Genomic DNA, 123,620 nt, shown 5'->3' with positions numbered 1-123,620 from the left:
GGAGGGACCCACAGGGGCACACTGCGTGACTCGAAGCTAACATCCGAGAGTTACACATGCCTGCTTGGATGAGCAAGTTTTTCTGGCATGTTTTGTATTAATTATTATTGAAAATACATTGAGGTGTGTTTAATAGTGTGTCCCATTTACCGAATGGGTCCGCCTGGGGCTAATGCAAATCCAATTTGACGGTAGTGTGTGACGGCATATCGAGTATCATCGTCACCTCGTTGCAACATAAATTCGCCGGCTTCGATCTGCGCCTACTTGCGTTGAGAAAACTGATGCTCTCCGTGGGTACACATACACACTCTATCGCATCCGTACAACCGTTACCAATTTGCTGATTCGTGTAGAACCATCATCATCACCGTCATCGTCATGACGAGTGTTGTATACCCGGATCGGCATTCTCATGCTTGGAACGAAAGGAGGGGATAGAGCAGTGTGTGACGCGGTTGGGAGAAAGCATACTTTTCACGAGCCCAAAACACGCACACCAATAGCACCACACGCACCATCCCTATATATTTACGTGTGCATGGAGCAAAGCAAAAAGGGAACACGAGCGCGCGCATGTATGCTGGGTTGGTTTTTACAGTTCAACACATGCGCACAACGTACAGAACGTTTGTACATAGACGCGCGCTGGATGTGTGTAAATAGGCGTAATTCCACGATGAGAGAGAGCCAATCTCACCATTAAAAAAAACACACACACACACAAATTCTCATCCAAGCGATAGGGAAAAACGGGTGCAAAAACATGATGATGCCCAAGTGCAATATTATGTGACCGGGGACACGGGATGGGTTTAAGGCTTACGTTTTCCCTTTGCTGTACGCTGGATTGTATCCCGCACACATGGGTTTGCGTTTGGGTTTTGGCTGACACGACTCCTATGTGTGCTTCGGCCCGGTTCAACGTGTGCTCTCTTTTGGCACGTTTGGTTTGCGTCTCATTCTGGCTTTGCTTTCTTTTTTCCCAGCTCTCCTTTGAACGGGGAAGCCTAAATCGATCCATTAGCCCAGCAACAGCAGCGGTAGGCAACGCAGCCATACCGAAACCCAAGCCAAGCCAAGCCCCTCTTTGCGCTGCTACCCTTTGTACGCTTGATGAAGAAAACGCAAGCCAAGCCATGTGGTCTGGGCCGTCCTGGGAAGCGGAAAGCATTGTGCTCTCCAGGTTTTGCAAAAAAAAAGGTGTTAATAAAATTGAACGCCAATTGCTGAAATTGTGGGGCCTCCGAAAGAATACTGATTTGGCGAGATGATTCATTTTAGATGGGTGGCTTTTTTCACATCTCTCAGGAGTTTTTGAGCTCTATAGACAGGTGACACGGAATTTCATGATAGTCTTTCCGCCCAAATGACAGCGCATGCTTGAGTAGCAGCAAGAGATATCTATTGCATAAAAGCTATATAAAAATAATTAATTTACTACGAAACCTTAATAGGTAGTTAGCTCATGATTCGATTAATTGTACAAAAGTATATGAGCATTACTTAAATGTGAAAAAAAAACATGAAAAACACACCCCCCAAGAATGGGAAAGCATTTGCCGGAAGTTGATGGAATGCGAAAACGTAACCGGCGTGCTTCGCATCACCAACACACGCAAACACCCTATATCGGGGTGAGGAGGTGCATACACAAAAACAACACCGTACGCGCTTTTGCCCATTCGTCGGAGATCGAAGGAGCCCTTTCGTTTATATGCCTTTTCCTTTCACACTCTGCTGAAGCATGACAAGAAATGTAGCCGACCTGCTCCCTTCATCGAGAGCTTCTGGTTTAGCTGTGTTTTCCACTAAACATCACCCAGTCCCACAAGCCTGCATTCGGAATTGAAAATGTTATGTAATCGGAATTCAATAAAGCAGATGTATACCGCGCACGGTTCGGATTCAATTCCACGTTGCTGTACTAAAAACTTCCAGCTCATCATCATCCATTAAAACAACAGCAGCGCTGTCGGTGGTAAAGTTTTGAAATACCAGCACACAAAACTCACGCGAGCTTCACGCGATTCGATCAAAGTACTAAAAGATAAGCTTTTAAAGCTATTATTCAGGCTGTTGAACAACACTGGAGACATCGCTTTCGTGTGTACAGCTGTTGAGCTGTCAAAAAGCTGTTGTACATTAAGCGCCTTCTACACGAGCATAATTGCTTCATTGTTGAAATTAACTATTTTTGTTAGCAAATTATCATAAAAATTGATTACACTAAAAACAAATAAATGGTATAAAATAATACTACTATACAAAAACTTATTAACATTTCCACTTACCTGGCGTCGTGTACCGCAGCCTAAGGTTTGGGTTTCACAAATGAAAACAATGTCAACAACAAGGTCATTCATCCGTTCTTCTCTTGGGCCGCAGACAAGCAGTGGATTCCGGCCAGCAAAGATTTTATTTTAGTCGGCCTTCAGCCGTATACAGCATTTATTTTGCTGATTCGCGCGCCCTGTTTTGTTTTCCGTAGGATACGAGTTTGCGAACCAGTCGAGATAATCAAATATGTTGTTATCTAGGAAATTAGTACCACGAACGATAGCAGGCCTAGTCTGCAGAACCTACTCAGCCGATGTGAATAGGTATGTGAAACAAAGTGCATAGCGTGAGATTGGTTTTTAAAGTTAACAACCTTACATTGCTACTTCCGTAGAAACTATGACATCGTAGTAGTCGGCGGGGGCATCGTTGGTACTGCATCGGCCCGAGAAATTTTGCTCCGACATCCGACACTGCGGATCGCGATCGTGGAGAAGGAACCGAAGCTAGCCTTTCACCAGAGCGGACACAATAGTGGTGTGATCCATGCGGGCATTTACTACAAACCGGGCTCGCTGAAAGCGAAACTGTGCGTTGAGGGATTGCATTTAAGCTACAAGTATTTGGACGAAAAGAACGTACCGTACAAGAAAGTGGGCAAGCTGATTGTGGCCACAAATCCGGTCGAAGTGGAACGATTGAATGTAAGTAAAGGAATGCGATACAATTGTTATTGTAGCGATGCGGTAGTGTGAGTGATCTGTTATTGTAGGTGCAAATTTGTGTTGGTTAAAAGTAGGTCAACGAGAATGAAAAGGGAGATCAATTGGCCCAAAGGGGTGCTGCTTCGTAAGGTTCCCCTTTTTGATAAGCTCAACCCTCATGGCACGCTAGCAGGGTATGTTGAGAACACGGATGTGCTCAGGGAGGATTTTGTATACTCGATCTCCGCCTCAAGTTTCTTTGCAGCCCTGGTTTTCTGGCATGATGATCGTTGCTGATTGTGCATTCGATATACATCTTCTAAGGCTGAAAAACCCTCCTACTTGGTTTCAGTTTGAATTATAGGAAGATCTCCTGAGATCCCTGAGATTATCTATTTGTTGGGGTACAGCCTAACTCATGTCGATTTTTTAATTTTGTTGATCGACAAGAACAAGGAACGAACTCATAGAAACATGGGCGATTGAAGCAAGATCAGGAATCAGTGTGCCCTTTTACGGTTTGGAGAAATACCAACCAATGCGAATTGTATATATTGTGATCTTTAGTTAAGCAATAAGGCCAGGTCGTCTTAAGTGAAAAAGTAGGTTAACGCAACAATCCTTATTTAGCACGATCGTAAAACGAGAATTAATTCGAATTTTATGTTTTTCCCACTTCCCTCTAGGACCTGTATCAACGTTCGCTCGCCAATAATGTGCCCGACGTGCAGTTGGTGGACGAGGCCAAGATCAAGGAGATCGAACCTTACTGTGAGGGACTGAAAGCGATCTGGTCGCCCCACACGGGTATCGTCGATTGGGGCCTTGTAACGCAGTATTATGCGCGCGATTTCAAATCCGCTGGCGGAGATGTGTACGTGAACTTCAAGGTGGCCAAATTTGCGGAAGCATCCGACAACGTTGACTATCCGATCGTGGTGCGCAGTGCGAAGGGTGATGAAATACGTGCCCGCAATATACTGACCTGTGGTGGATTGCAGTCGGACAAGCTGGCGGAGATGACCGGTTGTCCGTCGGTGCCTAAAATTGTCCCATTCCGGGGCGAATATCTGCTGCTCAATAAGGACAAGTGCCATATGGTGCGGGGAAACATTTACCCGGTGCCGGATCCACGGTTTCCATTTTTAGGGGTACATTTTACGCCCCGCATGGATGGAAGCGTGTGGTTGGGACCGAATGCTGTGCTTGCGTTCCGACGGGAAGGCTACAAATGGTCGGATATCAATGTGCCGGAGTTGATTGACGCGCTACGGTTTCCTGGCTTCATCAAAATGGCTTCCAAGTTTGTCGGTGCGGGCCTGATGGAGATTGCCCGATCGGCGCTAATACCGCTGCAGGTGCGTGAGCTGCAAAAGTTTATTCCGGATATACACGAATACGATGTGGCACGCGGTCCGGCCGGTGTGCGTGCTCAAGCACTCGATAACGATGGCAATCTGGTGGACGATTTTGTGTTCGATCATGGGAAGGGCGATTCGGCCCTGTCGAAAAACATTCTACACTGCCGCAATGCTCCATCGCCCGGTGCAACGAGTTCACTTTCGATCGCCAAGATGATTGCCGATAAGATCGAGCAAGAGTTCCACATTGGAAAGTGAACCGGAACCCGCACAGGAGATTGTTAATGTTTGTTGTTGTTATTATTATTGTGCGGAATCATATTCCAACTAATGTTTGGTGAAATTTTATTTTAAAGAACGTTTGATTCCTTTTAACTCGTGTACATTAATTTACGGTGTCCGACACGCTGGTCCATTACATTTTTTTCCCAGTTCCTTACAAAAGTAAGCACGTAGCGGAACGTTAAACATAAATAAAACGAACAATTCTACAAAGCATAACTTAGTGGAGCGGATGTATATACAAGCGTATTGCTGCTATCTTATCTTATAAGATCATTTATGGTTAGGCGCGAGCGCAACCGGCCGACGACACAAGCACAGAGATCACACTTTCGATGACGTGTCCATCCCTTTTAAACGGAGCTAAAGTGTATGCCGGTGCGCCAGTGGAAGTACACGTTTGCTTTTATAAAGTCCCAGTAGGCCGTCATGTGGAAGCCGATGTTGGAGTACACGAATACGTACTCGCTCAGCGCAAACAGCGAATAGATGCCCGGCTCGCAGTTACTGTTGTGGCGCACGAAAAAGTACACCGCGAACAGTATGGAAGCCACATTCACCACCAGCAGTCGGCGCTTGAAGCGCAGCGATTTACGCTCCGCCAGCGTAAGCATCTCGTCGGCGCGCGTTAGTCGGTTGATGAGCACCACCAGATGCATGTACAGTATGGAACAGATCACAAAGGCACTGAAACAAAATTTGTGAATTTCTGGAAGCAAACATAGGTATTGTGCCCGGTTAGATTGACTGTGATCTAAGTTAACGGAGGTTAATTGAAAGAGGTCAGCGCTATGAAAGCGGCTGGAGACCTGGGTAACTATGACAATACTCACCATAGTTGCTGCTGGAAGTCCATAAGCTTAAACCGACCAGCGTGCTTAACTCGACGATGTTTAAAATACACGCTAGGTAGGCCCACTCTTTGCGATGCTTCCGTGCCAGCAGCGTTAGGTGATGGTTTTTGTACAGGAATGCAATCGCGTACCGGAACGGAGCGTGAAACAGTACCGAAAACTGCCACACGAACCGTTGCGGCTGGTAGTTACCGATCGCCGCCGATAGCGAGGGCAGGAAATTGTACACCAGACAGTGGGTCGCATTCGCCTGTTCGAAGTTGTAAAGCAGCGACCAGATGACGCAGAATAGAAAGCCCGCCACCGGCAGCATAACCGTCCCAACGGCCAGTTTACCGAACCGGACGCGGAATGTGCTTCTCCGGAGGGTGCCACCACCACCAGTATCGCTCACATCGGGATCCACGAGTCGCTCGTACTGCGGTAACATTTCCACTGGCGCAAATGGTGGTCCAACACAGTTTTTGTCGAGTGGTTTTGGTGCCAACTGTTTACACAAACCATTGCATTTTCCGTTTACCGCATATGTAGATCAATTCTAGCACAAATTTGCCGATATCACAGTGTGTTGCGGCATGTCGCTGGTACGGGGCGAAACGAAAGTAAACAAACAGACGTCTACGCAAGGAGTGTCAAAATCAAGGGTGACAATGGGATCCGTGATGGTCATGATTGAAGATTTTATTTTATTATGTTTCTAATTTACTTCAAGACGTTACCGAGTTCGACCATGGGAGCAACACCGTGCTGTCAAAAAAGGGCGGCCTTTTTAAAAAACGGAATCAGTTTGCCTGATGATTGGCTGTGCTTTCGTTACGTGAATAACAATGAAAAAGTACGATATGTAACGTACCGTGAAGTTCGAAACACTCCAGGTCAAACGTTCAGTCAAAGTGTATCGCGTGTTGAAACGTGTGCCATCCAAGGAAGCTACTGCTATAGGAGATAAAATGATAAGAAACGTTCGATATGGATCAGCTAAACGGGCGGTATGCAGCTGATGTTTATTCAAAATTTCTACTCGTCGTGGATACCTATATAAATAAAGGATATAAAGTTCTGGTACTCACATACGGACATGGTCCAAAATAAAGCATTTTAAGCAGGTCCGAGAGGAATGATTGTTCAGAAAAAAATCCGAGTACGAGTCCGAGAAAACCTTAAGGATTAGATTGAGTATCAATACGACGAAGACAAAGTTCATGCTTGCCGGAGGCTTTGATCGTGATATGACTTACTTATGGTAGAGATTATCACGGAGACGATTTCTCGAGTTCTGTTCCTTGATACGATCGTTACTTTGGACACCGACACATTCTGGAGTCTAAAAGTTATGCGAAATCGCACTATCGTAGAGCGAATTACCCTCGCCAGACTCCGGTGGAAGGCTAGTCACGTGATAAGAATGACACCGTCGTCTTTTTAGGTCGTCTAGATGGACAGAGGAGACGTAAAGCTGGGATGGAATGATGGCGTTGATGCGTCCCTCAGAAAGACCGGCATAATGGGATTGGTTGTTGACAACACTCGACCGTGAGCGCTTTAGAAGACTCGTGCAGCAATATAGTCCCAGTGAAGCGGTTTTAACGTCGGATAAGTAAGTAAGATTTAATACTTCTTTGCGCAAAGCCGCAGGAAGGGGTGCCAGTATGTACTAAAAAGTATTTTTTTTCCATTTCGACTTTTCATAACTATTGGAACTGATTTTACATTACTCACTATTTTTCACCTTTCCGTCTAACAAGTTGTATCCAAAGTCATCTTTAACGAAAAAGAAACGAAACGTCACACGTTTTTAAGTTATAGTCCTAATATATTTCCTTTAATCACGCACGCAATAGAACAATGTTTAGCGAATGAGAATCATTGCATCAATAAAGTATAGATAGGTTTCCCTTGAAAGGATACGCGTTCGCATTTTCAGGCGGTAGATCTTGTTTTAGATTTTTATTTCTGCCACCACACACAAACACACACACTCACTCACATCAACTTATCAATACGATCGAGTTTGCTTTTTTGTTGCGGATTTATTAGACACAGTAGGCGGCTGCATTTGAGATGAGTGGAAGGGGTAGGGGGGAAGAAGTAAGTTGCACAAGGGGTTGTGTTGTCACGATCATCATCATACGACAGTAGATAGAAGCGATTTAACTAGAATGCTTCTGAGCTCGATACTCTCTGATCCACTTTTGGATGCGCTCCTTCAGTTCCGTTGCTGTAAAGCAAAAATATGGGAAGAACCCCAATTCATTAAACCATTCTGGCAGGTATGGAAGCACCCAAGAAGAAGAAACTCTTACCGGGCTTCAGCATATCTTCCGTAAGCGGTTGGCGGTTGAACGGATCGGTGCTGCTGTTTAGCAGGTGCCGCGTAATGATCGCCCGGTCCATAATTGTACCGGACGGCAGGATGACCGGATCCGTCATCAGCGTATCCATCAGCGGGTCCTTAAAATCGTCTGGCGCTTCTGCGAACTCATCGGCATTCTCCTGATTTTTCACATAGATCTCCGCTGCCTTATGGATCAGCTTCCGGAACTCGTCCACGTCTCTGTGCGAACGGATACCGATCCGTTCTACGCGGTTTGCCGCATCCTCGAAGAATTGCTTCTCGAACGAACGCTCATCGGCAGCCAGCGCGGCCGCAAACTCATCACAACTCAGATGCAGATAGATGTCGACCAGCTGTCCCAGCAGGCGCCTCGGTTCCCACCCATACTTGTGCGGATGGCGTACGCGCAGATCGTTACATTTCGGACCGCACAGCTGGTGCAGGTTGTAGTTCAGCATCGAGCTCAGCCGGTCGATCAGCTCCGGGCGCAGGAACGGTTCCTTAATGTCGATCGTCATGTAATGGAACATGTCGACCGTTTCCCGTGCCAGGGTGAGATACGACCGGCACTGGCGTTCGTCCTGCACTAGCTGCCGCTGGCGGCTCTGTTGCGCTTCCTGCGTCAGCGCATTCCAACCGGCATCGTCCATCATCAGTACCTGTGTTTCGTGGATGCGTTTCAGATACTCCAAACACTCGTCCAACAGATACGTCGTGTCGTTGAGGAAGAAGTTTACAAACTTCACGAACTGTTTGCCACTTTTTGATTCGTTTACAAACGCCTGACGATGCATTGCGCTTTCCCAGAGACCCTTAAATAGATGACTTATGTGATATCTGTGGGAGGAAAATCACATTAGTATTACAGTAAACCCCCTTGAGGCTCTTGCTTGTTCTAACCTACCTTATCGTAAATTTGTCATAAAATTCAGTACTTTGTCCCGTCGTTTCGATATCCGTATAAAACTTCATAAGTGCACTTACTAACGCTGTCTGAGCAAGTTCATGATTGATAATCTAGCGTAAAAAAGAAATACCCGATTAATTTCTCCATCCAGCAGACACGTTTTCTACCAGACTTACCTGCAGATACAGCCTTTGCGAGGTGGTCTGTATGGTTGGAGAAGTTACGAACAGGACCTCTATCAGTTTGGCAGTGATGTAGGGATTCTTGATCAGCTGCGGTGCACATACCAGCGTCAGAATCCAGGTGATGATTGAATTGTCGACATAATCGATCACGCTGATGCTGTGTCTGTATTGTGGAGAGAGATAAATACTAGAATGAATCTATTTCCTATCCGCTTTGCTGTTAACTTAATTTGAATTATACGTACTGCATGCAGAAGAGTATAAAGTCAGCAATATCCTCGATGTACCATTCGGGCAGGGCGGAAAAGTTATCGCTCGCCACCAGCGTCGATGGATGCTTCTGGTTGGTGAACGGTCCATCGATCGGGCGGTTCTCGATCTGATACAGCATATATTCGCACACGGTCGAGTAGAATTGCATGCAGGCGCTCAGCACGTTGGGATCGATGATGGCAATGTCGCAGCTTAGCTTCGCCTTCGACAGTTTGTTCATCTGGCTAACGCAACGATCGCGCACCTGCTTGTTGCGCCGTGCCAGCGGTGTGTTTTCCCACTGCGATTTGGTCGCGTTCAGTTCGTCCACCATGCGCTGCAACTCTTTCGTCGCACGCAGCAGCTTGTTGTAGCGCTGGATCGCCGGGATGATGCCGAGATGGTGCGCATGCAGCGTCAGAAACCAGCAGTGCGTAACGAACTTGTGCTGCTCCCAATCCTTCACATCCTTCAGCGTCACCAGCCAGTCGGTATACTCCTGTGACGAGAATTTCAGCTTCGTTTCATCCTCAATCTCGACCAAACTTTCCGGATGGTGCGGGTAGAGTGGATCGATGCGCGACAGATTAATCTTCACCGACAGTAGTTGCAGCACGGACATGAAATTTAGCATGAACCCATCTTTGGCGAGAAACCGATCGTCCGCATTGTACTGGATGCGTTTCGCATTTGACTTCAGTATGGCGGCGATATAGTTTAGCATTTCGAACCGGCTGTACTGGTTCGAGAGCAGCACCAGGAAGATCGAGTGCAACACCTTGCGCGTGTTGCTCAGTATCGAGTGGAACGAGTTCGCGAGCGTACGATCGCACACGTTATCCGAAAAGTGATGGCTGGCGAACTTGGGGTTCTCGTCCAGCATCACGGACAGTGACAGGAACGGTGCGAGATACGATACCTTCGATATTTCCCGCGCGAAATATTTGTCCGGCGTGAACGCGGTCAGGAAGATCTTGTGCTCCACGATCAGCAGACAGATCGGATGCGCATTGTCAACGCGCGTTTCAATCAGCTCCTTCAATCGATTTAACGGATCGGCCACGATGTTTTCATTACAGATCGCATTCTGCATATCGATAAACAGATCGTCCAGCACCGCGTTAAAGATGACGCGAAAATCTTCCTCACCGTCCGATTTGCGACTTTCCGCCATGAGGTTGGACATGAAGTCGGACGACACTTTGTTCTCGTACATTAGCGTCAGCAGAGGTGATTTCTCCAATGCGGTGCTACCCGTAGCTGGTGATTTATTACCGCTAATAACCGCACTGCTGGTGGCACTTTCGCCACCACTACTACTACTACTGCTTCCCGGCGGTTGGCAGAAGCTTTGGAAGGTATTTTTCAGTACCAATATTGCGTACTTAAGCGTATGTTGCCGTATCACCGCCACCACATTCGGCAGTGTTTCGGCGAGATACATTTTTTTGCTTTTCTTCACCTTCGTATAGCTGTAGAGTTCCTCGTTCGAGCGCAAGTAACAACCGATAAGATATTCCAATGCCGCTACACGATTGTTAGCGAATGCTTTCATCGACGGCTTCGACGAACAGTACGCGGGTGCATCCTCTTCCGGCTGCATCTCGATGTCGATGTCCATCGGAGTGGCGGTGGTACTGCCAGCGGCGATGCCACTGCCACCACCGCGTCCCCGACTAATCACAACCTCGTCCAGCATAATCGGTTTCACCTTTTTGCTCGGGATCGTACTCCAGCTGTCCGACAGGCGGCCACCATCGCTATCCTCTCCGTGCGACTCGATCAACTTGCCGTAGTAGATGCCTTTAATCACTTCGGTGATCACATCCGCACAAAACTCACCATATCGCTGCCGTTCTAACATTTCGAGCGCATTCTCCAGTATGACCGATTCGATCGTAAATCGTGAATTGGAGTAACGTGCTTTACTGTTTATCTTCATGATGCGCAACATGATCTGTAACAGCTCATCCTGCGCCGACACACGGCTGTCCTGTTCGCTTTGTGCTTTCGGCTCGAGAGTACCGTCGAGACCAATATGATGATCTCCTCCTGGTTTTGTAGAGCTATGGTCTGACGAGGATCGCTTTTTGAACGACCATGCGTTGGCTGTTGCGCTGGTCGCCGTTGGAACCACGGCCGGTATTGGCTTCTTGCGTGTTGTTGCGTTCGTCGTTGATGCTGGAACTGCCACCTGCAGGGAACGCAGTTTCTGTTGCTGTTGAGATTGTTCCGCTACCTCCAGGCCCAGCATTAGCGAGGCTTCGATTGTATTCGGTAGAATCATATCAGTTTTGGGGTCGGTGCTGCTATTGAGACTACTGCTGCTTCCGACATTATCGCTGCTACTGCTTTCCATCGTTTCCGATTTATCCGAAACAATCGGTGCGATGCTGGTTGGCATTTGTTGGGAGTCGGCTACTTTTTCTACTATCGCTACTTCTGCGGTTGATGCTGCTGCTGGTGCTGTGACAGAGCCAGTGCTACTAGTAGTGGCGTCGGATATCGAGCTGGTATCCGTTTCCGTGGAGGATGGACCATTATTGTTGGCGGCATTCTTCGTATTTTTCGCACCTAACTTTCTTAACCTTCGTGCCCTTATCTGCGAAAGATTGAAGAAAAAGACAAAATGAAAATTTAGAAACGATACTTCCATTGTAAAATCCCTACAATATTTTCAATGCTAGAACTTCCGTCACGTGCTTGCACTGCGCTATGAATGAACGATAACAAACGTTTAAGCTTTTCTTCGCTACGCACTGTGGGTGCTTCTAGAATAAAACAAGCACTGATGTAAACAAGATCGGTTCTATCTGTCCGCTTGCTTCCCTACGGTTTTGGTGTGGTAAAAAAATATGACACAGTTGTGTGGATTTTCCCGTCGCAATAAGAAACACCCCATAAAACAAGAAGCACATTCTTGAGCACGCAGCACTCGGTGCAGACAACCAATACAGACGATAGAAGCGACAGCAAGACCTCATTTTTTCTCCGCTTAATTTTCCCGGACGCATTTTCCAACTTGATCTTTGTTCCGGGTTGTGTGGATGCGTAGCCTTGACTGGGTACGGCACATTCATTAACCGCCTACTGATGGTCGACAATAAACATTTTGCTTTGTTGGACGTGTACGTATGGCGAAACGGTTTTGTGAACAGAAATACATCGGTAAATCATAGTCACCATCGGCTGGCTTATAAGCTAGCTGCAAAAGTTGGCTCTAATTGATCACGCCGCTCAAGAGATCGGTGTGTGTAACTAGCGACAGACCGTGCATAGCTGGTGCTGGTGTTTTCTTTTGTATTTTTGGATTATCTTAACATCGCCACATCGCCAAAGCACGGGATCCACGGGAGGCAGCAATGTGTCTCGTATCGCTTGGTGGTGGCATCACTGTAGCCGCGCTAGTAGTAGTGGTAGCATAAAAGCAAAGCATCCTCTCTCATCGATGGATGGGTAATGTGATCCGGTTCTTTGTTTCGTGTTCGACCACAAAGTAAAAATCAATGATATGTTGATGTCGAACATATGAGCCACGATCTTGTATCACCGGAATCGTAATTATGCGCTAATGCCTTCGCCATTTCTTTTAAAGCAATTAAGAAGCACTCAACGACAGTGCACGACTGTATACAGAGGACCAGTTCTCCTTCAGGGCGGAGAGATCAGCAAGCCTTGAGGAAACTATTGAGGGCCAAAAACCTTCGCACAAAAAATTACCTCTTCCGGTGTTAGCTCCATTGCGTTGCTGGCAGTTTCTGCTCACAAAACTATCACTTTTGGCGGCTTTCGTTTCACTGGCACTTGTTTTGCACTAATAGGAATATCCGATAGTTTTCACTTTTCACGCTATCCGTTCTTTAGGAGCCTCAGAGCCACCAGACTGCTGGCAATGATGAAAAGTTTGATATTTTCTTTCCTCCTTTCACCACACCAACACCTCTCCGTCAGACGAAGGACGTTTTTCTTTCGCTACCTTACTTCATTTGGAAATTAATCGATTTGACGACACAAGAAACGATGGAGTCAGGGCACAGGGGGCTATGACGCGTCAACAATGCATTGAGCAAGGTGCAATTTACCTACAATGATGGAACTTCAATCGCACCCATCAAAAAAGGCTTCGTTTCGTTAGCGCACTAAAATAAATACTCCAACGCACTTGTGCGGACGAGCTGGTGGCGACAGAATAGCTTATAACTCGTTTTCAACCACAACTGGGTTACCTTCACGTTTTTCTTTTCGTGCAGCGCGTGTGATTGAGGAAAATGAATGATATTCGCGACGATTCAAGACGGATATCACCATGAAATGAAGAAATTGGTGTTGCGTTGGTATCTTCTTTCCACAGAGTGGATTTACGATTGGACAAGTGAGAATGATACGTCAAAAAGTACCGTTGTCAGAGTCCGCTTTACATTGGGTAAACTCGTAAGTTCACCCGGATTCTGGTGATGCTGTATGGAAATCGCCTTGAACGGTTTTGAAACGGTGTTGAGGTGGTTATATAATCGTTCTTTTTTGCAAAGTATTTACCGTTTTTTTTGGGAAGGTGTCAAGAGTGAAAATGTGCGTGAAGGATGTTTATTGTTTATGATAAACGTTGAAATGTTTCACCAATCTACAACTTGCTGTACCCTGGCATCATCTGCCGGTGTGGTGTAAAGTCCAATGTGATGTATCTGTACGGTGTAGGACGGTCAATGTCATTTTGACGGTTCAACTCACGTCAAAACTCAGCGCACGAAAGGAACACACGAGTTTTCACAAACGTACAGCGTTGGGAAAACTGCACAAATTTCGTGAAACCGTGCAAAGGTCCGCCCTGTGACGCCGTGTGTTCAACTTAGCCTCCTAAAAGACCCCGAAAGAACTGCTGTCACAGCATGGGTAACGTGTTGGCATCCTCGAAACCGATTGCTGGGCCCGGCGGTCTGCCACCGCCGATGCCCACAGAAGCGCTCACGTCGGTCGGTGATGGTGCCGGTGCACCCGATAAAGCATCGGGTGATGCAAAACCATTAGAAAATCCCGGGACGATGGAAGAACTACACAGGAAATGTAAAGGTAAGTGTGGTTGTGTTTCGGCAGGTCGATCAGGTTTGGGTAATTTCCCAAGTATGCTCATGTCGTGTATTGCATAACCACCGAATATTGACAGTTGCGTTTACATGGTTTATGTTTTTTCTTCATTTTTTTCTTTAATGCGCCTGCTCGCGTGCGTGCTGCTCGTGCCGCATTTCATCATTCGGGATGTACTGGAACTGGGAGTTCAGATGTGATGCCCACAAACTTTGAAGGAGCCAAACTGATGATAAACAAGGGCTTAAGCAACCATTTCCAGGTCTCACATACGATTAATCTGAACTCTTCGAATACTAGCGGTTATCGCTTTGGTGCGATGTACGTTGGCACCAAACAACTTTCCCCAACGGAAGCATTTCCCGTCGTGCTTGGTGATATTGATCCGTCGGGAAATCTAAACGCAAACATCATTCATCAAGTAACACCGAATGTTCGGTGCAAATTCGCATCACAGGTATGACGAAATTCGAACTAATTGTGTCGTGGAAGTAATGGAAAACGGTTAATATATTCTTCATCTACACTTTCAGATCCAAAGCAGCAAAGTAACGGCGGCACAACTTACGACAGATTATAAGGGACCAAACTATACAACTTCGCTCACCGTCGGCAATCCAAATGTCATTAATAATTCGGGCGTTATGGTCGCGCATTACCTACAGGCCATTACGAACCGACTGGCAATGGGTGGAGAGTTTGCCTATCAGTACGGACCGGCAGTTCCCGGTGGACAGATTGCTTTAATGTCTGCTGCAGCCAGGTAAATTGTTTTGCGGGTTTTACGCCCATCGGTAGAGTGATTATATCAATTGTGTTCTAATTTCCATGTACGCAATTCAAAGGTACGCAACGGATCTGTACACATGGTCCGGCACGGTTGGTGCAGCAGGAGTGCATCTTTGCTACTACCAGCGTGCCAGCGAGCAACTTCAAATTGGAGCGGAAGTAGAAACCAATTTCCGGATGCAGGAATCTGTCGCCACCATTGGCTACCAGGTGGACCTGCCAAAGTCGGACCTAGTGTTCCGGGGTATGGTGGACAGTAACTGGACGGTAGGAGCGGTCCTAGAGAAAAAGTTACAACCATTACCCTTCACCTTCGCGCTCAGTGGTATGCTGAATCACACTAAAAATCAATTCCGACTCGGGTGTGGGTTGATTGTGGGCTAGGTGCGTTAAACTCTAGTGAACCGAATAGAAGACATATTGAAGGCGATCAAAGTAAGCATTTCCTGTCAAATTCCGACACATTCTTATAACTGGACTGGGAAAAACAAACGAAACCTGCAAGAGAATAGCAGTAATTTCGTACGCAAACAGCAAAGAAGAAAGTTAGAGAAGAGCTACACCATAAGGCTGGATAGGGAGACTAAGGGATTTATAGTTGGCAAGGTTATCAACAATATACATAGTTGCTGAGCAAAGATGGGCGAACCACTGTGCACTGTGTGTTGTACAGAAAAGAAGGTTTACATAGAGTTTATAATCGGCCCAACATCCCTGTCCAGCACTGCCGAATCCAATATCTGTGCGACACAAACCCGTTTCCTCTGTTTCACATGCAATGAAAATGTTGGTAGTATTGCGTTTGTGACTGCCTGCGCCATAGTGTATCATCAAGAAATAAATGTTTCATTAATGCGAGCCACAAATTGAAGGAGAATCATCCTTGTACCGGAAAGCACCCGGGGAACAAAACATTCAATTGGATAAATATGCTGCGGCAATTTCTTGTATCAACGCCTACTTCGAGCTGAGTTAAAGGAAAAGGGCGTATATAGTGGCGGAGGGGATGTTGTTTGTTTGTTTACAAGATATTTTACAATGGATGATTTTTTTTATTAAAATCGGTTAAAATCTTTACCAATTATTGTTTTCAGCTTTTTGTTTGCACTTTATTTCTTTGAGTTTATGAGGCGTCACTCCAACTTCTGCTCACGACCATCACCTGGCCCCACGTGTATGGGGGATAGTATGGCGGCTCTTTTGTTTGCATTGCATAGCATTGATTTGTTTGTATATTTGTCGTCTTACCACTTCAGCATGGGACGTCTTCATCGTAGCCGTGTTTGCTTAGCTGTTCGAATACAGTTTTTATGTTCCATACCTATATCATTACGATCGCACCTGGTTAGTCTGTGCACATTTGCGCCGTCATCACGGCGAGAGGCTCGAGTTCTTTTGCTGACATCAGGTCAAACTCGGTTACGAAGTAGTAGAAATGTTTATAGCAGGTGTTTACGTGCGCTTCCTGCGGCGTTTGGAGAAGGGAGTAAAGTATGCTTTAGGTGTATTTATAAGTCTTACATCATTTACACGCTACAATTACTTACTGCGCCAATACTGAAAATCCTATCGAAATGATGAATGTACACGTGCACAAACACCCGAAACAGACGGGTCAGGATTTTTTTGCACAAACTCGGAAACGTTTTAGGAAATGGCACATCGGTCGATACGGGGAACAGTGTTTCGTTGTTGATCTGATTCTCTACCCAATCCATCAACAGCTCGATGTACCGTGGGGCCGGTAACTGTATCGGTTTCTTGTAGGTTTCTCCATCTGCCCACAGGTATTCATACTTTGCACCTCCGCTCATCGTCGGACAGGTGGTTTCGTTGCAGTACTCCGATATGGTGCCGTAGATGAGATTGATCCGATTGAAGAAGTCCACCACGTGGACCGCAAGCCAATCGTTCATGTTCTCGCCCGCCGGAAGCCTTACCACCTCCTTCAGATTGATACCCGACTGGAGGCTGGCGTTGGCTTGCTTGTGCAGCGAATACCGGATCGTGCCCTGGGTAAACCGTTTCTTCGGCCGGAACGTTTTCTCCCGTTGAAAGAATTCCAAAAACCCGTTCAGTGCCATTCTCGATTGTCGTAGTTTCGCCACAATTAAGCTGTTTGTTCGCGTCTTCGTCTATAACTCGGCAGCTGCTGAACGATCAATAAACGGGTAAGCCCGAGCTAAAACACTATCGGCCAGTCGGAATCCGATTAAACGGTCATGAAAATTCCTTTTTTGGGTCCCATTCTGTCTGGCACTTTCCCGCTGCACACAGCTCCACCTGTCCTGCCAAAGTAGGCCTCGACACAACAAACAACTACCATCAGTGTTGAAAACCGATTATCGCGCTTGTTTTGCACACACAGAACCTTCGGAAGCCTTACCAGCTCTTTTAAAGTCCGCGTTTAATCGGATCTCCTGCGTACGCGCTGCGTATTATACAATATCCAAATGGGGTTTAGAATTTCTCGCGACCAAACATGCCAAGAGTTGTGTGTGTTTTTTGCTCGTTGCTGATGTTTGTGCCTGCCCGACTGAGATCCCATCTGTCAACGGTGCAAGCTGTCAGTGCAGTAGCCATTTTGACAGCTCATTTAGGAAAAGAATTTTGCAACGCACCGCTGCGGAGAAAGTAAATTTTGGTTAATTCTTTACTGCCGACCGGTAAATACAGGTCGTAAGTATAGTTTGCCGCATGGATTAGCCACGAGGCAACCGGTTCCCGGTGGGGAATTAGGGCTTGGTACGCAACGAAATAGGTTATTTCGGTCTGATTGCGTGACCAGAGCCGACGTGCTGAGCGCTACGCTGACGTGCTGTTGACGAAAGTGTGCGTGATCGGGTGTCCATTCGTCAGTGTGTGTTTGCGTGCGCGAAGGTGAGATAGTGTAGGTGAGATGTGCAGTGTTTGTTGTGAATTGTGCGGATATAAACATCAACATAAGCTATCCAAGTAGGATCACATCCGTTGGTCAGTGCTTGGCAGCATTTATGGTTCGCGCGCACAACAGTAACGAACAGAAGAAAGAACCACCGCTGGTGGGGTTGGTTTAGTTATATGTACCTGTAACCACAAAAAAGCATCATGTCGATGGTAAAAGTGCTTCTGTTTGTAAACGGGCTTAAATCCCGAAACAAGGATGTACAGAACAAAGCAATCAAGGATCTGTCGCTGTACGTTAAGACGGAGCTTCGCGAAACTCCGGACGATATGTTCTTCGAGGATTTCAACCACCATATCTTCGAGATGCTCACAAGCCCGGATAACAATGAAAAAAAGGGAGGAATATTGGCTATCGGTAACTATTCGGACTTCCAAGTGCGCCTTGTTTTGGGACCTCGGTATTCTCAATCCATGTGTACCTTTTTTTTGATTATTTGTAGATTGTCTCATCAACGGTGACGTCGTGAATACAACAAACAAAATTTCCCGGTACTCGAACAATCTGCGCAACCTATTACCCGTCAGCGACGTTTGCGTGATGGAGTTGGCAGCGACGGTTCTGGTAAAGTTGGCCCTGCTGCCCGGCTCGAATGGTGCCAGTTCGTTTGAATTCGATATTAAGCGTGCCTTCGAATGGCTATCGGAAGACCGGGTGGAAAACAAGCGTCAGGCAGCGGTATTGGTGTTGCGCGAGCTCGCTGTTGCCATGCCGACCTTTTTTTATCAACAAGTTGGAAGTTTCTTTGATCATATATTCGTCGCAATAAAGGATCCAAAGGCGGCCATCCGGGAAGGGGCGGGCCAGGCGCTCAGGGCCGTGCTCATCCTGACGTCGCAGCGCGAAGGAACGAAGCAAAACAACAATACCCAGTGGCATATGAATTGTTACGATCAGGCATTCGAATGTTTGCGGGATACGGTAGGACGAGAAAAGAATTTGAATCGAGATGATCGTGTGCACGGTGCGCTGATCGTGTTCAAGGAAATACTGCGCTGTTCGCACGCGGCCTGGGAGAAACAGTACATGAAGCTGGATAATTTAAATGTCGACCAGAAACGATCGATACGTGGACAGAAGGATGAGGAGGGCCGTCGGTTTATGCCACGTATTCGGGTGCCTTTTATGGAGAAACTCGGCAACCATACGGGGCACGGTTCCGCCAGCTACAGCTCACGCTACTATGATGTCGTGACGGATCTGAAGTTTTTCCGCCAGAACAACAGTGTGCAGGAGTCTGCACTTTACAGAGCGTTAGTGAGGGAAAAGTACGACACTATCTGCCAAGCTGTGCTGGATCAGCGCAGTTCAAAATCTCCCTACGTTATTCAGACACTGCTGGCAATTTTCCCGCGCTTGGCAGCGTTCAATCGGGAAGAGTTTGTGCGGCTACATCTGCGCACGGTGGCAAACTATTTGCTCACCTTGCTAAGGAGCAAGGAAAAGGAACGCAATGCCGCGTTCATATCGCTCGGGTACATTGCTGTGGCGGTTGAGAAGGAAATCGAACCATACACGAAACGCATCATGGAGTTAATTGGCAGTGCGTTGCCACCGAAAGACACGCCAAGCAAACGGAAAACCCCGGTCGATCCATCAGTGTTTATGTGCGTTATGCTGCTAGGGCACGCCCTTAAAGGTGGTATAACCCATGAAGTTAAGGAGATTGTAGCGCCCATGCTGTCGACAGGTTTAAGTCCGGCGTTGATCATCTGCCTGCGGGAACTGTGCGAAACGGTACCGCTAGCACAGCCCGAAATTACTGCCGGTCTGCTGAAGATACTGTCCTACGTGCTAATGAACCGCCCGTTGCCACAATTTATCGTCCCCAAGTCCCACTCGGTTGTGTCGCCCGCCTTTTTAAGCACGCTGGAACAGCAACCGCAGCCACAACCAATACAGCAGCAAGTGCACGATACGGCTACGATCGTCTTGGCATTGCAAACGCTAGGCACATTTAGCTTCGAAGGATGCAGCTTGCTACAATTTGTACAGCGCTGTGCCGATCACTTTCTCAACAGCGAGCAGCAAGAGATCCGCATCGAGGCGGTGCAGACGTGTACGCTGTTGTTAAAATTAGCGCTCCAGGCAGCGGACAGCAATGGGAATGATGTGTCCGAAACGCTCACACAAACACTCAGCTCGGTGCTGGAGAAAATCCTAGTCGTCGGCATCACGGACGTGGATCCGGCTGTGCGATTGAGGGTGCTTAAATCACTTGACGAAAGCTTCGATACACAGCTGGCCCAACCGTGGTTTCTTAGCTCGCTGTTAGTGACCATTCATGATGAGGTGTTTGAAATACGGGAGCTTGCGATCATCATTATTGGCCGGCTATCGACGATAAATCCGGCGTACGTGATGCCAAGTCTGCGTAAAACGATGGTACAACTGCTGACGGAATTGGAACACTCGGGTGTTAGCCGAAATAAGGAGCAGAGTGCGAGAATGTTGGACCATCTGATCGTGAGTACACCACGGTTGGTAGCGTCTTACATGCGCCCGATACTAACGATCCTCGTGCCGAAGCTAAAGGAACCGGATCAGAACCCGAGCGTGGTGTTGAACGTTCTGCGCGCAATTGGGGATTTGGCCGAAGTAATAGGCGGTCATCATGTGCTGCAGAAATGGTCAGACGAGCTGCTGCAGCTCCTGCTCGACATGCTCAGTGATGCGGGTTCTACGGAAAAGCGTGCTGTTGCACTATGGACATTTGGGCAGCTTGTCAGTGCCACTGGGCAAGTAGTGGTACCGTACAACAAGTATCCGAATCTGATTGACATACTGATAAACTTTTTGAAAACCGAGCAGCAGCTGTATGTCCGGCGGGAAACGATTCGAGTGCTTGGACTGCTTGGCGCACTCGATCCTTACAAGCATAAGATGAACCGTGGCTTGATCGACAGTCAGACGAGTGCAAACATCCTAATTTCGGTCGACACGAAAAGCGATGAACCGACCGACCTTTCCACATCGGAAATGCTAATTAACATGAGCACACAGCTGGACGAGTACTATCCGGCGGTGGTAATATCGACATTGATGAAAATTTTACGCGACCCAACCCTATCAAACCATCATCTCAGCGTTGTGCAGGCAATCACATTTACGTTTACCAGTCTGGGCATAAAGGGAGTGCCGTACCTTTCGCAGGTGCTGCCCTGTCTGCTTCGGAACATCGTAACAGCCGAGATGAGCCTTAAGGAGTACCTGTTTCAACAACTCTCCACGCTGATATCGATCGTGAAGCAACACATTATCGGCTTCATGGACGATATCTTCGAACTGATCAAGACGTTCTGGACCACCGGTGGTGGCGGTGGTCAGGGCGTTGGTACGTCATCGTCAACGGCATCGGCCGCATCCCTGCAACCGACCATCATTAATCTGGTGGAAAAGATTGCCATTGCGTTGGGCTGTGAGTTTAAAGTGTATCTACCTCAGCTGATGCCGCAAATATTGCGCGTCCTGTTACACGACACCTCGAAGGATCGTGCCGTCACCGTGAAGCTGCTCGGTGCCATGCGCAACTTTGGCAACAATCTGGACGACTATCTGCACCTGATCATACCAGCGATTGTGAAGCTGTTCGAACCGCTTGACATTCCGCTGAACGTTTCCATTACGGCGCTGCAAACGATCAACTATCTTGCCGAAGTCCTCGATTTTACCGATTTTTCTTCCCGCGTCGTACATCCGCTGGTGCGCGTGATCGACAATTATCCCGAGCTAAGGCCCGTTGCGCTGACGACACTCTGCTCGATCATGATACAGCTGGGGCGCAAATATTTGGTGTTTGTGCCGCTGGTAAATCGAGTCATGATTAAGAACAAGGTACCGTCGGTGGAATACACGAAGCTGCTGACCAAGCTGCAGAACAACAGCACGCTTGCGATGGACGATGAGTTCCGCATACGGCAGGCAAGGAACCGGAATCGGGAAATTTCGCTACCGAGCGATAGCACGATCAAGAAGTTCCCCGTATCGATGTCCGATCTCGAAGCAATGTTTAAGGCGAATCGGCGCGTCTCCAAGGACGATTGGTTGGAGTGGTTACGGCGGCTAAGCATAATACTGCTGAAAGAGTCGAAAAACCCGGCGCTGCGATCGTGTGCAACGCTGGCCCAAAATTATCCTCAGCTGTTGAAAGACCTGTTCAATGCGGCATTCGTGTCTTGCTGGTCGGATCTATCGGACAAGTTAAAGCAAGACCTTGCGCACAGCCTTACGCAAGCGCTGACGGTACAGGACCTGCCGGAAATTACCCAAACGGTACTGAATTTAGCCGAATTTATGGAACACTGTGAAAGCTATCCGCTCAAGATCGATTCGAAGATTTTGGGCGAACGCGCGATGGAATGTCGGGCGTACGCGAAAGCCCTCCACTACAAGGAGGAGGAATTCCATCAGACGCAGGATCACCACCAGTCACTGTTTGAGTCGCTCATTCTCATAAACAACAAGCTGCAGCAGAAGGAAGCGGCCGAAGGGTTGCTGGAGTACGCCGGACGGCACCGGTCCAGCGCAGAGGAAATGAAGGTTCAAGTGCGCTGGTACGAAAAGTTGCACAGCTGGGAACAGGCACGAACGCTTTATTCGGAAAAGCTAAAAACTAACCCGAACGACCTCGAATCGCGACTGGGTGAGATGCGTTGCCTGGAAGCGTTGGGTGAATGGTCCGCACTGAACGCCGTAACGACGGATAACTGGGATACACTGGGATCGGAGGGACAGAGCAAAGCGGGTCGATTAGCGGCTGCTGCCGCGTGGGGTTTGCAAGACTGGGAAGGTATGCATCGGTTCGTACGCTGCATTCCCGAGGACACGCAGGATGGCGCCTTCTACAGGGCCGTGCTGGCCGTACACAATGAGCAGTACGAGGTCGCGCAAAGTTTGATCGATTCGACGCGCGATCTGCTCGACACGGAGCTGACCGCTATGGCGGGTGAGTCGTACGAGCGGGCATACGGTCCGATGGTGTGCGTGCAGATGCTAGCCGAGCTGGAGGAAGTGATCCAGTACAAGCTGATCCCGGAGCGACGTGAAACGATCAAGTCTATGTGGTGGGACCGGTTGCTGGGAGGACAGCGTCTCGTCGAGGACTGGCAGCGTGTGATTCAGGTGCACTCGTTGGTGTTGTCGCCGAAGGAAGACATCCGTACGTGGCTGAAGTTTGCCTCGTTGTGCCGCAAGAATGGTTCGTTAAAGCTATCCGAAAAAACGCTTGTAATGCTGCTTGAGCACGATCCGATGCAGAACCTGGGTGAGCCGCTTCCGATCGATAAACCGCACGTAACGTTCGCATACACGAAGCATCTACATATGGCCGGGTACGTGAAGGAAGCTTACGACCATCTGAACCGCTTTGTGGCGTCTTTCAGCCCGCAGGCCTTCACCGCCAGTAGCGGAGCGGGTGGGCAGGACGATTTGAAGGATGAGAACCGGCGGCTGTTGGCCAGATGTTTCTTGAAGCTGGGCATGTGGCAGAGCAGTTCCACCAGTGGCAATCTGCTGAAGGAGCATCTGGTGAACGGGATTCTCGTATGCTACAGCCGAGCTACGAAGCACGATCCGAACTGGTACAAGGCGTGGCACAATTGGGCGTACATGAACTTTGAGGTGGTGCAGGCTAAGAAGCAGCAGGAAGAGTACACCAAAAATCCGGGCAGTGCTGCCGAGCGGACGCTGATTAAGCATTACGCCGTACCAGCGGTGCGTGGCTTCTTCCAGTCGATCAATCTCTCCCAGGGCAATTCGCTGCAGGACACCTTGCGGTTGCTTACCCTCTGGTTCGATCACGCCCAGTACGAGGAAGTTTACGAAGCGCTGGTCGAAGGAATGCGTGTAATCGATAAAAACACGTGGCTCCAGGTGATACCGCAACTGATCGCACGAATCGACACACCGCGCAATTTGGTCGGACAGCTGATTAACTATCTGCTGACGGAGATTGGCAAAACGCACCCGCAGGCCCTGGTGTATCCGCTTACGGTGGCATCAAAGTCAGCACCGGGCACCCGCAAACAGGCCGCTCACAAAATATTGAACAACATGTGCGAACATTCGAATACGCTCGTCAACCAGGTACTGCTGATCAGCGAGGAGCTGATTCGGGTGGCCATCCTGTGGCATGAACAGTGGCACGAGGGACTGGAGGAAGCGTCCCGACTGTACTTCGGGGAGCAGAATATAGAAGGCATGTTTGCGACGTTGGAGCCCTTGCACGCTATGCTACAGCGCGGACCGCAAACATTGAAGGAGTCGTCGTTCAACCAGGCATACGGACGTGATTTGTCCGAAGCACAGGAATGGTGTAGAAATTATAAGGTAAGTCTTGCTCTTCCCATGGTACATTCTGCAAATTAGAAAACACAGATATTTTCTTTTTGGCTTATGAAATGCTTTGGAGTGTCTACTTACTTGCATACTTTACCGGACAAGTTCGTGAGACACATTTCGTTCCAAAGTTACTGGCCGAAAAGCGGGGGATCCCGACGTTCGATGATTAGACATTTTGTTGCACATTATGAGAAACGTATCGATTTTGTTCTAGCTTCAACAGTCCCGCCTCTATGATGCCCACCGGTCCTTCAGGTTGCCCTCAGAGGTGCCCAATGTAGGTCAAACAATTTGTTTCTCAAGCCAGCAAACGGCAGACTAAAACTGTGCATTTCATCGTAATCATACATTGCTCCAATTATTATTTTTTTTTTAATTCGGAAAAATCCATCTCATCCAAAATAGCGTGTGTGCCATCGAAAATACCACGATAGACGACGATCTCAACTCTCTACTTATCTATTTCCAGAGTACGAAAAACGTGCGCGATCTAAACCAGGCATGGGATTTGTACTACCACGTATTTAGGCGCATTTCGCGCCAGCTGGTGCAACTCACCTCGCTGGAGCTGCAGTACGTTAGCCCGAAACTGCTCGCCTGTCGCAACCTGGAACTGGCCGTTCCGGGTAGCTATACGCCCGGTCAACCATTGATTTGTATCGCCAGCATCGAAACGAACCTCACGATTATCAGCTCGAAGCAGCGGCCACGGAAGCTGTGCATTCGGGGTTCGAATGGTAAAAACTACATGTTCCTGCTGAAAGGCCACGAAGATTTGCGCCAAGACGAGCGTGTGATGCAACTGTTCGGGCTGGTAAACACGCTACTGCTGAACGATCGCGATACCTTCCGGCGCAATCTAACGATTCAGCGGTATGCGGTGATACCGCTCAGCACTAACTCGGGTCTGATCGGTTGGGTACCGCACTGTGACACGCTGCACAAGCTGATCCGCGACTATCGCGATTCGAAGAAAATGATGCTAAACATCGAGCATCGGATCATGCTGCGGATGGCGCCGGATTACGATCACCTGACGGTGATGCAGAAGGTCGAGGTGTTTGAACATGCGCTGGAACAGACGAAGGGTGACGATTTGGCCAAGCTGCTCTGGCTGAAAAGCCCATCCTCGGAGCAGTGGTTTGATCGGCGCACCAACTACATCCGGTCGTTGGCGGTCATGTCGATGGTCGGGTACATTCTGGGACTCGGCGATCGCCACCCTTCGAACTTGATGTTGGATCGGTTGAGTGGAAAAATTCTTCATATCGATTTCGGTGATTGTTTCGAGGTAAGTGTTCCAAACCTAGCATTTTAAAGTATACCGTGATCACTGATGACGTTCGCTCTCTTCCCATTCCGTTAGGTCGCTATGACACGAGAGAAGTTCCCGGAGAAGATTCCCTTCCGTCTGACGCGTATGCTAATCAACGCGATGGAAGTGACCGGAATCGAAGGAACGTACCGGCGCACCTGCGAGAGCGTTATGCACGTGTTGCGACGCAACAAAGATAGCTTGATGGCGGTGCTGGAAGCGTTCGTGTACGATCCGCTGCTAAATTGGCGTCTGCTGGATTCGGACCGGTTGCGTCGATCGAAGAATGCGGGTGAAATGGACAGTGGGTCGGATAGCATACAAGAGGATTCACTGTTGAGCTACAGCGCCAGAAGAGACGCACGTTTAAATGAGCTAAATGCGGGTGGTGGCGGTGCATCAGCCACTGTGAACGTTCCTTCCGGCAGTGGAACTGGCGCTATTCCCGTTCCAAGCGCATCCGGTGCAGCGGCTCCTGCTGGAGGTGATGCACCGGATGGGAATTTCCCTGTCGTGCAGAATCCGGTCGATGTGACGAATAAAAAAGCCCGTGCTATTGTGGACCGTGTGAAGGACAAACTGACCGGTAAGGATTTCGGTAAAGCAGAGCCAGTAGCCGTCAATCGGCAGATAGATTTGCTGATTCAACAAGCGACGAGTAACGAAAATCTTTGCCAGTGCTACATAGGATGGTGTCCATTTTGGTAAAGGGATCCTTACGATCAGGGTAAAGCAAGCGTTTCGCAATCGTTTCATTGATGAATAAGAATTATATTATTTGTTTATATAATTATAGCCATTGCCGCAAATTTTTTGCAAATCATGAATATTCATTCTGAGTCTGAATTTGTTGGCATCATTTTTTGCCACCACGGCGACGCAAGGACCAAATTGATGCTGTAAAGATAAAATTTCATTTCTTCGAGGCAAAATGTTGCGGTCACGGCTGTATATTACTACGCAATGTGTTTATGTTATGTTGTCGTTGGCGCGAGATACATTTGTATAGTTTTTGCATTAGAACTAGACACCGCAGACGCGGCGGATAAATTTTGTCCGTTGTTTCTCTTTTCTGTAAATAAGTTTGTGATGATGTGATTTCTGCCGTTTTTGAAGTGTTCTGATCTTCCTTTGCTTTTGTTTTATATAACATTTACATTAGTTTCGTGTCTTACACTTGCTTGGAATGCGTAGTTTGAACGCCGGGTAATTAAATATAACGTATTACAAACTTATTAGAATGAAAAAAAAAAAAACAAAATAAAAAGACGTTAATACGCAAATCACACGTGGCAAAAAGGATTTATTACTAAACCAATTACATTACAGCTTGCGTTATATGCTCGAATATATGGATTCAACGGCGCTCATGGCCACCACGATGATCGCGGTGATCCCGTTCTCGGCGATCGTTATCTCGCTGGGTGTCACGATCACGTGTCCGAGCCGGTTGGCGATCACGATCACGATCCCGTTCGCGTCTTTTGTCTGGAACCGTTTCATCGCGATGATGTCTTGAAAATTGTTGTTCCCGACTGCGATTGTAATCGTCATCTTGTTCCCGTTGCCGGTGCTGACGGCTGTCACTCTCGTTCGGGTGTTTTCCGGTGTATCTCTCACCCTTTCTTGACCGGTCATATTTATCGCGTGTTCCATCAACTTTTTCCGCTTCCTTGCTGTGCTGTTTTCTTTTTTCCGTACGATCGTCACGCTTACTCTTCGACTTTTGATCGGATTGTTTTTGTTTCTCAGATTTCTTCTGTTTTCTCGCAGCATTTTCCTTCTCTCTGTTTTTTCTTCGCTTCCGTTTGTTTGATTCTTTCTCCGATTCAGAGCTGCTGCTGGTGCTGGAATCGCTGGACGAAGAGGACGTATCGGATGATGAGCTGTCCGAATCCGAGCTGCTGGAATCGGAATCACTCGAGCCGCTCGATGCAACCGGTGCCGGCAATGGCTGAACGATTGGTTTCGGTGCATGCTTTAAAAATTCGCGCAACTCATCCGTCAACCCGCCGAGCCCAATCGAGGTGAAATAATTGATGGCAAAACGTGTGTTTTTCGGGTTGTCTCTCGGAAACAGGCCGGCGAATGGTTCCTGCAGTGTTGGATCTTTAAGCCGAGCGTTCAGCTTGAACAGTCCCATATACTCGGCAAGTTCTTGGAAAAGAATCTTGATGAATATGCGACTCGAGCTGGTGGTGTCCTCCTCGTTCAGTCGAATGCATTGCAATACATCCCACCCGATCGAGTCGGTAAACAATAGGTGGGCAAAGAATTTGCTCACATTGCGCAACCGATTTGTGTCCAGTCGGTGCGTTGTTGTGTACGTGTCTTGAAAGATCTGCTCGAACGGTGCGATGTAGATTTTGTTGATCATGCAGAACCGTTGCGCAAGAAGACCGTAAAATTTTTCGTACGTCCTTTGCTCGGCACAGCAGTCGAGGAACATGTGACAGAGTTCCTGTTCCTGGCCCGGTTTGAGCTCCATCTTCATTAGCTTGTGGGCGCATTCCTCGTAATCGAGACTGGAGTGGATCGTTAGATAGATGGTCCGTCGCAAGGCGATTAGATTTGTCTCGGTGTTATCGATTATAGTGTCCTGTTTTTTCTTGTCATCATCCCCCTCATCCGAATCGCTACCGGCTTCATCGTCATCCGAATCGCTATCACCGCTGGACGAGTCACTTTTATCGCCATCGTCGTCCTCTGCGTCGCTGCCAAGGATTTCTCGACTAATGTCTTTATATTTCGCTTCGTTTGCTTCATACTCTGGATCCACCTTAAAAACATCTGAAATGAGCAAAACACCATAATTCACTAAGACTGCAAGTTCTATCCGAAATAGTAAAATAAATTTCTTACTTAATATGTCCTGCGTATCAGTTGCTTCATCCAGCATGATGAGGTGCGTGAATTGATCATCTTCTTCCACCAGCTCAAGCGCATCAACTACAGCGGCATGATCTTTAAATCCGTCCTTCCGAATTTGAAACACCACCTCGATCATGTACTGCACGCGCTTGTCCAGCTTTCCTTCGTGCAGAATGTTTTTGAGCATTTCAAAAATTGCATTAATGCCCTTGCCAGAAACTTCCGTCAGCTTTTGGCCGACCTCCTTTAGGAACGCGATCGCCACCTCCACCGAATCATCGGTAGGATTTTCAACGAGCAGCGTTAAAATTTCCAGTGCAAGAATCTCGTGAGCCACGCGCTGGTTCACCAAGTGGGCTACGAACCGAGATGCCGAAAGACAGATCGATTTGTCGTTACGTCGGAATCCACGCTTGAACTGTATGACCAAGCGCTGCAACAGCAGTTCTCCTATGTTCGGGAACTTGGAGTTTATGATGGCGACCAATGCCGCATACACGTGCGTGAAGGTTGGAGATGCGGCCTGCGCTTGGATGATGGACCGGCAGAGCAAACCGCGTCCACGGATGATGTTTTCACGCAACAACTCTCGCGTAATTACGCCAATGTTGTCTACGTTTACCTTGTTGATAAACCCATGAATTGATTTCTTCAGTGCTTCCCACGAAATGCGCTGGTAGGCTGCCGAAGATTTATCTGTGATTTCCGCCTGCATCATACGCAACTTGGCCGGAGGTATGTACGCTCCACCCGTTTTCGACGTCAACAAGTCAACCGTTTTGCGGATGGCGGGCTTTTCGTTGCGAAGCAAAGACTCGTCACCCTCCTCCTTTCGTTCGGGTCTTGCCCGTTGTTCTTGACCTTCCTTTCTAGCATCTCTGGATCTTCCAGCTTCATTATCTCGGCGATTATTGCGACGTCGATCGCGCGAACGAGATCTTGACCGGGATCGCGAATAGGAGCGAGAACGTGAATAAGATCGACGCCGTCTTCGGTTTCCTCCGTATCGACGAGACCGACTCCTACTACGTGAACGGGATCGGGATCTAGACCGGGAGCGTGACGGTGTTCGCCTCCTTGAACGACTACGACGATGCCGTTCGTGTCTTTTACTGCGGGAGTCATATCTCCTGTCGATGTCGGAGTGCGAACGGGAACGAGAACGTGATCTTGAACGGGAACGATCCGAGGTCAGTTCGCCTTCCTCTATCGTGTCCTTACGCCGGGTGACGACCGATTTCAAACGGTTAGCAGGTGGACTGGCGCTTCTTGAGGAACGCTCGTTATCCGGTTGTTTTGTTGCTGCTGCAGCCTCCGCACCAATCACCGGTTTGGTCTCAACCTGTTCTTCAATATCGGGCATTGCGATACATAAAGGACTTTCAACACTTGCAAGGAATAGTTTCCGGCAGTAGCACAAATAATAGCTGAATATTTCACACACAATTCAAGCGTAAACAACCCGTGCTCTGTTGTCTGGCTACTGCTTTTTCTACCTGCAGTTGACGCTTGCTGTCAGGATATTCTGACAACCTGTCACAAATTGATAGCAAATGCGTGCAAAACTAATAAATTATTTTTTTTTTGCGCGGAGATGAGAGAATATTAAAATAAAAAAAAATTACACACATTTCCAATAAAGCTTAATAACCAATTATCGAAATTTAGGAGAGAGGAGAACGAACCAAAACATCCTCTAGAAGCAGTACGACCAGACCGTTCTTCATGCATAAAGAAAAATGGGCCTTTCTGGCAACACTGCTCAGAATGGTGCTGTAGTTTGTAAACAACCCAGCATCAGATCACCGCAAACGTGTTTCACATCACACTATGGCGGAGGAAAAGTTTCTTTTGCCGCCGCCCAAATTTCAGGACGAGGTTAAGAAAAGTCTCGGCAGTTTTAGCCGCCATCTGAATCCTCATTTCTCCACGCCAAACGGGATGCTGTTAACGCGTGATAAGCAACCGCCACCGATGTACGGGCCACGTGGTTCTACCGTTCCACCTCGGTTCCTGTACAATCCACGGAAACGGCCAGCGGAACCTCATGCACCGGACCATGTCCACAATCGGCAAGGGCAACCTGGGGCTTTTCAGAACAATTATCGTGCCAAATTCAAACACAACAATGGAGGTGGTGGACACAATCGATCAGTACGACCACCAAACAATGGGTTGGATAAAGAGGTTAAACCAGAATTGTTAGTTCTGGACTGGAAGCTGTGGTGCGAAGGATGTGATGTAAATTGTCGTTCGGAAGCAGAGTATCAGCAACACATTACAAACCACGCACCGTGTTCCGTGCCTGGCTGTAAGTTCGTTGGACATCCGATGATCATGAAGCGACACGAACGTCAAACACACAGGGACGAAAGAAATGCAAGTGATCCTACTGTAGGACCATCATCGGAAGAAATTGAACAATGGAAAGAAGAACGCCGGAAGCGGTATCCTACGAAACAGAACGTAATCCTACGCCAGCATGCACAGGAAGCACGGTTCAATCGTGGTGAACGTATTGAGGAGAATAAGGAACGTTTTCCCAATCGACATTCATCGACGAAAGGCGAATCTAATGAAAACGGCCAAAGGAAAGAGATTGCTCCGAATGGGAGAAACCATAAACGGTCAAGGGGCAGAAAAAGGTCAGCTTTTCCGGTAGCAGTAACGGCAGTTGAGAAAACCACGGGTAGAATCTTTTTTAAAGGAACGTCATCGTTGAAGGATTATAAAGATTCGTCAAAGAATGCCTTGGCTATGCTCGGGGACTACGGATCGGGCAGTGAAAATGATTCAGATGTAGAAGAACAGATGGAAGATAACATTGATCCGGTAAAAACGGTTAACGAATCCTTAGTGCAGCCGGAAAGTGTACTCAGCGATGGTGAAATAGTAGACGATGAAGTGATGAAAGGCGACAAGAACCATTGTCCGGATCAGTTTGAACGGGCTCCTGCTGAAATTGAAGAAAAATCGATATGTGAAATAGTAGACGATGAAGTGATGAAAGGCGACAATAACCATTGTACGGATCAGTTGGAACGGGCTCCTGCAGAAATTGAAGTAAAATCGATATGTACGGAAGATGTACCCAAAAAAGCAACGAATGTCATCAACGTTTCTACTCCACAAACTGCGAAAAATAATGTTCCGGGTGGATCAGCTCAAAACGTATTGTGCCGTCCAGTACCGAAAGGAGCTAAACAGGCTTCCAAAAGTGAGCACAATTTAAAAGGCAAAAATGTTGGTAAACCCAATCGACCATTATTGAACTATTCCAAACTTCGACGATCGAACCAGAACACAATGTTGGAGAAGTTGCTCGACACCGATATACGGCATGAGCGGAACGTGTTGCTGCAGTGTGTGCGACACGTACTGTTGAACAAATTTTTTGGAATAGGGCAAACGAATGAAGAAGATGTAGCTGCCGTTAGCGACGAAGTAAAGGAATAAAATATACGTTTTTATTGAATATAATATAGATCCGGTGTTTTGTTACTTTTTTCCATTAAAGCATAACACCAGCTGTGGTGGATGAGGCGTTCTGTCCAACGCGGTTACTCTGCATACGATTGGCCTGTATGTAGCGCATTTTGCACTCTTCCAGATCCTTGATGCGCGACTTGACGTGCTGTATGCGATGCCACGCCATTTGCAGCACCTTGGCCGATGCGTAACCGGAACCTTCGTGCGGTTGCCCGGTCGACACTTGCGTGAGATAGTTTATCTGTTCCGAAAGCTTCGTCTCTACATTGTTGAGCGACTTTAGGAACTGGTTAACGTTTGTTTCCGTTGCTTTTTGGCTGGTCTTTTCCTTGCTTAGTTCCATCAGTGCCGCACCTGCAAAGGGGCATGGTTCGTACATCATTCGGACTGCTTACATGTGTCTCGGTTGTATTTAGTCTATTACTTACCGGCACTTTGCAAGCACAAGATCAGTTCTCGTTCAATGTGATCCAAGGCTTGTATTTTATCGATTGCGGTCATCGCGAAAGCGTTCCACTATTGGCGATGAAGAATATAAACAAACTGCCCACAACCCCAGCAACAGCGAACTGTCAAACAGCAGCTGGAAATGTACAGCCGGCGTTTGGCAACACTGCCCACCATCTGACAGACGGCAGCTGGGCAGAAATTAATCACAAAGCAAAAGCAAAAGAACTGTAACTTCTGTCGCTCGTCGGTTTTGCGTACCGAAAGACGGCGCGCGGTGTTGTACGATTTTATCCGTGTTTCGCTGTGGAATGTGTCCGTGTAAAATGGTGCCCTTTTGTGGATGAAGATGAAACCCAGTGCCTAGCCGACGCGGTACGTTCTTTTCCGTTTTTTCCCGTTTTATTGTTCCGCAAGTCCCCCATCCGTTTGTACCAAAAACAAAAAGAAAGAGGCAACGAAGAAGGTTATCGGTGACCCGGGTGGGCGTTTTTTCTTGTCCCGTTTTGGTTGTGCTCGGCGGTGAAGATAGAATTGTTTAGCCTGTGATACGCGTGAAACAAAAGAATTGCTTAAAATTCTATAAAGTGTCGCCACCAAAAAAGCCGTGCCCTTCTGTTGCGTTTCGTACATCATCGAGAGAAGCAATATAGTGTGCTCCAGGTGCGTGTGTTGAATTTCGTCGGAATTGTCGGATCTCGGTTTCCCGAGAACAGAAACGAAACATAACAAAAAAGGGGTTAAGAAAGAAAGGGAAGTAAAGCCGACGACCACTGGCAAAGGGGTAGGGGCATGCCGTTCGGACCGATCGTGTGAGGTGTGGGGCAAGGAAAAAAAAGCGAGGGGAAAGAAAATATTTTTGGGTGCCAGTGATCTTGTCCTTTTGGGTGGTGAAGGCTGCGGTGTCGGCGGTGTTGTGGTGGTGGTGCTGTGGCCGGTGGCAAACTGTATTGACTGAAGGAGATTTTTCACTTTTCCCTCTTCCCATGTAAGTGATGCTAATTATAAATCTGGGTATAGGAATATTTTATGCTTGCTTTACCATACGGCAGGGGACCCTAAATGTCTAAGGCCAAGCAAATGTGTCCCAACGCCTGTTTGGAAAACATTTGCCTTAACTTTATATATCTTTCTGTTTCGATGTTCTAGCAGCGTAGCGATCAAAAGCGTTCTGATAAGATGCAGCGTCCCGTGTTACGCTCCGAATGGTTAATCAAGCAGAAATGAAGTATCAGATGATAAGTGGAAATACAAACAAGATCATTGCATTGATCATACGACCAACAAACCAAACTAACAGGCGACCATCCGTTGCGATGATGCCGTCTGTTCGTTCTAGGTGAAGATCAGACGAAGATGCGATCGTATCACATCGTTGCTTGTTTCTCGGTGTCGTCGCCGGACGGCATTGGACATTTTGCTGTGTCGCCATGAAATTTATTTTTCTATTTATAGTAACTGATCGAGAGTCGAATGAATCTTTTGAACACCGCCAGAGATGTATCGTTTTTTTTGCTGCAATGAGCGCACGGTACGCAATCGTGCAGGAGATCAACGTAGGGCGGACGAAAAGTGGACCCCTAACCGTGCTCAAGAGTCAAGATGTCTACGCGGCTCATGAAGAGAAGCGTCCCATACCGGATGGGAAATGCACGTGAATCGAAGGATTTTAAATTCATGGCTCGAACGGCTTGAGTGCTAGTTTATTGCCCTTTCGTGCGATCGTGCAAGTGTAATAATATTCCTGTGCCGTTATGCTGTATCAATCCCGTCGATCCCGCATTTAAATGCGCCCGAGAGCGATAAACACCTTCAGTTTAAACGCTATACAGGGTTGGCGGTGATCGTGAGAAAGTAAGGACATAATCTCTCCTCGAAACCTTTCGGGCTTTCCGGGGGGTAATTTCGTGCGGAAAGAATGTTGGTCGTAATTCATCTGTAAAAGTATACTGCTTGCTAGACAAAATGTAAATGTTTGTTCTCTATATTTAACCGAGCGTGTGAGTATTTAATATGTTCTAAAACCCTCTGTGTGTTTCGTATCCTCCCTCACCTCGTAGTAAAATGAAAACACCTGTTGTAAGCGACATGTCATACAATCCGCTTGAAGGATGTGTGTGGCCACACAGAGTGAGAAGAAAAAAAACCCAAACTTTGTCTAAATATTTGCAAATTTGTAGACGAGAAGATTTTTGTGAACAGAGGCCGTATTCGTACTCAACCCCTTTCATCGTTACTGGAAGCAGCGGCCCATCAATCACTAAAGGACGCGTTTCGTACTTAGGGAATACCGTCTGTTTGCTGTTTTAGCAATGGGCGTACACACATTTGCTCCACGTGTGTGTCAGCAAAATGCGCGCGTACAATAAATCCACACCCAACGTATTGCCGCACCAGCAACGGATCCCGTTTGGGGTTTCTGCGGGTGAATTGTTTATGAGACTAATTTTCAAAACCACTCCTCCCCCCGGTTTTTGGACCGTTGCCAGTATGTTCGCGCGATGGGAGGAATGAGTTATTTAGCTCTTTAGATGTGATTTTCACACAATTCACATGGTAATACGATTCGATTAGAAATCGTTTTGAATTGCATCGCATGGTCGTTGGTGTGTAACATGGTGAAGGTAACAATTATCTGAAACGGGGAAGAATTTGTGTCAAAATTCGTTCCTATGACGTGCATTTTGTAGGAAAAGAGCGCACATTGTGGCATTTTTTTAGGCGGATAAGCATTATGTATCTTCGTTTCTTTTTGAGTGGCGACAAGCGACTCGAGCTGATGCTGTGGCGTGGCGTGTCTTGCTGATGCCCCGATGATGCCATTATGGAAGCGACGGGTTGCTGTCACTTGTGTGTCAGTGCTTGGGCATCCATAAGACTGAAGGGACCATTTTCTCGAATATGTTTTGCCAAATAAATTTCACCTCGAAAATAACGCATCCCCGGTGAGTGCCGTTGTGCTGCTGAGGGGGCTTTTCTGGGGTTGGATGGTTTGCCTCGTTCGCGCGAAAACAGTTTTTGGCAGTTCTCGTTATGTCCTATCACAGGCGAGCAGTGGGACGGATTCGGTTGTGCTGTGCTTAGCACACGCGTGTAGAATCGGCAGTATTCTGTAGCGATTCCCACCGGATAGAATCATCTTTTTGCGTGACCGAGACACATTTATTAGCTTCCAAACGATTTTTTCCGCGAAGTGTGTACGTATTGTGGTTTGCTCCTTTTTCCCATTTGGACTTACGGTCACTTCATTGCGGTGCTGATCATTGTCATTGTTTTTGGCCATTCGTTAAACAACTTGATCGTCGCAGTGCACGTGCAAAGCGTAAGTAGACGGACGGTGTGTATACATCTGGATGGAAATATTAAATATCGATTTTGTTACATTTATTTTAGATACTTCATAACGCAGAACGCAATACCGTAATCTGGCCGCCGAGCTCGTTTATAATATCATCTATCCTGGGAGAAGTCGTGCGATCGCGAGCCAAGTGCCGAGGAATAATTATAGAAATTTTGCAAGCTGCAGAAACTTTGATAGCGCGCGCAGGATGCCCGGCAGATGAATCAGCAATGCAACAACAGCCCACCCCTGTAGCCTATGAAGATTGATGATCCAGTGACACGAGTGATCGCGAGTTTAGTTTACTAACAAACAAAAAATCGTTCTTTGTTGACCCAGCTCTGCTGACACACAGACACACCGAATCATGACGATGCATCAGAACTATGTTGTCCTGCTTTGGTACATCATTATGGTGATGATACTGATATATCTGTTTGTGTTTTCACAATAATAACAAACCGGATGTATCACGCAATATCGGCAACTCGGGACAACTCGCCTTATTTTATTGCATAAACAACTTTATATTGTCGTTACCATACCACTGCGAAAGCATGATCACCGATACATACACCCTGCAGATGGACTCTCGATCGAAATTCGACAGGAAACGGAAACGGTTTGCATCAAAAGTTAGATGGTGTGACAAGATGCCAGGCGTCTCCATCGAGATCCCGCTTGCGAAAGGGCATTCGTATTTAACGAGGTACAAAATTACATCTTCGAAAGGAAATTGTGGTGCACTGTTTAATGGCATGAACTTGTTCGAAATAAACTACACAAAATAAACCAAACGGCGAACTACGATAAAAAAGTGAGTTTATATGTGATTTGTGTTCATAAAAATAATCTTTGAGAAAGATCGTTCGATCGAAACATTTAAAAGCCATTCGTTTTGTTTTTCTATTTTTTAATGCCATTTTTAAACGGATTTTAGACAGCAGGGTGTCAAACGTTTATCCTCGGTTTAACCACGTGCGTGCGTCATACTGTTCTGTTTTGGTGAGAAATGGAAAATTGTATATGAAAACCCCATGTATAGGATGTGCTGTTCGGTCGTCATCCTTAACCCGAAACATATATGCAACAAGCATTGAGCCGTAAGACATACAAGGCGACTATTTTTAAGTTTGTTGGAATTCGATCTGTCGATCTGCACATGAGATGATTTATCTGTAAAAAGAAAGGTTTAAAAGGGGTGACACACACATACACATTTGGGTAGAATTGGCAACTAGAATTTTTGTTTGCAATAGGAGGCAGCAAAACGGGAATTGTTTCTGTTGAAGGAAAACTAGCTGCGGCCAGAGAGGAGTGATTTGTTTTCATCGTAAAATTATGTTTGATTTTTGCAGAACGACGCAACACATTGCAGAATGGACGCTTCGATAATTACCGTACAGGCACAGTACTCTTTCAAGGGGTCGAACAACGATGAGCTGTGTTTCAAAAAGGGTGATATCATAACATTAACACAGCGGGAAGAAGGGGGCTGGTGGGAAGGAACCTTGGGCGACAAGACGGGCTGGTTTCCAAGCAATTACGTGAAGGAATATGTTGGTAAGTGTGTGGATTTGTGGGTGTGCATAATTGGATCAATGCAATAAAGTATATGTCTAATCCCATCCCATAGGGCCATTACCGTTGTCCGAAACCATACGGCCTCCGGAGGAAATACAGGCGTTTCGATCGGTTGTCTTCCGTGATTTGCTGGAAAGTGAGAAGGCGCATGTTGCTGAATTGCGAGGATTAGCTGAAAACTTTCTGGAACCACTGGAGCCCAGTCAGATGTACGTGGTGTTTGAATAGCCACATTTAAAATATTAATTAAACGTACGCTTCTATAACTTTTCCGGTGTTGTTCTTTCAGACTCTCTTCCAACGAATACGCACAGTTAATGTGCAACTTTCTCGAAGTGGTTGAAATGCATGAGGAATTTTTGCAAACTCTGGAGGACAGCAACGATCGTGTCGGGAAAGTGTTCCTGTCGAAAGCACCAACGATGAAGAAAATACACCAATTCTACTGTGCCGCCCATCCCCGTGCCATAGTAATAGTTGATAAGTTTCGGTAAGTGACACATTTGCTAGCTGCACCGTAGAGAAGATGATGGAATTCTAATTTTGCATGGTTTCTACTTGATCATTACACAAAAACAGTGAGGAGCTGAATGTGTTCATGGAAAAACAAGGTGCAGCCAAACCGGGTCTGCTGGTTCTTACCACAGGCCTTTCGAAGCCCTTTCGTCGTCTAGACAAGTACGCCGCCATACTTCAGGAACTCGAAAGACACATGGAAAGCGGACATCCGGACAGGGGAGATACCCAGCGAAGTATTGCCGTGTACAAGGACATTGCTTCGTCCTGTTCGGCTACCCGTCGACAGAAAGAGCTAGAGCTGCAGATATTGACCGGACCGGTACGCGGTTGGCAGGGTGCAGAATTGAGCTCGCTCGGAGAAATTATACACATGGGCAGTGTAGCTGTTGGTCCGGAACATAAGGATCGATACTTGGTGCTATTTCCACAGACGTTACTGATATTAAGCGTAAGCCAACGAATGAGTGCTTTCAAATATGAAGGAAAGCTTCCGCTGACGGGAATAACGGTGAATCGTTTGGATGATACAGATCAGATTAAGAATGCGTTTGAAATCAGCGGTACACTGATCGATCGCATCGTAGCCGTGTGCCAAGGTCCCAGTGAGGCCAACCGATGGGTGGAACTGCTTAGTCCCAAGTCAGGCGTAGTCGAACAGAGCGGTACAGGAGCGGTGGACATGAAGCGCAACGTTAGCAGCTCAGCAGTTAATATTCCTCAGCCTCCACCACATGTAAGTATGATCGTGGTATTAAGTGGTGTATTTCTATGGACATGTTTGAATGTGGGATCATGGTGTTCTTGTTTGTTGAAGTGTTTTGTTAAAAAGACATTTTTGTATGAACGTATGAGATGAACATGAATCTTCCGACTTAAGGTTGGGTTATATCATTTAAATTTTATTTTCTCTTTCTTTCTCTTATTTAATTATCTTCTAAAACCACTGTCCTATTCTAAAATCCGTCACTGGTGGCGTGTGGCAACTTCTTTCGTTTCCGTAAATGATTGTTTTTTTTTTAAATAATAATTTAAAATTTTCCGTTTGTGCCAAGTAGGGCAGTAAACAGTTAGCACTCGATTCTCGTGGCTACAGTACTCGTGTATCGGTATGTGCATATGATGACGGTGGTCAGTGGCATCGAATGTATGGTGCCGATTTTGAAGCAACATTTCCCCCTTCGAACTACCCGCCTACCGCTCCGTACGCTGAGCTGACCAGCTATTTTCGGCGCCTCTTCCGTGCAGGCGAACTGTCACGATATGTCGTTCAAGCGTTACTGTACCCTCAAGTAACACGAACCTATGACAGGAAAGAGGTCGTAATGAGACGACGACGACACAAAACTACAGTACGGATGCAACGACGTGAAAAGGAAGCAGCAGCACGTGTTGCTGCACCGGAACACGGTGAAGTTGAGCCTAAATCTGCAGAACAGCTACAGACCAGAAAGGATGAAGCGACGGCACAGGTTGACGAAGAGCATTGCAGTCAACTAACACATCGTAGATACAATTCCAGTGATTCAGAGTCCTCATCGTGTGCATCGTCTACCTGTTCCCGAAGTCGTTCAAATTTTGAACGCCAAAATGCTGTGGACTACGTAGAAGATGATGACGATGCGTACGAAACGATAACATTTTTTGCTGGAAAAAGTAAAACGAATCCGGACAGCTGTTGTGACGGCAGCACAGTGTATGAAAGTTACGATGATCCACACTCTACCGATGGTGGTTCTTTTACGTACAGAAAAGATGGACGGAAGACTTTATCGCTAGACTCCGAAAAAGGAGAACAGTCACAGTCAGACAGTCTGCCGGAAGAGGAAGAGGAGCAGGCGGGTTGTGGAAATGACAGAACCCGTAGTTCAGAAATGATTGGTTCCGCTGCTGTACCATTTCTGCGGTTAAATGACTGTGAATCACTCAACAGTTCCGGTGCGCCCGATAGCGCTCGATCAAACGCTGGACGATCATCGGGAATCCATACATCCACGGCAAGATTGCTTCTGGGTGAATTGAAACAGCAATGCTCTGAACAGTCGCAACTGTCCAGCTTTGAACACCGGCCTGCCCACGGACGAATGGCTTGCGAAAATTTGCTTAATCTCGACGAGTCGATGCAAATCAAACACTCACTGCAGCAGAAAACGATCACCGAGGAACGCCACAGTATGCCAACGTACTTCGTTGGCAATCGCTTCAACAACTCGTCCGTGACCGAAATATACATTCCTTCGTGGAAGGACGAATGCCAGGCTGGAGATGGACAGGGACCCACGACGACATCCAACATCACAGCTGGTGGCGCGGGGAGTACCGATCGTAACAGTGTACATTCCAGTTCGCTAGACATACCCGCCATCGTTCCCGCACCCGATCCGGTAACGGCCGAGTTGCTGTACAACTTTCCTATAACCGCCACAACTTCGGTATCTGTCGGTGTAGATGATCGACCGGTGCTTGACAATAATGTGCTCGGATGTTTGTCTCGGGAGCAGTCACCATTCCGTAAGCATTCAATAAATTCTGATAAAAAACTTGTGCTAAATCCAAATCATCGTAGAAAAGACAAGGACAATTCGCAGGATGCGAGCAAAGGACCGGAACCAAGGTTAGGACAATGTGGTCCAGAAGCTCCAACATCAACTGCCAGACGTTGTCTAAGTTATCAATATGTAGAACTGTCCGGAAAAGGCATTCCTCCGTTACCAGTCAAGCTGCTTGATTCCAACAACAATTGCTCCGGTGGAGATAAAGGAAAGCTCGACAAAGGTGTCAAAACCCGTCGTGAGGACGATTTAGATCACATATCGGATGGATATCACCCAACCTGTCCGGATTGTTCGGAGCATAAGTGTCGCTATTGTAGTTTCTATTCCCGCGGCCACAGTCCTCATTCGAGCGATTCAGGTATGGCCGGTAGTTGTACTATCTCCACGCCAGATGGGCCCGCTAAATTTTCCGGTGATTTTCTTCTTTGTGATTATGCAGAGCAGCGTACAGTGGACGAGGACGCTGGCCTTGCACGGAACGATGTTGTTGCCGGGATGCTGCACGAACGAGAAATCCGCGAAGATGTTGTCGATGGCGTCCCTGCGGGTGGTGTGTTTACGGGCGCGAGTCGACGTTGTTCGCACTCGTTTGCATTGAGACAGTCCCGCTCAAGCCACAATTTGGGTCGATTTGCGCTCGTTCATGAGAGTGAGTTCGATTTCACTGATAGTGGGCAATACGATCACCATAATGATCAGCATCCTCATGATAATTCTCAGTCTCATAGTGGGCGGCAAGGTTCGGTGAAGAATAAATCGCCTGTCGCTAGCGGTGATAGTACATCGGTAGATGTGGAACCGTCTCAGGACGCGAACATATATTCTCCGCTACGTGAACATTCAGGACACGATCGGACGGTACGAAGTCGTAGCGAAGATCGTATGTTATCATCATTCTCATCGTTGGATAGAGATGACGGCACAAGCGAAGAACCGCGCCACTATTCCGGCCGTAGTTGCATAGTGGTAAATCTGCACGATCGCTCTTCGGCAGCCGCCATGCGACGCGTACTAACGCAATCGACTGTACCGCCGTACGGCGAAACTACAGCAGATAGAATCACCTACAAAACCGGCCTTTATGCACACTGGTGGAAGAAGGAGAAGTTACCGATATTTGTCGTCACGAGCAACGAGTCACTGAAATTGCCACCGGCTTCTGGGCCACTATCACGGCCGCTGCCACCACCACGGGTTCTACGGATCGGTGATGATAGTAAATGTAGATGTACTAGAAGTAGCAATCCTACCACGTACAGCCAAGCGGGCGACATTCCTTCCGATGGTGATGGTCTGTTACATCGTCCCAATATTTCGTCTAATGATGGAGCCGCTCGGGGTTCAGGCAAGAGTGTTTCTTCTGTTTGGTTGAGTTAGCATTTTTGTATTTGTGTTTCCGTTGTTGTTTTTTTCTGTGTTTTTATTTTTCTTTTTCTACCTTCTCATCTTATGTTGCTTGCGTTCTTCTCATTTAGTACGGTTGTTAATTTCACGCAAATGTTCTATATTGCAGACAGGTAGTGTAAAAGTGTTTAGATGTTTTGGCAAAATGTGTCCAGTAAAGTGATATAAATGTATCCTACTAGGGGTTTCTTTGCTGTTACACGTGGCAGAATCACCAGGAATGCGGATTTGCTTGCTTGTGTTTGTGTGTGTTTGTTTACGATCATTGCTGTTGTACATAAAGTTTAGCCAAAGCCACCCTGCCTGAGCCCTGTGAGCGAGCATTCCCATCAGTATAATGACATTTCCATAGGGACAACGAAATAAGCCGAATGCACTAATAATTCGCACTTCACATTAGCTTTTTCCGAGCATCCAACCTGCACTTCCATAGCTTATTGTTTAAAGTTGTTGTGTACATCACCAGCTCAGTTTCAATCTCCTATTCCCCATCTTCCTATCCTTGTCCTTCATTACCTATGCTGTGGTCGGTTCAATGTGAATGATGAATGGATTTGTGATTGAGCGCGCTTATGCGATCCGCTACGACACATCAGAGCTTGACCGTTGATGAATGTGCTTGATTTATCACACAGATGTCACCACCGTCAACAACCGGAAACAGCCACCCGTCGCGGAGCGGAACGTCCAGCATCGTGCAGCACATGTCGCAACACAAACGCAGCCAATCGTTCAACCACCATCTGAGTTACAATCAAGTTCAGCAGCAACAGCAGCTCCAACAACAGCAACTAAAGCAACATCAACCGAATCCAAGTCTGTTAGCTTCCCCGAACTCCCTGAACTTAAACCGTCACGAAGCAAACCAAGCGGGACTAAACCAAAAAGGTTTTTCGGAAAAAGGTACGTAAAGAGAAGAGTAGCCTATGCTGACTATGTTTACCCATGAATAACGTGAGCGTTTGTTTGTTTAATTTTAGCTAATTGGAACATAACAAACTTAAGACCGGCACCTTCATTGCGTCCAGCATTTTTGAGCTCGGTTGCCGTCAGCAGTGCTGGTGGCGCTGCCGGCGGCACGGGGGGAGGACGCAGTGCGACGGCGAGCATTACTGGAAGCATTGGAGGTGCGGCAGCTAGTTGTGTTGGTGGTGGCAACAGCGGAGGAGGAAGTGTAATTTTAAACACTTCCGATAGTGTGCATCACAGTTTGTCCTTCAGTTCAAGCTCCAAGGTGTCACCCACTTATGAGGAGGATGCACTAGTCCTACGCGTCATTGAAGCATATTGTGCCGCTTACCAGAGCACCTCACGCAACACGATGCACTCAGGTAGGAGACTGATTATATTGTTTCTCTGTGTAGCTTTTGATGCTTGTTTTGTTGCTTTTAATATTTATGTTTTTATTTGAGTTAGTTATATTGGTGTTCCCTCAATACTTGTCTTCTAATAATTGGCTATTCATTAATCGCACCCGGTGTGTTGTAAGGAAACATCAGGTTAAGGATCATCAAAAGTATACCGTAAGATGTACGCTGCCGAACTCTTGTTGCTATAAAATGCTTCTTCGTGCATTGCAACTTAAGGTGTAGCTGAAGGTGGTTAACTGAAATGAATGAAGCAGACATAATATTGTTAATAAGTACGGATGGCGGGATAATAATTCTATCATCATTGAATGACCAACTACGGATGCTTAATCCTCTCGAATGCATTTTCGATTAAATTTTATGTTGTGGTGGGAACATCACTAGAATGATTCACGCGGTATGAAGGAAAGTGATTTCTTCTAATTTAATACGCATTTTAATTTCCGTGTATTTATTTCATCAATTCTTATCTATTTTAATCTCATCACTTCGTTATACAATGCTAATTGAGCATGCAATTTTATTTTTAAATCATGCATCGTTTTTTTTTATTCATTTATTGTGTTTAATTGTCTACGAAAGCTTGGCAAGAATGATTTTTAATGATTTGCATTGCTTCTTTTGGAAGTCAAATGATGTGAGATTGTGAAATGAATGAACAATTTATAGAAGGCTAAACTGTTTTATCGTATTATGTCTTCTTTCTTTTCCCTTTTGCCTATCTGCTCTATCTCTCTCATTCCTATCCTCTGTCATAACGTTACGACGTGCACTTTATTGTTGTGTGACGATCGTCGATTTTTCATGCTGCTGAATTAATTTTAAACATTCGAATGTTGGGAACGACACATTCATATGTATTTGTTAATCTACAACCGGTCGTTCAAACCTGAAATCCCTTCACATACATATTCCCTCATTTTAACATCGCTGGCCCTTGACAAACATCACACAGCACTGCTACCATGGACACCGTGTTTGCCAATCCGTGGCGGAAAGCTGAAAACGAGCAAACACTTTTCCTCGTCCAATCCTCAGCTACCCTTCACTTGCTCCTCATTGTCATCCTACCTTCCGAGTGGTGGCGGTATCAAGAACAGCAGGACACACACATCAACCAACAGCATTAACTCGTCACACATCTGGCGTGAAGCAAGTCCCAACAGTTTCAATCTTTACGCCGCATCCATCGCGACGCTCAACATGCCAAACGGCGTGCAGCCGTCACAGCAGCAACAGCAACTGCACCAGCAACAGCAGCAGAACCAACGCGCTCGGTATTCGATCGGTGGTTACGGAAGTACCGAGTGGCGCTCCCACTCGGAAGAATCTGGCCGCAGTGCGAACGGTGGGCCGCGCTCCATAAACACGCTTAAGACTGCATCACAGTCAATAGCCTATCACAATCCGATCGCACGGTCCGGCTCGAACTATGATAACATTTTCATGAACTCCAACACTAACACACCGCTGCTGTCGCGCGTTTCAAAGCAGCAGACCGTGTGGATGAATGCGAATCAGCTGCCAGGTGCATCGAGTTTAAACCATGCGTACTATCAGCACCATCATCATGCGCCGCATCATCAACGGCATCGCCATCGGACGACGAGTCGTGAAATAGATGCGGTCGTCGCTGATAGAGACACGAGTCCACCACCACCCGCACCGGAAGGTGGCGAATACATCGGTGACTATCTACCGCTAGGACATTCGTCCACCGGTACGAGTGCTTCGCTGTACGATCGTCGCTTGAATCGTTCGTTCGAGACTGCGCAAGGGTTGAAGAGAAACTCAAAGCTATCGCAACTCCGCCGTTCAACACCACAGCTAAACGGTGACGATGATGGAGAAAACGGTGTCCGCGCGACACGCGGCTCAGCATTGCAGGAAGATCACTTACGCGACGATATGTCACGCAACTCGGTGTCATGCTGCAATAAGCTGTGGATGTTTTACTGGCAGCATCATCGATAGGGACGTTAGAATTTGTAGTGATCTAGAAGAGCCCGTTATACCGCATAGCAGTAATAGCTTTGTTTGTTCGTGCCATACGTCAACGTGTTGCCGTGCGCAACTGACTTATACTTAGGCTGTTATCCTTGTCGCGTAGCGAAGGATACATACCGTGAAATGAGCACACTCATGTAAACTGAGTAAAATAGCATAAATGACCAACACTATCCGTCTGTAGAGTATCATCGCTGCAAGGACCCACGTACACATCAATCATGCACAGTTTTATACGCTGTATATTTATAACCAAACCATGTTGTACAGGGTAAACGATTTAACATTTGTAGTGTGATGTTTATGTGCGTGTGTGTGTGTCTGAACTGATAGGAATTGTTGTTGTTGATTAGTTGCGTTGCCATTATCCTTGAAAGGATCGTGTTTTTGTGTATGGGCTTGCTTTATTAATCCGTCGGCTTTACAAGGTTTAGCAAACTTGGAATTGATACTACTCATATACCCCGACTATTACGTACATCGAAATCGGCCTACCTTATACTTGGCAGTTTTTGTTGGTTTTTCAATCCGCCATTGCATTGGCCTTTTTGGTTCATTGGCGCGAATAGTAAAACTAGAGCTACTGAGCAGTCAAACTGCATATACTCCGTGTTGCTTGTTGTGGATATACAATGTAGAATTAGCAGTAAGATAGGGTACCGGTTTGTTTCCGGTACCCAATCCTGGCGGTTACCACTTAACTAACCTTCGAGACGAGAAATTGATGATAATAAATAAAACAAATAGCTACACTTACTATACAATTCAGCTAACAAACAACATCTTAGAGCATTGATCGTTAGACCTCCGCTATAGTGTGATCCAGTGTTGGGTGAACCTAATTCAGATTGAAAAATCTAAATGAATCTTTGAACTGAATGAATGAATCTGAATCTCTATTCCAAAGATTCGTGAATCTTCATAGATTAAAGAATCACGCCGGAAATATGATTTCAAGATTATTTTCATTGTTTTTGTTTCTGAAATAGAGATTGTTATACAGATGTACTAGCTGTAAGCACTGCTGTAAACTATTTTAATTTATAATTCGTACATGCCACTTCGCGTCGCCTTCATCGGCGTTGGTTAACGTTAGATGTTAACGTAAAGTTAAACACGTGAATGCTTAGTTTTGGAAATATCAACAAAGGGTAAAATATATTAATATAATACAAGTATCAAGATATGGTATAATTGGAATATTTTGAACTCAATTACCCGGAACCAATGTTTACCAAACAAATTTGAATATTAATGTCAATAATTCAAAGTATTGTGTTTACCGAAAAATTTCCAACTTATTTCGTTGTCTGTACGAAAATTCTTATTTCACAAAAAAAAACTAAAGTCATGTTTCTGGAGATTTGCTTTAATTTGTGAAGAATCTTGTATCTTTGAGGATGAATTAATCTGGAGCAATCTTAAATCTTTGAGGATGTATGCATATTTGGAGAGTTGACTCTTCGCGAAAGATTCATTCAGCGCAACACTTGTGTGGTCTTTCATTTATCACTAGATAACTCAATCTGATCATCTCTTGTGAGAAGTGTAAGCAAATGTTGTGATATTAGATGAAGTAAAAGTGGTGTTTTGTTTTTCTACAATATCTGTTCAATTAGAATTCTCCGTTGGTGTATGTACACAATTTTGTGTGGTGAGAAATGTAGATCAACAAACAGTTCTTTCATTCGGATTGCTTTTTGAGCTTAATTGAAATGTATGTTATGTAAAAACTTATATCAAAATTATAACACTCTAGCAACTCGTTTATGTGCAGTTGTTTAATTATTAAAAAGGCGGCATTAACACAAACGCATTTCCCTGAAAGAAAGCTCAGTGTAATACGCTTATCTGGCGCTACAGCGGTGCAAACTGGTAGAGATCGGATGAGCAGGTTTTCACCAACAGTGTAATAAAAGATGTGTGGTTGTTTTATAAGTTAAGCGCAAAAAGGTGGCATATTTGGCTGTGATGTCGAAAGAGAATGTCGACCTGAAAAAAAAAAATGCAAAGAGCCGTCTCTATAGCAAATGCAAAAATGCATGAAGGAAAAAGTGTTGTTCACAGGGGATTAAGCGGTGCCCCTATGTTTCGGTGTTTTATGGCATGGGGGACGAAAATAAATCTTTTCTTCTTTTACTGTTGCTGGTCTAAGCATCAGTAACACAAATGAGAGCGCCTCCGGTTGGGGTGATGGTGTAGGTAGCAGCCGGCCGTATTGTTTTCGGCTCGCAATCTTAGTGAATTGCCGCCCGCCACGCCTGGGCGATCCGCGTCGGTTGTCCGAACGCAGCAACGTAATGTGTTTTTAGCTTTATTTCGTATACAACACCGCCCGACCGCGGAAGTCTTTGTGGTTCAATGCGTGGTGGTTTCGGTGTCAATTAAGATTTTTATGTCCTGCGCGCTGACGTGATTTCGGGAGTTCGGTTTGACGGCAAAAGGGAAAAGTAACGTTCAATTACGTCAGATAACTTGTAACACCCGATCAATTTGACACCAATGTTTGGTGTGATTGGGTGAAGGAAAATAAGGAAACGTCGAGGAAACAGAAATCAATGTTGTTTCGACTGTCTCTGATGCATAACCCTATCGGGCAGGTGTCACAGAACTGATGATGCAAAGTGTCGTGTCGTGCACACTAATTTTTTAACTGTTTTTTTATTTATGTTTTAAGTACGGTATAATTAATGTTTCCCAATTTTAATACAATTCTATTTTTAGTGTTGAATGCGGTAGCGCTTTAGTTTATCAGCAGAAAGATAGCTCTCATGCAAGGGTAATTTCGTTTCGTGGTCGACAGGAACCACGCGCGCAGCTCCCTTGATGTGAGAACAGTTCAACTGTCGCTCGGTGTTTTAGAGTGTGGCTGCTACCTCAACTAATCAACAAAACAATGGGCTGCGCAAACTGCCCGACAAAAGATGCTTCTGTCGTCGCAACCCTACCAAGGGCCGATCTAAATCAAAAAGTGTGAATAATTACGCCTACGGCATAGACCGTCCCGGGGTTGGCGCACCGCTTCAAAGAAATGCATCGTGTGCTGGTGAACAAATTAAACACAAAACCCTCGTTCGCTGCCGCCCCGCCCGTCCCAAGTAGGGAGGACCTCTCCGGCAAAGAACTGACCCGGTTTTGTCCTCGTTTTGGCGGCACCGGGAGTTTTGTTTTGTTTTTTTTTTTTTTTTGGTTTTGGGATCATTCCGTACAATAATGGGGTCAGTTGTGTGTTGGAAGTTTTGGACGTTGTGCTTTTGATTATCGTGCCCGCTTGCGTACACCGTTGCGCTGGTTTTGCTGGTCAGATTTTTCTCCTTTTCCCGGGTGTGCTGGAATTAATGCTTTTGTAATGTGATATTTTAGTTATTTTTCCCCCAACAAAAAAAACTATGCGCTACCCTGCGCCTTACGCTGTAGCGCGAGACAGTGCGTTTAGTTGTATCGTTTTATATTTGTTCCCTTTTTTTTTTCTTCTTTTTTTTAATTTATGTTCATTCCGGTTCGGCTTTCTCCGGGGTTTTGGTTTATCCTTCTCGTTTGGTCCCGGGGTCCGCATCGTCCCCCAGGCGTCGAGTACGATGAAATGACCCCAACCTTACGGCAACTGTTCATCAGTGTCCGCCAGCTGCAGCAAGATATGGCACAGGTTAAGCTGCAGATCACCGAGGAACGCACCCAGCGGGGTCATTTGCAGCAGGTGCTCATGGGCCATCTGGAAACGTACGGCGCAACGAACACAAAGTGCTGAAGGAACCAAAAACAAAAACCCCAAGTGGTCGCACAATCCGTTTCCAGTCCCGCGATTAGACACGAGTGCGTACGGCCGTAGGTGAACTAACATTTGTCAGCGTATTCCAGAGATGCTACGAAACTTCTCGTTGCACATTGCGATCCCAAGCAGTTGCGGATTGTGCGTGTAGTTTTCGAAGAAGCAACGAAAAAACAACAGGCAACTATGTGTGTAGAAGAGAAACTCGGGTTTTATTAACACATCTATTTACAATTAGACTAATTATTTCCGATGCCTATTATTAGCGATTCCGTTTGCTGTCAACTAATTTCCAACCAGAAAGTGAAAACCTTTCCACGATAAACAAAATAACAAACCGCAGCGAGCGGTGCAGTGCGATAAACAAACCCGAAGAACCACTTGCTTTGTACCGTGCCGGAATGTTCCGCATCCGAAACAAACAAAAAACACGGCTTTTCGGTTTCTCGGTAGCAACCTCCCGGGTAAAATGGGTCGAAAGTAAGCCCCAAACAAACGCGCGTGTCCGTGAAAGTGATAACATATCGAACGATCATTGTCAGAAGAGGAGTAGTGTGATTTTTTTGTGTGCCTTAATCCGTTCGGTTCCCACCGGCAAACTTCTTAAGGTTGAGCTCTTTTTCGCTTACCGATCGATCGAATTTGGCCATCGAATGCCATCGAAGTGCCACCCGCGGCCGGTTGGCTTTTTAATAGAGTTTTTCCCGCAGTGGAAATGGGGGTGGCAAGGTTTGGAAGTCAACGGAACGGAGGGGAAATGATCAATTTCAACAATTCGGAACAGTCCCCCCGGTGTACCGGTTGATGGATACCGCCCCCGGGAGGGTGAGGGGTAAAAGTGATGCATGCGGGGGGTTTTGTCGAAAGTGAAAATTTGGTCTACGCATGCCGAACGATGAGATCGCATTGCCATGCAGAATGCTTAATTACATCGAAAATTGACCGTGTGTGGAAAAAGACTGATCGTAGTTGTGTGTTGTAGCCGCGTGGGGAGTTGACCATGTGGGAACATTTTTCTTTCGCCGTAAGCAAATGGCACTCGACGCTTGGGAGATTCTGTTTGCAATATCGTCCTTCAGGTGGCTGGTGAAAGAAAATATGTTTGACGGATATGTTTTGAAATATGAAACGAAGTAATGGTGGAAATTTTCACTTTTGAACGCTGGTAATTATGACATCATACAGATGTGGGTCAGCAATGCTTTCCATCTGGGTTTTGCTTGCAACGATCGCCACAAGGTCGACGCATATCATTGGGCGCAGCTGTTAAATGATCGATGTATTGATCGCACGAACGAATATCCGTATCGCACAGTTGACGTTTGTTAAGTAAAGTTGTAAGTTGTACCATTCGACAAGAAAGGAAAAACAACATTAAAGACAAATGTGTGCATCGGTGCAATCTAGCGTGAAAAATCCCCAGTATGATGGGTGGTGGTATTGGGCTTTTGCGCGCTTTCCTCGACAGGGAAAACGTTTACTGGCGGTGGTTTTCCACCCCCCCCCCTTCCTCCCCCTCCGCTCCTCCCTTTCCCCAAATGGTTCCTTTTATCGGTTTTGTTTTGAACATTATCGTTGTTGCTTGATGCTTTTTTTTTCAAATCGAGCCCAAGGGAAAGCTTTCGCTCTCGTGGCCGGCCACACCGATAGGGCCGGAGGAAAATTGCAATATGATGGATTAATTAAATTTTACGTTCTATTTAATTTAACGCCTTTGCGCGCAGACACCCACGGTTGCGGTTTGGTATAGCGCGTTGGTTGTCATCACAGTCATAGTTGATGGTGTGTGGCGTACATTATTGCTATCAAAGTGGTAAGAAATGAAAGTTAACCATCTTCACTTTGTAGTCTGTTTTAAAATACTTTTTTTTAAATAAACGGCCAGACCTTATTGTTTTAGTCTATTGGAACCTTAATCTAAAGTACATTTGATATTAGTTTGGAGAAATTTCTTTCTCCGAACTGGTAAAGAGCACCTTATCTCAGGTATACTCGGCCTGTAAAAACCTGTTTAAAGACTATCAATCGAACGTGTAAAGCAATAAAGAGTTTTTTTTTTAATCAAACGGTAAGTTTATTTCTAATTTCTAATAGTTTATTTCTAATTCTAATTTCTAATTTATTTCTAATCTCTTCAAGTTGAAGTGGAATATCTAGTGGTAAATGTGGGATACTTACACATTTCTTGTGGTAATCCTTAGTATGTTTCTATGCGTAATATTCTCGTCTACAATACTTTTGTCTAACTGTCTGTCGTGAGAGATGTATCAGTCACGGATGCTCCGTGTACAGTTCCTTATGGACAAGATAAAAAAGAATTTGTCTTAATTTTGTTGCGTAAAAAGTGATGAGAGAGATTCTAAACCTATAGTCACAATATTCTGCTTTGCATGAAAAAACTCCAGAAGTGCCTCCAACTTTACCGCTGGAACTTGGGAACTCTGTGAAATTTAACGTTTTGCTGGTAACTTAACACGAATCCCAACTCTCGACTGCTTTTTAAAACATTTTACCCAAATGAGACAACCTCTAGACAAGTCTACTGCAAAGTCTTCCACAGTTTATCTACTCATTATCTTTGTTTAAAAATTGTACAAAACTGTTATTGGTCATCGGTCTCGGTACTGCTCATATTAGTGTATTAATCCGTTGGCTCGATTATTCGTGCTGGAATAATCAAACATTGCATGGGGCGCTTAAAGCGCAAAGGATAGCTTGCAGCAATCACGCTGTAATCGATCCTCTTGTTCATCATGCAGCGGCGGAGATGATGTGAGCATGGAACGCGAGCCCCCGCAGAGTTAAAATCATATCAATCATGGGCTCAACAGGGTTTGGCCCTACCCCCGGGGCGCCCAGTTGGTTATGATGATGCTCAACCACTCGACCGGTCAGAAGCTTAGAAGCAATTCTGTAATTGCTGCCAGTAATGCCGCGCTTCTGCAGCGCTGTCCACGGATGAGTGAATAGATTGCGAAAAAAAGGGAAGCAAAAGGAAACCCTCACTAGCCTTTGTTTGGATTGGAAAATCGTTGAAAATAAATGGCTTTTATATTGAGTGTACTTGCGGAGAGTCGCCGTGAAGATCATTTTCATCCGCGAAAGAGCGGTGGCTGGCGATGAGTAATTGAAAATACGACCATGAAGAAGACATCCGTCAATTCCTCAAGCATAGCTTTTGGTGAAGACTCGAGACTTTTCCTACCCTAATGAGACCATCATCAGGTTTAGCAATGAAAGAAACAATTTAAGAAAACAGCATATATGAAACGCATCGCACGAACGATTTAAAATTATTCAAAATATGAGAGAAAATAAACGAAAACAGAGAGAGAGAGAGAGCGAGCAACCGATCAAAACCATTTAAAAACGGTCCACAGTCCGAGCGGGAGAAAACCCACCCGACCACCAGATACTTAGCGTGGTTGGAAAAGTGAGAAAATAGAGAAAAACGCACGCAAGTCGACGGAAGTGAACATGCGCGCGCGCCCGCCGATCTATACGCGATGGTCCGCGCAGCAGCGCGAGTTAGTTGCAATATGAACGTTCGATCGGACGGTTCCCGTACCAGGTTTCCCGTCGCTAACAACCGCTACCGAAGGCCGGTATTCTAACGGCTCTCGTCGCTCGTGGAGGTGCTCGTTTTGTGCAACGCCCGGGGAGGGAATTTCAAGGGTGAGCAGAAACCACCAACCATCGGTGCAGCATCCCAGTGCGGACGAACGGCGGGTGCAATTTGTTTGCTGACAGCGTGCCTGCTGGAGAAGTGGTCGTCGTTGTTACGTTGTGGTTCCCACCAGAGACGCCACCCCGTAAGATCTTGTTGGATCAAAATCTTCTCCCTTTCGGTCGGCTGTTAGGAGCGTGTGTGGCTGTGTGCGCGTTTTTCCTTTAACGCTAATTCCGGACCCCGAGCGGTCCCCGTTCTTGAACGTTAGTGACAAAAGGAAGACCACGGGGCAGGCAAGGCCACAAGACGGTGGAAGACAGTTCGATTACTGATTACCGGTCGCTTGTTGTGCTCCCATCTTTGGGGTTCGTTGCGTATACCACCGTTGAAGTCGTTCGTTTTGTTCGCGTACAGAACGGAAGCCCGGTGTGCGGCTGGTGAGCCTTTCAGCTATAGTGTGATTATGTGAAGCGATAGAATTGTGAGGAAAGCAACGAAAAAAAAAAAGAGAGCTCGTGTTGATTCGTTCTTTTGTTTGTGGTATCGCCGGGGATGCAAGTGTGTAGGCTATAAAATAATCAACTCCGTCACACGTCGGTTCAATGGTGGATGGATCGCGGTAATCGAGTCCATTGAACTAGAGCAGAGAGTGCTGCGTGTGTTGTGGTTGGCGTTGTGTCTGTGTGTGGTATTTGCCGGCATATCTGCACCTGACCCGTTAGACAAGAATCTCGTCACAACTGGACCCGCATCGCGATATGGGCAGCAGTGCAACGGTCTAGACGACGTCGCCTGACCGAAGCGAAGTGTGTGGCCCGTTGTACAGCGGTACAGTGCAAACACTTGTCAAAAACCACACGCAACCCTTTGCCAATTGACACAGATCGCACCGGGTGCAGAGGCAGCAAGTGTTTTACTGGTGAAGTTGCCGTTTGCCCGCTACCAAAAATGTTGTTCTACTCGTCCAACGCCGAGTGGATGACCGCGGACCGGTCCACTCGTCGACGCAACGCGACCACTTCGACGGTCGCCCATCTACTGCTGGTCGCGCTGGTAGCGCTGGCAGCACGGACCGTTTCCGGTCAAGAGGATGCTCAAGGTTTCGGTAAGTACCTAACCTCGATTTAACTGTTCCGATCATTACGATTTCTCTTTATTCTGAGCTTCATTGCATCATGCAGGCTCGGTCAATGGGGAAGCCCTTGAAAATGTGGAAGTTCAGCTCAAGTCTTTTATTGCTTGGGGAGATTAATACCAGTCGGAAGGGTTAATGAATATCGACCCTTGTTGAGAGTTAATCTTGAAAGCCGTGTAAGGCATTTGGGGAACGAACCGTCAAAAATGAGCTTTAATTTCAATCCATTCACTGCAGCACTCCAACAATCGGGAGCGAACGAAATGGTTGGGAGCATGGAAGTGTAAAGGTATCAATTAAACTTTAAGGTAAAAGGCTAACCGTTCGTTCGGCGGAAAGTACTGCAGCTAGTTGCTGGATTAGGTATAATCATATAAAAATAGCCAGTAATCATTGTGATTTTCCATTAAGCTCATCTCCAGCGATTGTTATAAGGCTTACTGATGAAGATCATCCTTCAACAAAAAAAAGGGAAATTGCTATTAGATATCAAACCGATTCATTGTCTAAACCATTTCATATCTCTCTAATGAGTTGTTGCTATTCTTAAGCTAACGGGATGTAACACAACCCAAAAAAAAACCCCGCAGATGATAGGTTGAAGGTAATCGTAGAATACGATCAACGACGCGGTGTCTTCCTTTAGTGTGGGAAGCAATATGACATCGGAGAGCTGAGTGCAACATTTCAAGAATTAACTTTTTTTTTTTGACAGTTCTGTCTCGTTGATCTAAATCACCCGGATCACTCGGAAGTTTTGGAAGTTCCCGCTCTGTATGCCGCCGTTGTTTAGTGTCATTGAACGACTACCTTCGCCCCCCACACCGGTGCGCTTCCGAGTGAAAACATTAACATTAAAATCTGCCCATTGTCAGCGTCGGTCAGTGTCACAATTAGCGGGCAACAATGCGCTAATACCCGCCGGGAGAATCGTTCTTTCCTTCCGGTTTTGGTTGGCTGTTTGGGTGGTACCGGGAGGGGAATTAATCGGATCGGTGAAGGTTTGTTTTTCATGCCCCATTCTTCTCCGGGCGACCTTTTGCCTCTTCTTTTGTGTGTGTTTTTTTTTGTTCCGTTCTCCCCTGGGCTGGGCCGCCAACCCGGAAAGAGGGGCGCCCGGTGATGGTGGTGAAATGTTCTCAGCCTTTTGTGGTGCCCTTCCGGACCGATGGATGGTGGAATGCATCGTCATTAGTCTTGGCACAATGGCGTGCGCGGTCGCTGGTTTTACTCGGGAAATTCTATTCGCCGTTAGATTAGATCCGGAGGAGACATTGGAGCACCCCCGAAAGAGCCCCGGTCGCCATGATTTAATTACGCACCCTCCGGTCGGCTGTAGAAGGAACTCCAGCTATCATGGAAGGGAAAAATTAATTCAAATTATTCTTCGGTAAAAGAAAGAGAAGGAGGAGTTCCTTTCTTTACTAAAACTACTTTCAAGACACTTTATTAAGGAAGCATAATCGAAGTAAAAGCTCGCAAAAAAAAGAAAAACGATCGAGGTGGAAATCGGCTGGTAAAAGTCATCCGCAACTCCGGATCTTCTTCAGCTGATCGAGAGTGGCTTAGTAAATGCAAATCAGCTAATTTGAATATGGAAGCATACGCCGATCGACTACAACACGTGTTCATTCAGCTGTGCATCTGCCACAAATCACGAGCCCACGAGACGATGGAAAAGGTGCAAAAACGTATCAATCAAAACTTCACACCTGACTGCATCAATCTCCTTCCTGCTACAGCTGGCAGTTGTATGGAAGTGAGGAAATGGTCGTTCTACAAAGAAAGTGTGATGGAAAGCTTCAGAGATTTGATGAAATTCCACATTAATCTTAAGCTATTTTTGGTGTTTCTTTGCGTGGTTTTACTTGGCAATGTCGAGCAAGTTCGCGCCATCTTTCACCACCGCCAAAAATGGCGTTGTCGAACGGTACCTTTCGAACGCCACAAACAACAAACCGTGCGCTGCCGTTCTTACACTTTCACACATTTAATCTGACCGCACCGTATTCCCTTCCGTTCTCCGCTTCACAGTTAGTTACGATCGAAGCATCGGTTTTTTTGTTGTTGTTGTTGCGCAAAGTGTTGTGGCGCCATTGTAGTGAAATAATTTGTCGTAATTATACACACCTTCTCAACGGCGAACACCCAGTCGGCTGGCGGTCACTAAAACGGCCAGGCTGAACTAGTTTGATGAGATTTTGGGGCTGCTGTTTTCTTTCGTAAATTTAATTTTCATCGGTTTGATTTTTTGTTTACGGCAATGCCAGGCGGCTTGCATTATTTCTGGAAGAAAGAATGTGCTGCACCATCTCTCACACATCCCGGCCCCCCCCCAAAAGGGCGGGACCGTGTTTAATTCAACGGGACTAAGCGGAACTGTTTCACACGCAGTTTAATTACCGGCGGTAACAGGCGAAACAATCGCAATCACACCACCGGGCACACACTGTTGCTCGATCTATTTACTGCCCGTTTCGCACGAGGAGTGGTTTGGTTTAGCTTTAGCAACAAGAATACACCGCCAAGAGTGGTGGTTATTCTTTCAGCTTCCCTTTGCTCCAGTTTGTTCTGCAGAAGCGTCGGTTTGAGGTCGCTCAGTTCTTGAGGGCTATTGCGGGAAAGCTTTTTAAATTAAACGTATGTTTTATGCTGATTTTCTACGCATTCCAAACATGCTCTACTGTAATCGCTTGATCGATCTCATGATAGCTTTCCTAGAATAGTTCTTCTTTGTCTGCTTCATTAAATATATCTCGTTAGTGTTCATCTTAAACGAATTTTACAATCCTATCTGAGCCACTTAGCTCTCACGACGTTGGTTCAAGCTATTGCGACAAACGCAATCGTATTTCAGTTTCTTCTTCTAGATCTAAACCTTTTGCTAAAGATAATGGTTAGTGTTGGGTGAATCTGATGCAGGACCATGATATTTAGTGTATCTCTAAACAAAATTGAATGACTTCAAATTACTTTTATGAAGATTCATAGATCTTCAGATCTTGAAGACTATGATGAAGACTTATGAAGCGCTAAAGATCCAGGAGTCTCATGAAGATTTCTTAACTAAATTTTTCAAGAATCCTGAATTTTAGGAAGTTCAAAGATCTCTGAAAATCGGCGATCTTTTTGGTGATCTCTCTCAAATAAACATGCATTATTATATCTTAACTGAAGCTCTAAATATCCAAGATAAAGTCTTCATGAGAACTCTTTCTCAAAAAGATTCTCAACGAACCTCTCAAAGATTCATGTATCTGTATATCTTAAAAACTATTATGAAGACTCATGAAGCCCTGGAGATCCTAGAATCTCATGAAGACTCTTTCATTTAATATTTAGAAAAGCATTAGTTTCGGGAGGTTCATAGATCTCTGAAGATTCATGATCTTTCTGGTAATCGCTTTACCCAGATCTTGGAGGTTCTTTGTTCAACTCGCAAGGTTCACTTCAAGGTTCAACTCACAAGATCTTCCTTCTCAACACAAGATCCCGTAGGCAACAAATTTTCCGCATCAACGTCTAAATATTCTAGTTCAGCTTAAAAGAAACTCCGGAAATAGCTCCAACCTTTTCACTTCAACAAAAATACCCAGCAAATGTGTTTGCTTTTCGATCGTGCTCTGTTTTACCGATCTGATCTATTTCCGCAATGCTAACGATCACGGTGCACTTACATTCTAACGTATTACGACACTACAGTTAGCAAGTGGTAACGTTCTTACTCCTAACCTTTCAAACAGTCAAAAGCATAGCGCGTGCGTCGGCAAGTACCTGAGACATTACTTTGCCTCAGCGTTCGGAACTGTTTTCCCGCTGGATGATGATTGCATATGCGCACCAATGTACGCGAAATACGCAACCGTAACCTTTCAGGGAGCGAGATTTGGGTTAGTAATTACGCAAAATAGGCCTTGTTTGCTAGGAATAATAGAAGCCTCAATTTGCGTTTGTTTTTCCTCCCTCCCAGAAGGGTATGGAAGATCTCGTGCAGATCTCCGCCCTCCACGCTACGCTCTGTGCTCCCGTAAGGCGTTGGGTTGCATTGTGTTCGTTTGGGTCCAACGTGGGTTTCCAAAAAGGCGAGGAGATGTATTACGCCCCGAGGTAGATGCTGGATGATGATTTGTCTTGCCAAATCTGCCGTAAATTGCAACCGGTAACCCGGTAAGAGTACAGCGGCAATAGTAAAGTTGTCTTGCTTTTGTGCCGCCTGATGTCTGGATTTAAAGTGGCCATTCCTGTGGCTAGTTTTGGCAGGTTGGTTGAATGTTACGCAAATTAGCTATCGTTACGTTTCGTTTCGCATTCTCCCGTTCTGGCTTGTCCGTACTAAATGTGCCAGAAGGAGGAAAGGCATTCCCTTCAAAAAATCCCCGTTGTGTCATGACCTGACGTACGTTATTACCTTCCAGCGTACGGTACAGCGGGTACATTAGCGAGAACATTTCATCCACCGATGCGCGATGCGGTTGATGGTGCATTTACCTGTCGTTTGCGGTTGCGTAACCGCAATTATGCGCCAGCCACAATCACGCACACACTCATCCCGCACGCACGCAATGATGGGTGTGATTGTGTGGCAGTTACATGTTTGCATATGCTGCTGATCTGCATCGGAGTTCTGGTGGCCGAGTGAACGGTAGCAGAACAAAACCAGGTCCCGTAGCTGTTTGTGGTGATCTTGGTAGAGAACAATAATTACTCCGCGACGAGCACGAAGGTTGGCACGTTGGTTTCGTGTTCGGCACTTATGCGTCGCCGAAGAAGCTATTTCGCTGTAAGAAATGGTGGAAGATTATTTAAATGAATTACACGCGAAAGGGCACATTTAATGGAGTTGTGCATTAGAAGTCGACTGCAATGGCTTGGAAAGGCGACCCCGAAAGAAGCAATCATATTTGTTGAGGTCTTGTAAAGGTGGAGGTAGAATCGTCGACAAGCGTGTTATGTGGGTGGTGACCGTGCAGAAACTTGCTCCTTTCCATTTGGAAGTGAAAGAACTTCACTTCACTTGCCGGATTAGCGACGGCCCCGGAGAGCGAAGGGTGGTTTGTTCGTGAACCCTGTTTGATGGCGATTTTCCGCCCCGTGTGCCCTGTTTTGCTGCCAAGACACCGACGGAGGCAAGTTCGGAGCAGGGTTTAACTTCGGGCGAGTTATCTGGCTGCGTGCCGCGAGAACATCCGTGTTTTATCTTTTTAAGTACTTCTTCATTTTTGTTTTTGCTGTCAAGCACTCCTCTCCCCTTTGTTGCAGCCCGGCTGGGACGGAGTGCTTGATGATTGCTCATGCAACGGTATTCGAGTTGCTGCCGTATGGCATTCGACACGCATGAGGAAAATTGAATTCTTCGCCCTTTTGAGAGCGAAAAAAAAAACAACAACACACTTACAAGATCACGATCGCACAACACCGAAGGTGCAGAGTTTGCCCGTATCTGCTTGGGCGATCTTTCGTGGAGATTGTGGTGTATCGTGGGTAGGCGCGAAACGGGGGTGGTATCGCGCTTTTTCCACAGGTTCAACCGTTTTGTGGATAAACGCCCGGTTTTTTCGGAGCACAATGGACGAAAAAGTATGCTACAATGGCAGCGCACATTGCGCAACGCACCGCATCTGCCCCGTAAGGGAACAAACTCAATTATCTGCAATTAGTTTGGTGCACGTCACCTGATACACACCGGTACGTTGAGGCATTTCGCTCGTCTCTTTCCGCATTCGCATCGGGATGCAAACAAAAAAATGACTTGTTTGGTTTGTGGATACTGTCTAATGGCAACCAGCGAATACATACGCTCACGCACACGCACAACCATGCCATGAGGACGTGAGTGGACGAAGGCGACAAACTGCACATGCAGCATAAGTGTGACAGATTACAGTTATTAGTGCACCAGCCGTCACGGAGGGTGTCGTCTTTAATTGCAAGCGGAAAAAGCGACGGACGTGAGCCGGGAGGATGATGAATGCAGCTTGCGTGAGTGTTTCCTATCTGTTTGTTTGTTTGTTTGGTTGGTTGCATGATTGATGTCACTGCATTTGCTTCCACTGAGGCCATTTCTTGGGCTTTACGATGGGCAACAACCACCAGTCAAGAGTTAGAGCAGGCACATGTGCTCTTTAGTCATAATGATTGATGTACAACTGATCTGCGACTTCCAGTGGCATCCATGTTACAGACGTATCGGTAATCCAATACGCTTTCGACCCGGAACGTGTCGCCGAGTCCTCGTCTTAGGTCTTTTACATTGTACTAGGATCTGGGCTTATAAATATGACTTCCTATTTTTTATTTTTTGGACTGTGAATTTCTACCAAGAAAATTCGGAAATCGTTTATGACTCATTAGGAGATTTTAGTAATATTTTGCGGATTATTTACTGGAAAACAGTAAGACAACTCCTGTAGAAACTATATTGGAAAGACTATTGTGACACTTGGGAGAGAAGATGGCACTGGCATAGGGTATGGCACTCCATCGGATGTAGCTGTTCAGGCATCTAAAATGTCTTCTCCCATATGGAGAATGAACAGAGCATCAAACAGAAGTCTTGATACTTCCCGACAGGAGATGTCGACGGATCTCTTCGTTCTCTGGAGATTGAGATCTCTGAAGTCTCTGGAGATTGAAGCAATCGCCCAAATGAAGAATAGCCCAAACAATGTAGAAGTTCTTGGAAGAGATGGACTTTATTATGTGGAAATTTAAGTCAAGATTAGACGCATCTGAACAGGATTCAATCACTCAAAAGAGCGTTAGATATTCTTGGTAGGGGCAGAGTGATCTCTTCAAGCAAAAGAACAATCAATGAAGAAGTTCTTGGTTCTTGGAGATTGGCTTTGTTTTGCGAAAATGTTAGAAAAGACGCATCTGAGCAGGATTCAAATTCCCAAAAATACGGTAGATATTCCTGGTAAGAAATGAATTTCTGACTGGTTGAAGATCACCTTTAATCGAAGATCACCAACTCTAGAAATGGCACTCAAAACAGAACTTTTGTGGGCAAACCTCAAACGGTTCATTAATTTCAAGGGCAAAATCGCCAGATCTTCATGAATCTGTTAGAGTGATTCAAATGACTCTTGGCTAAAGAATGTTTGTGAATGCTTCTCAAATGATTCATTAAGCACAACACTGTGTTATACTGTTATACTGATGATGGTTTTCAGGGTAATTTTAATGACGACTAACTAAAGGTGTCGAACTAACCGATGTAATTGTAATGTAATAGACCATGCGAAAATGTTTACCCTCAGCTATAAAGCGATCGAAGTTGTAACCACAACCAGACGACATTTATGGCAATGTCCTACCGAAAATTAATCTCACCACATGCCGTAGCGCTGTGTGCTGTGTGGCGTGACCCACAAAGAAAGCAATCAGTATAACGCACCGCAAACAGTTGCCAGCCCGTAATGGTCGTCACAATGCGCCATCGTTCGACATGTGACGGTTGCTGCACCATTCAATAGCAGGGGTTTGTTTTCTCCAAAAGCAAGAAAGCAGGATAAACATTACTGCGGCAGGGTGGCACAAAATAAAAGGAAAAAAAAATCCTTCCCCCATCACGAATTGGTTTAATTTTTCGGTTAATCAACGCCCTTCACGGACAGCCGGCCCGAATGCCGTACGTGCCAACGTTCCATTCTTCCCCAGCCGGGACCGATCGGTGATCGGATCTTGGTGGCCGAACGGTTGTTTTCACTTCTTGTGATACCGGGAGATACTGTGAGAATGGGCCGATGCTGTGGTACATCTTAAAGCGACCCACACCGACCCGTTAAACCAAATCGTGTGCCGCACAGTGAAACGTTCAATTCTGGCCACTCTGTTCCGTTCGTGTTCGGTGTTCTTCCGGAATCACCCGAACGTTAAATGGTGCAATTTTGATTTCGGTACCTTTTGGGTTACCATCAACCTGCCCTCACGCTTCCCCGTTCCGCTGTGCGTTGCTTTTGCGGCGGCAAAATGAACCACGATGCGTCGTTTCCTTTTTCGTGCCCGATCGCGCACCTCGTGGTCGTTCGACCACAGCTGGGAAGGCATTTACGTGTTTATAATTAAAACCAATCCAAACCGCTGCAAAAGCCCACCCGAAATTGGGCGATCTGCCGCAAACCACCGGTTCTGTTCGGGGCGTTTTTTTTTTGTTTGGCTCGATCGTTCTTCTACCGTTTGATATTTGTTTCCACTCGCTGTATTTTTTTCTATTTGGCACGTTTTGATCGAAAATCTTCACTAATGGGGGCTCATTTTCTCATCTTTTGTAACCGTTTACCCGACCCCCTCGCCGCGTTCTGCGGAAGGAGAGGCTGCCCCGAAGCATGCTGGGATGATGTCGGGATGTCTTGAATGGACCGGGTGCGAAATGGATGCGTGTCCATAAGCCTGTCCACCTTCTTTCAGTGTGTGTGTGTGCTGTGGGAAGAAGCGCAGCTAGAGATGATTGGCGTCTGCTGACGAAGACCTATTTCCGAGTCTGGTGGCCGAGATTAGTTTTCGAAGCTGGCGATCTATACGGATGCTCTTCCCAGGCTGCTGTTTGGCAAAAGGAACGGAAAAAAACACACAAACACCACATCCACAGACGTTTATCTCAACCCGTTGACCCGTATTCTGCGTGTATGTCCGCACCGGGAAATAATGCAAATGTGGTGACCGCGCGCGTTGTTATTTACCCAAACACTCAGCCGGAATACGTGGGGTGGAGATATGCAAATCGGTTTGCGTTATTGGTCCGGACAATTATTTCGCGGGTTTTAAGCACGAAGGTTCAATAATTCCACGCCACTGTTTCGAGTTTTAGGTCATCGAACGCGAAGCACCACTGTGCTAAGCGTTGCGTGATCAGAGTTTGCCCACGGAAACACCTTACCACGGTGGAATGGGGAAAGATATTGGAGAACTCCCGGGTAATTGATGCCAGCCCGATGACTTGTGCTGGACCGGAAGTTGGGTCTTTTGTAGCTAGCTTCTTCCTGCCTCCAATAAACCGCTCAATGTCCAGGTCCAAACGATCCCCGCAAGTAAAGAGCTAGTCCACGAAGGTGGGGATCACTCCAGTCCAACGATCTGCCCGGTACGTGATCGTTTCTGGCTCTCCAATTTCCACGGAACGATGTTGATCTATGCTGCGTGATGAAGTGCTCATGATGGGCACGATGATCACGTTTAACCATCGTAAAACGGGCGAGCAAGAGCGCGGCCATCATAAAAACCTGGTAGGACTCATTACCGCGGTGAACGATATTCTGTAGTTTCGCTTTTCATCGTGTAATTTGAAGCGATACGATCACAGCCCGGTGTGGTACAGGCCCGGGTAGTGAATCCATGGTACGTGTGCGCCCTGCAGTAGAGCCGGGGCTGGTTAACTTCGGGAGATGCCGAGGTACGCTTCAAAGGCACTCGACCACAGCAGATGGCAATGGGAAATGGCTATCTATCGACCGTAGCGATCGCAAGCAAGGCGAGTGGAACCTTCTTGGCGGTGGCAGGCAGGTTGAAGGTGTGGGGAAACACGGATGAATCGGGTGTGAAAATCTTTGCCACCCGCCCGGCGCATAGAGACATCTCAAACAAAAGCGCAAAACTTCGCCCTCTCCCCCGTCAACTTCGAATGTTTGTTGGGAAATGTGCGCACCACCCGTGCGCGATTCAATGAACTTTCTCTCTCTCTTTCCTGCTGGTGTTTGTTCTTGAACGGTGTGCGATTGGAGCATATGGTTTTGGCGCAAGCAGAACCCACCGCGTATGTGTGGCCGATCATTCACGGTCAGTTGTTGCCTCACGAGCCACGAGCAGCTGAGGCAATCAACTTTGGCGGACATAATTGTGTTACGGCAGACTCGCGCGGGCAGCATCTACGCACCTTCGGTGCACTGATTTTTTGCTAATTCTTTCCTTCTTTTTTTTATTGTTGAGCTCATTTTTCCGACCCATCCGAGCCCGACGGGGCCGACATCCGAAGAACATTTGTTTGCTTTTGCTTTTGCTTTGTTTTTGTTTTTACTGCTGAACGAACCATCAGAACATGGCCAAGAACAGCATGTTGTCGAGGTGTTCTAGCCATCGACCGGAACTGAAATCAGCATCGTTTCTTGCGTCGTTTCTAATTTTCTTCACCCTGTTGGTGGTGGCAAAGGGGAGGTTTTCGGATTTGTGTTTCAAGTTCAACGCTATATGGTGCCATGCTGCGCAGGTTGGACGGTGTCTAACTTTCTCACACCGTGCTGTACTTCGGAGTTGGAAGAATGCTCAGGTTGGAAAGAATTGAATGATTGAGAAAGCAGTCGAATGTGCCCGAGCACATGTTTGAAAACGTAAGATCTTGGCACTAACTGAGCTTTGGTTTTGTGGATCTAGGATAGAATGAATGAGTGAGTAGTTTTTGAAGCATCCACGAACTTATTTGTGGGTTAACGCAATTTCGGTGGTTTACATCGTTCCCGATTTCTAAGAGTCCTGAGGGAGTAAAACGAGCATGAGTCAGATTCTCCGGGGTCGACAACTCATCCAGAGTGATTTAAGATCGTAGTAAGTGCGCGGCTCTACACCATGTGTAGCTCAGGCTTGTTGATCTGTGGACATCATAGAGAACACAGCGTCAGAGTTGGAACCTAGAGAGATATTTCTACCTTAAACTACGATAACTGTTTTGGACCAATAACCCAAGGATTTCCCAAGTTAAATACCTGAAGATGTTTTTGAAGTAAAGAACATATCACTGAAAAACATTTTCTTAACTTTTAGTAAAACGGCTACGTACGATGACAGAAAAATTTAGCATAAATTCAAGAATGTCAACTGCATTTCAATAAAACAAAACGTTTCCGAGTTCTAACGTCCACCAACTTTGAAAAGAAGGTTGGGAGATGAAAGCATAGCTCAAAAGTGTCGGAGACTCTATACTTAAGAGCGGAGTGTCTCATGAACTTCGGGGAAAATACTTACTACTCTTCTCAGAGTCTGTTCTGTTCAGAGTCGGAGACTTTAAACATAGAAGAGGAGTGTCTCATGAACTTCAGAAAAAATATTTGCCAATGTTGGTAGCTTAAGCACAATCCCTCCAACAAAATGTTTAATTCATGCTTGACGTTTCTTTACATCTGCTACAATGAAGGCTTTGTCTTTGGAAATGTAGGACACCTAACTCTGTAGTAGACTTGATGTATCACCAAATTAAGATCCACACAGAATTTGTCCGCACAAACTGGTTCGAAAGCGAAAAGCTCCCTCCGAAAGGTGCGATTGGTAGGAACTGATAAAGTTTAATCGTAAAGTCGCACACGAACACCGCACGGCATATGATTCGAAACGCTGGAAAGTATATCGCTTCCCAATTCTCGCCACCGCCGTATGATGCGGAGGCCACCGCCGTGCCGTCTGTGTTTCCAAAAACCAGCCGAGCGAGTCCACATTCTCGTCGCCATGATTTACTGGAAAGCTCCATTCCACGGAACCGGAAAAATGGAGATATCATCCAGGTGTCCAGCATACACAAACGCGCACGAGTGTCCGTAGTGTGTCATCCTGATCGTATCACCCGGAGTAACCGTTTCGTAAAATACCGCACCGAACAGTGGACCGGCTTGTGTGCAGTGGAACGGACGACGTTCCACACGCTGGGCACAGGCTTCGCTGCAATTGCATGATTCGATTACGGGCTCGAATACGCATCCATTACCATCCATTATGCTGTCTGGTGACGTTTGGTTGCACCACCATCATCATCGCCACCACACGCGTGATCCGCCGGCTTGGGATGGGATGGTTTGTCTTTCCGCCCATATAGCTCGCCTGCCCGGGGAATATTTTGCCTCTTTTTTTTGCCGCCGCAGCCGACCGATACGTTGGCAAAAGCTGAAGTTTAATTAAAATTCAACGAGATATAGCCGGCAGGCGCAACGGCCCAAGCACACGGAGCGTGATGCTTCGGGCAAAAGATCGAGGATTATAGTCCTGGAAAGTGGAACTGGCCTTGCAGAACTGGCTGGCCAAGACAACTTCACCCCGTTTCCAATACTGTACGTTGCTGCATGATCATGCATCTTTCGACCGTTAAACGGGCGAATCAGCATGTTCCCGTTGGGCACGCAAACACAGTGTGACAAGCATGTCTTTGTCCCCACAACCGTAACCATAATCGCATTCGGCACTCGTAAACCGGCACGTCACGAGGATGTGACACGCATAGGGCGAGCGGTATTCCGAACTTTGTGTCCGAACTCTCCGATCAGATTTCGACGCCGGGGCAGTATGTAGCGAGCAAGGAGTCAGGACGGGGATAAAATAATAATTTACACGCCCCATCGCTGGGACTGCAGCGGAGTCCCGCAGCTCCGGCGTGCTCCGGACCGCCTTTGGACGGAACCAGTTTGGTTGGGCGGACTCAATTCCAGCGTCAGCTCTCGAGAGTGAAAAGGGTCTGTGATTGACCTGCTTGAAGAAGTTACCTTATCCTTCGGGGTGCAGCGGCCTGTTTTACCCCGGTGACCATGGCCGTGGCCGGGCTCGGTCCGTAAGACAGCCTCGCGGGTACACATAATACATCAATTAATTACAGCCGTCAAAGCTCCACGCCTTTCGCTTCGTTTTCACGCTAACTAAGTCACGGCGTCGACGGGCGGTGGCTGGACATTGTACAACGCACGGCGAGGAAAGCCAAAATGCGTGTGAGGATTTGAAAATTGGAGCACTGGTCGTTAAGATTGAGTTCAGCCGGCTGTATCTTTACAGGCGCAGAACTGGTGCAAAGTAAAAGTATGTTCTTTTGGGGGGGCGCGAGTGTGTTTGTTGTGATGCGAGTGAGTCTCCCTGCCCGCCACAGAGATTAACAACTTTCTGTTTGTTTTTTTTTTCAAACCGTACGGGAATGTGGAGTTGTGGAGGGCCACAAAAAAGAAACAAATATGAATAATTAAGTCACATTAGCAACGTTGCACCAACAAAAAAAGAGAGTTTATAGAGCGAACTTGCTGGTCGAACAGGGCGAAACGGAGGAAAGATCAACACAATGAGGTTGACAGATCGTTTGCCTAGATCTTCTGAGAACCTCGGTGTGCTGATCCGCCACCACGACAACGCCCGGAGCCGGTGGATTGTAATCTTGCATGTAATTGTAATATGGCACTCCCTCGTCGTTTCATCGTCTGCTGAGCGCTGATCCGTCTAATCATACCATCCAGATCTCGCACACCAAGCGATGCGAAACGGGCCAGCCGGGAAGAACGGGTGAGGTGGGATAATAATTGTGCATGCTAAAACCATGCCAAACAGCCTCAGAGCAGCAACGTACCAACCTCCCAACCCCCTCAAACGTTAATGATCCCCTGAGTTGCAGGGTCTCGGATGGGTCTGCTGCATCCCTGGTTTTGTTGTACGTCAAAGTGTGCCTCCAGCCAGACCTGCACAGTTACAGCTTTGTTGCCCAGTTCAAACGTAATGCACCTCCCCCGGCATAAGGTGTCCGCTTTGTTAGACGAATTGGGTCGGATATGGTCGAGCGGTGTAGTTCCCTCGAGCGCCGTTGGTGCCGTCCGACCGGGCAAAACGAAGACAAAGTGAGGACGACAGAAAGCGAACAACGGCGGATCGCCCTGCCCCCTGGTGCAAAAATGAAGAAGTAACGATGAAGAATTTGAGTACTTGTGGGCTGAGTTCTGATGTATGCAACCATCATTATTATCGTCGTTAGAGTCGGTAGCCTCGCGCGAACAAGTGTCGCGGTTCGTTGACGGCAAGACGGCAATAGAAGGTGGACCCGTTGCATTATTAATGAACGGTGTGTACTGTGTTGTGTCAAATAAGCTGTGTTGCACGGCGAAGAGTTAACGCACTGAGCTTAAGGCTCACGCGAACTTGAAGACACTTATAATTCCAGATCTGCCATTCCTTCATTCTAGTGGCAGTCCGTACTGCTGTTGCCTTTTCCGTACAATGATGACGATGGAGATCGTTTAATATTGGTGATCACTATCCAGTGGCAAGTGGTGGTGTATTGGTATCGGTGCCGGTCTTCACACGACAGGGCCGGTCCAAAATCCCATCCCCACCAATCTCCCATGCGCAGGACTGATGATCCTTCTTCGCTTCATTGGCACAACAACCTCACGAGGTCTAGAAGAAGGTCTGCCATTTCTGGCTTTCTTTAACTTTATTTACCCGTAGTCGGATCCGGATGGGATTTTCGGACCGGTCCTGTCGTGTGAAGACCGGCACCGCTAACAATACACCACCGGGTCGCCCCAAGGACTGACTATCCGGCTTCGGGTAAAAAGCCAAAGAAGGCCAGAAATGGCAAGTCTAAGCCTTCTTGAGGTTCTTGTGCTGATATAGAGAGAGCTGTGATCTCGTCAAATAACACTAATAAATAGCTCATCGAAATGAGGAAGTGACGGAGACTTATTCCCAAATCGGCCTTATAGGACTAGCTCACCGACCCTGGGACTAAAATACCTTAATCAGAGCACCTAGTCCCTAGCTCGTGTGTTATGAGATCATGCAAGATGTATTTCATTGACAGCCCACTTTAACCAAAGTTTCCGCGCCTTCTGTTGTGAAGGTTGCACAGAATCAAGCTATGAGTGATCGTCTTACGCAGAGGGTCAGAGCCCTCTTTCGCAGAGATCCACCCGAAAGCAAGTCGCAATGATTTGCGCTGGTTTCTTATAATAAATTAACTACACGTAACAAACTAGCGGCGATGCTCCATGCATGATGTTGTTATGTGTTGCTTTGCTTCTGCACACATCATTTATCCTCCCCTCATGATGTAGTGTTGCTTCATCGACGTGAAAGTCGTTGGAACAAACGGTGTGTTTAGCATAGCGAGTGCAATGATCCATCCAGAGAACGCACGGCTCACACAAACGACTCATTCAGCTCGCAGCTGACGTATCAATAAATCTACAAAGTCACAATCTCCGCGAGGTGGGTGTATTACACGGCATTATAAACACCACCACCGACCATCGACCGACCGAGGGCTCTAGTCCTCGAACGGTGTGAATTCTGCAGCCAACCTCCCCGGTAGCAGCCGCCGTAGCTCCCAGTCGGTCTGATAATTAGCATCGATTGTTCAAGCAAACGGACCTCCCACGAGCGGGGGGAGGGTCTAAAATATGCATCCAGCAGAACAATGCAACCGGCAGGCGGGTTACGGAAAACAATGGCAGTGTGTGGTTTTTGAACCACACGACGCGAAAGTGCATAAATAGAGAGCGTATGCTCACAGCGCCCGGAGAGATGCATCAACCTGAATGTCTGGATTGGTATCTACATCCGTACGAGGACCATCTTCGATGGCATAGTTCTCGAACGGAACCCAGAATGATGGACAGCAAGACAGAGAGAATGCTTCCGAAATGAACCAATTTTTGTAGTACAGTACGATTCAGCGTGAGACTGCATTGAAATAGACCACAATGGGAATATAAATAATGTACGATCGAGTATTTGCAATCTTTGGAATCAGCTTCTTGACCCGCGGCACAATATCTGGTTGCGGATGGCTTCGTAAGGAGAAAAAAGGGCAATCGTGCGCTTTTGGATCGTTCAAGGAAAGAAATGGAATTGGCAGATATGGAATTCAATTCTTAGACACCTCCACCGAACGATCGTAACCAAACCAAACGGAGAGGAGGAAGGAAGTGCTGTGACGGATGCCCTTCCACTTCCCAAAACGTCGATTCCCAACGAGGCTGGGAAAATGTTCACCTCTCGTCGGTTGTTGTTGCCAGACGTTGATTAATGGGTTCGACACTCTAGACAGCTCGCCGTCTGTTGTGCACGTGAGGGTTTACGGAAGACGCACCAAAGCCGAAGGAAAACGGAACGCTCCCGGCCGTCTTCTTGGCGATCGGTAGTCTAATGAGATGCACTCTCAACCTCAATTTCCATTTCGAACCATTTCGTACACGGCTGCCGGTGCGCTTCACCATTCGGGGTTTTTGCCTAATGCCACCGGTGAGGTTCGAGATCCGGTGGACCTTTAACCTCCGGTGGCACCACCGGTGCGCCGGTTGCTCTGTCTGACGCTGTGGTGAGCTGCAACTTCTAAAACTTCGCTTCTGCGCCGCGGCAGGCACAGTCCTGTTTCTGTGCTGGCACACGGGAGCACGGGAACGCAAATGGGTAGGAAATGAATAGCTTTTTTTTTGCTTCCACAGCCATACTGGAGGGCTGCTGGGGCGCCTATTCACGCTCTCTCATCCCGTTTTGCAGCTGCCACCGTGCGCAAATGCACGCGCGGCGTAGATATAGGTTAATGTTACTAATTGAGTCGTTCCTGGCTGTTGTACCAGTCTCTCGGCCAACTAACCCGCCACGGCCGGGTTCGAGCCTTGAACGTGCCCTGAATAAACCAACCCTGGCCGAGCGGTGATCTGGTTGGCTGACTGTCGGTCGGAAGCCAGTTCTCGGCGCTAGGCATTCGGAAACGGGTCATCGGAATAAGCTCACGCCTCACGAGATCGTTGGCTTGTCGGACGAAATGTCAAAGTGTGCTTCGCCGATCATTCACCGACACTGGAGACCACTCGAGCGATCAGGCGCGAGGGAGGTTCATTTGCAAGTGTTTGTGTTACCTAATGAGTTATCACCGGTACGAGGTGACATGGTTCCGAGACGCTCACCGACACCGATTGCTCGCAGTTTCCTGCATATGGTGACATTATTTTATCGATCCTTTAATAGCGCCAGTCAGTTGCAAAAGAGTGCTCTACTTTGCAGAATTGTTACAGTACCATCGGGTCATGAGATTTCCTCCGGTGAAAGTGTTTTACAACTGCAACATCCACCACAGTACACAAGCATCTTATCAAAAGATCAACCTTTTGCCGCCTCAATAGCGCCAAAACCCAATCGGAGAGATTGAAAGTTTATTCCGTGGGCGGGCAGCATCTGCGTTTTGCAGGCAGAGGGCGCTACGAGGGCAATTATCTTTTTACCTTTGGCCCCTCCACCACACCACGCTCCAGATGCACGACCGTTCTTTTCGGCGAGTTTTGATCGCTTCTTCCCCAATCGCCCCGGAAGTAGGTCGGCATAGAGGGGGAGGGGCTGGCGCTGTGTAATTTTGCTTTATCGGGCATCCATTTTATTTCAAATCAGCTCGCAAATCGAGGCATCCGTACGGTGTCGGCGGTCGAAAGTGATCGTCTTGTTAAGCTCGTCCACCCGTGATCGCGATCGTGTGGACGTGGAAGTGGCATCGCAAACAGGGGGATCGTTACTTTTGTACAGAATTGGGAAGGACCGCGGGGCCATGGCTAACCTCTTTCTAATGAATCACTTCCGCGGTCACCGATAATGTTCCCCCCAAAAAAGGAGGGGAAAAAAGAAAGACTCTGACACCGATCTCTAACCGGGTACTCGCAAGTAATAAGGTGAGAAGATATCGGTTACAAACCCAAAACCTAAAGCGCACACACGGAGACATGGGCCCAGGTCGGTCGGTCTGGGTGCTGACATACAAAAACGAAAAATGGAGATAAAGCGAAAAAATGGCAATCATCCCCACGGACCAGCCTGATGAGGGACCCAGGGACGGTGCGTTTGAGTGGGTGAGAGCCGGTGTGTGTCGATATTACCACTAATGGGAAATTGGAACTTTGCGGCTTGTAAAGCACGTGGGAACTAGAGGGCGTGTATCGCCGAAGGTAGATCGCGATCGATGGAATGAAAGTGAGGAAATGCGATGGTTGATTGAAGTGCGTCTGGGGGGAGGGCTTTTGTTTTCTTTTTTTTTCGGGAACATTCAAACGTGCAGGTAATGCCGTCTGCTGCCCTACTGAGATATTGCCCGGCCACATACCATACGATCATGTAATTCATCGCTCCGAGAGTGCTGCTTCTAACCGGAGTAGTGACCAACATAAGGAAGTGCTAACAATTGCCCTGAATGTAGAATTTAATGTGTGTTTCACGGTATCTGGCATTTATTGCATACGTTGTGATCACTCTACTGCTACAGTTTGCAGCATATTTCTAGGGTTAGTAATAAATAACCTAAAAAAATTGCTTCGGAACTCTGATAACTTCATGGCAACAACCTTCAGTCATTCGAGAAATTACGGTCATTTCCCTAGTTACGCGACACTTCAGATACGTGAATAACAAAATTTTGACAGTTCGTGGTGTGCTATTTTTGTATGTGAAATATATATTTTTTTTTTTATTTATTAAATTTTAAATTTTCCAAAAATTAAAAAAAAATTCCAGTTGTTACGAATTTTATTAAAATTTTACTCCAATTGTCGAAATAAACGGAAATAACTATCAATTATGAATGTGTTACGAAACGTAAATAGTAGTATTCGAGCCCTGAACACTACAAATAACAAAATCATTAAGAGAATTCGATTTACGGGAATTAATCTTTCACGCGCTATTCGCGCAACTCGGGAAATGACTGTACTTTTATTTTATGTTTTACTACATTTATTTTTTAGCAAATTTTAATGTAACAACAAGTATAACTTCACACAAGATCACATTTATAAATGTTTTCAAGTTTGCCTCTTACTCTCAAAACAAATAGTGGCCCTATAATTATGTTGCTCACTGTATTTCATCAACGATCCACTTAAAGTTGAAGAGAATGCAATTATTCTGTGTTGTTATACCTGAAAATGGAACAAACAAATTATGTTTACCTTAAAGTTTCTTACGAAATTAATATGGCGTCTAGTACCATGAGATTAACATGGTGCAGCTAGATAAGATCGTACCCCAAGAAGATCACGTTACTCTATGCTTCCCGCGATCACTGCGCCGGGAATTAGTTTCAACCCGAATCATATCCAAAAGGATGATCAAACATGGTTTCCAACATAACTGCCGTGCTTGTGGGAGAAAGGTGTGCAGTGATTAGCCGACCGTCTCTTGTTTTCGTTCGACAACAGAGTGGAAAATGATTCCGTTCTTCCAAACCAGCCGGCGGGAGCTGTCCTCCCACGGGAAGAGGTCACCATTGTTGTGTAATGAACCACCGAAAACTAACGGTTTGGCCCAATCGCTCAAGGTCATTAGGCTGAAATCATTAAAGGTAGCGTGCAGTGGCACTGGCGGTAGCATAGAAGCAAGAAAGTATGTCAGTATGCTAAGTATTCTTCTGCGGGTACGGGTTCGTCGCTAGTGACACAATGGAAACAAGATGGAGAACGCATTTGTTCGCGTACAACACCATTTGTCCGTGGGTGTGTGGCTAGCAAATTAACATATTTTCCCTCCCGGAAAGGGTAATAACGCTAATTAGACATGCTCGAACAATTCAGTAACGGATAATACACAATCTGATAACAGTAAATATGTGGATTTTAATCATACCGTGGAGTTGAAGCAGCAGCAACAAAGTCTTATTCTTAACCGAAAAGCTTGTGTGGAAGAGTAGGCTATTTGGATTGACCCATCTCGAAAAGGCCATACTGCAATTGACCTCGAAAAATAAATCTTAAGTACAACGATAACGAACTCTGATGGCGTGTGGTGCCTTAAGCACACCGGTTGACGACCATATCGAGCAGGGAAAAGCATCGTAGATCTTAATTTTCTCTTCGATGCGTCAGTTTGCTGGATCGAACCGGTTGCCAAACCGATTATCGGCGAGTATGTCGGGGTCGATAGGCGTCTGGTGTGACCTGTACCTCCGGTACCGTAGCAGCAACATCAGGCCCGGTGGATCTCTAGCAGATGAAATCTTCAAACCGATCTGATCAGTTATTTGCAGACAGTTGATACTTTGATCGTGCGTTTCTTTTTTTGTTCGCCTGCTCTCTATGACTCGTTTGCATATTCCATGTTCCACGGTGCCTACGGGCACTTTGCGACTCGATCGTACATGTTTCTAGTGGATCCCATAAATCTCCTGTCTTTTTTTCTGCTGTTTCTGCTCCAACGATCGATCACCGCAATTCGATGGGTCATAATGGTTTATTGCATGTACGGGGCCAGGAGAAATAGAACGGGACGCGATTTGGAGAGCGAACGATATTTTACCAACCAATGTGTAACACAACGCAAGGCGGCCATAAACTCATCTGGCTCTGCAACGTGTCGTGCGCCATAAAGCTAACAGCAAATAGGTCAAATTTGGGATCCACACACCTTGAAGTTCCTGCAGGATGGGATGTGGATCGCGCAAAAACTGGAACGCGAAACGAAGGCACTGTGGTGTCCAAAAACAGCTTATCGCTTTTACAACACATTTCACACCTCGTTCAAAACTAACAAACGCATTTTCGTTGCCGATGGCAATGTTTTCCTACTTTGCAGAGATTCGATCGCTATCCGGTGAACCGGACTACAAATCGGTGAACCTAACCTGGGAGGTGGAAAGCGTACATGATGGGGATGAGGATGATGACGGACGGCCCGCAGGGTATAAGGGACGGTCGGTAAAACTTCCCGTCGCCGCGACGGTAACTTCCCCGTCACGCGATCCCCGGTCGTTCAACGTGTTCTACTGTGAGCTGCAGAACTGGGGACCTCACCGATGCCGGTCGAAAATCGTCACAGATGAGTCAGGTGATAGTGGGTAAGTAAAGCAATCGATAATGTAGCTTGTATGGGATGGATAGTCATAGTAAAACCGTTTTTTTTTTCTTCTCCCATTTCGCCAGGAAAAGTAAACAGTACTCGCTGTTGGTGAAGAACCTCCGGATGGCAACCAAGTACTCGTTCCACGTGAAACCTCAGGCGAAGAAGAGCGAACAGCGTGCTAGTGGTCGGGCAGACGAGGGCGAAGAAGGTGACCAGAGCGGTGCGATGGCTGCCATCAACCATGGCCAAACGATCATCATTCCAACGAAGGGCTGTAAGTGTTCAGTTGGATGGGATGAAACAGAGGTTTTCAAGCTCCAGTGGCAAAGATGGAGCTATGTTTGAATTCTGTGCAACTTGAATTAAAATGTGGCGAGGTACATCTTGGATCATTCTTACATTCTAGAACTTTTGTAAGGTTCTGTTCAATCATTACAAAGCAACTTTTAGCACAACTTTTAGTGCAAAAGGCAAGAAGGCTTTGATCTCAAGCAATGATTGCTTGGAGAAGTCGGATAAAACGGGAAAGAAGAAAGAATTCACTATTCAGCTCAACTTGAACAGAATTTCTAAATTTGTCTTCTTGAACTCAAATTCTTGTAGTCATTTTCAGTTTTGCAAAAGCCCCGTAAAGTGCTTTTGATGGATTTCACATCTACCTATTCTAACTTGAACAGAAACCAGAAATAGCTCCACTTCAACTCGAAAACCCTGTACGTCTAGATGTAATATGCAAAAGATTAATATACAGAGTATTCGACTGTATCTGAGTCGTAATCATTTCTAGTATCGGTTCAAATTGACCTTGAATGTGCCGAGATTTGTTTGGTTCTTGCACCGAAAGCTAGCTGACTCTGTTCGAAAATTTCTTCGCTGACACTTTGTGATACGAGTTTCGTATTTTGCAAATGTTTTAATGCTAGAAATGGTTCCGACTCTGCCAGATAGTTTCGAAAACCCTGTCAATTGCAACTCTTTACGCACAGCTTACGTCATTTATTTCGAAATACTAATATACTTTTGATAATATATTTTAGTTTCGGCCCATGCGACTCAATGTTTGCCCCACGCGTCCGAAATCGAGGTAGAAACGGGACCATACTTTGGTGGACGCATCGCAGCGGAGAATGGCAACTGCGGCATACAGGGTGACGCATCCAGCCCGCAGGAATCGTACACGATGCGCATCGATCATGAAAAGTGTGGCAGCAAGGTGAGCACACGGGATCTGACCGTTGAGACGTACATCACCGTCCAGGAGAACCTGGGCATTTTGACGCACAGTACGCGCCGGTTCGTAGTAGTCTGCACCTTCCAACCGGACACCCTGACGGTGCGGGCACGGTTGGCACTGCCGGGTAAGGGTGGTGCGGCACCCGTACCCACCTCCGAGTGGTGGCCAGCAAATGGCCGAAATGCACGTGTCCGACAGTTCAACATGGTGGACAAAAGTGGCTTGGTGCTGAAAGGAACGGAGGACGAACGGGACCAACCCGCCGAACAGCACAACGACCTGGAGGAGGATACGGGCGTACCGGCGGAAGTAAGAGAACTGCCCGCCGTCGAAGCAGACAGCCAGAAGAAGGCAACTAGTGGGGAGAAGAGTGACGAGTTATCGACGCTAAAGGCACCAAATCAACGTATCTCCGGTACGAAAAATGCCAGCAACTACGCACGGCTCTTGAACGAACAACGAACCGAAACGGACGAAGGGACCGGATTAATCGACGAGCTAGACGAGTATGGACAGGATCTGTCCGAGAACGATGCGAATGCGGATGGTGAAGGAACCGGTGGCATTGGGCTCGGCTCCCAAACGGTCAACTCTCAACGCCGATCTTCGGGCGGTTCCGGTGGTGCGTTCGATGCAACGGGCCTTCTTATATCCGCCTGCCTGGCTGTGATACTGATCGGTGCACTCGTGTATCTGCTGCAACGCGAGTTCAAAAAGCAGCGCATGATACACCAACATCAGCAGATGGAACGGACAGCCTCTGAGCGTCGGGGAGCGGCAGGCATCACCATGTAGTGGATGGTATCGTTGACTAAACTGAAGACATAGCTCCTCGGAATTCCTTCTCTTCTTTCATTGCTACAACATTGCTTCCGGCTGTATCTATCCCTTTCGTACATTTATGCTCCAACAACCGGCGTATTCGATCGGAGTATGGTTATTTATATTTCGTAACAAACATCTGTGACTGCAATTAGAAATCTAAGTAAGCTATAACATTTTAAAACGAAAGCCCAACGACGACGGTAAGGGAAATCAAACACACTCACACGATTACAAATACAAACAAAAAAATGTAAGTGCGTACACGAAGCAGCACGAACCCCCCTTAGGTTTTAGGATTAGCATTAAGCCATTCACACCACCTTCCTCTATTTCCCCCGTTTTCCTTTTTTTGCCATCCAAACCCCAATTCTCTTATGCTTGCTCGTTTCCTTTGAAATGTTTCGCTACGCCCGAGTGCATATCGTGCAGGTTGTTTTTTTTTGTGCATCGCGTGGTAGCGCAGTAAATGTTTCAGCGTACGAAAATGACCGAGCATAGAATTAAACCGAATTAACTCCTCCGCACTTGAAAGCCGTTGCCTCAAAAGCTTCCCGGCTTATCTGCAACCGTCGTTGCTGTTGGTTGCGGAGATTGCATGTGAGTAGCGGCGGCGACTACTGAGACGATTACATTTAATTAATTAATTCACCCACTTTTAGTGCGTAAGTGTCGGAACAGGAATGAAACAAAAAAAAACAAACAAAACAAACTGTCTTTAATAAAGATTTTAACTACAATGAAGAGCGAAAGCGCTTGAAGATGTATCCTTTTTCGCAGAGAAACTGGCGCAGCAAGTACGAACAGGCAGGTACTTTTTTAAGTTGCTAGATTTACATCCTTCTGTGCCTCAAAGATGCCAAGGTCGCTAATATGTGTACCACAGTAAATTGTATTAACTTGTAAGGCCGGGTTGCCCTCATCGGTTTGTTTGCTGAAATTTGTTCATGTTTGTTTTTACATGATCTCCCCTCCTCTTGCTCCCCTCCTGTCCGTTTGAACCGTTTGACCGTTTGAAGTGTTGCGTCCATGCGACCATCATCAGTAGGGCCTCAACTACCATTCCGACCACGGGCTTCCAGCGAGCTTCATTTGCCACTGCATGAAAAACACGAACGATTCGTAGTAGGCTCCGGTTACTCGAACTGTGAAGATGTTTTGTTCAGCACTGACATGGCTCGGACTGTACGTAGGCACTGTTTGGTTGTACGAAAATCTTCGTACTCCCGTACTGTTGGTACTGAAAAGTCTCACGCAGTTAATATTCCGGAAAGAGTTCTCTCAGCGTTACGGCAAATGGGCTGGTAAGTGTAGTGTTAATTAAGTTTGTGTTCGTGTTAGTTGAGTTAATCCTACTATTCTTGCAGTAATCACCGGTGCATCGGATGGCATTGGAAAGGGTTACGCACATTACCTCGCCCGGAAGGGTATGTCGATAGTGTTGGTTGCTCGCAATGAAGCCAAGCTCGCTAAAGTGGCCGCTGAAATCGAAGTGAGACATGGTGTGGAGACGAAAGTGGTGGTGGCCGATTTCTCCAAGGGACGAGAGATCTATCCACATCTGGAAAAGGCGCTCGTTCCGTTGGACATAGGTATCCTGGGTAAGATTCCAGATTTCGTATCTGTTGTGGACAGAACGTCGCGCGACATGCCGTCTGGGTTGTCGCTACAAGTAACAGCCGTCAGACGTTAGGCTGTCATCGGTCCACGTGCGACGTCAGGGCGCGGCCATATTCACGATCGCGTGTGCGGATGAGCACACACGGCGACAAGCAAGCAAGCGATCAGCAGGGTGCGTGCGGTTAGGCTAGGCTCAGGTTTTACGTTAGTTCTTATTTTAATTAAAAGTGTAAGTAACAAAATCTTTGCGACTTTTACCAAATTTGTGTTCAACGGACGAAAGAACATAAAAGTGGCGACGAGGATTATTTAAAGTTTCTCATCATTGAGTCGAACCGGGCCTATATATATATATATATATATATATATATAAAAAAAATCGCCTCATCATCGAGTGCAGGAACATTTTTGCGAGGCCATAATCGTAAGCTCCTCATCATTGGGTTGAGCCAAAAGTTCGTGTGTAGTTTTTATTTGTTCAGTGTTGTGAAGACGTCATATAAAAAAAAAAAAAAAAAAAATGAACTTAAGTCCAAATGAAGAGAGACGCGCTAGTGGAGTTTTTAGTGTCCATTCATCGACCGCAACGCACCAGCTACAAAATGGTTCCGGGGACCCGCCATTGCAACATCCTCCATCACTAACGCCGCAATTGCCGCCGCCGGAAAATATATCGATGGTACAAATTTTCCAACTGATGCAGCAGCAAATGACCCAGCAGCAGAATATTTTGGCGCAATTGATGCAACAGCAAGGGTCAAGCCAAAATCCTTTTTCATCGCCAGAACAAATTCTGGATTCGCTCTGCAGTCATGTGAAGGAATTCAAGTATGATGCTGAAGCTGGAACCACATTTGCCGCTTGGTATAGGCGTTACGAAGATCTCTTCGAGAGAGATGCAGCCCGCTTAAGTGACGAAGCAAAAGTCCGTTTTCTTATGCGCAATCTAGGAACCCTCGAGCACGACCGGTATGCAAATTTTATTTTACCTAAACACGCACGAGATTTTTCGTTTTTAGATACGGTCGTCAAGCTCACAGATTTGTTCGGCACAAAGGAATCCCTATTACATAAACGATATAAATGCCTGAACACGCGCAAAGAAAGATCAGAGGACTACTTGGCGTATGCTTGCCGTGTAAATCGAGGTGTGGTCAACTTTGAGCTGGGAAAATTGACAGAGGAGCAGCTGAAATGCCTCGTGTTCATCTGCGGAATTAAGGACGAAAAAGATGTGGAAATTCGACAAAGATTGCTAGCCAAAATCGAGGATCGTCCGGAAATTACAATGGAGCAAGTCACAAAGGAATGCCAGCGCATCATCAATCTGAAACACGACAGCGCTATGATCGAGCGTGAGACGACTGAGCAAGTAAACGCAGTGCAGCATAGAGGAAGACGTTTCCAGCATCATCGTCACCATACATCTGCCAAACCTTCATCCTCTATAAAACCTAGCAATCCCTGTTGGCTGTGCGGATCATTACATTGGTCTCGTGAATGTACGTATCGTTCCCATAAGTGCACAAAATGTGGAAACGTAGGCCACAAGGAAGGGTTTTGCAAAACAAAGACTGGTTTTGCAAGCACCAACAATTATAAAGCGCATTTTCGTCGAAGACAAACCAACACCAGAACGGTTACAGTTAATGTGCAAAACGTCCGCCAGAGAAGGAAATACGTGCCACTCAACATTAATGGTATGAGTCTACAACTGCAGTTAGATACCGCTTCCGACATAACAGTCATCGGCAAAAGCGTATGGAAGCATATCGGAGCACCATCTCTATCAGCGCCATCAGTGGACGCTAAAACTGCTTCAGGAGGAATATTACCCATCATTGGCGAATTTCGAGCAAACATCATCATCGGAGAAAAGCAACGAACAGGAACTATTTATGTCTCTGAGGCAAATTTGAGACTGCTAGGTACGGATCTGGTCGAGGCATTCTCATTGTGGTCAGTGCCTATTGACCAGATATGCAATGCCGTCTACACATCATCATTCAAGGAGTTACAACAGCGTTTTCCTAAGCTTTTTGGAGTTGGAATGGGGCTTTGCACAAAGGGAAGCGTTACTCTGCAACTAAAGGAGCATCGTCGTCCGGTTTTCTGTCCAAAGCGTCCGGTTGCGTACGCAATGTTGGATGCGGTTGATAAGGAGCTTGACAGGTTGCAGGAGTTGGGAGTTATAACACCGGTTGACTATTCCGATTGGGCCGCACCTATAGTCGTTGTACGCAAGGCAAACGGTCAAATAAGAATCTGTGGAGATTATTCGACCGGACTTAATGGAGCCTTGCACCCCCAGGAGTACCCGCTTCCATTACCAGCAGACATATTCGCCAAGCTAGGTAATTGTACTCACTTCACACAAATTGACTTATCGGATGCTTTTCTTCAGGTTGAAATCGATGAGCAGAGTCGAAGCCTCCTGACCATTAACACACACAAAGGGCTGTATTCCTACAACAGACTGCCACCGGGGATCAAGATAGCTCCAGCTGCATTTCAACAGCTTATGGACAAGATGCTTGTTGGCATACGTGGAGTCTCGAGTTATATGGACGACATCATTGTCGGAGGTAGGAATCAGAAGGAACATGACGAAGTTCTTAATCAAACGCTCAATCGCATACAGGATTACGGTTTTACAATCCGCGTAGAGAAATGCTCTTTCAATAAGAAGCAGATCAAATATCTAGGGCATATCATAGATAGTAACGGCATTAGACCCGATCCCGCAAAAATTGAGGCTATAGTCAATCTGCCTCCACCATCCGATGTCAGTGAGGTTAGGTCATTCCTCGGAGCAATCAATTACTATGGCCGTTTCATACCGAATTTACGCAACTTACGATACCCGCTAGATGCTTTATTAAAAGAAGGAAAAGGGTTTGCTTGGTCAGCACAATGCAAAAACGTTTTTGAAAAGTTCAAATCAATATTGTCTTCAAACCTCTTATTAACTCACTACGATCCACGACTCGAAATAGTGGTATCAGCTGATGCGTCTAGCGTCGGTCTGGGAGCAACGTTGAGTCACAAGTTATCTGATGGTACTATCAAAGTTGTTCAACACGCGTCAAGATCCCTCACAAAAGCGGAACAAAAGTATAGCCAGATTGACAGGGAAGGCTTAGCCATCATCTTCGCCGTCACGAAGTTTCATAAAATGATATTCGGTAGACATTTTCGCCTTCAGACAGATCACAGACCCTTATTGCGGATATTTGGTAACAAGAAAGGCATCCCTGTTTATACGGCTAACCGATTACAACGTTTCGCCCTAACGCTATTAATGTATGATTTTGATATCGAATATGTGTCCACAGAGATGTTTGGCAATGCCGATATACTATCAAGACTGATAAATAAGCACGATAAGCCGGATGATGATTATGTCATTGCAAGTTTAGAATTAGAGAGGGATGTAAGGTCAGTCGTCATAAGTAATATTTCATCTCTACCAATTAGCTTCACGGAAATTGCTAATCAGACACTGAAAGACTCTATGCTACGCAAAGTACGAAATTATACACAAAACGGCTGGCCACAAAATACTACTTACGCAGGAGAGTTATCAAGTTTTTATACAAGAAGAGAATCTTTGTCAGCAGTCGAAGACTGTATATTATTTGGAGAGAGAGTAGTAATTCCTAAAGTGCTTCAAAAACGATGCCTTCGGCAGTTTCATCATGGACACCCAGGCATTCAAAGAATGAAATCGCTAGCTCGTAGTTACGTATACTGGCCATATATTGATAGGGACATAAGCGAATGCGTTGCTTCTTGTGAAAGTTGTCAGGCTGCAGCAAAAACGCCGGCACACTCAGCTCCCATTGCTTGGCCGAAGACATCGTCTCCATGGCACCGTGTGCACATTGATTACGCTGGCCCAGTGGAAGGAGATTACTTCCTTATTGTCGTAGATGCTCACTCAAAATGGCCTGAAATTATAAAAACAGCAAGTACTACGGCTTCAGCAACCATAGCTATTCTACGAGGTATATTTGCACGTTTCGGTAATCCAGTCACACTGGTGAGTGACAATGGCACGCAGTTTACTAGCGAAACCTTTGCTGATTTTTGCAGTCGTAATGGTATACAGCATTTAAGAACGGCACCTTTTCACCCACAATCCAATGGCCAAGCAGAGAGATTCGTGGATAGTTTCAAGAGAGCCATGAAAAAGATTTGTGCAGATGATACTTCGCTCACGGAAGCACTAGATATATTTTTGCAAACCTACCGATTTACTCCAAACCCAGCCATTGATGGAAATAAGTCACCAGCCGAGGTCATGTTAGGTCGTCAAATGCGTACATGTTTTGATTTGTTGCGACCAAGTGCAGTTATAGAAAGGCCAAAGGTATCGGAAAATGTTAGAGTGTTGCATTGCGGAGACCTTGTATACGTTAAGACGTTTAGAAGAAATAATTGGAAATGGGAACCAGCAATTGTAACCAGAAGATGTGGCAGCGTTATGTATGAGGTTAGGACCGGTGATCAGCGTATACTTCGTAGACACATAAACCAGATGCGCGGACGCACCGCAAGCTATCACCGAAGCAATGGTCCTGAACAACCTTTGGCGTTGGATATACTTCTAGACACATGGAACACTAAGCCAATTACATCGCCAAAATCTGCCGTCAATCGAGATAATCTGTCCTCTGTGTCAAAATCGGTATCACCGTTTTTACCAGTTTTTACTCCGTCACCTGTGTCTAAGTCTACATCGTCCGCGTCCTCACCGTCATCGTCTTCATCGTCCGATTCATCTTCAGTGTATACCTCATGCTCACCTTCGTCAAACGAGGAATCTCCTGTCCTGTTAGCTACCGGCAATCCTACACCAGAAGACAACAATGAGGAAACGCAGCTGGTACAAGCACCACGTAGATCTTCTAGGAATAAAAGACCTCCACGTTGGTTGAACCAGTACCAGCTATCTTAACAGGGGGAGATGTTGTGGACAGAACGTCGCGCGACATGCCGTCTGGGTTGTCGCTACAAGTAACAGCCGTCAGACGTTAGGCTGTCATCGGTCCACGTGCGACGTCAGGGCGCGGCCATATTCACGATCGCGTGTGCGGATGAGCACACACGGCGACAAGCAAGCAAGCGATCAGCAGGGTGCGTGCGGTTAGGCTAGGCTCAGGTTTTACGTTAGTTCTTATTTTAATTAAAAGTGTAAGTAACAAAATCTTTGCGACTTTTACCAAATTTGTGTTCAACGGACGAAAGAACATAAAAGTATCGTTGTTTGAATGTTTTGAGTGTATGCATTAACGTTCGCTTCGATTCGTTTGGACAGTGAACAATGTTGGCGTTTCCCACGATACGCCCATGTACGTGGACGAGATATCGCAGGAGGTGCTATGGGACTTGATCAATGTAAATGTGGCCTCTGCAACACTGTTGTGCAATATCCTAATACCCTCGATGAAACAACGCCAACGTGGCCTTATCGTGAACGTTTCCTCAATCGTATCCGTGTACCCGTCGGCTTGTTTGGCGGCTTATGCTGCATCGAAAGCTTACCTGGCAAACTTTTCGGTGGCTTTGCGAGATGAGCTGAGTCCCTTCGGTGTTGAGGTCCAAACCGTGCGACCCTCGTTTGTCCATACCAATATGACGGAGTTCTTGGTGAAGGGTGTTAAGAATCCATGGATAAAAAAGTTTTTGGTTAATGTGGATAATTTCATTGGGTACGCGGGATGCACGATCGGAAAGGTTGACATGACCACGGGCCACTGGTCACACGGTCTACAGATTGCGGGACTCTAGCCGGAGTTTTTACGAGTTTTTATCCTCGGACAAATTAACAAGAAGGGACGAAATGATTTCTATGTTAAAAATCAATCGGTAATTACTGTAGAACCTCATTGATTGCCCCGCAATAGTTCCCAATTCGAATTCTGGCAGCTTGCGGTCCCTGACGACACAAAAGGCGCACTGACAACATGACCTCTTAATACAGTTCAGATCTGAAGCATCCTTCAAGGTTATTATTATTCTATAAGGATTTTAAATATTAATAAAAAAACATAAATTATTGTCTTTTTTTTCTTATGTTTTCTATTTCATGAAGAAGATACATCAGTGGGATGTGCAGATTGTTTAAGACATTCTTTAAGCTCCATCAAGAATAGAGTGGATTCTGCACCAAAACCAGGACACACGACAGGAAGATCCAATCTGGACGTGCAAAGTCCATCTCAACTCCATTCCATCCATTCTGTACTGCACCTTCTTGTACATCGCATCTAGTGTACAAGACGTCCTTAAATAACCGCTAAAGCCATTGCTGTACCCAGAGGAGATTCTTTTATGCTCAAAATTGTACTTGAACTATCTGCAAATAATGGAGCAGAACGCAAGATTGTTGAACTTGCTGGAATTGTTTGGTATTCAAGTATCTAAGTATCTAACTACTCCGACTCTAGTTCAAGTTCCAGCAACTTGAACTAGATCTAGATATGGGATTAATCATCAAATTCCTTTCATCGAACACCTAGGAATTCAACTACAATCCGGAAAACGGGCCGGAATCTTTCAAACTGTTATACTGAAAATACAAAGATTTTTTCCTTTGAAGGAGGATACGAAATTGGACGATGCCGTAGATGTGCGGATACCGTGGAAAACTGTGAATTTTCATCGTGCTAAAAATGCAGTGATTGATACAGTCACATATTCGCGATAAGTTAGCAGACACTGTCAGGACTTCGCGCTCCGTGATCGCACTGCCAAGAGATTCATTTTCATCTCTGGACTTTGCTCATCAAAGAACGTGGATATCCGAACAAGTTCACTTTCCAAGCTCGAAATAAACGCCGATGATTAGCGTGTGCTAGAACTGCTCATCGCATAATATCAACTTACAAATCTGGAACATGAAACTCGGCAAAATTCGGCCTAAGAATTCCGCATCGAAAACGGCTAGTCCAAAATTCGAACAAAGAGGCAAATCTGATTCTATAAAAACATTGGTGGTAAGTTCGTCTTAACAAATGCTACTATTCTTCACCGGATATCATAGTGATAGCAGTGGACAGTAGATGCATCGCAGTCAGGAATTGGTGTAAGTAATATGCACAAACTTTATAATGGTTGCTTTAAATCCATATCACATAAAGCATCTTGGTCTCTACCGGGCTCTTATGAAGCACGGATGGTCATCTAGCTTCAATACTTCGACTGTCTTCAGTCATCAAAACGCTTTGGGGGTCGTTGAGGTTTATGTCATGATCTCAAATCGTCTGATGAGTTTAGAATTTTGAAACAACTTCACAGAGGTCATCCAGGAATGTAGAGAATTAAAGAGTTGGCTAGAAGTCACGTTTTCTGGAATAAAATCTATCAAGCCAATTTGAATTTTGTTACGAGATGCAACAGTTGTTCTACGCATTGAAATACACGAAAGCATTTCCTCATCTGTCGTGACCATTGGCGCTATGTCCTTGGAAATCTGTATTAATTTAGCAGGTCCCATCAGTGCTTGGTAGTTTCGGACGAGTTCTGTGGTTGGAAATCAAAATCCTTCTATCTCCAACTACCACATCGAATCTCCAGCTGAGAACCTTTGAAACTCTGTCGTAAAGTCGTAAGATTTGTTGTAACTTTGAAGATAGCGTTGCGTGAAATCAAAAAACAGAAAAAATAATCCGAAAATCGTTAAATTTTTTTTATTTTTTCGTTAGAACGGCCTGGCCGTATCGACTTATTTAACCACGTAGCCGGATAGTCAGTCCTTGCTACGAGGGATTGGCCCTAATGGGATTTTGGTCCGGTCCGTTCGTGTGAAGACCGGCTTCGCTACCATCATGCCACCGGGCCCCTTTAAATTTTTTTTTTTTTTTTTTACAAATCAACAGAACTTCTGCAAGACCAATCTGGAAAGCACTTCATGATTTATTCTGTTATGCGGAAAAAAAACTGCAGTTTTAAGTAGTTAGTTGTGCGTCTTATCGCACGAAATCAGCACGTTAAGCCTGATTCGCTAAAGCAGTCAGAACATGCGCTGGAACTCACTGCTGCACAATGGTGCTTGAATCTCAAATGTACGGTTCAATATTTTAGTTCACCTAAACCGCGATTATGCCAATCCTCGGTTATCGTTATCGCGTTATGCTGCCGAGTATTTCTGGCTCTTGTAATGATTAGTATTTTTCTTATCAGCAGCCGAATGTGGGCAGATAAATGCAGCGAACTTATAGGTTTCGCTACTGCACGCATCGTAGTAGGCAGCGAACGCTCGAATCGGGAAGATGCTTTGTTCATTACTGACGTGGTTCGGACTGTACGTCGGCGCTATTTGGTTGTACGAAAATCTTCGTACTCCCGTGCTGTTGGTACTGAGAAGCATTAAGCAGTTAGTGTTCCGCCAGAAACTCTCTCAGCGATACGGCAAATGGGCCGGTAAGTATGCCGGATTCTCTTTCTTGTCTCCAGATACTTTACCAATCGTTTAACTGTCGTAGTAATCACCGGTGCATCGGATGGCATTGGGAAAGGTTACGCACATTATCTCGCCCGGAAGGGTATGTCGATAGTGTTGGTTGCTCGCAATGAAGTCAAGCTCGCTAAAGTGGCTGCCGAAATCAAATCAAAACATGGCGTGGAGACGAAAGTGGTGGTGGCCGATTTCTCCAAGGGACGAGAGATCTATCCACATCTGGAAAAGGCGCTCGTTCCGTTGGACATAGGTATCCTGGGTAAGATTCTAGATTTCGTATCGTTGTTTGTATGTTTTGAGTGTATGCATTAACGTTCGCTTCGATTCGTTTGGACAGTGAACAATGTTGGCGTTTCCCACGATACGCCCATGTACGTGGACGAGATATCGCAGGAGGTGCTATGGGACTTGATCAATGTAAATGTGGCCTCTGCAACACTGTTGTGCAATATCCTAATACCCTCGATGAAGCGTCGCCAACGTGGCCTTATCGTGAACGTTTCCTCAATCGCGTCAGTGTGTCCATCGCCCTGTTTGGCGACATATGCCGCATCGAAAGCTTACCTGACAAACTTTTCGGTGGCTTTGCGAGATGAGCTGAGTCCCTTCGGTGTTGAGGTCCAAACCGTGCGACCCTCGTTTGTCCATACCAATATGACGGAGTTCTTGGTGAAGGGTGTTAAGAATCCATGGATAAAAAAGTTTTTGGTTAATGTGGATAATTTCATTGGGTACGCGGGATGCACGATCGGAAAGGTTGACATAACCACGGGTCACTGGTCTCACGGTCTACAGATTGCGGGGCTCTACTTGCTGCCGGAGTTTTTACGAGTTTTTATCTTTGGACTAATTAACAAAAAGGGACGACGTGATTTTTATGTTAAACGGCAGAAAAAATCGCGATAGGACTGGTGTAGTGTTTGTACATGTACATGATTAGAAGAGAAGTAAAAGAAATATTAAAACTAAACCCCGGAAAAAAACGTTCGAAATCTTTTAATAGAAATTATGAAACTAGCGTAATAGGGAACCGGACGTTACCAAACATCGTGAGATATCATTTCGATACACTTAATATATCTACCAGTACATTTCTTTTACTTACTAAAAACCTATCCGGTGCAATTCCCCGTACGCAGGACTGAATGTACAGCTACGGGTAAATAAAGTCAAAGAAAGCCAGAAATGGCAGGCCAAATACCTCTTGAGGCTGTGTTACGTCCTGATGTGGGGAATAGTTTCCGATTGTTCGTTCATCCGCACACACACAAGACATAAACGCTTGAACATTAAAACTTAACACATTACTTCATTAAAACAATAACCTGTACATTTAAAAGTCGAATTCCGTCTGGGAGCGTCACCGGGATCATCTCCAGGCGTTGACCCACGTTCCTGTGGTAGCATTCGTTGGCAGCGTACTTCGCGCAAACACCACCACATCCACAAGCTGTCTCATGAAGCGACAGCCAGGGGTGTCGAAGCCGTGCGACGCAACCCGCGCCTGCAACAGGTTGTTGTGCTGATACAAAAAAGTATGCCCACTGAAATTTGGTAAAATATCAAGGATTTTCCTTCAATATTTGATAGTAATATCATTACAAACTTTATTGGATATCAACACCATATAATTTTCCGAAGAAATTCTTAAAAACTAAACATCGAGAATTGGAATTTTCGACAGCACTTGAACATCCATGAGCGTATCAAACACTAATTTTGAACTTTTTTAAATTTTTAATTTTTTTAAGACTAACCACGAATTGCAGTACTTCATGTCGATGGCCATCATTCCAGGTTTACATGCAGCATGATGTCGTTGAATATCCGAATTACCCACGCTATAGATAAGCATGTGTTAAAATTGTCCATGGAATTCTTTCTCGTACGAATAATTTTAATCAACATTGTGAACACCGTGTGGCTTCCGCAAGCTGTTGTAAATTGTCTTTAGCACAAATATCCGGATGCATTCCGGCACGAGCTTGAAGCCAGCGTACTGTAGGCCATGTGTCCAGTAGCCACAGGTACGGTCCGTTTTACCAATCGTGAATCCGGCGTATCGTACATAGTCATCCACCTGGACAAGATGTTTGGCCACTTGCAGCCTTTTACGGTCGTTGGCAACGAATGCGGTCATATTCGTTTGAACGAAGCCCGGCAGGACGGTCTGTACTTGAACGTGATGCGGGCGTAATTCTTCACGCAGTGCCATGGAGAAGTTCCGGACGTATACCTTGGTTGCTGAGTAGACGGTTAGGTACGGAGCAGGCGCTGCTGCCGACATTGATGAGATGTTCACGATCAACCCCCGACGACGTTGTTTCATCGATGGCACCAACATATGGCAGAGCATCGTAACCGAGGCAACGTTTACGTTAAGAAGATCCCATACCGTTTTCTTGGGCAGCTCGTCCATGCACATGGCATGTTCGTACGAGAGGCCGACATTGTTCACCAGAATGCCAATGTCCAGCGGTAGTAACTCTTTAGCAATATGGTCGTATACTGGTTGACCCTCGGAGAAGTCTGCCACCAGTACTTTCGTTCGGACCGAGTACTTCTTGCTAATTTCGTTGGCCACTCGCGTTAGTTTCGCCTCGTTTCTAGCAATCAGCACAATGTCCATGCGATTCCGGGCAAGATATTGGGCGTAGCCTTTGCCTATTCCGTCCGACGCACCGGTGATGACTAGATTGATAGAATGCATATATGCGTGGATGAATTCCAGTTCAAATGATTACCGTGGCAACAGCAACTTACCAGCCCATTCTCCATATTTTGCGCTAAACGTTCGCTTTGATAGAAGCGTCTGCAGTAGCCCATTGACCAGGAGTGATATCGGTGTACGGAGGTTTTCGTACAACCACCAAACAGAGCAGTACGCACCAATAAGGGCAAGAAGTGTACAAATAAGCCACATCTCTGCGCGACAAACGCCTCCGCCTGGTGAGAATGCTAAGCAGTAACTAATCCGGCAGCCAAAGCAAATGTACATCATGTAAAAATGCGGAATCGATATCCAGCCACCATTATTAGATAGTGATCATACTACCTGATTGCTGCATCGTGTTGCATCACGCGCCACTCTTGGCAAACAAGCAACGGTCGTACCTTGAAACGCGTGAGAATTAAATATAATTACTACCATTAGAGGCGTTGATCCCGGCAGCTGGTACTACTAATAGTACTACTCCGTACTACCAGTTGGTTGACGTTTAACCTGCAGGAATATAGGAAATGATGCCCGGTTTAGTTCGATGCAGTACATCTCCGTGCATGATTATATCTTATTTATTGCGAGAGCAATCTAATAGGTAGAATAGGTCTTCGATTCTGTTGTTTTATTGTTAATTATTCAGCGAAAATAATAAAAACTGATAGAATCTGAAAGATGTGCTCTGTTTAGAAAGGTTGGACACTAAAAGAGCATCCTCAGGAATGGTGAGATCCAGATCACACAGTTGAAATGGGAAGTATCCTTCATCTCCAATAGCGTGTTGGGGACCTACCTTCCTGGACAGGAGAACGTCCTGAGAATCGACCTTGCTAGACTGTACAAAAACGACAAAACCATTGAGTATTCCTGGAATGTCCACTTCAACGCGCGCGTGTCAGTTTCTCCTCCGTCGATATCGTCATTTATTTTAACAAGTTTTTCGTAGCAGAACTTGAAATGTACCAGAAGGACGAAAGGGAACTTATGCTACCTACGTTGAGGATGCTCGCTTGGTATCAGAAATTAGTATTCAGAAATGAAATTGTTTCATAGGATATTTTCTTCCACGACGGGGATTTTGCCGAATGGGAAAGGATGAAGGAACCTCTCCGCAACTTCCTCAACCTCAACCTCTTTGAGATAAATGGCCTCAACTACCAAGCTTCCGGCTAAAGCCTCAAATGGGTCCGCCACTAGAGACTGATGGTGTATTTCTAGAGAATTGGGATATTGATAAGCCAACGAAGCACTTGATAAATCTATTTTCGAGTAATAAAGAAACACTGACTACTCAGCATAAAAAATATATCTAAGTAACGTTATTTGCTAGTAAACTTTTAGTAAACCAATTATGGTTTTGGAATATGTTGTGTTTTTTTTAATTTTCTCTATCAGAGTGTGTTGTTTTAAAACTTGTTTGGAAAAATTTATTCAATATGTTTTTTTTTTATATAAAAAACGAATAATTCCCTTCTGAACCTGCAACTGTCGAGGACTAGCTAGTCCACCGTTAAAAATGAATCTGAACCATCAAACTTGGGATGCATAACACCCGCATAATTCACTTACATTCCCGCTCGAGCTAGCTCAACAACTCATCGCACATTATATGTTATACCCACAAAGCACCTGAAGCCCTTTGGCCGGGAAGTTAAAATCAACCATGCACAGCAGCCATGTGCGCCACCCTTTACTAGCTTTGTAGCTAGAAAATGATGATTGGACGTTCTAACGGACAATAACGAATCACGCACACCACCAAACGAAAAAGCACAGATCTGATAACGCACCCCTACACAGCGAAACCCTTAAAACCGGATTTCTACTGCTCAGTCGCGAGACGGTACCGAAGCAACGTGCACGGTGCGTCATCATTAGCGAAGGCAGCGATTCGTGCAAGAAAACGAATCCGATTAACGTATTATCCGAGCATTAGCCGGCCCATCCGTTACGTCAGCAGCGCATAGGCTGGTCAGAATCCAACATCATTCCTCAGTTGTGTTTTGCATCGTGAGTTGCTCGGTTACGGTGGCTGCTGCAAGTATGGTATTACCACAGCTGATCACAGTAGTCGGGGTGTACAGTACTGTCTGCTGGTTGTACGACAATTTGCGTACACCGGTATTGCTTCTGTTGAAAAGTTTCAAACGACTCTTTCTCGGTGACCAACAATCTTTATCCCAAACGTACGGACCATGGGCAGGTGAGTGGACTAATGCGCGTTCTGTTTGTGTACGTATGTTTGTACATCTTTGCAATTAACAATCGGGCGTTTCGTTCCTACAGTAATTACCGGTAGCTCGGATGGAATCGGTAAAGGTTATGCCCATTATTTGGCCAGCCAAGGCATGAAGGTGTTGCTCATCGCTCGCAATGAAGCAAAGTTGAAACGTGTAGCAGAGGAAATTACCGCGAAATATGGTACGGAGACCAAAACACTGGTGGCCGATTTTTCACATGGAGAACAGATCTATGAACGGCTCGAGAAGGAACTGAGTGCGTTAGATATCGGTATCTTAGGTAAGTTGAACCCTTCGTAATCACCTCGATGCTGGATTAATCCACTTTTTTTCAGTTAATAACGTGGGCGTTATCAACGAAAAGCCCATCCAGTTGGAACGAATGGAAAAACGTTTGCTGTGGGATCTAATCAATATTAATGTCGGGGCCGCAACGCTCCTGTGCAACATTGCACTGCCAGCAATGAAAAAGCGCCACCGTGGACTTATCATAAACATTTCTTCCTTATCATCGCTCGCCCCTACACCTTATCTGGCGGTATATGCAGCATCGAAGGCTTACATGACAAGCTTTTCCTTAGCATTGCGCGAAGAGGTTGCCCCGTACGGGATCGAATGTCAAACCGTTTCACCCGGATACGTGCACACGAGTATGACCGAGTATCTAACACCCACCGATGGAAAGAAAAACTCTTTCTCGATACGACTCGTAAAGGTGAGCGATGTGATACGGTACGCTGGGTACTGCATTGGCAAAGTTGACCAAACCACCGGCCATTGGTCGCACGGTGTACAGGTAAGGATTTTATCGGAACCTATCAAATTGGAGAACCAGTTTCTAAAACTTTACTTCTCGTGCCCTATTTTCTATCCAGACCGCTACGCTCAACATTCTTCCTGCTTCACTGAGGTTACGGGTGTTTACCCGTCTTTACACGCAGCTCCTGCACGAATATTCCGACACGGACAAGAAGTTTACGTGATCGGTAAATTTACGCCAAAAAACGTGACTTTAATACCTAAGCACTAATTCGCCCACCAAACGCACACAATGAGGCATCTGTGTATTATCTTAACTAGAAATATACGGAAAAACTATCGTCTGCCAAATGCGAAATCCAACTAGTTGTTTAGCTCATTTGGAGTTGAACGTTTATTAAAAATAAATAACGCGAATCATATTCAATCGTAGCATCCAACGTCGAGCAGCGGCACGCATCACTCCAGAACCTCTTCGCCTTCTTTGATTTCCTTCAGATTCAACACTTCCAACGCGCCAGCTCCTTTCGTTTCGGTACGAATAATTTCATCCATCTCTCGGAAGTGTCCCGGATCGATCAGGCACGTCAGCATAAGCCGTTCGCCTTCCCACTCTTCCGATTCGGTCACCGTCGAGGTTAGCTTCGCTATTCGCCCCTTCAAGCGTTTGGCTTCCTTTGCTGGCAGTCCAACCTTCAGCCGCATCTTGGCCCGTTCAAGCGGGATTGTGTCCTTGAGCAGCCGGATCACATCCAGCGCTTGCTGCTTGGCGTTTCGATGTGGTTTGATCGAATAATGGATATCTTTCATCGATTTTTCAATGATCGACACCGGGTAGGGTCGTTTCGTTTCCGGGTTGACGCACTTATCCGCAACGGTCGTCGCGATTTCCTTAAACATGGAATCGAGCTGATCCTGCCTTTCCTTTTCCGACACCTGCAGTTCTCCTTTGGCCAGAATTTCTTTACAAATCTCGGTGACATCATCTTTGCCAAACGCTTTCTGCAGTTCCTCCTTTTTCGCCACTTCACCTTTTGATACGTTGTTGAACACCGCCAGCGTTTGCAGCACTTCGTCCAAATCCTTCTCCGCACCGGATCGCCATGAGAGCACTTTGTTTTTGTAGCACGCTATCTCGAAACGCTTACCTCCCTTTTTCATCCGCACCACGGCCACATTCGTTAACCGGATCTGATTCGTTGGGGTGAATATTTGCGGCATTTTGTGGTCGATTTGCGCAGCAAACTGCACCGTTTGTTTACGTTTCGAGTGACAGATCTCAACCCAGCATGCAATAGACAGCCGGACGGGTTAACATTGTCAATTTACACTACCAAGTCCAAGAGTGCACGTGTTTTAAAGCATTTTTATTTGTTTATGGTCGGAAATTCTATATGCAATGGCCTTAAGAAGATTTATCCTAATTTTGCAACAACGTTTCATCAGAATTCCGACGATTTTTCAACAATTTGTAAATTTTAGCCCACCATCGTGAGCATCCCTCATGACAAAGTGGTACTATTTCTCATGACATCTCACTCACACCATATTGCGGTTATAAGGGTAGCCCGTTGGGCGCCCTTTCGTGTAACGTTTGCAGATTGGGAAGCGTCAAGTGTGGCTGCGTACGTACTTTGTTTTTGAACGCGGTCATGCTTTTGGCTGCATACTTTCAATTCGAACGATCAGCTTCCAGCCGTTGCTGGCACAACAGTTGCTCTATGATAAACATTTGTGTGGTTCAGCAATCCGGCACGTTGTTTGAAGGACTGACTACACTGCGTACATGGAAACCGATACACTTCCTCGTGTGTGTACGAATGAGCTTTCAAATTACTTTTCTTTGTAAATTCCTTTCCACATTTGTCACAGCGCAGAATAGGTTTCACCTTGCCCACGGACGCATGATCGGGATGCTCCTTGCTTTGATGAATTTCAAGATCGACTTTTTTGTAATACACTAGCCCACAAACTACGCACGCCATCTCTCGACCACTCTCGTGCACCTTCATGTGCCGCAACATGGGCGCTTTGGTTGAAAATTCTCTTTCACAAACATCACATTTAAATTTCTTCATCCCAGTGTGCAATCGTTTGTGAACACGCAGACTATTTTCGTAACGAAAATCCTTTCCACAGACGTCACATTTGAACGGATGTTCTTTTTGGTGTAAGATTGTGTGTGATTTCAGTGCACTAGGGAACCGAAAGCTGGAATCACACTGATCGCACTTGAACGGTCTTGGATCATCGTGATGTTGCATGTGCACCTTCAAATCTTGTGCATATTTAAATGTTTTGCCACACAAATTGCATGACACACGCTCATGTTCATGTTCCGTACGTATATGTTTCTCCAGGATGCAAAGAAAGCCGAACGATCGGTGGCAGCGATCACACTGAAAGCGAGCTGCGCGGTGCTGTCGGACATGATGCACGAAAAGAGTGCCTACCGATGCATACGAATTGCCACATATTTCGCATATTAACGAATCCTGCAGATAGACAAAACAAAAACACATTTTATATAGATCAACATCGTTCATTGCGACAAAGTGAAACACCTACCTTTGAACTTTGTTGTTGCGTTTTCCTAGGTTCACATTGATGGCGCTTTAACGCTGCTGCTCCTTCGCAAATAATTCCACATAACGAACAACAGAAATCATTGTTTTTCTTGTGACTGGCTTTTAAATCTTGAATGTTCTGCGAATCAGTTGAATTGTTTGCATATGTCTAATGCAAAAAAAAAAGATTTTGTTATAATTTTATAAAATCCTTCCCTAAATGTTTACTTACCACATTGTCCAATTTCTCTTCTCTGTTAAGAACTGGTTCATTGGAGAAATCCTCTTCCCGGGGCATTACATCTGAACATGGTTGACGAACATGGCATTCATCCGTTGTTTCGAGATCTGCATGATCCGATACTATAGCCGACTCTTCCTTGATTGTCGAGACATCTTTTGCATCGCAGGAATCGTTTTGTTTCCCACATTCATCTACCAAACCATTTTGGATGTTAATACCTTCCTGTTGCATAGCTTTCGAGGATGTCTTCGTGCCTTTTGGTTTTGGGATGCCTTTTCGGTTCCACCCATTCAAGGGTTCGGCCACTCTCAGTCGCTCCAGACCCATTACCTTCCAATGAATACGACGTTGATGATTGGTTAGGAAGTCTTGCTTGTTGAAGCTATGGCAGCATAGTTCACACTGAAACAACCGTCCCCTCAGGTTCTCGTGTGAAGCAAGCTTAGAACGGTGCTCAAACGCTCGATCACAGTGTTCACATTTGAACGGTAGATTTTCCTTCTTGTGCGACTGCTTCCGGTGCTTTAGCATGGCATGCACACTGTCAAATTCAGCACCACACTCTGGACACACACGCTTCTGGTGGTTGCGCAAATGTATTCTTAAACTATTCCGATGTTTGTATGTCACACCGCACAGATTGCACACGTTCGATCGTTCGGTCGTGTGCACCTGTTTCAGGTGTTGCTTCATAACCGAACTCGTGGCATAAACTTTCGAACATACGGGACATTTGGGTCCCTCGTTCGTGTGCCTAAAGATGTGGCAGTTGAGTGCCGTTTGCCCCCGGAATGTTTTAGGACAGTGTGGGCACTTGTACGGCTTTTCACCCGTGTGCATTCGTTGGTGGCACGTTAAGGTGGTTTTGTGCAAAAACCGGCGATGGCATGACTCACATTCGTGTTGCTTAATACCGTAGTGAATTATTTCGTGCTGTCGAAGTGCCGCTTGAGATTTGAACGTTTTGCCGCAAAACTCACACACAATGGCATTTTTGTTTACTACTATCTGTATGAAACAAAGGGAATTCTCGGTTTGGTAAAAAGGTTCTCGGTTTGTACACAGTAAAAAGATTTACATAACGATACCAACCTTGGCTAGCGCTTGACCACATTCTGGTAATTCAGGTTTCTCAACTGCCTCGGTGGGTTTCATGCTCAAAACGAGATTTTCTTGACTGCGACCGCTGCTTCCTCGAGGAAATTTCCTCTGGTTTGTTTACAATCACATTCGTTGACATCGCAGCAAACATCGCCATTGCCAATAAAACATCGTCCCGGCTGTCAAAATTATTTGTCGCTTTGCAGGCCGCTGTCAAGAAGTTCAACTCTGGTAAACAAATTCTGAAAAGCGCAAAGAAGCCAAACGGTAAAAAGGTTTATCTTTACCACCTGTAAGCACCGTAGAAAGAAACATATCCAGAATGGAGCGGGACAATAAGGGAATAACTGCAGATAATGGGCGAAAACCAGCCGGAAACTTACAATCGCTGCCTACTAGACAGTATTTGGACCAGACAGTGATTCCTATCCTGCTACAGGGACTGAAAGTATTGGCCAAAGAACGACCCCAGGATCCAGTGCAATACTTAGCGAACTTTCTGATGGAGAACCGTAATCGGGTCGAGAAAAGTAATGGAGGAACTACGGAAGATGCACAATAAATAGATTTTGTTACACAGAACTCAAAAGTGGTTGTGTTTGTAGCCGATGAAAGGCAGAAAGAAACGAAAGCAATAAAGAAAGAGAGGGGAGGAAATCGAGCTAGGTTGAAAACTTTCGATGAAACGACCAACCATCTCACTGCGGTTGTCAAATGTCTTGCATCTGTCAAAGTACAAGTTGGCGAAATTTTGGTGTGAATTAGTCCTGGCTAGCTAACTTTTCTACTGCCAAAAGAGAATATTTATCGTGCATAAAAGGTTTCCTGCACGATGGCCGAGCTGCTGATCGATCCTAACATTCGCGGTTGGGTGTTTTTGCCCATCGTTGTAATCACCTTCCTGGTCGGTATCATCCGGCATTACTTTTCCATTCTGATATCGTCTCAGAAAAAGGCGGAACTTACCCAAATACAGGACAGTCAGGCAATGATCCGGGCACGATTACTGCGAGAGAATGGCAAATATCTAACCCAGCAATCGTTTGCCATGCGTCGACATTACTTCAACAATGAAGATACGGGTTACTTCAAGACACAGAAACGGGCACCACCGAGCCCGAACTCGACCGCGATGCTATCGGATCTGGTGAAGGGAAACTTCATCAACGTGTTGCCCATGATAGTGATCGGTGGATGGATTAACTGGATGTTTTCCGGATTCGTCACCACTAAGGTTCCATTCCCTCTGACGCTGCGGTTCAAACCGATGCTGCAACGAGGCATCGAGCTCGCCTCTCTCGATGCTGCCTGGGTATCGTCCGCCTCGTGGTACTTTCTGAATGTGTTCGGATTGCGAAGCATCTACACACTAGTGCTTGGTGAAAACAATGGTAAGTTGGTGGACTGCATCAGCTATTGTATTTGGAAAAATTCTAATCTGTCGCTCTCTCTCTCCGTAGCTGCTGATCAAACGCAATCGATGCAGGATCAGATGTCCGGCGCAGCCGTGGCAATGCCACAAGACCCAAAGGCTGCTTTCAAAGCGGAATGGGAAGCGCTACAGATCACTGAATATCAGAATGTGCTAGCCAATATAGAAAATGAGCTGCTATCCAGTGTCTCTGGCGAGCAATCGAACCAAAATACACCACTCGAGGATGGAGCGGCACTTCGGAATTGATGTGTGTGCAGCACGGAAGGTCTGTAGCAAATGCAAGATTGTCAAGCTTGTTTGTTTTAGGTCGCATTTAAAGAAGAAATCCAAAAGCACCCTTTTAGCTTTTCCTTTTAAAAAAATATTCATGAGGGCATAAGGCTCGTTCTAGACGAGAAAGTTAACCATAGTGGCGAGATGCGTAAAGCATAATGAGTTGGTAGTTAAATGAATTATTTAAATCATCTATAAATACAACTTATATCCAGTGGTAGCTGCTTCGTGTTAAAGCATTTCAAAAAGAGGAAACCGAAGGAAATAAACAACAACAAAAACCAAAAGTTTGCATTTTTGGCTGCACTCTTTAAACGCAGTGTACAGTATCGTTTCGGATATTTCGAATAACAGCTGCCTGCAGCACAACACATTTTTGTAAATGTTTATTACATATGTCCTGTCCATCTTATCTACGCCGATTCGTCCATACAATTGTGTGTGTCTGTGTGTTTATCTGGTTAGGATGCATATTATTGGCTGAATGGACATAGCACTAAACTTTCCTAAACTAACTAAATTGGCTGTCTTTCCTAGGATCGCAACTATTGACACAGTCGTAGCACAAACATCCAAAACATCGGAAGATCGCGTGCATTTATTAGGTTTGCAGGTCGGTTTATTTGTTCCCTACACAGGAAATAAGCAATCGCTCGCCAAGGGTGACGAACATAATACGCGTTTGCGACGGTGTGTTGCTTACCGATTCGAGCCGAACGAACACACATAGACGCAACATGTTTCTACACAACCTTTTTCTCATGCAAGATTGCTTTTGTAAAGCAAACTAGCTCATAAAATGTGGTGCACTTTTTGTTAAACCAGCTGCGGTTCTACTACAAAACGATTGCAGTTTTGGAGGTTGCCTGTGTGTCCCTTTAGCTGGTTCTTGTTTGTGTGATCGTGGTAGAAGAATCTAATGGTGTAGCTACAGTTTTAAAGAAATTGAAGCATAATATGCAATACATCCGAAAGGTAGACATGTAGCTCATTTGCTTCGTTTAAATTTCGTTTTTATTTTCTGTTTTTTCGCACTGTTTCACACAATGTTAACTACACCATCATCATGAAACACAGCGGCAGGATTGCTTTAGGGGTTGTTTGATTTTGGTTGATGTTTCTATCCGATCGTCTGCTCGATCGTTTCTACTGGGCAAACACCTAGCTCACAGTTGTGCTATTTAAGGGGGTGTGCACATGCCTTACGGAAAGAAAATTATTACTAGGAAACAACACACTTGAGTAATGGTTAAGATTTTCTAGGTGTATAGTTAAGATTGCGCGACAAGAAAAAGCTACGATCAGCGTCCACTGCACTCGCTTAACATCCGAAACGCGAACAAATAGTGTACAGTAACAGCTTTCTTACGATATGATGTGGATATGAGCAGATGAGAGTATGCGACTGTTGTGTTGAATAATAATGTATGAGAGCAAACACAGGATATTACACCTCTGCCTCGTGTGCCGTCTGTTTGGCGGTGGTACTAAAATCAATTGCTAATTGCCAGTAAAGTACGATCTTACCATACATGATTGCGCTTTACGTAAAACCTCGAATATCCAGTAAGAAACTGTCCCAGCAATGTCTGACAGAGCGATCTTCTCTACATGTCGTGCACGTGGAATAACTTTTTTTTACTAGTTCGCAAAATGAATCGCATTGCCATCTTTCAAGTGGCTCACTCGAAAGTTTGTCCCAACACGCATATTCCGTATATTTCGCATTCATTACTCTAATGTTCTGGCGCGCTCTGTGCTTCGGTTTATCACTGTGTTTACGATCTCTTGTTTCTACTTAGAATACGATCTGGTGTGCTCAAAACTCGGTGATACTCAATTGAACATTCTGTATTATCAACAATTTTTACATCATTGCAGCATAATACTTCCATTGTTACATTGTTGATTGAGCAATTTGCAGTTGCATACTATTTAAGCAGTAGATGTTGTAATTAGCTACGACAGTTTTTTTTTTGTAGAGTGTATTATGTGTGTGTCGTGTGATTTCGAGCCTTGTCTGGATGAAATATATTTTAATGAAACTTATAAAGACCACCACCTGTATGCACACCATCATGCGTGTGTGATTTACCCTCAATGTTTCCGTGTTGCGCATTAAGCTGACTGAGCTAGTGTGAGCAGGAGTTGTTGGCAAAAGAATCTTGAAACTTTTGGCTTCAGAAAGACCCACACCACGTTGGGTTACCATTTTCGTTTTGCTTCATTTAATTTTTACAGTAAAAGTAGGAAAATTACTTCTCAACGTAAATTTATTATCACATTCAACGTCATTGCATACCATCATTATCAACTCTTTACATTCGTTAACTTCTCCATCGGTTTAGATAACATCCCCGAGAAACGATCAGTCTGATTTATCATACCGGATACCATGAGAACTTGCTTCGGAGTCAGTAACATTAGTACTATACCATTTCTTTATCTTGTTCGTGGTTAAATGATCGTGGTTCAAGATATTCTACTAGTAGCTATTAGTAACACGTTGATCTGTCAAACGAAGGTGCACGCTAGAAGATGATCTCCAATGAGTGACGATCATAGATATCACGTACAAAAGGGACAAAGATGTGAACTACCAGAACGATGGACATTAGTGTGTTGTTTTGTTATAAGAAATGATGTACCAAATCGTTTCTTGAGGATTTTGCCGGAAACGATCGACGATTTATTTCTATGTAATAGTAAATTTACGCAAAGAAAATGTATTTAAACTTTCCATATTTTTAACCAAAACCGCACAAAACAAAATAATATCCCTAACCAACTCTTGACATGTGATTTCGTAATGTTTCTCAGCGCCGAAGAAGGAATTTGCTCGCTCAACTCACACAAGTCAGCTTGTTTTTTTCATATACACAACGCTACGATGTTGCAGTTACATTTTCCGAAGGTATGATAATTGGCAGTGTGTACCATTAAAAGTGTTGGAACCTTTTTTTTGTTGTTGTATTTCGCTTTCGAAGGATTAAAATTTGAGTGTGAGAATCTTACAAATAAAAAAAAAGTTTTCTCTTAACAACCTTAGTAAACTAAATGCTAGACGTAAACTTAACTCAAATACAAAAAAAAAACGCGATTACGGTTACCATTACTACTTTTAAACTTACATCATAATTTGTATTCTGTTCCCTACCGCATCGTCTATGATCATTATTATTGTTTGTTTCTTTTCTTTATAGTATAGAGTTTTTAGCTTTTGTATCTCAATTGTCTCTTTTGTTGTTTTCACATTCTAAACTACCGGGGGCCATGCTTGTCCCTTACATCCACAGCCCAACGCGTAATGTGCTGGTTTTTACGTCTATGTTTGCTTGTTTAAAGTATTCTTTGGAGAAAAATTAAATCTTTCTCTTCACCCACGTACTATTATCCTACCGTTGCGTGTGCTCTGTCTGCTATTTGAATAGTTTTCGTTTTTGTTATTGTTGCCTGATGCGTGAAGCAGTAACGTTTTTTTTTGTTTTGTATCGTTTCCTATTGTTCCTACACACGTGTCCCTAGACTTGGTTGCAATTTGTAAAAAACGAAAGACGTGTATCGTACGTTTTTAATTGTCTCACGATGTATCCTGTCCTTTCCCACCGTATAGTTTTGCGATACAATGTACGAAAACACAAAGTTCGGGGTTTTTTTCTTTTCTCTTCTCTCTCTCTCTCTCTCTCTCTCTCTCTCTCTCTGCATGCACTTACACAATGTTGATGAACAAGCATTGCTTGTAATCATGTAACTGTTGCTAAAACGCACGTTAATAAAGCTTAGATCGGTCGGACCGGCAGCCCCGTAACGTGACGCTTTTGTGCCAGAATCACAGAAACAGATGGATGGAGGACCTTGGAATCTCGGTTTTGTGCCTTGGTAGCAGCCAGTGGTTGGGTGGTGATGACATCGTTAAATGATAATACATTAAATTAATTAAACGCTACATTTTAAACTGAAATGACCAGTCCAGCTCAGAGTGTTTTGGCCCTATCCAAAAGATCGCTAATGAATTTCTGTAACGAGAAATAACGAGAAAAAAGCAGAGATATAGAGAGTTGTAATGAAAAACGTGTAGGCATTTGGTTTTCAGTAAATAATTTATTTAGAATACGAAACGAAATTAATTTTCTAAAAGAAATTAATAAAACAGCTAACCAAACTAAAGTTTAATCAATTAATCAATTAATTTACTAAAGACAACGGACATAACCGAACAGTATAGATAAGCCATAAAACAAACCATAACAAAATAAAACATTACCAAACTATAAACATTTTGAAGCAAACCTTGACAAAATGAGTTGGGAAAAGATAGATCGAAATCATAAAAAAGCACCACCAAAGCACATCGAAAAGCGAATCATGTTACGTTAGAAAGTAATGAATGAAAAAGTAAAAAAAACACACACACAACTTACCGATATGTCTTGCGGTGGTCGTTTGCATGCGGAAAGCAGGCTCTGCAAGATAGAAAGGCAAACGGATATGTAAATTAATTATAAGGCGTAAAAGACGACGGGTAGTCCGGGTGGACGGGGTGGCACTGCGCGTCTCGCTTGCGGTCGGTTTGGCGAATGGTAAAAGATTGTGCAATTAATTAGTTCACTGAATTAGTGAATCTGTTACGATATGCGTTCGGAGAGACAGACCTTCGCAGGCCCATACTGGTCAGAAAATTTATTGGGGCCCAATTTTTTATTGTTCTGTATTAAGCTACCATCCGCACTGACCTAGAGTATGGAAATGAATATAGTCATCAAACATTCAGCATTATATCATGCTTGTTCAATAGATGGAGCCAACCGAAATGTTGAAGAACGATGTGAAATAGTACACCGTTTGGAGACTTTTGATACAAATAGGTCTACAGTATGTACTAAAGCAGATCTTCTGTAGTGATACATTTCCAGGATCTAAATGCCCATCAGATTCGCGTATAGGTTAAGTAGGTTCGACGATTACAGAACTTATTGAACCTACTAGGACTCTATGCCGACACTAGCATGAACTCGAGATGAGTCGGCATGGCTTTTGTTCTATTGCTTCTACCGGAATTGTTGAACCTACTGGACATACTGAACCTAATGGAACTCGACCCCAAACCCAAACTGCACTTATAAGAAGGAATGACTAATGCTTTCATACTCCTACCGGAATTGTTGAACTTCTGAACCTCCTTGTACCTATGGGTCGACTCAAACCACTTCGCGATCGCGTAGCACTTCCTGAAGTAATCCAAACAGCCTCTCTACAGCATGTACCTCTTTTTCAAAATCCCCTTTAATGTCACACACCGTGGGCAGGAGGTTGTGTTAGTTCCGTATCTCTTTTAGCTACCCATATTCAGCACGGCAAAACAGAAAATAAGAAAAAACTTTAACTGCCGACCGTTGAATCGGATTTTGCGCTTGTATTTCCACAAGGGAACAACAAAACAAAGCTGACTGCGTAGTTCGAATACCTCTTACTCATTGCTGGTCGGTTGCGATTTTATGTGATTTTTGTCGGGGTCTTTACTACCGATGATCAACGCTACCGCCAGATGTTGGGATGGTCACACCGCCGTGCCCATGATACACCCATCATCCGCATCGTCATGGACATTTTTAACCGGTAGCACAAAATCCGATTGTTACGATATGGGATTTAAAAATATAATCTTCAGAAGCAGCTCGCGCCCATCGGGGTTCGCCCCGGATCGGATTGTGTACGGTGCGCGTACCAGTCCCAGCACATTAGATCGTTCCAATCAAAAGAAGAATTATTTTTGGACCTTTTGCCACATGCACGGCTTGCAGCAGCAGGCCCTCCCTTTGTGTTGGCATTATACTTACGAACAAATGCGATCTTCTTATGTCATCGGTGTCCATGTCTAGAATCTCATCGATGTCCACGTCGATTGCTTCTGTCTGTGCTCGTTGCGCACCGGTAATAGGATCAGCCCGAACAAAACACCGGAAAGAAGACGGAACACAGAACAAACGTTAAACGTATTAATTAACAACCGTTGGCCGGCAAAGTAGTGGCCCCGGGACTTACGGGAGGATCGAACAGTTTCTGCAGCTCGTCGTACAGCCACATCTCCACCGCTAGCCGCTTCCGGATCAGACTCATCTGGTGCGAACCGTACTTGGCTGTGAGGAACTTCTCGCGGCGCTCCTTAACCTCGCCCTTCTCGGTGAAGTTGACGCGCAGTCCAGTGCGGCCGGGGGATCGCTCGCAATCGTTCATGGTTTCAACGCCACACTGCATGATCTGTCGCTTTGGAAACGTCGTCTGTGACAGAGGCCGAACGCACAACCGACACCTTCCCGAACTTCTAATCGCTCCCGCGGTGATGAGATTGTCCGCCACGAAATTGACGAACTTTGGAAACGTTCCGACACGGTACGGTAAGGCAAGCTGCAAGAGACGGAAGAAAGAAAACGTGGGATTTAATAAATTAATAACACTAAGCGTTAAATTGATAGCTCGGAGGAGCGTGATGTGCTTCTTTGTCACGACTTTTTCTTTTCGTTGCGGTGTGTGCCGCTCCTGTCTAGTTACACACTCACACACGTCGGGGCTAATGTAATTAAGCTTTATTTATCATGTCCCTACTTAAGTCGGCATCGTTTCGGCGGCAGATTTTTCAAACGCACCGAAATTGACCACCGCCTGTGGTCTAACCTGCTGTGGGATGGGGTCGGTGCTGGGCAGGATTTTCCATTTCTTTTAGGCAACTTTTTTCTTCTTCTTGAACATCAGTACAATATCGCAGCCACTAGAGGGTCGCCTGATTGACTGATCGAAACGATGCGGAAAGGTGTGAAGCAGTGATCGTTAGCCTTTTAGCTGATATCTGTTACATTGAGATAGAGTGGGAGCGAATGGGTAGGAATCCGCTTTCATGCCATGCCGAATGGCGGGATTTCATCACAACTACAAGAACTGGCACCGGCGATACGCGATAACACTGGTTCTCCATTAAATGGAGCGTGCCCGGTACGTACGTCGTACATGAATCACATGCGTTTGAAGAAAACTGCCCGATAGGCTATTTATAGGAAAAGCAGAAAATGTTTCCATTACGCAGCATTGACACACACACAGACCTCTTATCAATAGCGTCCGTTGGTCAGGCTGCGTTTGTGGTTTGAAATTTAAGAAGCGTCACATTCCAGCTTATCAAACCGTCAATCACTGATCATTTTCTCAGCGATATGTGTTTATCTGTGGTTTCCGCACGTAATATGGCGCATCCATGTCAAGTGACGGTGCAATACACCACGTAAAAGTTTATTAAATCATCCAACCATCGATCGATATGGGCAAATGGCAGCACAATGTTTGGAGAGTGATAATGGCATTACCATGACGCGGAAGCTTGAGTAAACTGGAAACTGGCCTGGAGAATGTTTTTTTTTCCAGGACTAATTTTGAAGAGTCATCATTGTAAGCGAGTTTCTGAAAAGTTGAATCAGTATGCGGTGTAGCCTGGAAAGTAGCATCAGAAGTTTAAAGCCTAAATAGCTCCAATCCAAGGAACTGTATTAAATATTGCTTGGTCGTATGTAAGAAGGACCATTCGGGTGAACTCTGGAGAAAAAGATTTGGGGAATTTATTCTCTTTTTATACAAGTGATTATTTTGCCGATATAAGGCTAATTAAATTATGTTTTTGTCCAACATTGGGTAACTCCTATGACCTCCTATGGGTAACTCCTATGATACGAAAAGTGAACTTGAAGCCTCTGATCGGCGGACACTCTGGATGCCGCATATTCAATGCTAGAACAAAACTCATCGGTGTTTCGGTGGAAAATTTACTAAATTTAACTAACTAATAAAAGAATCTGGGTTTTGAGCGCAAAAACCAATTGTAAATGCACCGAAGAGAGGCATCATTTAAGATGCAGAAATTATGATCACGTACGACGTCAATGACAATTGTGTAGACTTTAAACATTTTAACCGCTTTAAAATCGAACAAATCATTTCCGAATTATGATGCCAGTTTTTAAAATATAGCTTCGAAATATCCGCTACACTACTTCGCTTTTCGGCCTGTAATATTGGAATAGAATGTCCCATGAACTTCTGGTAATGATTGTACTGAAATAGTACAAAGCTGGGGTGGCTCGGCGGTGTATTGGTAGCGGCGTCGGTTGTCACACGACAGGGCCGGACCAAAATCCCATCTGGACCCAATCCCCCTGGACGGTGATTATCCAGCAACGGGTAAGTAAAGTTGAAGAAAGCCAGAAATGGCAGGCCTTTTTAAGACCTCTTGAGGTTGTTGTGCCAGTATAACAAGCAGGAGAAGACCAGTCCAAAGATTTATTTAAGTAAATTGTTTTAAAACTTGCAGAGTTTACTACTCTCTCATGTTACGTTTTCATTTAGAATAGTCGTCTAGAATAGGCTCTAGAAGAGAGATGTTTGATATGCTCTAACACATCAAAGATCCAGAACTGTCACTCTTCCGGCTCGTACTTCTTATCCGGCCAGCGAAGAAGAAAAATTCTTATATGATATTGTCCATGACCTACAAATTTCCAACCATTCATCACACACTCTAATGTGTTTGTGACCAGCTGTTTCCAGATTTCCGTGTTCGTTGCACGAAAACAGCCCAACAAAACAAATCGCTATAATTTAATACATTAAGCGTAATAATTAAAATAAAATTATCCACCTTTGAGTGGGGGTTCCTTCCCCCGTTAAGTTAGAACGTTGTTTTGTTTGTTTACAATGCATTGAGCAGAGCCACACGCCCGAAGAGAGGTCAGTGAAAATTAACGGATGGGTGAAAATGAATACTCGCAAACCAGACACATTATTCCTTGCTGCGGTTCAGTGTGCACGGTACTACTCACCACCACCATCATCATCATCCGTTCCGAACCGTACCGGGAAACAATATTTTAATGTCGCCCCAATGTGCACCGCCTGCACCGGAAGTCTGCTTTGAAGCCCATTTTGTGCTCTTGTTTAGCTCGATCAACATGTAATCACGTACGTTCAGTGCCTGCACACGGTCAGCGCCTTACTGTTCGGCAGGCATCCATCATCAGAACAATGAGCTGACACGGCAAATCCGCCAACTTCCGAGAAGTCTGTCAGGGACCTCACCATTAGGGCCGCAACATTTAGACGACAGACCACCGCTTGCCACGCTTGCCCGGGTGGGCAAAGAAAATCGAGCCCATTTCTATGTCGCAATGGCGACCGGTCGTACTTTTTTATTCTGCAATCATTACCTCTTCCTTTGCCAATGCCGGAAAAGCTTGATTGTTTGATGCACAACTACAGCACAGTGCAGCATTCTTGTGCACGCCGTCTCTGCATGAGTGCGGACGAACTAAATGTGGAACGGACAACCGTCGGATGTCATCGGTGCCATCTTGCTTTTCCACCCGGGGCCAGACATTGTCTCGTGGATCAAGCATCACACACGATGCTGTCCCGCGCATGGGAAGGATGGGTTCTTTATGCACACTGTAATAATGATCGATATTTTATTATAATCAAACCACCGACCCGACCCGGCGGACAACTTCCAGTGCTCTATCTTGCATGCAAATTGCGATTGGTTAGAATCAGGTCCGCAAATTCATCGTTCGCACTCTACGGCTGCTCTACTTTCCCCACGCCAGCGTCATCCATTTAGCTGCTCTCTTTTACCGTTTCTTGCAGGTGATACGAAAAACATGTGCTTGTCCTCCGTTCCCCTCGCTACCTGGGGACAGATTCCAATACAATCCTTTGCCCACACCATGGAGTGTAATAGATGACCGAGCAGTAGACTGCGGAGGCGAAGCTTGACAGTGATGCTCCCTTTGCACTTTGTGCTCCATTTTCATTAGTAAAGCATGCCACCTCACGGTGTTGTCGCACTGCTATGTGGTACACCCTCCGTTGCCAGATTACGTACTGTATCCCCACTGCATCGTGCAGGGTTGCACGGTGGATTGTTGTGCTTCGTAATTTCACTTCACTCACCATTGTATGCAAAAGCGGCGACTTCTTTGAAATGATGATGTGACTCACCGGGAGGAACACGCTCATTGTCCTTTTCATGCACAAAGTAACATAACTGTACACACTTCTGCTGCTTTCATGACCAACTTCATTTAGCAGAGCGGCAACAACGGGTGGCGATAAAAAGTACACAATGTTTCAGTTTATAGACTGACCTGCAGTCTTACCATCAAAACGTGGAATTAACCATGCAGGTTTTGTTTTTATATTGCGTACAGTACTGGACAGAACAATAGCAGCTCGTAAGATCATTTAAACAAAATTGGCTTAATTCTAGAAATTCTAGGATCTACAAACGATTGGTAGAAGCTAGTGTTGGGTAAATCTGATTGTGATACAGGGTTTCGAATCATATAAGGGTAGATTTCAACCGTTTGGAATTCATTGGTTGATATTTTTAGTCAATTTATTATAATTTAGTCGGACCTTTATGATTTAGAAATTTGCAATCATAAAGGGGAAATGTGCAAACATATAGGGGAATTTTGTCAAAAACGCTCTGAAGAGCAATTTGTCAATAGTAACCATTCGTTTTTGGTTTGATAGTCTTTAGTTTGTTTAAATTTCGGCAAGTTTTTACCACATCAATTTGTCAATCAATCTGTGAACCATGCAAATTGTTGATGAACTGCTTTGATAAACATAGCGCCAGAAAGAATGGCAATTTCATCGACTGAAAATATCCCCCAATGAAATGAGAAATTCCCCCAAACGGTTGAAACTTCCCTTTTATGATTCGAATCCCTGTACATGAATCAGTATGAATCTTTGAGTGAAATTAATGAATCTGAATCTCCGATAATAGAAGCAGCTTGAGGCCTTCAAGTGACGTGATCTGCCACTGTTCTGACGATTCATGAATCTTTTAAAAGTCGATTCTTGATTTGAATTATTTCTCGCCAATGAATGATTTTTCAAAAAAGATTCAATAACCACAACACTAGTATAAATCAAAATTTGGTGGAGGTCATCCTCGGTCCACGAGGAAATTCCGTAAAGAACGAATTCTAATTATTCTGATGTTAAAAAGCAAAGCCTAGAATTTAATGTGCAATGTGGTACAATAGCTAACAATTTTCAAAAAATATTGTTCATGCTAAATCTTCCTTATCTATTACTAACATTACCTGATATCCCATTAAATCAATACTTTTGAATTATTGCATTATTGGATCAAGTTATCCAATTACCTCAATCGTTGGTATAATTGTTAGCAAAAATTGCGCATAACACCTTAACAACATCTTTAGATAATTCGTCTATCTCAGCTCTGTAAATGTGTATGAGATGGGGGGACAGCTTCCTCAGTTGTTTTATTCCTTTATGCTACGCTATTGCACCGGTTGCACTTGTGATGTCTGACACTGTACGTCATTCCTTTGCCCCAGTGTCGCTGCATATTGCAATACGACTGTAAATAAACGTATCCTTTGCATTGAATGAAATGCGCATTCCCAGATCGTTAATCGTTAATCAAGGGATGCTGACGTCAACGGACCTTGCCGGTGCAAGTGAATGTGCATCTCCGCCGCAGTGTCTTGCGTTCTAAACATTTGTTTTCCATCAACGTCAACGTCGTGACGATCGCGCAAAGCGACAACGATCGGCAATTGCATTAATTATTTTCACTTAAACAGCGAGCACAGCTCGCAAGTTAGAAGACAGTTTACGAGTTAACATCACCCATGTGCGAAATCGAAACCAGATCCGCCACGCCGCTGGTGCGGTGGTAAAAAAAAAAAGATTCCCTCCGATTGGTTTTACACGATTCAAACATCGTTACCGTGCACCCATTTATAACCACAAAGATGCACAGCACATTTGCCAGCAAGTAACCATATCTCTCCATTTTTTTGTTCTGTGTGAGTTGGTCCTCCTTAGCCGGATAATTCGATCAACATAACTAGCTGGAGGTTTTTTTGTTGTTGCTTTTGCACCCAGTGAATCGTGCGTAACGACCGTCGAGTTAATTGAATGTGAAATGAGCACCGATTTGGCGGCAAACCAACCATGATGGACAGTGCCACTCACTCGCTGTAGGGACGGGATTTGCTACCAGCCCTTTTTGTTTACGAGCTTACGAGCATAAAAACAATAACACTACACAGAAAATGGGTGGTTTATACGCTTTGCACTCATATTCCAAAAAGGCTACTGTGTGCGCTGTTCTACCTTGGACAAACGCAACGCGGAGTGGCACAAAAAGTTTGCCAACTTGCGAGGTTTCTTCGAGGTAAGTTATTAACATAATACCTGCATAGAACAGCTCTGTCATATTGTGTCTGATCCAATTAAGGCACTGGAACACCACAAATCATAGTTCGTTTGCTGGCAATTTCTCTAGAAAGGCTCCAGAAACTCGAGCAGGGAGCCCAAATAGACCACCTAATTAGCATAACATTTGATATTCTTCTGCATTTATTTTGCACCGTATCGATGCACCAGACGTATTTGGATCGAAATTCGCTCGTCTGTTTACTTATTTTAACCTTCCCAGGTAGCTTTGTTGCTGTCGTGCGTGCCGGTAAAGGTTGCGAGGTGGTAATTAAAAATGAATCATTGATGTTGTTTATGCAACTGACAATCACAACACGAGCGGCAAAGCAATTATGTTTTTGGATTGGATATCACGCTCTATAGCTAGATTACCCTTTTTTCATATTGTGCAGGATATTCCGATTGAAGCTCGCAGTTTTGCGTGATATGATCAATAATTGAATGGAATTACTACCGGTGTTGCATGAAGTTTCCACCACCAATGTCTGAGATGTTATAAATCACCCCTTACATCAATGAATAGACTACTGCTCAGAGTAGTATTCTACTCTTCAAAATCGCTGCATAGAGCGAGAGTCAAATTCTGAAGGTAGTATACCCAACACGCAACCGTCTACGTACGCCAACAGTGAAATGTTGGAGCGGAAATAGGTTGCAATCTACCTATGGAAGAACGCCAACACGTACATAGATCAAACGAAGGGTCGTACAAAAGGGTGTATTTCACAGAGAGACAGACACACACATTTTGCACTAGCCGGCGAGCAACGGAACCAGGCACTACCGGAAACACTTTATGGACTTGAACCCATAAACCATTGTCTGCACAAAGGCGGAATGCCCTGGAACGAGGAAAGCGGTCTAGCGCAACGCATTCACCGCGGACCACATTTAATCAAGTATAATTAGAGAATCTTTTTTGTGTTCAATGCTATCCCTTCGCGCTTGTTCCGGTGCTTTGACGCGCCACAGACTTGACATTGTTTTAATTGGATCATAACGCACCGCGCGATGATAATTACGCTACGGAGGAGTGACAAAATACAGCAAAAAAGCTAGCGCATAAGCTTGTGCATAGCACATTTGAATAAATAAAATCTTTTTTTGATTTTTTTCTCCAAGAATACAACTTTGTTTGCCGGTGCGGAAGATGGTTTATGCGCGTAAAATAAACAGTTTGGTTTGAGTTTGGTGTGCCTCATGTATTACGCATAATTTTACCGCAACGAAAAATCAAAACTTTGCGCAAAAGTGGATGAGCTAAGCTCTTTCCTAGAAGTGCTTGGGGTGTCGACATAAAAAAAAGCTCCAAGAACAGCACATTTCCATGGCGCACAAAATTGCTTCCAGCAGTAAATTGAGTACTACATCTTAATCAATAACCAACCGCCAAAGTAACTTTGCTGTGGCTGTTCGATCGTACTTTTAAAAACTTTTCCAAAAACAACCCCACATTTTTCGAGCTGAAAATAATGTTTGTGTTCTTTGGTTTAGGATTTAAAATAATACAACAGATAAAAACGCTCCTTTCCGTCCGGTCGGTCAACGATCTCTGATCTACGTTCTGACTGTCATTGAGAGTGACAGCGTTACACAGCACAGGGTGGTTACCAACAATAATCAAATGCGTAAAAGTTCCCTTTAACATATCAATGCGAATGAACACACCTGTGTATTACCATTTTTTCGGGAAGCACCGTGCCGGTGAAGCGCACTGAATTGTATTAACTTCTGCTGGCAAAGTAACCGTTCAACAGCTGACGCAGGTTGGCTCGAGCATCCTTACCGCGTAAGACGTGCCAGAATGTTGGTGCGAAACGCTGAACCAGAGAATGATGTCACCTACTAACGACGCTCGCGTGACAACGACCTGAAACGTGAAACTCTGGCCCCAGAGCCACCAGCAGGAGCCTTCCCGTCTACCGCACACACACACACCAATTGCCGTAGCCTGCCATGGCTATTGACAGACGATTCTCCGCAAAACCTCGCTTCTTTTTATCCCAACACGATCAATGGGGTGGCCCGTCGATCGTACAAACCGGTTATTGAAGCAAGCATCAGATCTTGCTGGCGATCGCCAATCGGTGCCTGCTGCCTGCCCCTGGGGGCCAGAGAGCCTCGCATCGACATACGCAAGCAGAGCCCTCCGAGCATCGAGCGCGGCTTGCGTCCTAATTGGCAAAACAAAAAGCACCGCAATGTTTCGTTACGTCATGCGATGTGTACTTCTCCGCTGGACGTTGGCCAATGGCGAATGGACTTATCGTTGTCCGGGGTGCTCGCGAAAGCGTTTATAGCTTCATCTGTACTTGAACTATATTTTCCCTCTCGCTGTGGGCAAGCAAAGTGCAAAAACATCTTCAATTCTGGTTCGGCGTATCAGAACGGAGGAAAGCAGTACGCTAACATCCTAAACGACGCGCTCCGTTCAATAGATTCGCTTCAACATAATAGCACAATTGCGTGTGGCAAACAATTTATTGCATCATCGGGAGAAGGTCCCGTGCATGAAATAAATCGCAACATGCTACCTTGTGCGCAGAGTGGTCTGGTGTTCCAAAGTGGCTTTTCACACTACGCTAACGATGTCAGTTCCTTGTCGCAAGCTCTATTTTTTCTGTTTTTTTTTTTTTGTTTATTTCGTGTTGAGCTCCCGCAAACCAGTAACGAGTAAATATTTAACTCACTGGACGGTGGTAATTAATGTTACAAAAGCTCGCCCGGATTTTAGCGCACCTACGTTTACCGCGTGTCACGAGAATGTCTGCCAGTCTTTTTTTTCTTGACCGCATCCCCAATACCTGTATGATGCTAAAAAAAAATAAGTAAATACGCTGTAAGATTGGTGGCTTTCACGCTTCTTTTTTTACAATTTTACTGATCAAATAGTCTCGATTTAGAGTGAGAATGGTGGTAACGCGTTGTCCGGTACATTCAATATTGACATTGGCCAACTAAATACAGGCAGTCCCCGAGACACGCGGTTCCACACGCAGATTCGGAGATACGCGGTTTGTGGAACATTTCACAGCTGAATTAGTTTATAGCACAAAATCTAAGTAAAAAGGTGTAAAATTGGTCTAAAATAGCTTCCTTTGTCATATAAAACAATTGTTTTTAGTTTATTTTCATGTATTCTATCAATATTTTTTTTTAATTATTATTCTGGTTTACTGCATAAATGAAGTGCAGAGAAGCAAGTCAACTATCTAACTTTGAAGTATAAACGATTTTACTCCCGGATTCGACTTATGCGGAAATTCGAGGTATGCCGGATTTTCCCGCGTTATAACGGCCCGCTATAATGGCGTATCTCGGAGACTGTCGAGACTGTAGATGATACCGTTTCGGAGCATTTATGGCACATATTATGCTATAATGAATTATTTTGTACTCATCATGAATTCATAAAAATGCAAATTATTCGGCATCTTACCTCCAGGATAGACTTTATCAAAAGAACACAAGTAAGATAGTCTTAAGCAAACAACACAAACTTATAGTTTATCTAAGAAAGATGATGAATGCTACATCGCACAAATAAGAAACCCACACCACTATTTTCCTCTAAGGAAGACCTCATCTGATGGTTCCATTTACTAAGCTCTGTTAGCTACCGTCACACAGCCCAACGATCCATCAGGATGTAATGTCTAGCGTAAGCAGAAAAAATCACCCGGATTTGTGGTAGCCGGCCAATGCGGCCGGGTCATGCGATAAGCTATAAATAATACTATAAATCTCCCATGTCATTTCGGACGGTTCGCCATTTCATTCGTGGCCAGTTATCCTTCCACGCCCCAGAGTTACGGACGTAAAAAAGCTAAACCGTGGCCACGCCACACAAAAATCATGGACAGCTTTACAATTAGCAATCAAATGAATGTGTGTCCCACAAGGGGTTATATCCATTAGCAAAAAGATATTGGCCATAGCTCACGACACACCGTTTGGTTCATGGTGATGCTGTTACACGGTGGTATCAACGTCAATAAAGCAAAGTATGCAAATTAAAGACGGCATGGCCGTTATTGTCACAAACATTTATCACAATCCTACTTGGGAGGACGCAATCGCTCCCGATGGTCTTGAGTTGCAAAGCGAGCAATAAAAAGATATACAAAACGAACATCCCATCACACGGTATGCTCCAGTAAAATGGCACTATTAAACAAAACATAAACCATCTTAACGGAGGCTTTTTCTGGCTGCAACAACTGTGCGTCTTTCCGCAGTTTGTTCAGCGATTGTAAACAAACTCTCATGCCAAACAAATGATGCACCCATTCGTGGATTTCTCACCACAAACCAATGCGAGGCTGGAAGTCGGCGGACTCTACGATCCATCTTAGTTACCCTGTGCGTGGTTGGACAAGGTGACGGAAAGCACCTTCCAGTGCGAAACACGGTGTGTGCACAAGAATTCACATCCATTATAACTGCATGTCTTCTCACATCACGGCCCAACCTTTGATGACCTTTTTAGCAGCACATTGCACATGGTGCAACGGTTTAGCGGGCGAAAATGGTACACAATCTCAGCCGTTCACCGCTTTTCCAATATGTTTTTGCTATACATATAAAGCACACAAAGGCGTAAAAAAAAGCACCATTACTGCTCGTGACAATGAAAAGCATTTGTTCGTTGTTCAACAAGACCCTGGGGATGTTAAAGAAATTTCTCCTCCAACACTGCATGTGAGAACTTTTCCCAGCATTCGCTTGGGGATTTCTTGGCAGTGAAAGTTTTGCAATTCGCCGCCATAATTATCCATAATTACTGTCAATTTTATAGCGCGTTGCTTACTGAATTTTCTTTAAATATAGCTTTATGACCAGCCGGGATCACGCAGTGCGATAATGCGTTACACCTGTAGTACGTTATACTGATACTATCCCACAACTCTAACATCTGCATCCAACCATCTCAACCGTATCACCTCTAATCAGATCGGTATCAGTGTCCAAACGATAAGCACACATTTTATTTCGAATAATAAGCTGTGGTTCCATACTCATAAGTACAGAAATAATTTCCTATGCTTTAAAAGAATATAGTTTGACAAATAATTTAGCAAAGACATTCATTCTACACAGCAGAAGGTATGCGCTTCTCACCCTTCAATGCCTAACAACCTCAATATTTGTAATTACGATTGGTAATGATCGGATTATTGTATCCCTGCTTATCGGTAGGTCACGCTTCAACACGGCTTATCTGATTTGGCCTTTATCGATAAATAAAAGAATTGCTCTACCTTTAAGTACCTTTAAGGTACTCAAAAGGCTTAAGCAAGAAAGCGCCAGTCAGTGGACTAATGAACCTTTTACCAATCGATTTTTTTTTCTTGGCAGGCTTTTTAATCTCGAATATAACCCAATTTTAGCGAGGTTTAGTAGAACAATTGCTTTGACAAAGTAAAGTGTGCATGTTTTTAACTGCATAGTGCATTCTATGCTGCTTACTTACATTACGGCTATTTGTTTTTCTTGAAAAACAGGCACCGAACACCGCAGGTCGTAAGACTACATCTAATTCCAACGGACCCTCTTTAGCATTTGGTGGAAAAATAAATTTTAATCCAAAAGACATCGACATTTCAAAAGGTTTCAGAGGACATTTTAAGAGGTTCAACTTAAACTGGAATTTGTAAACTTGGATGAAGAATCTCTCGTCTATCTGGAACTTTGGTTGAGAGTTCTTTGAACAAAATCTATATCCCGAAACTGCCAGTAAAAGTTCTCGACCACGAACTGACATATTCTAGTTTAATGTCACCAAAATTTAGAACCTTTGCCATTTGGACTTCAAATCCTCCCCCTGCAAGCAACACTGGAATGTGTCATATGGTACCAACAGTTGTACGAATTATGGACATGATAGAAGATTTATGGAACTCCCGCGTGCCTTTTCTCCCAGAAATACGGCGTTGATAAGATGGATGAGCGAATTAATAATCGAGTAATGCTGTACGTGCGCACTGTTGCTAACGTTATCAGACGCGCAGGAAAACAACTGTAGCGTAATCGTAATGTAATGTACAAAAATCGCTACGACAAACCGTCATTATTCCATTTTCTATCGGTTCACTACCATCGGTCGCTCGTTCGTAAACTAACCAATCTTATCGCAACATCCTCTAATATGTCATCTTATCATTTGCGGAACTAAGGTTTTGATGGTAATAAATTGGATTGGGCACTCGCATGTATGTTGTAATAAGGGAAACTGTTATCTTGCTGTAATGTGCTGTTATGTGGAAAGGATCTTCACAGTAGCTTACCGTTAATATACAATTGTCAGTCAGCAATTTCCACAAAACTGGATGTATCTGATCTGTAAAAAAAAACACGCAAAAAAGAGGACAAAATGTTAGTAATCTGTTACACGATTCTTCTAAAGCTTAAATTTACAGCAATTCTTACATAAAACTTTATAATCCGAGCTAAAATATAACATTGATGAAGAATATAGGCCACAATTTTGACGTAATGGATAAGTTTAACCCCAATTATATGTTCTTACAAACTCTTGCTAGCAAACAATCAAATAAATTCGACTCACTTCATGTTGAATTGCCTTCCTCTTCCTGGTACGATTTACACAAATAGAAGAATTAATGATCGTACCGGGTAGAGAAATAGACAAAGAAAAAAAGGAACAATTATCAACGCAACTTGTGCTAGACGAATCGATTGAAATTAAAATCATGCCAAATCAGCTTCCGTTCAGCAAAGCGGTGGAAATGGTTTTTTCTTGATTCAATTGGCAAATCAAGGGCAAATGCGTAGGCAACCGAAGCAAAGCAATATCACCTGGAAAGCCCGTTGTTCGCACCGATTCCACTTCATCTGTTCGTCCGCTTAATTTCATCCGCCCGGATGGCCTTCACTAAAAAATTCGGTCTTGTCGTACGACCCATTTAGCAACGCTACCTAAGATGCATGAAAAATGTGCTGAAAAACAGCACATTCAGTAATATGCCACCGTAAAAGGAATTTTATTTAGGCTAATGGGCCCGTACGAACCCGAACCTCCGGTGGTATATGAAGGGAATCCATAAAGAAGGCACATATATTTACAATAAGTGTGACAAGCCACCCTTTCTCCAGCATCATCCGTGCAATCACGCAGCAAAAAAAGCCATCGTCTACAGCACAGAGGCATAATGACTTATTGCCAAAAAAAATAAAGAAGACTGTCGGCAACCTTTTACGGATGGCACTCGACAAAAAAAGCCTTATCCTCACACTCCACCGAGCACACCCAACCCAACCCAGTCGCACATTTGCAACAAAAGGCAGCCATCGATATGCGCACGAAGCTTATGCGTCCTTAATTATGGCGACGCACGGGTAATTTTCTTAAAATCATCACCCAACGCGGAGCGCCACGAGGGCGTGAAAGAAGGAAATAGAAAGGGCGAGGGAGTCCGTCACCCAAAAACAGGGCAGTGATGGTGGGGGATGGTGCCCCGCACGCGAGAAGTCGCCACGCATCGTGGTTTCGAGATCGATACGGAAAGATTACGTTACGAGCTGGCCACGGGAGCTTGCCGTGGATGGGGCTGCATCCTTTGTGTTCATCGGGCCGGCGACTTTGGCATTGCGTTGCTGCGAGGTTTAAATGGTCAAACGCGTGTCGCCAGTCGGTGGAAAAAGCTTTTCGCTTTCCGTCCACAATTGACGCAACCGGGCCGTTCGTTCCATCTCGCTGCCACTTCCGTCGTACGGTACACAGCACGGCCGAAAGATGACGACGGTGACGACACACGATCTTCGATTAGCGCACAAAGGCCCTTGTATTGCACAATACCTAAAAAAAACGATAAAGATGAGAAGATGTATGCAGTACCTGAGTGTAAAATATGTAATCTCGCAGCGTAGCCCATATGCAAATGTCTTCAAATAGCCAATTGAAGCAGCGTCGGCGACGCACTCTGGCACATTTTTCCCTATCGCTTAAATCAGCTGTGTCAACATTTTTAATGCGGGTGAAGAGAAAACATTCCAACCCACACAACCAACCCAACCACCTGAGAGGGCCAGAAAAATTTCGAATGCACAGCAAAAACCACCGAGCAAATGTGCGAGAGGATAGTAATGGATTTATAAAATTTTGGTCTAAAAATACAATCACAATCGTCTGGCGGAAAATCCGCCACTTGATAGTACACACGACTGCAGCGAAGATACCGAACGAGATGCAACGGAATTGGTAGAAATTTGCATGCAAAATTTGTTAGCTAAACTCCGATAATAAAATGCAAAGTACAGGGTGTTCAATAAGTTTGAATACACTTTCAAAAAAAAGTTAAAATAAAACCAGATAATTTTTTTTTAGTTTCTAGTTTTTCCTATTGCAAACCATGTTTGTATTGCACCTATAAAGCATATCGTAAGAAAAAAAAAACCTGGACATTGTATTACTTCACGGGCTTCAACGTAAATTGAGCCAAAAGCAAGTTGGCACTTATGGCAACTTTATCCGAAGTTTGAGAATTATCGTCTTGAGCTGCTTTGAGGATGCTTGGAGTCCACAGAAATTGTGTCTAGAAAGTTGATAAGGTCGTTCAGAAACCAAGTTTAGACCAAATTCCCGTAAATTCTTGTGCACCACCCTGCTGGAACTCGCAGTGCTCAACTCCTTAGAGGTTTCGAAGAATTGAGGCAACAACCTGCACGTGATAAAGTAAAGAATACCAAAGGACGTGTCCACTTTTGGAGACTGTGCCCCAAATCATCACGGTGGATGCATTTGGGATGTGTAGCTAAGCTCAAATTGGATTTGGGAATGGTGCTGAATGGTGGATTCTACTCCTGGTCATATTCCTGTGGACATTCTGTATCTCTTCCGAACAAATGAATTCTTGATCACCGTGCCAACAGAGGGAAAACCAATGCTCGATTCAATCTCTTTGTGCTGAACCCTCCGAAGGAATAACAACTGACAGAAAGTCAACACCATGCTCATACTAACGCGAATATGTGTGGATTGTTGGGGCAAGAATAAATAAGCGTATTTAACGATGCAAATGTGTAACTTATTGAACACCCTGTATGTTCCACATCGGCAATCTGTACAGTATCTATCACTGCAATTCGAATCCAGCATTCGCGTTCGACGAATGAAGAACAACCACAGCGCAGAATGCTTATTATTTTCACCAGCTCCAAACGGGCGTAGGAAAGCGGGTACGTGACGTCGCCGTGAGTCACGTTTTATTTTGGCACCGCCGAAAAGAAAACCATCAATTTTTGCTTCAAACACACTGCCCTTCGTAAATGTGAAGGTAATTCGAGTCTTCGTTGCATGACCGCAGCGCAACCCGTGCACTGTGTGTGCTCGTACTGCCACAACAACTGCACACATCTGCTGTCGTGCCGGAAGCGACAGCTGGTGAAAAATTGCTTTTCATTATAAGATACGATTTGAGTAACGATTTCCCAAGAACTTTCAAGTGTGATTGCAAAGTTTCGCTGTCAAGTTCATTAAAAATGGAAAACCCTGGGGTTTTCCAAAGGAAATCATATGCATTCACCGCTGCTGTGGCATTGGAGGTTGAAAGCTGTGTTTCATCAACCTTTTTCATTAAACTTTGAGCGAGTGTAATGAAATGTTCATTCGTTCTTATTGCATGAAAAATGACCATGATGTCTATGTTTCGCCTCTACTGACATATGCGAGACACTCCGAGGCAAAAGGCCAGTATTAGAACCGGTATGGGTCCCATCATGTCTCCAGTTATAGTTCCGTGCGTGATAGTATATGTCGCCAGTTTGTCCATTCTTGGTGTCGGTGGCAACGTAACGCACTCCTATCCATTGCTAACTCCACCGGACACCGATATAAGCTTCATTTTGAAAGCATTCGTTGAGCTGCAGAACCAGTGGTGTCCGACATGGCGCCACAAAAGACTGTTCGTTCTCAATTACAATCCGGAACCGCTCTCGGAGGACATTTTGACCGCCATATTGAAGCTGAACGAACCGCCAAAAATCATATCCAGCGAGGTTACGGGTCTGACGTACTGGACTTTTGAAAATCGTCGATGTGCCGTCGTGATGGTTCGAGGATATGAAATATTAAGGGTGATTTACTGAATTGTGTTGAGGTTAAGGTGTCGACTACTAATTTTGTGTCCTCCATTTCTCATGCAGGCTACGAGTCCCATCTATTTTGGTAGTCGGTACATAATATTTCACGCAAAGTTGGAGCATAACGTGTTCATGGAAGATCTCAACAGAGGCGATGGATACATTCTCGACAAGACGTACCACATTCTGTACAACCGAACGACGGTTGAGATCCATCACAAGAACTTCTTCACCAATCAAACCATACAGCTCGATCCGCTTAACATACGCGTACCGAATGATCTGATGAATCTGTACGGACGTAAGCTACGGCTGTCGGTGCCCGACGGCAACCAGGAGATCATCACCTTCGACGCCTATCTCGGCCAAACGATAGCGGAACGCCGGAACGCATCGTTCCAGCTGGCCCCAACGATGGACGTCGATACGGACTACGGTGTGGTGCACATTGGAATACCCTTCCAGGGCACGGACAAAATGATTGCTATCGGGAGTACCTTTATCAGCGTGCTGGTGCCACGCAGCAAACCGAAGTCGGTGATCGCGGTACTGATCGATCCCTTCGACTACTACAGCTGGATCGCACTGTTTGCCCTGATTTTCGTGCTGGCTGCGGTACTCTCGTGGTTCGGTCAGCTGCTGAGCAAGCTGACGTTTTTGGAGATCGTCGTGGAGATGGTGATGTGCGTGCTCGGCGGCCCGACATTGAAGTATGGCGGTTGGTTTGAGAATCAGATCATCACCACCTACTGTCTGCTGTCGATCGTGATCGTGTCCTCCTACCAGTCGCTCATCATCTCCTACCTTTCGTTTACGCGCTATCTGCCAGAGATTAATTCGGCGGAAGAAATACGCAACAACTGCATCTTCCCATTCAGAACAGAGTTTGCCAACCACCTGGATTTGACAATACTGGACAGCAACGCATTCACGGAGGGCATGTGCTACACGTTCAATAGTCGCGACAACAGACACATCACCAGACTCCTGGTGGAAAATATGCGCACCATGAATCCGTTCGCGCTTGAAGCTTACACACGGCACTATCGTGTCGCCGAGAAAACCTTTTACAACTTTCATCTGTTGTACTACTTCTACAACAAATCTATCATACGCGAGTTGTTTCCGTTCTTCATCCACGCATTCTTCGAGTCCGGTTTGTTTGATCAGTACTACAGGAACAAAACTGGCGTCGCCCAGGAATACAAACAGGAAGTGTTTATCACGAAAGCGTTTGGCGTCGGGGATCTTTCAATTGTTTGGTATCTGTACATCAGCGGGGCAGTCGTTAGCATCCTTTGGTTTTTGCTAGAGATTGTTGGCTACCAATGCCAACGAGGCCTTCGATCGCTGGGGAAATGGATGCGAAAGCATGTCGGCAGACCCAAAAGGCAGATCACAAGAATGAATCGTTTCTGGAAGTAATTTGGGGGGGAGGGGGGGGGGGGGGGGGGGGGGAATGTATTGTCTGTTTATAGCGCACCATGTTTGAGGTCTTTAAACATACAAACAAAACTAATGTAAACACACACGCAAACAATACCGTACATCAGCTGCATGTTGTTTAAGCCACATATGCTCCACTGGTGGAGTACGAAAGAACGTATGTTGCACTTCAACAATAAAAAAAACGTTACACCAGATGCAAATGACCACAACCACACCGGATGTTTGGGTTTCCATAAAGCGTTGTACATATAATCTTGGTTCATGAAAAAAAAACTTGATAATTGCACAGTTCTTTACAAAATAGACAAGACAAGCATTTATTAAACACACGATCCAAAAAAAAAAACGACACTCTCCACCAAAACAACACAATTTCCTGCATTTTGAATCCGAAAGAAATCAATTACAATATGCAAGAAAGCATAACAATTTCACCAATTCTCGTGAGGCCTTTGTTTTTTTTTTTCGCCATTCGATCAACTTTCGTCGATGTCCACTGGTGCGCGATTGATTTTGTTCTTCTTGTCTGTGTGCCCGACTGTGGCTGTTAGTCTTACTCCCCCTTTGAATAGTTGGAGAGTTCGCTTTCGATTGCAATTTTCCCATTTTCCCGGTCCACCCTCCGGGCAGCACTGGCCAACCCAACCCACCAGCATGCGGAAAGTGTTGGATTGTCTTTAATTATTTGCCCCCGTCCGTTGCACCCCACCCCCCCTCCGTCGTCATACAATTTGTCGAAAAAAGGGAAAAATACTTTACACTAAATCGAGATATTCGGTGCGCTTTTACTCAGAGCATGCGACCGGCCATGGCCGAGCGGTACGATTGTCTCGAATGGCGAAATCAGCAAAGTTATAAAGTTTAATCGTTGGTCGTTTTGGACCGAACTCTAGATAAAGCGGCACGCCGTAGAGGCGAAAAAACAAACAAACCCAACACAGAACTTTGCCCGTTCAAAAGGGGGCCACAGAGTCAAGAGTCGCGTCGAATGACCCAGTTTCCAGGATAGCGGGACGAACTCTCAACGTACGACACTCGTTTCCATGCAGGCAAACGATAAACGCAAACAAACGCCAAGACAAACGTCTCACAAAGGGAACTATTTCTTCTGTTTTCGAACTGTTCTGGCGGAATTTAATGCTTGAAAGACGACGAATTCCCCCCCCAGAGAAAAGGCATTTCAACTCCAGACCAACCATTGTAAGCCAAAGACCTTCAGCATTGCTAGGCAGCAAACTAACTGGGTGTACCGAAACATAATAAATCATGCTCAACAGCAGAAACACTGTGTCGAAGCAGGTCCGAAGATTGAACATATTGACCGTAGATTGCCAAATTCAACCGACAGAACAATCCTTGGGATGGATGTCCATAGCAAAACAAACAAAAAACACACAAACACAGCAAAACCCCGAGGAGAGAGAAGGGCAAAACAAAGAAAAAGCCCCGAAAAAATACTGTCCAACCATTTCAGGTCATGCAGCTGCAGCAAAAACCCAACCCTTAATCAGCCTGAATTCGCATCTCGCCCGAGCGGACGTCGAGGTATCTCATTTCCAGCTCGGATTCGGATCGAGGGCGTCCGAAAGATTAATGTTGACGCTTGGTTGAAATCTACCTATTAGCTTTTCTGCTGCGTTTGGAGATTGCTTTAAACGGCTGCGCCTTTCCCGTGCGAAGAAAATGGTCGCAAATTTTGCAATGCTTTTGTTGCACTGTCAAAATGGGGTCTTCGCTGCCACCCTGTCCAAACCCAGTCCGAAGGAGCTGCGACGTCTGTCACTAGGAACGGGAAACTGAACGCCTCCCAAAAGCCTACTTATTTCCTGCCAACAGGTTGTGCGCATTGGATGAGCCCACTGGTTCCTGTTTATGGGTACACGGTGGAACCGGAATTTGACTTGGTCGAACCGTATCCAACCACGGTGCCCAGACAGAAGGGCAATCTCTTCAGCACTACAC

General features: G+C 45.4%; 19 protein-coding genes across 19 annotated transcripts; 10 read left to right on the top strand and 9 right to left on the bottom strand.

Moving 5' to 3' along the window:
* The first annotated feature begins 2,526 nt into the window (after positions 1-2,526).
* On the top strand, positions 2,527-4,603 carry LOC128714282 (L-2-hydroxyglutarate dehydrogenase, mitochondrial). The gene is made up of 3 exons (XM_053809158.1): positions 2,527-2,603; positions 2,675-2,984; positions 3,671-4,603. Exons 1-3 carry the CDS (start codon positions 2,527-2,529, stop codon positions 4,601-4,603), a joined length of 1,320 nt encoding a protein of 439 aa, XP_053665133.1.
* A 377-nt stretch (positions 4,604-4,980) lies between these two features.
* Positions 4,981-5,911, bottom strand: LOC128714181 (post-GPI attachment to proteins factor 2-like). The gene is made up of 2 exons (XM_053809057.1): positions 5,461-5,911; positions 4,981-5,336 (listed from the first exon to the last, which is right to left on the bottom strand). The coding sequence occupies exons 1-2, from the start codon at positions 5,909-5,911 to the stop codon at positions 4,981-4,983; spliced, it is 807 nt and encodes a 268-aa protein (XP_053665032.1).
* Positions 5,912-7,631: 1,720 nt separating this feature from the next.
* LOC128711897 (ubiquitin conjugation factor E4 B) lies at positions 7,632-12,901 on the bottom strand. The gene is made up of 6 exons (XM_053806786.1): positions 12,881-12,901; positions 9,154-11,762; positions 8,900-9,071; positions 8,721-8,833; positions 7,785-8,653; positions 7,632-7,699 (listed from the first exon to the last, which is right to left on the bottom strand). The coding sequence occupies exons 1-6, from the start codon at positions 12,899-12,901 to the stop codon at positions 7,632-7,634; spliced, it is 3,852 nt and encodes a 1,283-aa protein (XP_053662761.1).
* Positions 12,902-14,046: 1,145 nt separating this feature from the next.
* Positions 14,047-15,415, top strand: LOC128710786 (mitochondrial import receptor subunit TOM40 homolog 1-like). The gene is made up of 4 exons (XM_053805638.1): positions 14,047-14,227; positions 14,437-14,699; positions 14,776-15,005; positions 15,088-15,415. The coding sequence occupies exons 1-4, from the start codon at positions 14,047-14,049 to the stop codon at positions 15,413-15,415; spliced, it is 1,002 nt and encodes a 333-aa protein (XP_053661613.1).
* Positions 15,416-16,376: 961 nt separating this feature from the next.
* On the bottom strand, positions 16,377-17,115 carry LOC128713817 (MOB kinase activator-like 3). The gene is made up of 2 exons (XM_053808685.1): positions 16,579-17,115; positions 16,377-16,496 (listed from the first exon to the last, which is right to left on the bottom strand). Exons 1-2 carry the CDS (start codon positions 17,113-17,115, stop codon positions 16,377-16,379), a joined length of 657 nt encoding a protein of 218 aa, XP_053664660.1.
* Positions 17,116-18,118: 1,003 nt separating this feature from the next.
* On the top strand, positions 18,119-26,337 carry LOC128714011 (serine/threonine-protein kinase Tor). Its single transcript, XM_053808887.1, has 6 exons — positions 18,119-18,332; positions 18,418-19,820; positions 19,878-24,302; positions 24,784-25,605; positions 25,681-25,993; positions 26,099-26,337. Exons 1-6 carry the CDS (start codon positions 18,119-18,121, stop codon positions 26,335-26,337), a joined length of 7,416 nt encoding a protein of 2,471 aa, XP_053664862.1.
* Positions 26,338-26,986: 649 nt separating this feature from the next.
* On the bottom strand, positions 26,987-29,863 carry LOC128714012 (pre-mRNA-splicing factor CWC22 homolog). Its single transcript, XM_053808888.1, has 2 exons — positions 28,492-29,863; positions 26,987-28,419 (listed from the first exon to the last, which is right to left on the bottom strand). Exons 1-2 carry the CDS (start codon positions 29,861-29,863, stop codon positions 26,987-26,989), a joined length of 2,805 nt encoding a protein of 934 aa, XP_053664863.1.
* A 467-nt stretch (positions 29,864-30,330) lies between these two features.
* Positions 30,331-31,956, top strand: LOC128713947 (FMR1-interacting protein NUFIP1). The gene is made up of 2 exons (XM_053808821.1): positions 30,331-31,480; positions 31,565-31,956. The coding sequence occupies exons 1-2, from the start codon at positions 30,331-30,333 to the stop codon at positions 31,954-31,956; spliced, it is 1,542 nt and encodes a 513-aa protein (XP_053664796.1).
* A 55-nt stretch (positions 31,957-32,011) lies between these two features.
* On the bottom strand, positions 32,012-32,490 carry LOC128712872 (mediator of RNA polymerase II transcription subunit 11). Its single transcript, XM_053807739.1, has 2 exons — positions 32,418-32,490; positions 32,012-32,343 (listed from the first exon to the last, which is right to left on the bottom strand). Exons 1-2 carry the CDS (start codon positions 32,488-32,490, stop codon positions 32,012-32,014), a joined length of 405 nt encoding a protein of 134 aa, XP_053663714.1.
* Positions 32,491-37,155: 4,665 nt separating this feature from the next.
* LOC128712384 (uncharacterized) lies at positions 37,156-48,960 on the top strand. Its single transcript, XM_053807278.1, has 10 exons — positions 37,156-37,339; positions 37,413-37,569; positions 37,650-37,850; positions 37,940-38,612; positions 38,935-41,776; positions 42,471-42,738; positions 42,820-42,943; positions 43,043-43,166; positions 44,161-44,925; positions 48,779-48,960. Exons 1-10 carry the CDS (start codon positions 37,156-37,158, stop codon positions 48,958-48,960), a joined length of 5,520 nt encoding a protein of 1,839 aa, XP_053663253.1.
* A 4,639-nt stretch (positions 48,961-53,599) lies between these two features.
* Positions 53,600-76,356, top strand: LOC128712383 (uncharacterized). The gene is made up of 4 exons (XM_053807277.1): positions 53,600-53,756; positions 74,061-74,322; positions 74,408-74,601; positions 75,365-76,356. Exons 1-4 carry the CDS (start codon positions 53,600-53,602, stop codon positions 76,354-76,356), a joined length of 1,605 nt encoding a protein of 534 aa, XP_053663252.1.
* A 1,180-nt stretch (positions 76,357-77,536) lies between these two features.
* On the top strand, positions 77,537-83,796 carry LOC128713347 (inactive hydroxysteroid dehydrogenase-like protein 1). The gene is made up of 3 exons (XM_053808206.1): positions 77,537-77,687; positions 77,751-77,984; positions 83,324-83,796. Exons 1-3 carry the CDS (start codon positions 77,537-77,539, stop codon positions 83,794-83,796), a joined length of 858 nt encoding a protein of 285 aa, XP_053664181.1.
* Positions 83,797-86,279: 2,483 nt separating this feature from the next.
* LOC128712005 (inactive hydroxysteroid dehydrogenase-like protein 1) lies at positions 86,280-87,373 on the top strand. Its single transcript, XM_053806899.1, has 3 exons — positions 86,280-86,430; positions 86,493-86,726; positions 86,805-87,373. Exons 1-3 carry the CDS (start codon positions 86,280-86,282, stop codon positions 87,371-87,373), a joined length of 954 nt encoding a protein of 317 aa, XP_053662874.1.
* Positions 87,374-88,364: 991 nt separating this feature from the next.
* LOC128712382 (inactive hydroxysteroid dehydrogenase-like protein 1) lies at positions 88,365-89,390 on the bottom strand. The gene is made up of 2 exons (XM_053807276.1): positions 89,231-89,390; positions 88,365-89,158 (listed from the first exon to the last, which is right to left on the bottom strand). Exons 1-2 carry the CDS (start codon positions 89,388-89,390, stop codon positions 88,365-88,367), a joined length of 954 nt encoding a protein of 317 aa, XP_053663251.1.
* A 1,839-nt stretch (positions 89,391-91,229) lies between these two features.
* On the top strand, positions 91,230-92,409 carry LOC128715084 (inactive hydroxysteroid dehydrogenase-like protein 1). Its single transcript, XM_053809967.1, has 4 exons — positions 91,230-91,389; positions 91,473-91,706; positions 91,762-92,222; positions 92,302-92,409. Exons 1-4 carry the CDS (start codon positions 91,230-91,232, stop codon positions 92,407-92,409), a joined length of 963 nt encoding a protein of 320 aa, XP_053665942.1.
* A 235-nt stretch (positions 92,410-92,644) lies between these two features.
* On the bottom strand, positions 92,645-93,406 carry LOC128715086 (ribosome maturation protein SBDS). The gene has a single exon (XM_053809969.1). It carries the CDS (start codon positions 93,404-93,406, stop codon positions 92,645-92,647), a length of 762 nt encoding a protein of 253 aa, XP_053665944.1.
* A 464-nt stretch (positions 93,407-93,870) lies between these two features.
* On the bottom strand, positions 93,871-96,151 carry LOC128715083 (zinc finger protein ZFP2-like). Its single transcript, XM_053809966.1, has 4 exons — positions 96,085-96,151; positions 94,985-95,997; positions 94,754-94,921; positions 93,871-94,680 (listed from the first exon to the last, which is right to left on the bottom strand). The coding sequence occupies exons 1-4, from the start codon at positions 96,149-96,151 to the stop codon at positions 93,871-93,873; spliced, it is 2,058 nt and encodes a 685-aa protein (XP_053665941.1).
* A 778-nt stretch (positions 96,152-96,929) lies between these two features.
* On the top strand, positions 96,930-97,778 carry LOC128711059 (ER membrane protein complex subunit 3). The gene is made up of 2 exons (XM_053805925.1): positions 96,930-97,488; positions 97,558-97,778. Exons 1-2 carry the CDS (start codon positions 96,930-96,932, stop codon positions 97,776-97,778), a joined length of 780 nt encoding a protein of 259 aa, XP_053661900.1.
* A 4,001-nt stretch (positions 97,779-101,779) lies between these two features.
* LOC128711060 (protein phosphatase 1 regulatory subunit 14B) lies at positions 101,780-104,060 on the bottom strand. The gene is made up of 4 exons (XM_053805926.1): positions 103,848-104,060; positions 103,643-103,717; positions 102,227-102,268; positions 101,780-101,821 (listed from the first exon to the last, which is right to left on the bottom strand). Exons 1-4 carry the CDS (start codon positions 104,058-104,060, stop codon positions 101,780-101,782), a joined length of 372 nt encoding a protein of 123 aa, XP_053661901.1.
* Between the last annotated feature and the right edge of the window lie 19,560 nt (positions 104,061-123,620).

This window comes from Anopheles marshallii, chromosome 3 (assembly GCF_943734725.1).
Source record: "Anopheles marshallii chromosome 3, idAnoMarsDA_429_01, whole genome shotgun sequence".
Lineage (NCBI taxonomy): Eukaryota > Metazoa > Arthropoda > Insecta > Diptera > Culicidae > Anopheles > Anopheles marshallii.
This window is presented reverse-complemented; position numbering and strand designations above follow the sequence as displayed.

Excerpts from the sequence above, each read along its gene's own strand:
- LOC128714282 (XM_053809158.1), top strand. The coding sequence starts at position 2,527 with ATGTTGTTATCTAGGAAATTAGTACCACGAACGATAGCAGGCCTAGTC. Across the intron at positions 2,604-2,674 it reads TACTCAGCCGATGTGAATAG|AAACTATGACATCGTAGTAG; the intron begins GTATGTGAAACA and ends CTACTTCCGTAG. Across the intron at positions 2,985-3,670 it reads TCGAAGTGGAACGATTGAAT|GACCTGTATCAACGTTCGCT; the intron begins GTAAGTAAAGGA and ends ACTTCCCTCTAG.
- LOC128714181 (XM_053809057.1), bottom strand. The coding sequence starts at position 5,911 with ATGTTACCGCAGTACGAGCGACTCGTGGATCCCGATGTGAGCGATACT. Across the intron at positions 5,337-5,460 it reads GACTTCCAGCAGCAACTATG|AAATTCACAAATTTTGTTTC; the intron begins GTGAGTATTGTC and ends GTTTGCTTCCAG.
- LOC128711897 (XM_053806786.1), bottom strand. The coding sequence starts at position 12,901 with ATGGAGCTAACACCGGAAGAG. Across the intron at positions 9,072-9,153 it reads TTTATACTCTTCTGCATGCA|ACACAGCATCAGCGTGATCG; the intron begins GTACGTATAATT and ends TCCACAATACAG. Across the intron at positions 7,700-7,784 it reads GGAAGATATGCTGAAGCCCG|CAACGGAACTGAAGGAGCGC; the intron begins GTAAGAGTTTCT and ends TTTGCTTTACAG.
- LOC128710786 (XM_053805638.1), top strand. The coding sequence starts at position 14,047 with ATGGGTAACGTGTTGGCATCCTCGAAACCGATTGCTGGGCCCGGCGGT. Across the intron at positions 14,228-14,436 it reads ACTACACAGGAAATGTAAAG|ATGTGATGCCCACAAACTTT; the intron begins GTAAGTGTGGTT and ends CTGGGAGTTCAG. Across the intron at positions 14,700-14,775 it reads GGTGCAAATTCGCATCACAG|ATCCAAAGCAGCAAAGTAAC; the intron begins GTATGACGAAAT and ends CTACACTTTCAG.
- LOC128713817 (XM_053808685.1), bottom strand. The coding sequence starts at position 17,115 with ATGGCACTGAACGGGTTTTTGGAATTCTTTCAACGGGAGAAAACGTTC. Across the intron at positions 16,497-16,578 it reads GGATTTTCAGTATTGGCGCA|GAAGCGCACGTAAACACCTG; the intron begins GTAAGTAATTGT and ends CAAACGCCGCAG.
- LOC128714011 (XM_053808887.1), top strand. The coding sequence starts at position 18,119 with ATGTCGATGGTAAAAGTGCTTCTGTTTGTAAACGGGCTTAAATCCCGA. Across the intron at positions 24,303-24,783 it reads AATGGTGTAGAAATTATAAG|AGTACGAAAAACGTGCGCGA; the intron begins GTAAGTCTTGCT and ends ATCTATTTCCAG. Across the intron at positions 25,606-25,680 it reads ATTTCGGTGATTGTTTCGAG|GTCGCTATGACACGAGAGAA; the intron begins GTAAGTGTTCCA and ends CCATTCCGTTAG.
- LOC128714012 (XM_053808888.1), bottom strand. The coding sequence starts at position 29,863 with ATGCCCGATATTGAAGAACAGGTTGAGACCAAACCGGTGATTGGTGCG. Across the intron at positions 28,420-28,491 it reads TGATACGCAGGACATATTAA|ATGTTTTTAAGGTGGATCCA; the intron begins GTAAGAAATTTA and ends TGCTCATTTCAG.
- LOC128713947 (XM_053808821.1), top strand. The coding sequence starts at position 30,331 with ATGGCGGAGGAAAAGTTTCTTTTGCCGCCGCCCAAATTTCAGGACGAG. Across the intron at positions 31,481-31,564 it reads AATTGAAGAAAAATCGATAT|TAAAATCGATATGTACGGAA; the intron begins GTGAAATAGTAG and ends CAGAAATTGAAG.
- LOC128712872 (XM_053807739.1), bottom strand. The coding sequence starts at position 32,490 with ATGACCGCAATCGATAAAATACAAGCCTTGGATCACATTGAACGAGAA. Across the intron at positions 32,344-32,417 it reads CTTGTGCTTGCAAAGTGCCG|GTGCGGCACTGATGGAACTA; the intron begins GTAAGTAATAGA and ends GCCCCTTTGCAG.
- LOC128712384 (XM_053807278.1), top strand. The coding sequence starts at position 37,156 with ATGGACGCTTCGATAATTACCGTACAGGCACAGTACTCTTTCAAGGGG. Across the intron at positions 42,944-43,042 it reads GACGCAGTGCGACGGCGAGC|AGTTTGTCCTTCAGTTCAAG; the intron begins ATTACTGGAAGC and ends AGTGTGCATCAC. Across the intron at positions 43,167-44,160 it reads ACGCAACACGATGCACTCAG|CACTGCTACCATGGACACCG; the intron begins GTAGGAGACTGA and ends AACATCACACAG.
- LOC128712383 (XM_053807277.1), top strand. The coding sequence starts at position 53,600 with ATGTTGTTCTACTCGTCCAACGCCGAGTGGATGACCGCGGACCGGTCC. Across the intron at positions 53,757-74,060 it reads AGAGGATGCTCAAGGTTTCG|AGATTCGATCGCTATCCGGT; the intron begins GTAAGTACCTAA and ends CCTACTTTGCAG. Across the intron at positions 74,602-75,364 it reads CATCATTCCAACGAAGGGCT|TTTCGGCCCATGCGACTCAA; the intron begins GTAAGTGTTCAG and ends AATATATTTTAG.
- LOC128713347 (XM_053808206.1), top strand. The coding sequence starts at position 77,537 with ATGTTTTGTTCAGCACTGACATGGCTCGGACTGTACGTAGGCACTGTT. Across the intron at positions 77,688-77,750 it reads GCGTTACGGCAAATGGGCTG|TAATCACCGGTGCATCGGAT; the intron begins GTAAGTGTAGTG and ends CTATTCTTGCAG. Across the intron at positions 77,985-83,323 it reads GTTGGACATAGGTATCCTGG|TGAACAATGTTGGCGTTTCC; the intron begins GTAAGATTCCAG and ends TCGTTTGGACAG.
- LOC128712005 (XM_053806899.1), top strand. The coding sequence starts at position 86,280 with ATGCTTTGTTCATTACTGACGTGGTTCGGACTGTACGTCGGCGCTATT. Across the intron at positions 86,431-86,492 it reads GCGATACGGCAAATGGGCCG|TAATCACCGGTGCATCGGAT; the intron begins GTAAGTATGCCG and ends TAACTGTCGTAG. Across the intron at positions 86,727-86,804 it reads GTTGGACATAGGTATCCTGG|TGAACAATGTTGGCGTTTCC; the intron begins GTAAGATTCTAG and ends TCGTTTGGACAG.
- LOC128712382 (XM_053807276.1), bottom strand. The coding sequence starts at position 89,390 with ATGTGGCTTATTTGTACACTTCTTGCCCTTATTGGTGCGTACTGCTCT. Across the intron at positions 89,159-89,230 it reads AAAATATGGAGAATGGGCTG|TCATCACCGGTGCGTCGGAC; the intron begins GTAAGTTGCTGT and ends CTATCAATCTAG.
- LOC128715084 (XM_053809967.1), top strand. The coding sequence starts at position 91,230 with ATGGTATTACCACAGCTGATCACAGTAGTCGGGGTGTACAGTACTGTC. Across the intron at positions 91,707-91,761 it reads GTTAGATATCGGTATCTTAG|TTAATAACGTGGGCGTTATC; the intron begins GTAAGTTGAACC and ends ACTTTTTTTCAG. Across the intron at positions 92,223-92,301 it reads ATTGGTCGCACGGTGTACAG|ACCGCTACGCTCAACATTCT; the intron begins GTAAGGATTTTA and ends TTTTCTATCCAG.
- LOC128715086 (XM_053809969.1), bottom strand. The coding sequence starts at position 93,406 with ATGCCGCAAATATTCACCCCAACGAATCAGATCCGGTTAACGAATGTG.
- LOC128715083 (XM_053809966.1), bottom strand. The coding sequence starts at position 96,151 with ATGAAACCCACCGAGGCAGTTGAGAAACCTGAATTACCAGAATGTGGT. Across the intron at positions 95,998-96,084 it reads TCAAGCGCTAGCCAAGGTTG|TAAACAAAAATGCCATTGTG; the intron begins GTATCGTTATGT and ends TACAGATAGTAG. Across the intron at positions 94,922-94,984 it reads AAGAGAAATTGGACAATGTG|ACATATGCAAACAATTCAAC; the intron begins GTAAGTAAACAT and ends TTTTTGCATTAG.
- LOC128711059 (XM_053805925.1), top strand. The coding sequence starts at position 96,930 with ATGGCCGAGCTGCTGATCGATCCTAACATTCGCGGTTGGGTGTTTTTG. Across the intron at positions 97,489-97,557 it reads AGTGCTTGGTGAAAACAATG|CTGCTGATCAAACGCAATCG; the intron begins GTAAGTTGGTGG and ends CTCTCTCCGTAG.
- LOC128711060 (XM_053805926.1), bottom strand. The coding sequence starts at position 104,060 with ATGCAGTGTGGCGTTGAAACCATGAACGATTGCGAGCGATCCCCCGGC. Across the intron at positions 102,269-103,642 it reads TAAGAAGATCGCATTTGTTC|AGCCTGCTTTCCGCATGCAA; the intron begins GTAAGTATAATG and ends TCTATCTTGCAG. Across the intron at positions 101,822-102,226 it reads GACCACCGCAAGACATATCG|AAATTCATTAGCGATCTTTT; the intron begins GTAAGTTGTGTG and ends TTCTCGTTACAG.